Here is a 102,029-nt window from a genome sequence, read left to right on the forward strand (position 1 = left end):
GGCCCTGCCCCATAGGGCTCAGGAGGTAGGAGGGACCTCAGTGGGGAGAAGAGCAGGCCTGGGTGGGGCTCTGCCCTCTCTGGGTGCGGGGTCCCACCTCTTGTGGGCAGCGGCTGAGGATGTGTGCCCCTCTCCTGCCCACCCTAGCCTCTGGCAGAGCCTTTGGGGTCTGCAGAAGAGGGTCTGCCATGTGTTCTCTGGGCCAGCCTGGGCCTCAGGTCTGGGATCTGAGCCTTTCGGAGGCCCCTCCCTCTCGCGCCCCAACCCCAGCCATCCTCTGCTCCTCCAGTCCCAAAGACACCCACTCCACTAGGCAGGGAGTGTCCGCTGGGGGCTGGGCCTTCGGGGACCAGCTGAGCAGCCCCCAGGCCTGCTTGGCATGAGCCCCCAGTCTCCCACCTCTGCCGCTGGGCCTCACTTCCGCCGCCGGGGTGCGGAGCGGAGCCGCCCGATAAGCAGCGCTGTTTCCTCTGGGGAAGGAAGGGAGGTTGGGGGAGGTTGAGGCCACGGGCGCCTGCTGGCGCAGCTGAGCTGGTACAGCTGAGCGCCAATGGACCCGAGCCACGGCGGGCCAGGGGATGAGGAAGGTGGCCCGGGTGCCGGACCCCCGGGAGCCCTGCTGTGGGAACAGGTGCGCGGCACTGGTGGGGCTGGAGGCCAGGTGCTGGGGCCCCCTCAGCTCTCGGGGCTGGGCCTGCTCTGTGAGGAGCCGTTCCCGCGTCCGAGCCCTGGTCCAGGCCTCTGGGACACCTTGTCTTTCCACCTCGCTCCCCAGATCGAGCCAACATCCCACCACCTGTCCCCTGAGGAGGTAAGAATCGGAGTGTTTCCGGGGCGCAGAGGGGTGCTGGGAAGCAGCCCTGCATCCTCCCAAACACCCCCCGCCTCCCCTCCGCTGCACGTGTGGACGCCTGGTCCCCACCTTGGGCATGTGCCGTGAGTGCCAGGGGTGGCCGGTGGGGCTCAGACCTTGGGGTGGGTGGACGGTGGTTCCCAAGGTGACCCTGCTGTGTCTCAGCGGGCCCTGCTCTACGAGGAAGCTCTCTACACGGTCCTGTACCGCCTGGGTCAGCCCGAGCCCACCCATGTCGGGGAGTCCTCTGAGCTGCTGCGATACCTGCAGGAGGTGAGGCCAGCCCCCACTCCCCCTGCCTCCCTGCAGCCTGGCCGTGTCCCCCCACTCCCACCCCGTGCCCCAAGCTTCCCACACTCCTGCACCACCAGGCCTTCCGTATGGAGCCCAGGGAGCACGAGCAGATGCTGCGGCAGGTCCAGGAGCTCGAGGTAAGGCTGCCAGGGCCGTCCTGAGCAAACACAGGGGCTGGGAAGCCCAGCGCCCTCTGGGACTCAGGCCCCACCTCCTGTCGCTCCAGAAACCAATATTCTGTCTGAAGGCCACGGTGAAACAAGCCAAGGGCATTCTGGGCAAGGATGTCAGTGGTGAGTAGGCGACGGGGGGCCCTGAGGACCTTCTTTCTGGCTCCTTCCTCTCCCCGTCACAGCCTGTCCCAGAGCTTGTGGTGCAAATTCCCATCTCCCAAACATCCCCTGGGGCTCACTTTGGTGTTGCTGGCCCCTGGTCCTTGGAGCCTGGGATGGAGAGGGGTAGGGGGTGTTAAGGACTCTCCCTGGGAGCCTAGCCAACACCCCTCCCCTTCCTCCCCAGGGTTCAGTGACCCCTATTGCCTGCTGGGCATCGAGCAGGGGGTGGGTGTGCCGGGGGACAGCCCTGGACTCCAGCCGCGGCAGAAGGCCGTGGTGAAGCACACCATCCCAGAGGAGCAGATCCACCGCACCCAGGTCATCACCCAGACACTCAACCCCGTCTGGGACGAGACCTTCATCCTGTACGTGGCCCTGCCCCAGTTCCTACCCGCTCTGGGCCAGCAGCACTTCCTGGCTCAGGGGCGGGAGCTTGGTTTGACTGGAGGAGGAGCCTGCTCCCGAGGCAGGCAAGACTGACAGGAGGCCGAGCAGGACACAGCAACGGCTTAAATGCCACGTGCCGGTGGGCGGCGGAGGGTCAGGCACATCTGGATTGATCTGGGGGGTAGCCTGAAGCCTTACTTTAAAGGAGAGAGAGATGCAGTTGGGAGGGGAGGAGAATTTGCAGGGAGGGACTAAGACTTGGCAGTGGGTGATACTGGATGGCAGTTTTGGGGGGCAGGCTCGGGGCTGAGGTAGCCTGTGGCCTGGTCAGGGGTCTATCCCTCCAAGACCCTCAGCCATGCTCTTTTCTCACTGCAGGGAGTTTGAGGACATAAGCAATGCCAGCTTTCGTCTGGACATGTGGTGAGGAGCATGTCCCCCCCCCCCCACCCATGTAGGGGTTGGGAAGAGAAGGGGGCCTGGAGGTGAGGGTGGCAGAAAGGGGTTGGGGGCTCCCAGGACACCCTCTCCGCCTCCCGCTCAAACCTCACCCCACCAGGGACATGGACACCGTGGAGTCCGTCAGACAGAAGCTCGGGGAGCTCACAGATCTGCACGGGCTGCGAAGGTGAGGGCCGTGGGTTTCCCGGGGAAGGAGTCGGGGCTCCTTCTGCCCTGCCTCCACATGCCTACTGGTTGTTGGGCTGCAGGCTCTCACCTGGGCCCAGGTGGCTGCAGGTAGGGAGCAGATTCCAGCCTGACCCGGTCAGGCTCCTGGCCCCTCTCCCTCACGGCACCCTGCCTGGAACAGGATCTTTAAGGAGGTCCGGAAGGACAAAGGCCAGGATGACTTTCTGGGGAACGTGGTCCTGAGACTACAGGTGAGTGGAGTGGGGAAAGGTTCCCGGGAGAGAGGCAGAGAGGGGGTGACGAGGGGCTCAAGGGAGGGGTTCCAGGCCTGCACCAAGCGGAGCCTGGGGTCGGCCTCCCGTCGCCTCCCCTGCCCCCGACCGGGTGAGGCTCCTGCGGCTCACAGGTATGGGCATCCCCTGCCTGCCAGGACCTGCACTGCCGGGAGGATCAGTGGTACCCGCTAGAGCCTTGCACGGAGACCTACCCGGATCGTGGTCAGTGTCACCTCCAGTTCCAGTTCATTCACAAGCGGGTAGGTGGCCCGGCTGGGTGGGGAGGAGGGGCTGCACTGGGCGTGGGGTCCTCTGCTCACGGCCGCGCCGGCCCCCCTGCAGAGAGCCACCGCGGCCAGCCGCTCGCAGCCCAGCTACACAGTGCACCTCCGCCTGCTGCAGCAGCTCGTGTCCCACGAGGTCACCCAGCACCAGGTACTGCCCCCCCGGGGCTGGGCAGGGCCAGGGTCTGCCTGTCAGGTCCTGACGCCCTCCACCTGTCCCCTCAGGCGGGCAGCACCTCCTGGAACGGGTTGCTGAGCCCCCAGGCTGCCACCGTCCTCTTCCTCCACTCCACGCAGAAGGACCTGTCCGACTTCCACCAGTCCATGGCGTGAGTGCCCTTCCGAGCCCGAGTGCCCGAGGGCCGTCTGCGCCGCACCACCCTCTCCCTCCCTGCGTGCCCTCCTGCAGGCTGACGGCCCGAAGTCTAACCCTCAGGAGATTTCTGTTTGGGGCCCAAATTGTATTTTAAGTTTTGAGTCAGTTGCCGACTTTTAAAACTCTGGAGATTTGCTGTGCGGATTCACATCACCAGTTTCCCGTGAAAGCTTCGTGCTGGAATCGCAGGGCTGTCGCTTTGCTGGGCTGCACGTGGTCAGAGCAGAGTAGCGTGTCCTCCCCCATCCATCACAGTTGCCATCTGGGCGCTTCGTCCCCTGACACCACCTGAGTCCTTCTGGACAGTTGAGTTTGCCACCCTGGGCCCAGACCCCAGGGCCATTGAACAGATCTGTGCGCTGATGCTCCTGGATCCGTGTTGAGGGCCTGTCACCTCCCCTGAGCCTTGTTAGATTACGGGAATGCCAGGAAGGACACACAGGAGTCTGTAGATTTTTCCATGCACGAGAGGAGTAGGGGCACAGCCCGGGTGCTGCCAGGAGGAGGACTGAGAGTGGGAGCTGACACTTGGCATTCAGTAGGGGATCAGAAGGAGGCTGGCGGAGAAGGGCAGCTTCTAGGACCAGGGGCAGGTGGGTATTCCTGGATGGCTGTGGGGAATGCAGGTGAGGCTGGAGACTGGAGCAGGCACCGAGGGTGAGGGCCTCACTTGCCTGCAGGGCCTCAGCAGGGAGTGCGGCGCTGTATCCCCGCCTGGCGGAGGCCTGTCCCTGGGCCGCTCTTCTGCCCCAGCCTCCTTCGCCTTCCCTCTTGTCTCAGTTCGGTCACCTCTGTGAAGTCTCCCCTCGACTCTCTGAAGGGATGCTCTAGCTGAAGTTCTACATGTACTTGAAGGCTCGAGTCTCCAAATCTGATTTCTCAAAAGAAGCAAGAAGTCCTGAATTTTAAAATCACAAATATTCTAATTTAAGAGATGGACAATTCATTTACATGTTTGAAAAGCACTAATGGGAACAAAAACAATCCTGTGGGTTACCTTCAGCCACTGGTTTTCAGCCTCTGCGGGTCGATGGGGATCCCCAGGCGGCTTTGGGGTGGGGTTGGGGTGGGGATGACGCCGCACCGCCAGCCCCTACCCCACCCCCACCCCCTCCAGGCCAGGCCAGGTGAGCTGTGGGAAGGAACATGCCCCACTTGGCCAGGCTGAGGGCTTCCTGTCTGCCACAGGCAGTGGCTGGCCTACAGCCGTCTCTACCAGAGCCTGGAGTTCCCCAGCAGCTGCCTCCTGTACCCCATCACCAGCATCGAGTACCAGTGGATCCAGGGCCGGCTCAAGGCAGAGCAGGTGGGCTGGGGCGGGGCGAGGGGTGTTAGGCAGGCAGGGCTCAGGGAGCGGCTCCCCGGGCCCCATAAAGCAGCCCCCGCCTCACAGCACCGTCCTGGCCCTGCAGCTGGAGGAGCTGGCCGCCTCATTCAGCTCCCTGCTGGCCTATGGCCTCTCCCTCATCCGAAGGTTCCGCTCTGTCTTCCCCCTCTCCGTCTCCGACTCCCCAGCCCGGCTGCAGTCTCTCCTCAGGTCAGTGGTTACCCCCCGCTTCAGTGGAGTCGGGGACGGGGAACAGCTGGGGCACCTCTGGGGTGGGGAAGCCTGCCGGCGGAATGAGTGGGGGCTACGGGGCAACGGGCATCTTGCACACGGCTCTCCCCCCCCACAGGGTCCTGGTACAGATGTGCAAGATGAAAGCCTTTGCAGAACTGTGCCCCGAAAGAGGCCCCCTGCCCCTCCTGGTGACCGAGGCACTGCAGGTATGGTGCCCACCCTGTAGGTACGGGGCCTGGGCCCAGCAGCCCTCCCTGCTCACTGTCTCTCTGCCCACAGACTGGCACCACTGAATGGTTCCACCTGAAGCAGCAGCAGTATCAGCCCATGGTGCAGGTGAGGGGGCTCGGGTGAGGAGGTGGGTGGTGGGACAGGCTGCTTGCCCCTCAGAGCCCTGCTTGGCTCACCTCTGCCCCTGCCAGGGCATGCTGGAGGCGGGCAAGGCCTTACTGAACCTGGTACAAGACATCATTGGCGACCTGCACCAGTGCCAGCGCACCTGGAGCAAGATCTTCCATAAGTGAGCAGGCGGCCGGGCCAGGAGGCAGTGCAGCAGGGGCTCAGAATGGGGACCAGAGGGACCCCGCTGTGTGCCACCAGGTCACACCTGCTGCCCTTCCTCCAGTGTCCTCAAGATCGACCTCTTCTCCATGGCTTTCCTGGAGCTGCAATGGCTGGTGAGCCCCACCAACCCCCCGCCCCATCCACTCACCGCGTCCCAAGGCCACAGCCCTCTGCCCTGGCTCTGGAGCTCCGCCCACCACGCCTTCCCTTCGCAGGTGGCCAAGAGGGTGCAGGACCACATTGCTGTGGTGAGCGGTACCATGACCCCGGAGATGGGCGAAAATCTGTTCCAGCTCTACGTCAGCCTCAAGGAGCTCTACCAGCTGGGCCTGGTCCTCTCGGAGAGGTGGGCAGCAGACTGGCTGCAGGGAGAGGAGGGCCCGAAGCCCGCAATGGCCCCGGCTTTCCCCAGGCTGACCCTGGCTCTCCCCAGGGATGGCGTCCTGGCCCTGGACGGCTTCCACCACTGGTTCCAGCCGGCCATCCCCTCCTGGCTGCAGAAGACGTACAGCGTGGCCCTGGAGCGGGTGCAGCGCTCTGTGCAGATGGACGAGGTGGGGTTGGGGGGCCTGGACTAGGGGCAGAGTCCCACATTTCGGGGTGTGGCTCGCAGCTCTGCCAACCGTGTGGCGCGTGCGGAAGCGGTTAACCAGCTTTGAGCGTTGCTCTCGAGGCCAGCTGAGTGCAAAATCCTGCCTCCTGTTATATTGGGTGGGGGGGACTTGGTTTACATGCCGATCCCCGCAGCCTGGGGGGTCTGGGCAGAGCCCTGCTTGTTCACCTTGCAGCCCCCGGCCCAGCTCTGTGCTTGCTGTGGCTCTGTGAGCCCTGGATGCTTGCAAGTGCAAGCGGGGAGGGAGAGCATGGATTTGGCCAGCCTTGAGCCCTCCTTTCTACGCACTCCCCCGTCTCCTAGCTGGTGCCCCTGGGTGAACTGACCAAGCACAGCACATCGGCTGTGGACCTGTCCACCTGCTTTGCCCAGATCAGCCACACCGCCCAGCAGCTGGACTGGCCTGACCCAGAGGAGGCCTTCATGATCACCGTCAAGTTTGTGGAGGTGCGGCCTCATTCCCACCCCACGATTTCTCCCAAGTTCTCATCCTAGCAGCCTCCAAAAGCCTATGTCCTAAATCCCCCAAGTCACTGAAATTCCTTTGCCTCCCCCCGCATCTGCCTCTCCTCGGCACTCCCCACCCCCATTGATCACGCCCTCCTCACCCCAGGACACCTGTCGGCTGGCCCTCGTGTACTGCAGCCTGATAAAGGCCCGGGCCCGTGAGCTCTCTGCCGGCCAGAAGGACCAGGGCCAGGCAGCCAACATGGTAAGGGCCAGAGCTGGAGGCTGAGGCTGAGGCTGGGCCGGGGTGGGGGTGGAGCCTGCCAGTCCTGGCACTATTCAGGAAGCTTGGCATCCCTGTGCCCACGCCTGCCTGCAGCTGTGCGTGGTGGTGAATGACATGGAGCAGCTGCGGCTGGTGATCGGCAAGCTGCCCACCCAGCTGGCATGGGAGGCGCTGGAGCAGCGGGTAGGGGCCGTGCTGGAGCAGGGGCAGCTGCAGAACACGCTGCATGCCCAGCTGCAGGGCGCCCTGGCTGGGCTGGGCCATGAGATCCGCACTGGCGTCCGCACCTTGGCCGAGCAGGTAATTTGTTTGACCCGCAGTGACCCCACCCCACCCATCCTCAGCCTGAAGTACCCTCCAATAGGACTTGGGCCAATGTCCAGCCCCCTTCCCTTCCTGAACCTAAACTCGGGCCCCAAGCAACCTCTCCTGACCCCTGACTCACACCCTGGCCTCCCTCCTACCGTTTTGTGTCTCCAGCTGGAGGTGGGCATTGCCAAGCACATCTGGAAACTCGTGGGCATCAAGGAATCCGTCCTGCCTGAGGATGTGAGTGGCCCTCCCTGCTTGCTGACCTTTGCCAGCAATGTGGGTCAGGGATTGCAAAGGGGCTTAGGGTGGGCAAGGGGCTGAAGGCCATGGGGTGTCAGAGATAAGTCCCCCAGACTTGGGCAAGGAATGCTCCCTCCTGGCCTCGGTTTCCCCCTTAGATGCTAAGAGGGTGGGGTTGGGTCATTCCACGGGCTCTCCCAGCACTGACAGTCAATGTGGGAGCTGCAGTGGGGGAGGCTTTAGACTTTGCAGCCAAACAGCCCTGAGCATGACTCCTCCTTAGCTGCCTACTAGCGGAGCTGTTCTATTTATATAGGTCAGCTGACCTCAGGCTCGCCATCTGTCAGCGGGGATAATAATTACACGTGTGATGGCTTGGGAGAGTGCTACTCATTAATTCATCAACTATTTAAGCACCCACTTTGTCCCAGGTATTGATTTAGGCACTGGGGATATATATCAATAAACAGTGTGACAAAAATCCCTGCCTTCCTAGAGTTTTCATTCTAGTAGAGGAGGTGAAAAAAGAGCTAAGTGGATAACTATAGCTATAGCTATTATTAGAACTATACATATGTGTGTGTGTGTGTGTAAACATATATATATGTATACACACACATATCATATGTTAGTTAATGATAACCCCTCAAGAGAAAAATAAAGCACACAAGGGAATGGAAAGGGTCAGAGGACTGTATTTTAAGATAGTGGCCAGAGGAGGCCTTACTTGGAGGGTGACAGCTGAGTGAAGACCTAAAGGAAGGAAGAGAAGGAGCCATGAGGATTTCTATGGGAGAGAACAGCATGGGCAAAGGCCCTGAGGCAGGACCAGGTCTGGCAGGTTCAGGGCTATAGAAAAGGCTCTACTGTCTCCAGTGTGGCTGGAGCCGACTGTGGTCCGGGGCTGGCTCTGCACACATTCCACAGATGCTTAGGAACGCTCCTAGCCCCGTTTCCTCTCCGGGCCAGGGCAAAGGCATGGGGGTGGGACCAGAATGGGCCAGAACCAGATGTGCTGCCTCCCCTCCCCAGGCCGTTCTGCCCCTGATGAAGTTCCTGGAGGTGAAGCTCTGCTACATGAACACCAACTTGGTTCAGGAGAACTTCAGCAGGTCTGCAGCCGCCGCCTGCCCTGCGGCGTCCCCTCACCTCCACCTCTCCTCCCACCCGCCCCTCCTTCCCGGCCTCAGCATCCATCCTCAGGGGAGGATGCAACCAGACTCTCTTAAATGCTTGCTCCAAGGGTCAGGGCGCTCATGGCCGCACAGTGCTATCCATTTCACCTTAGGCTGAGCTGAAACCTGTCTGTCCTCTCTCCCTTAGCCCTGGGCTGCGTCTGCGGGAGGCTGCAGCTCTGCCCTCCCTAACGTTACAGGCAGCTGGTGTTCCAGGGGAACTTCTCGTTAGGGTCTCTCTCAAAACAGGGCCGAGCACACTGGGCAGCAGTGGGTAGAGGTCAAGGGCATGGGCTCCGGACGACCTGGATTCATACTCCAGTTTCACTGCTGCTTGGTGGGTGGCCTTGAGCAGATTACTCAAGTTTTCTGTGCAGATGGTCATAGTTCTGGCCTCTACTGAGGACTAAATGAGTCATGTGAAGTGCTGAGAGCAGTGCCTGCAACAAAGGAAGTGGTTGATGACTGAGCTGCTGTGACGACGGTGACGGTGATGATGACAGGTCCTCCACGTGGGGCTGCTGGCCCCCAGAGTTCTGCTCCTGGTGGGGCAGCGGGGCCTCAGGAACCCACCTTCTTTATTTCCTAGGCCAGAGAATGCCATTAGTTCAGCTCTAATCTTCACACAAAATAGAGTTTAATCTCTACTAAGACAGGAGCTTAACGTACCACTCACTGCCTCAGAACATTTAAAACAGAGTCTGTGCGTAATGAACACTTAAGTATGGGGACTAAATTAACTACTTTTATTTTTTTTTATTAATTTATTTTATTTATTTTTGGCTGCGTTGGATCTTCGTTGCTGTGAGTAGGCTTTCTCCAGTTGCGGCGAGCGGGGGCTACCCTTTGTTGCGGTGCGCGGGCTTCTCACTGCGGTGGCTCCTCTTGTCGCGGAGCACGGGCTCTAGGCGCCGGGCTTCAGTCGTTGTGGCACGAGGGCTTAGTTGCTCTGTGGCATGTGGGACCTTCCCAGACCAGGGCTCGAACCCATGTCCCCTGCATTGGCAGGCAGATTCTTAAGCACTGCGTCACCAGGGGGCAAGTCTCCAAATTAACTACTTTTAGTATGGACCACCCAATTTTTTTCTAAACTTTAAAAAATTTTTAGACCTCCCCCATTCTTTTTTTCTTTTTTTTTCTTGGCCACACTGCACAGCTTACAGGATCTTGGTTCCCCAGCCAGGGATTGGGCCCACGCCCCCTGCAGTGGAAGCGTGGAGTCTTAACCACTGGACCACCAGGGAAATCCCTAGACCTCCTCCATGGTTTCATTTTTTTAATATTTATTTTTATTTACTTATTTACTTATTTATTTGTCTTGGCTGTGCCGGGTCTTCATTGCAGCATGCGGGCTTCTTAGTTGCGGTATGTGAACTTCTTAGTTGTGGCATGCGGACTCTTGGCTGCAGCACGCGTGAGGGATCTTAGTGTCCCAACCAGGGATCGAACCTGGGCCCCCTGCACTGGGAGCACGGAGTCCTACCCACTGGACCTGGACCACCAGGGAAGTCCCATCCCCCCATTCATTTTTTTTCTTTTTTTAATTTATCTTTGGCTGAGTTGGGTCTCCGTTGCTGCACACAGGCTTCCTCTAGTTGCGGCAAGCGGGGGCTACTCTTCATTGCAGTGTGCGGGTTTTTCATTGCAGTGGTTTCTTTGTTGCAGAGCACGGGCTCTCGGCATGCGGGCTTCAGTAGTTGCGGCGTGTGGGCCTGGTAGTTGTGATGCACGGGCTTAGTTGCTCCGTGGCATGTGGGATCTTCCCGGACCAGGGATTGAACACGTGTCCCCTGCATTGGCAGGCGGATTCTTAACCACTGCACCACCAGGGAAGTCTCCTGCACCCCCATTCTTTTTTTTTTTTTTTAAATTTATTTATTTATGGTTGTGTTGGGTATTCGTTGCTGCACGCGGGCTTTCTCTAGTGGCGGTGAGCGGGGGCTGCTCTTCGTTGTGGTGCGAGGGCTTCTCATTGCGGTGGCTTCTCTTGTTGCAGAGCACAGGCTCTAGGTGCACGGGCTTCAGTAGTTGCAGCACAAGGGCTCAGTAATTGTGGCTCGTGGGCTCTAGAGCACAGGCTCAGTAGTTGTGGCGCACGGGCTTAGTTGCTCCGTGGCATGTGGTATCTTCCCGGACCAGGGCTTGAACCCGTGTCCTGCATTGGCAGGCGGATTCTTAACCACTGTGCCACCGTGGAAGCGCCCCACCCCCGTTCTTAATTACACATTTTTTGTGCTTATCTGCCTGACTCTACTTTGACAAGTGAAATTTCAGTTATTTCAGGTTATTAGGATGGACTGTGGCTTGGTTGCTATTTTTTTCTCGCCGCGGGTAGTACGCGCTTACCCATGCTGTGTGCTGAGATCCTGTTCATTTTGGTCACTCCCATCGTGACTCAGGATTCTGTCATTGGGGGACCACCCTCCTGCTCCTTTTTTTGTTGGGGTTTGTTAATCCTAGTGAGAAGGATCCTTCACTAGCTTCCGAGACATGTTGGATAGGACTAGGCCTGTCTGCCCCGCCCCCTGCCCTCCTTCCCTCAGCAGACCAGCCCTCCCTCCCTCCCCTGCCTGCAGCCTGGGCCCCAGTCCCACCAGTGAGGCAGGTGGAGGGTGGGGGTGGGGAGGCACTGGCGAACGGGGGTGGGCCTGGGTCCCACGAGGCCTCTTCTTTCTCAAGAGCATCTCCGCTTCCTCCTCCTCTGTCCTTCTGTCCTGTGTCCGGCATCCCTCTGCACGGCACCCCAGCCTTCTGACCTTGCTGTGGACCCACACGCTCACGGTGCTGGCGGAGGTGGCCGCTTCCCAGCGGAGCTGCCCTCTGGCTTCTAGCAGGCTGAAGATCGCACTACAGGTAATAACACCAGTGACAATAAAATCCCTGGTGGGAGAGTGCCTGGGGGTCACCTCTGATGTCTCGCCCCCTAGAACCTGGAGATCTGCTTCTACGCAGAGGGCTGTGGCCTGCCGCCCGAGGCCCTGCGCACGGCCACCTTCCAGGTAGGGGCCTTTTGGTTAGCTGGTGGTGTGGGGAGCCTGCCTTCCCGTGCTCACCTGTGTCCAGGACCAGCTACGTGATTTACAGGGCTCAGCACAAAATGAAAATGTGGGCCCCTTTAAAAAACCATAATTGAGGGGCTTTCCTGGTGGCGCAGTGGTTGGGCGTCCGCCTGCTGATGCAGGGGACACGGGTTTGTGCCCCGGTCTGGGAAGATCCCACATGCCACAGAGCGCCTGGGCCCGTGAGCCATGGCTGCTGAGCCTGCGCGTCCGGAGCCTGTGCTCCGCAACGGGAGAGGCCCGCGTACCGTAAAAAGAAAAAAAAAAAAAAAAAAAAAAAAAAACCATAATTGAGGGCACCTCCCTGGCGGTCCAGTGGTTAAGACTCCGCGCTTCCAATGCAGGGGGAGCAGGTTCCATCCCTGGTCCGTTAACTAAGATCCTACATGCTTCGTGGCACAGCAAAAACCAAAAACAAACAAACGCCCCCCCACCGAACCAACAAAAAACCCCTCCACGTGTGAAGCTCTTCTAAACACGGTTGGGGCGGGGGCGGCTTTGAGACACACCTGTGGAGCCCACCCTGTCGGTGCCTCTGGCTGTTGCCAGGGCACCCTGCCTGTGGTCCCCCAGCGCCCAGTGCTTTCCACTTCACGTTGTCGTCTCCCGTTGGCTGCAAGCTTCTGAAGGGCAGCACTGGGCTGCGACTGTGTGACAGTTCAAGTGACTCCTCAGCTGTGCCCCATCCCCAGGCTCTGCAGAGGGACCTGGAGCTGCAGGCGGCCTCCAGCCGGGAACTCATCCAGAAGTACTTTTGCAGCCGCATCCAGCAGCAGGTGAGTCCCCCTCCTCCGCCGCGCTCGCTGCGCGCCTGGAGCCCCGCCTCGCCCGCTCAGCCCCCGCTGACGCTGCCCCTGCGCCCCGCCCCCAGGCAGAGACCACCGACGAGGAGCTCGGGGCCGTCACAGTCAAGGCCTCCTACCGCGCCTCCGAGCAGAAGCTGCACGTGGAGCTGCTCAGCGCCTCCAGCCTGCTGCCCCTGGACTCCAATGGTGAGTGGAGGCTGCCCCAGCCACTCTCCGTGTCCCCACTCTGGTCCCCCGAGTCCCCGGGGGCTCTGCTCGTCCGGCCTGAGCACTGGGTGCATTTCTGCTGGATTACCAGGAGGGGGCAGTGCTGCTGAGCGGGGCACAGCTGCGGGCGTGGGCACCGGAGGCGGGGCTGGGATATCCTCGGCCAACGTCCCCTCCCCGGCCACTTGCCAGGCTCCAGCGACCCCTTTGTCCAGCTGACCTTGGAGCCCAGGCACGAGTTCCCTGAGCTGGCCCCCCGAGAGACCCAAAAGCACAAGAAGGACCTTCACCCACTGTTCGATGAGACCTTTGAATTGTGAGTGGTCCCACTAGCCCTGGACCCGCCTCAGGCCTGCTCCTCCCAGCTGAGGCGGGCCGAGGGGCTCCCCTCAGAGGACTGGGTTTGAGTCCCAGGGAGGGAGCACTTGGGACAAGTGTTTGCTGGCACAGGCCTCAAACCTGCTCTCCCGCAGGTGGAGTGAGGCTGCTGGGGAGACTCCTCCCAGTCTGAGTCCAGTGTTGGACTCAGAGGCTTGCTTTCAGGGAAGGGTGCTGCCCCTGAGGTCCTCTGTTCCACCAGTCAGGCGGGCCTGGGTACACAGGGGCCCCTGGTTTAAAGCATCGGCCCACAGTCAGAGCAGGCATCATGGCGTGTGGCCCAAGGTACACCAGGCCGAGCTCTCAACCCTAATCCCACGCGTCTGGGCGAGCCCGCGTCGGGGGCTGTGTGGCCACGGCAGCACGTGGGGCAGGCAGCTGAGCCCGGCTCTGACCCCCACCCAGCCTGGTGCCTGCTGAGCCGTGCCAGAAGGATGGGGCGTGCCTTCTGCTCACGGTGCTGGATCACGACACGCTGGGGGCTGATGACCTTGAAGGGGAGGCCTTCCTGCCGCTGTGCTCGGTGCCGGGCCTGACGGGGACTGTGGAGCCCGGCGACGTGCCTCAGACCCGCCTGCCCCTCACCTACCCTGCACCCAACGGTAGGCCTGAGCCCTGTGAGTGTGGGCCCTGGCCCAGCACTGGGAATACAGGGGAGGGGCAGCCGTGAAAGGCTCAGGGGCCCCCAGAGGCCGAGTTGGGGTCAGAGGAAAGCATCCTTGGAGGCGGAAGCCTGTGGAACCAGCCTGGTGGCTCGTGTTGCTGAGATCTCGCGCCTGGTCAAGGACCAGTGAAGGTTAATTTAGGCCAAGTGTGTGCGACTCTCTCTGGTGGGATAAGGTCACCAACAAGCTTGCCTGGGGAGAGGGGCCATTTCTGTGCCCAGGGGGCACGTCCTTGCAGAGCAGTCCCCAAGCTTGATAAGAGGGGTAGGTCTCGTGTTTGAGCGCTCACGACGGGTCATTTCTAAGCACTGGACATATGTTAACCCTCAGTCCTTACAACCACTCGGTGAGTCAGGTGTTATCGCTACTCTCCGAATGAGTAAACTGAGGCACGAATTGGTGGACTGGCCCAAGGTTCTTGTATGAAAAGTAACAGGCACGTCAGCCTCTCGCGCCGCAGGTGCGCCCCGCTGCCCAGGCGTGGCAAACGCGTTTCCTGCCTCATCTGTCAGGCTGTCTTGCGAGCTTGGCTGGTGTGGGCCCATGGCTAATTTCTGGAGAATGGGGCAGTGCTGCAGCCCCTGCCACTCCCTGAGTCTGACCCCCCAAATGCCTCTCTTTGCAGGGGATCCGATCCTGCAGCTGTTAGAGAGCCGGAAGGGGGACCGCGAGGCCCAGGTGTTTGTGCGGCTGCGGCGGCAGCGAGCCAAGCAGGCCTCCCAGCACGCCCCGTGGCCAGGGCGGTAGCAGCGGGGCTTGGGTCCCTGGGAGGCCTGTGTTCCCCCCACCACAGCGCAGCCCTCCCACCTGGCCTAACACTCCAGGAGGGCCCTGCAGGTCGGGGGAGCCCCAGTGTGCGCGGTTCCCGCTGCCAGAGCCGGGGCCCACAGTGATGGGGGCCCCATTTGCAGTATTTACACCCCCTGCTTCCTCCCCTCAGCCCCAGCCTCAGCGTTCTCTGCCAAATCCAGCCCCTGGGGGAGCGGAGACAGCTGTCTGCACCCCTTCCCCCTGCTCCCCTCGTAGGGAAAAGCTGCTCTGGCAGAGGAGGGGCTCAGCCCTTCCTCTCCTGGCAGGCCTGTTCCAGCCACTGAAGTGGGGGGCCAGGTGCCTTGGGCCCTATTCTTCAGCAGCCATAATGAAGGGAGCCTGGGTCCTCTCCTGAGGGAGCTGCCAGCACCCAGGCTAAGGAGCCTAGAGCCCTGAAGGGGTGAGAACTGGTGGGCAGTGGGGCTGGCACAGTTTGGCTATCTGTGTCTGCTGAGGACCGCTCCTCCTTGGGACAGTACCTAGAAATTTTCTTAGCAAAAATAAAAAAATTAACAATACATCGTCCTCTTACTAAACATACTGTTGGCCTGCAGCGGGGCCTAGGTTACAGCCAAGCCATCACAAACCCCTCCTCAGCCCTCAGGAGAGCCTGGGCTGCCCCCGACTCTGGGCCCCAGCCCACCGCGCACTCCCCGTTACAGAGCAGCGGGGTAGATGTGGAGGTAACTGACGCAGCAGCAAAGGCTTCGAACGAAACACCACCAGACGTATCAGGTTCTGTCGCCACTGCCCGACACAGGAGCCTGGCACTCATGGGGGCACCTCATGAGTCGGGGGGGGGGGGTCTCCTCCCAGGGGTGCAGGCTGAGGCTGAGGGGCTGCTCTGAACAGCAGGGCTTAGAGGAATGGGGCCCCAGACCCGCCTGGGGGAGTGGCCCATATGCTGGGAGTCAGAGCCTGAGGCTCACTTCTCATTCCAGTGTGACTGTGGTTGAGTCACCTAACCTCTCTGAGCCTGCACAGGTATGATGAATGGGGGGAGGTCAGCTAAGACCATGTCCAAGGCTTCTTTCAGCTCTGCTCCTCTGAGACCCATACAGAAAGCCCACAAGGTGTGTGTTTTCCCACCCACTTAACAGGCCAGCTAAGAGCAGGGGAGGGGAGGTGGCTCAAAGGCTCCCTCAGGGGGCAGGCCCACCTTTCTTTCGATGCTTTTATGAGCAGGCACTGTCTGTTCCTCTGAGAAGCTACTAGGGGCCTTGTTGTCTTTTGGAAAACATTAAGTATACCAGTTGCATCTGACGATAGAGCTCTGAAGAGCCCTAGGGCCTGGGAGGTCTCTGGGTCCAGGGCTTAAGGTCCCCATCCCATCAACCCCAGCAGGCCTGCGTCAGAACACTCAAGCTCTGTCTAGGAGCCTGGAGCAGCCTTTGGGCCTGGATGGGCCCAGAGTGCCTCAAGGCCTCTTCAGCTATCTAGCCACACCTCAGGGGTCAGGCACGAGCCTTTCCCATGGCTGAAACCTGGGCTGGGCTGGCTGAGCTGGGCCAGAGGCCCTCCTTTAGGGCCCAACTGTCCCTCACCCCGACATAAACAAGCTACCACCGCAAGTTCATATTTTATTTCCAATACGTTTGGAGCTTTGATTTTTGCGTTTTTGTAAAAAAGTTTTCACTTAATTCGTTGAAAGCCCTTTCGTGCTGAGCCCAAGGGGGCGCCTGGGCCGGGCCAGACCCTTTGCAGCCCTCTTGCTCCCACCCCAGACCCCCAGTGCTGGGAGTGGGGTGGCTTCTCTCTGCCCACTCTGCCCTCCCACCCCCTGCTGCATCTCTCTGTACAGAACAATTTTAAAAATGGAAGCTAAGACACAATATACATCGGACAGGCACGCACACACATGCACACAGGCGTCTGCTCCAAACGGGCAGGACGTCAGCTGCACTCAGAGAGCACCAAGGAATGCATACGGAGCCCCTCCTGGGGAGGAGGGCGGGGCCTGAGCCCCACCTTGGTCCTCACAGTCCGCAGCTCCTCCCCACCTATTGCCCTGCTAGCTGCCAGAGGGAGGGGTGGACAGCACGGAGGGCTGTGCAGAGGGGAGACAGCTGAGGGCACCTGGGGGGTGATGGAGAGCGCAGTGCCAGCCTGGTAGGTCGCCCTGGGGCCAGGGAGGCTGCTCTAGGAGCCCGGGGGTGGGGGGAGGACTGGGGTACACCCCCGGCCTCAGGTACCTGAGGGGTAAAAGGCCTGGGCTTTGCCCCTCGAGGAGCTGCAAGGGCCCAGGGTTGGGAGTGGGGCTGGCCCCACGGCTTTGGCCCACCAGCCTGGACTAAACACACGCCTGGTAACCCTAGAGCTCGGCGGGCTTGGATCCCCCGCGCTCAAGCCTCACAGCTGGGAACCAGGTCTGGGCCCAGGTCCTCCACACCCCTGGCTCTCGCCCTGGCCTGGGGAAGTGGGGTGAACAGGGCCTGCCCTGAAGGCTTGTCCCCTCCCCTTGGCCCCTTCTAGCTTTCCACCCTTCCCTGCTCAGGCCCCAGGAAGAAGTTAAAAATAGTTAGTTCCTACATAAAAAAGAGGCTGAAACAGATTCCCTGCCAAAAGGCTGGTGGGAGAAGAGGGGACTCTGTCTCTGCAGTGGGAAAGGTAGGGAGCGGGCAGAGGGAGGACTGCAAAATAGTTTTTTCTCTTAAAAAGTGCTTGGTGAGTCTGTTTAAAGTGTGTGTCTATATCCACGTATAGATATACACACAGACACTGTTCACACACTGGCCGCCCACGCACACCTACACACATACAGAAATGTATACATAATCATATACATATACATACATACATACATACATACATACATACATACATATATATATATACTTTAAAAAGTCCTAGGGGAGAAGATCTGAGCCAGGCCGGGGCCAGGCCTGCAGGGTCACGACTGGAGGGCGTGGGCCCGGCCTGGCTGGCAGACGGGGCACTCACTGCCCTCGGCACAGAGCTCACACAGCACGGCGTGTTGGCACGGCAGCACCGCTCGGTTCTGCTCCTGACACTTAAGGCATTTCACCGACTGCATGTGGAACACGGCCTGCGGGGAAAGGGACATCACGGTCACTGGCCCAGCCCCATGTCGGACAAAGCGCTCCCCCAACTCTCACTGTAGCCCCTTGGGATGAGGAAACCCGACAGTGTGCTTACAGGCCCCAGCTGATAAGGAAGAGGGCAGGGTCAGGGGGCTGGCTGATCACCTCACGGCGCCTCATCTCTGCTTTCAGCTGCAAGGCCGAGTGGGGCTGAGTCGGAGCTGTGCGTGGGGGAGCGGGGAGGGCCAGGGCCGCTCTACAGCTCCCAGCCGGACAGGCTTTCCCTCGCACAAAGGCTTCTGCCTCTTGTCTCGTTTGACCTTATAATGACCCTAGGTCCCCAGTGAGAACTGTGGGGTCTGGAGAGGGTAGTGATGGGCCCGAGGTGACACGGCTGCCCAACGAAGGGAAGTATACTCTTCCCACTGTGCCGCACTCCCCTGGGGACCCAGAAGGGCACCAAGGAATGCAGACAGTAGCCCTGGGGACCTAACCATTCTGGAATGTCTGCTGGCGTGTGCAGAGCTCACAGGAAGAGAAGTGGTCAGCATGAAACTTAGGGCCCAGGCGTACTAATGCAGCTCAGCTCAGTGCCTGCCCTCGAAAGTGCCAGGGGTGGGCCCTGGTGCCCATCTACCTCCAGGTTTCCCACCTCCCCAGTGAGTGACTTTCTATTCCGAGCTCCTCTCCAGCAGGCTGGCATTTTGTGTGAGCTCAGCGGGGACAGAGGCTCTTAGGAGGGTGGCCATCCCTGGAACAGCAGGGACCCATCCAAGTCCAAGCACTGGCTGAGCCCACTGTACCTCCCCACCCTGTGCTCCCCAACCTCCTAAGCTGACCTTGTCTACTTGCTCCAAGTGAGCCCGCAGCTGCTTCTGGAGAGAGTAGAGGGTGGAGAGTGAGAGGGCTTCCAGGTCGGGGAAGGTGGGCAGGGCCTGCGGGTCGGAGGCCGAGTGCAGCCGCTCCAGCTCCTCCTGTAGTTTCTTCACCTGCACCTCCAGTGCATCTCGCTGCTCCCGGGCCAGCTCGCACTCAGCGCCTGCCGCGCTGGCCCGCTCCCCGGCCTCCTCTGCCTCCTTCTTCCAGGCATCACAAGCCTATGGGCCCAACACGCAGCACCTTGTCATGATGGCCCCCCCCGCCCTTGCCCCCCACCCCGAGAGTGCATCTCTGGGAGCCCGTGTGGGCCACTGTGGCTGCGGGGCCTGCGGGGGAGCTGGGTCAGGTGTCTGGGAAGTGGGGCAGGGAGGAGGGCTGATGCTGCCTGCAGAGAGGAGAGGTTTCAGGACCTGCAAGAGACCCTCTGTGGGCAGGGAAAGGGGCTGAGCCCAGCACAGCAGGGGAGCACCAGGCAGAGCTGGCCAGCACCTCCAGGGGCAGCCATGCTGTGGCTGGACATAAGGCCCATCTCAGAACCTAGAACCCTGGACCTAGAGCCCTGGAGAGTCAGGGCTTCTGGGCAGAAGCAAGCAGTGCTATGGGCCCAGACCAAATAAGCACCTCACAGAGGGAATTCCAAGCCTGGGATACCAGCCACCCCAGGGTCCTGACCGGCAAGGCAAGTTTTTCCACAGGGGGAGAGAATAAGCCGAACGGAGTTTCTGCTCTGTTCTCCAGGACCCCTGGCCTCCCCCAGACCCTGTACCCACTCTGTGTAAGATGGATGGGCTTGGGCTAGATGCCACAGGCCCCGGGAAAGGCGGGTGGGCGGGGCCAGTACCTGTCTTGCCTGCTTCCAGGACTCCTCCCACTGCTTGATGGTGCCGTTGGCTTCATCTAGCTCTTGCCGAAGCCGGGCCAGCTCAGCAGCCCCGGGCCCTGACAGGAAGGCAGGGGAAGTGCCCGGGGAGAAGCTTCCAGAGGCAAAATGCTCCCAGATGCTGCTATTCATCCCATTCAGACCTGCCCCAGGAAGGGGAGGAACATCAGAGCTCCGAAGAGCTCTGGGCTTGGGCCTGGCCCCCGCCCTGTCCAGCCCTGCCTGGGGGCCTGCAGGGGCTGGCTGTGCAAGGCTCCAGCAACGTCAGGCTGGGGGATTTCACAGGGATGCGCAGGCGCCACCTGTTACTCATCAGCTGCTACTTGACTTCCGAGTCTCAGCATCCCTGTCCGTAAAGTGGGGCTCCCATCCCTTGCCTCATGAGGTGAGTCAGGGGCCTTGGGAAGTGCTGTAGGGAGAGCAGTCTGGGAATGTGGCAATTTGCGAGCCCAACTTCACTTTCAGCCTAGAGAAAGGGGAGCCTTCTTGCACCCTGATGTGAGGCCCAGGAGGAGATTCAGGAAAAAAGACTTGGATTAAGAGCCTCAGATGATGGCAGAGCTGGAGCCGGAAGAGCACAGGGAGCCCTTGGTCCATCCCCCTTGTTTACAGTGAGGAAACGGACATAAGACATGTTGCCAGGAATCACAAAAACAGTTACATGGTAGAGCCAGGACGCAGCCAGGGCGTCTGGCTCCAAAGGCCTGCTCTTTGCAAACAGCTAAGCTGGGTGCTCATCCACCGCCCCCTTCACCCACTCATTCAGCAGAGGTTTAACTAACACCACGTGCCCCTGCTCTGTGGCCCCCAGGACGGCCCCTGTCTTCTGAGGGAGGCCTATATCCACCTCTGGCCTCAGTCTGCCCACACATGTCATTCTAATGACTTCTTTCTTGCTCCCTTTCCCACTAATCCGGCCAGGATGTTCTAGAACCAAACGGATTTAAAAGAGTCTGTCCTCCAAGCAACACAAGTGCACCTACATGACCAACGTCGTCCTGTATGGAGATACAAGGCTCTCTGCCCTGTCCTGGAGGCAAGAACTTGGGATCCCTGCTGAGGCAACCCTGGCCAGCGGCAAGCTCCACCTGTGCTTCTCCTCCCGCTCGGGTGGCATTTTCTCTCATGGAGGGAGCCACTTCCTCGGGGAGCCCCACCCAGGTTAGGTCCCTCTGTTATTCTGAATCGCAGCACCCAGCCTGTTGCCTCCACACGACAGTGACGGTCTCTAAGCATGATGTGATGTAATGCCTGGGCACCTCTGCCTCTCCCGAGAGACCGTGGCTCCATGCCAGCAGGGACTGCTGCGCTCACCTTGTATCCGTAACTATGTGCGCAAGGAAGGAATGCGTGGCCAGTAACAGGGCTGCAGTCAAGATACCTCCAGAATATGGGCAAGCCGACAAACCTAACAGCAAGCACCTGCGCCGACAGCATCAACACCAGCGGTGAAGGTGCTGCACTCATCCTCAGAGACAGCAGGGAAGGACCCAAAGCTGCTCAGAATGTCAAAGGGCAGCTCAGAGGCTCAGGCTCAGTGTGACCAGGATGCCCAGCACCCTCAGGGAGGGTGTTTCTGATCTCCTTGAACAGCTGCCGGGGGAGGGGGAAGTAAGAGTAGCAGCTGCTGCTGAACGAGAGGCAGCAGGTTGGATGTCTGTTACTTCAGCAGACGTTCGCGCTGGCCCCACGCACACACGCAGGTCTCCACCCGCGCTTCTGGACCCTCTGCTCTAACGTGCCCACCAGAGCCCCTGGTCCACACAGTTCTAACGCTGGGTTCAGCCAACAGCCTTTGGAGCTACAGCTGGGTCTGCTTGGTGTTTCTGCTGGACAGGGAGGCCGCCCTGCGCCAGGGCTGAGCCTGTTCAGACTTCTCCCTTGGCCCCGAGGAGCTCTGGGTGACTAGGCAGAGGCGCCACACTGGCACGGAGAGCAGACCTAGGCCCTGGCAACTCTGAGGCCACACTTCTCACTGTGCACTGGCCCGGGGCCTAGCACTTCACTCATGTTATTTCCTTTAAGCCTCACAACCACCACACGAGGTGGGTGCTGCCATTATACCCATTTCACAGAGGAAACTAAGAGAGGCTAAGTCACTTGTCCAGGTTCACACACCTCAGAGAACCGTGGAACCGGGGCCTGACTCGCCTCCGTGCCCGGAGCCCCTACTCTAACCTCCACTCTGCACTGCCTGTAGCCGTGGACAAAATGGCAAGAGGCACTTTCCAAAAGCCCAGATTCCTGCCCCAGGCCTTAGAGAGCCATACCCCCTCTTACCCAAAGATCCATGTGATGCTGACGTCCCCAAAAATGTGTTTTCTGACTGGCTCAGGTGGCCCTGGGGCTGCTGCAGGAAATGCGAGGAGAGGCTGACAGGAGGGGACGGGGATGCTGAGTGGAAGGAAGCAGAGCTGCTCAAGGAGCCAGGGATGTTCACGGGTGCGGAGCTCTGCAGCAAACTGCCGCCTGCAAGAGAGGCCCAGGAGGCCCAGGAGCGTGGCCGAGTGAGGGGCGTGGCTCGTCTGCCCACCCCCGGGCCAGGCTGGACCCCAGGGGCCCTCCCAAGCCATCCTGCCCACCCATGCCCAGTACCGATTGTGATGCTGCCTGGGTGGGGCACCGTGCTGTTATCGAAAGTCTTCTCTAGGGCAGCTACCCCAAACTCGTTCAGGTCCAGGTCATCCAGGGCAGACTCTAGAGACAGAGTGACTGGAGTGTGAGCCTCCCAGCCTCCCGAGGGCCCACACAGTCCCGAGGTTCCAGGCCTCACCTCCTGGACCCACCTGCCCTTTACTGCCTCTACTCCTGCCCCTGCCTCATCTTTGAGCTCAGTCCCACTGGAGCTGTGCTCGCTCAAGCCTCTGCTTGTGCCTGGGCTGCCCCTCTGCCAACACCGATCCCCTAGCCAAGTCCCGCTCAAATGGCTCTCCTTTCAGAAGCCTTCTTCGATACACCCGGGGGAAATGAGCTCTAATCCAGCTGACAGAGGTCTTGTCCGCGGACGTTGCAGCTTGTATGTCTCACCCCTGAGCTCACTGAGGGCAGGCAGGTCTCTGGACCCTCAGTGGCTAGTACACAGTAGCTGCCCAACAAATGTCCACTGCGCTCTGAGGAACTGGACTGGGAGGGCAGGAACAGCATGTCTTCATCTGTCACCCCAGTGCCTGCAGTAGGACCTAGCACAAAGTGGCACCCATAAATGACTGCTGAAAGAGAAGGGCAGTGGCTTCTAACGACCAGGAACTCTAAGGACAGCTGTGCAGGTTTTTCACAAGGATACCTGGCTGGGGTTGAATGACGTATGTCGTGGAATGAGACCGCACAGGCCCACGGGAAGAGGCATCTCTTTCTAATCTGCACAGAAGAGCAAACTGGAGGGCTAACTGGCTATAAAGGCTAGTCTTGGCTCTACACCTTGGGCTCATGTTCCATTTAGGTCAAAGGGCTCAGAATGCCCACCCTCTGACTCTCCCAAGACAGATGTCTAAAGTGATCGGTATGCTGGTTTGAGTCTCACTCCAGAGACCTAGTATCTCCGACTCCAGACCTGCTCCTAGACTTAGCAACAGAAATGGCCCAATTACCTATGACCGACTCTACCGTGTCGCTGGTGGGGTAGAAGGGCAGAGCATTTGCATTCATGCCAGGAACGCTGCTGGTGCCGGCGGGGCTAGGGGGAGTAGCTGCTAGGCTGGAGGTGATACTAGAAGAGATGCTTGAGGTCAGGGGGCTGCCCACAGGGAGGATGCCCAGCATATCCTGCAACAAGAGAGTGAAGAAGAGACACAGTGGGATGGCTGCCCACGGATGGGGGCTGGAGGCGGGGGCTGGCTAGGGCAGAAGGGAAGGGTGCATCCCAGCTCTCGCCTGGTTGCCCTGAACACCTTGTTGGGAGGCTGGAGTTGGACAGGTGTGGCTTGGAGGCTGCAGGGCCTACTCATCCCTAAAGTTCTGCAGTAGGGGAAGGGAGAAGCAAGTTCAGTGCAAGGACAGATGTTTAATATTTTTTTTGACTGGCTAATGAGTGAGTCTGGAGATGAGGGGCTCAAGGGCCTGACTCCCACCCTCTCTGAATTTGGGGCTGAGGCCCCCCCCTTAATCGAGAAAGCGGTGCCCCGTGCTCCCCGAAGAAGCCTCCCGGGGTTCTGGCCTGTCCTGTCCGCAGCAGGTGCCAGAAGGGGAGAAGGGGGCTGAGCGCTCTGTACCTGTTTGGGCTGAAGCAGAGGCTGCTCTTGACTCCTGGGCTCTAGTGAGTGGGGTTTTAACTTGGCCTGAGAGAAAAGTCAGGGAGCAGGAGATGAATGCGGTGCTAGGGAGCGACCCTGAGCCCGTGAGTTCTCCTGAGCATCAACTTGCCATGGCTCACTGAGGGGGAAGGAGGCACCAGACACCTGTTGTACAGTCCCCCTTCACACACATGCACCCTCCTTCCCTACCCTGGGAACCCGGGGAGCTGCTCCTCTCCTCCCTGTGACTCCAAGTCACAGATAAGCCAGTTCCACACCCCTTGTCCTGCTCCCCAAGGCCCTGCTGTCCCATCAAGGCAGCACAGGGCAGGGCAAAGTCCCGACGTGGGGTCAGAAGACTGAATAGTAACCCTTTCCCCTCTATTAACTGGCTCTGACACTGGGTGAGGTGCTCAGCCTCTAACCTGCCTGTCTTCATCTGTAAAATGGAATGGCCTCACCCGCTCTGCTCAGTCTTGAAGAGGCTGGGAACAGGGGCTTCCTAGCTCCCAGTCACATTCCCCATAGCTGGGCCAGGACAACCCTCCAGGTCTTCTCTTGCCGCATGCAGAAGGTTAGCCCATGCTAACCTCACTGGGCTGCCCCCTCATCCCTTACCTGGCATTTCAAAGTTTTCAGGTACTCAGCTCCCACCTGGTCTTCCCTCTCGAAGCCAGGAGCCTTCTTATAACTGCCAGGGGCGAGGCCAGACTCCCCAGGAAAGACAATGCCTTCCAGATTCGGGGGCTTCCTGATGGAGCCCGGTGGGGAGCCACAGAGGTTAGATGGGCTGCCGAGGCTGCTGTTTCTACAGAGGAGCTACAGAGAAAGAAGAGTAGGCTGGTGGGCAAAATGCAGGCTGGGGCATGGCCCATTCTCCGTCCCTGCGTGGGAGGGAGATCCTTCATCAAGGGGCTCAGTTGCTTTTTAACTGGCCAGGGGGCAGCAACCACCACCCAGGACCCAGAACCCCATGTGGAAGCTGTGTGTTGGGGGGCAGACAGGTTTTGTCCCTTCTACTACCTGTGATCAGCTCTACCCAGGCTGATCGCAGGGCTCTGGGGACACCACTCCAGCCACTATCAGCTTTTGACAGAGAGAAGAACCCTGGGGCAGAAAGGGCAGCACCCTTGGGCGGAGGCCTCCTCCCCAAGCACAGGGCACGAGAGGCAGGTGTTGGCTCTGGGCAGGCATGGTGCCCACCCCACCCCCTGGACAGGCACGTACAGCGCTGAGGTCAGGGGCATGCGGGCTGGAAGGGCTCACGGGCACCGAGTCTCCGGCAGCAGACGGCATGTACAAGACGGGACCTGGCTGGGTGGGGCTGGACACAGCGGAGGAAGGCTGCAGGTCGTCACTGAGGGGTGGCTCTGCAAGAGACAGGGGCAGGGTGTCAGCAGGCTCCCGAGCCAGCTCTGTCCCTCCAAAAATGCATCTGGGTCTCTTAAAGGAGCGCACGCATCCCCCTGCGTATGAAGGGAAGGCTTCTGTTTCTATTAATATCACGTGCTGTGCACTTACTACGTGCCAGGCAATTTGTATTAATCGTAAATCTTCACAATGACTGGAAGACAGAAGTGATACCATGGTCTCCACTTTACAGATAAGGAAACTGAGGCTCAGAGAGGTAAGGTATATCTCCCAAGGGGGCTGAGCTAGGAAACAGAAGAGCTGGGATTTGAACCCCAATCCACACGCCTCCAAAGCTTGGGCCATTCATTGCTTCTCTGTGCTGCCTTGGCTGGGCCCACCTCTGAGCCACATGTGTGCTTCCCCCTCCCTAGGGCCTCAGTTTATTTTTCACTCTAATCCCAGAGATAAGGCCTAAGGCTAGAAAGAAGTTAAGGACAAACAGAGCAGTGGCCTGGGGCAGACACAGGTTGTAACTCAAACCCGTCTCTGAGACTGGCGGTGGTGGTCTGGAGCGGCACCGCAGCCCAGGACCACATGCAGCTGCTGAGCACCCGGAAGGTGCCTAGTCTGGACTGGAACGTGCTGCAGCTATGCAAGTACACGCCAGCTTTCAAAGACTTGGTTTGAAGAAAAAAAGGGAAAATATCTTGATTTTATGTTGACTGTATTTTAAATGATATTATCTTATGTTGGGTTAAATGAAAATATATTATTAAAAATTGACCTATTTCTTTTTCTTCTTTTTAGATGTGGTTACTAAAATATCTAAAATGACATAAGGGGGGTTGCATTAAATTTTGATTGGACAGCTCTGCTCTCAGCAGGGCAGAGTGCTGTGTTCAGTTAGTGATGTCTGCCATGGGTGGGGCACGGGGTGGCTGCTGGGATTTGCCTAGTTGGCTGGGGAGGGTGCCTCACCCTGCCTGGGCCTGCGAGTGTGCGACCAGGGGCACAGTCCCTGCTGTCTCACGACCTTGGAAGCTCCAGGGTTTTGAGACCAGTTCCAGAGAGGTGGGGCGGGGGGGTGGGGGAATGGAACTTCCAGGGGGGACAGGGGCCCACTGCTGGCTGACACTGAACTTAGGGGGAGGGGGGACGGGAGGGGAGGGGGGAGAGGGCACTGCCCCAGGGCAATGGGAACAGCATACGGTCTACGTGGGCGAAGGCGCAGAAGGGTCCTCGGGGACAGCTGCCCGACTGCTGCATGTCGTTGCACTTGGTAGATTTATAGATCTGGAGGGCAGAGCAGAACAGAGGTGGGTCAGGCTTGGGCAGAGAGAGAAAGGCAGCCAGGGGTGCCTTCAGCATGGCTGGGTTAGCTTAGAAATCCCTCCTTTCTCCTCCCCACCCGATGCCGCTTCCCTAAGTCTCTCCCTGCCAACTGCTTACTCAAGCCAGAGTGAGCAGACACTGCCGCCCGCATGCCAGGGACCACCCCCATCCTGTGGTCACAGGCCCAACCAGCCCTGACCCAGCTCTCACAAAGGGATCTTCTCCATGCTACTCTCAACTCATGATCTTGGCCAGGGCTGTGACCTTCCAATGTAACTCTACGCATTAAGGGGGCCAAGTTCACAGGCAACACCCATCCACCCTGGAGCACTCTGGGCTGGGATCTACGCTGGGCCTAACTTTCTACCCTGCTGTCTGTAGCCCACATAACGTAGTTTCCGTCCGTGTGTCTATCTCAGGGTGTCCTGACCTCCATGGAACCAAGGGAAGGGACAGCACATGCCTCTACATACCATATGTGAGATTGTGGCACACTGACAGAGCCCAGGCCGCACCGTGGGGCTAGGGGCTGCATCAGGGAAGTTGCTGGTCCCTAGGCCCTCATATGGTACAGGACAACGGTAAGGGGACTTCTTATTTTTTAAATCTTGATGCTACGTTAAGTACCACAAGTGGTGCAAAGCCCAGAACAGCCAAGTCACCATGCCCAGCGCGTGCTCTCCCTATCAGGGGGGCTCGGGGAAACAAAACCAGGGGCCAAGGGCTGCTAGGTGAGTGTGGGCTCAGACAAGGAAAGCTGCCGAATCAGGGTGTGGGGCTCCTTTACGTACTGCCTGGGGGGGAGCCTGTGGCTACAGATCCCTCCCAGGATGGTGTCAGGATGGATTCTGCCAGCATCGGCCCGGACCCTCCTTTCCTTTCTCCTTGCTTTCCAAAGAGGATATGTTAAGCTACCCCCAACCCTCGAAGGGCCGCGGCTCGGGCGCCAGCTCCAAGGCCCACCTCTGGGTGGAACTGCTGCTCCGTGCGGGTGTGGCAGTACTGGCAGGAGTCTCCGTTCTCACACTTGCCAGGGTCACCCCACTCGTCCCCGTGTTTTACGTTCGGACATGGAGATGACCTGGTTAAATAAGAGGGTGGGGTCAGATGGACGCAGAGCGGATCTGGGGGAGCCAATGAGATCGCTGCTGTTCAGGGCCCCTCTCTGGTCTCCCGGCTTTGCACAGCCAGGCTCAGAAGTAGGAAACATCAGCTGCAGAGTGAGGGCCTTACTGGGGCCAGAAGCCTGGCTTTGCTTCTCTGGCCCAACCTGGCTGCATCACCAAGAAGGACACTGTTTTGCTCGCTTTAGCCAAGTCCTCCCCCCGAGCACTGTGCAGCCCAAGGACAGCCAGGCTACAACCACACCACAGTTGGGCCCTGGCAAACGCCCCTCAGGATCCGAACTAGAGGGGCTTCTAACCCAAGATCCTCATTTCATGCCAAAGGAGGATCCAGGAAGGCCCCCTATCGTTCAGCTATCCTGACCATTCTCTCCCCTCGTACCTGGGTGCTGTGATTCTGTGATCCCCAGGGCTGGCCTCCCTGAGAGCACAGTGCAAGCAGCCCCTGCCGGGATCCCTTCCCTGCCACCCTCCCTCCCACGGCTGGCCTGCTTGGGCCAAAGCACCTGTATTTGTGCTTCCGGGGACTCCGCCGCCGGTCCTTGCTGTTGTGGTAGTAGGGACAGGCGTAACCCTGGCGGCACAGCCGTGGGGGCTTCTTGCACGGCTCCGTCTTATAGTTCCCCAGCACATAAGCGGTCTCTGCACAGGGGGCCAGAGGCAGGGGTCAGGTGGAAGGAGAAGCCACTAGGAAGGAGTCTAGGAGCCGAGGCTTTTGTGAGAGGTATGAGCAGGGCCACCTCCTCGTGGGCCAATGCCAAGACTGAGACCCGGGAGAGAGGTAAGGAGGATGCCGCCGTTCCTCACTGGAGATACTCACAGCTCACAGAGTTAAAAGGGCGTCCGCAGGAGGGTTGAGAATACACCTACGTGTACTCATATACGTGTACGACTGTGTATGTGTGAAAGCCTCCTGACGGAATTTAGGGAGCACCTGGGGTGACGGGAGCAGGGCAAGGTGTGTCTGGGGAGACTCCCCCAGAAGTGCCCCCGGATGCCAGGGCTGCAGTTGGCGGGATGTGAGGTGGGATGAGGGGGCAAGTGCCTCCCAGCAGAGGTGGTGGCTTGGGCTGGAGAAGGCAATAGGTGGTGGTGAGCCATGTCCTCAGAGCAGCCATGGGGAGGAGAGGGGGGAGGACAGACAGCTGGTGGGAGGGGGCATGGCCATTTGTGTGGCCACCTTTACCTTGCCACCGAGGCTCCTCACTGAGGATTTTTTCTATCATGGCGTGGCTTGCGGCCCCAGCCGACTGGCCCTCTATGCTGCCCTCTACTGTGGTCTGACCGTTCTGCAAGGCCTCCATTGCCTGGAGCTCCCTGGGAAGAGAGGAGAGGACAGAGAGAGCGGGGAGAGGGCATGAGGAGGAAGGAACCAGAGTGCCAGCCCTGCACTTCGTCGGCGGTACTCACCGCGTCTGCAGCCAGGCCCCCACCCCGGCCCTCAGCCATCAACCCACCTGATGTCATAGACAGGGGAGCGGAGGTCATGGGGCCCATGAGCAAAAGCGCAGTGCAGGCCGTTTTTGGTGCAGTTGCCTTTTGAGTCTGTCTCGTGGATGCAGATTCCAGTCTTATAGTAGCGCAGGTGGTACCTGCGCTCAGTGTCCCCTGTGGTCCTGTGCAGGAATGGGCACCTGAAACACAGCAGCAGGGGTGGGGGTCACTCACCTTCGCCCCCTGCAGCCAGGGCTACCAGCCGTGCCCTTTCCTGCCCGTTGAAGGCTTTCTCATGACCCAGCGGCTGTACTGATGGTGGGTCAAAGAGGCAAGCAAGTGACGAGTCCTGCTGAGGTAACAGAGCCACCCTCCCACTGCCGGTGGGTGCTGTAGCCCAAAGTGGGGCCTGAAAGGCCTGGCATTCCCACTTCAGCTTCTCAAAGACTACTCAGCCAGTGCCCTGGGCTGTCCTGAAGAGAAGCTCCAGAGGGGGGCACTCTTGGGAGAACAAACACTGCCTAGGTCAGGGGTCTTCAGAGAAGCAAACGCCCTTGGGCCCTGGGTGCTTCATGAAGCTGGGGGGAGGGGTGAGCAAGCCTTTGACCCCTGGGAGAAATGGAAGAGCTGGTGTGGGGTGGTTCAGTGAGGTGCACCCACAGAACACCCCGCAGTGCCTCCGTCACCACCTCCGCACGGCTGAGACACTTGTTAGGCGGGGTCAGTCAGTGCCCCCTCCGCACGGCTGAGACCCTTGTTAGGCGGGGTCAGTCAGTGCCCCCTCCGCACGGCTGAGACACTTGTTAGGCGGGGTCAGTCAGTGCCCCCTCCGCACGGCTGAGACACTTGTTAGGCGGGGTCAGTCAGTGCCCCCTCAGTGACGTTCCCAGGTTTGCCACCTCATGTTTGTCATGTGTTATGCCCTGTCTCTTCACAGAGCTTTGTGGCAAAATATTTAGGGTCAGCAAAAAGGGAACTAGAAAAAAAAAAATAGAAAAAAGGGCACTAGAGAGGCTGCGTGTCACTAAACAGCCTTGGTGGGCACTGCATGGGATGGAGTGGGTAGTACAGGCTCGGGAGAGGGTCCTTGTGACCTGCAAGGGACCAGGAAAGAAGGCCCAGGAAGCCACTTTGGTTCAGATGTGGCCCTTAGGCTTAGCAGAAGAAAGGCCTGTGTAGGGCTTCCCAAAAGTAGGGAAAGGAGAAGGGGTCTCCCCCAGATGATGGCGGGGTCTGAACCCAGGTCCAAACTATGGGACGGTGGGCCAGGCTGCAGCAGGTCCCCAAAGGCAGGCTCTGGCTGGCTTCTTGGACTCTGACTGGACTATTGTGAGGGCATCTGATCCAGGAGGCAGGGGGCTCCTCTGAGGGCAGGCTGGGCAGCACTCACTCGTCGCCCTCCGGGCAGAGGCCTGTGGCCTCGTCGTACTTGGTGCAGTAGACGTCGGGGCTGTAGTTGAAGGTGCCGTCCCGGCGGCGGATGGACCGGCGGCGTCGCTGGTTCACGAAATGCCAGTGGAAGCAGGTGTAGGGCCGATGCTGAGTACATTTGTGTTGTACAAAGAGCGGGCACTGCTCAGTGCGGAATTCCTTCAGGTACCTGCAGGGAGAGCCCCCGAGTAGGGCGGGCCAGGAGCAGAGAGTTAAGTCCCTTGTATCCCAGCAAGAAGTTGGCCACCAAGTCCCCCAAGGGCCCTACTCTGGGGGGGGCTAGTTCAACTGAGACACCAGAAAAGACCCAGAGCTAAGGCAGGCCCTCAGCATCAGGATCCTTCCTAATACGCAGGTCCCCAGCCAGCCTGAAGGGCAGGAACCATAGACCACAAGGGCCCTCAGTGGTCAGCTGCCTCTGCCATGGTGACCAGAGGAGCGCTTCGTCAGTGGCTTGTTCTCTGGGCGCTCCCCGAGGTTTCCCAGGCCAAACCACTGATCACAGGGAAAAGGCTGCAAACCAGAGCTTGAGGAGCCTCTCCTAAACTTCCTGCAAGGGTCTCTGCTGCCCAATCTGCCTGCCAATTCCTGGAGGCCTCACTTGTCTCAGGAGCAGGGCTGGGGCACAAGGCCAAGGGCCAGGACAGCTGCTGCTCTAGAGCTGAGAGCCCAGGTCACAAGGTGTCCTTCCGGACCACTGACACAGGTCATCACTGTCCTGTCCGCTGACCTCCTTCCAGAGACACTTCCTAGCATTACCCAAGTCTGTTTGTGAAGCTCATGTTGGAAGCATCTGAAGAGACTCCGTCTCAGCCTTGCCTCCCACAACAGTCTTGCAAATGAGTACCTGCAGCAGCTGAGGTATTCTATTTCCATCCCAACCTGGGGTTGGGGGCTCTGTCTGTCCTCCCAGCCTCCTCCCAACCTGCATCTCTCTCCTTTACTCTGCACCTAAAAACCAAGACAGGGCTTCCCTGGTGGCGCAGTGGTTGGGAGTCCGCCTGCCAATGCAGGGGATGCGGGTTCGTGCCCCGGTCCGGGAAGATCCCCACATGCCTAGGAGCGGCTGGGCCCGTGAGCCATGGCCGCTGAGCCTGCGCGTCCGGAGCCTGTGCTCCGCAACAACGGGAGAGGCCACAACAGTGAGAGGCCCGCGTACCGCAAAAAAAAAAAAACCAAGACGACCCGAAGCTCCTCCCCCCACACCACCCAGTGGAGGGCCTGACCCACTTACCCCCTTACAGAACCATACCATCCATCTGTGTTTTCATTCACTTTGTGTCCAGGTGGAGGGTTTCTTAGATTTACCGCCACTGCCCCCCCACCCCCGACACACACACACACACACACACACACACACACACACACACACACACGGTGGGCACAAGCAGGCAGCCCAGTTCCCTATATTCATTCCTTCAAGCCCTAGCAATGAAGGCAACAAATGGCTTGATAAAAGGCATTTGATGCCAGTGAGGAGGATGGTTCTAGAAGGCACAGAAGGTTGTGTGCAGAAGGGAGGGTGGAGAGAGCAGCCACCTGGAGCTGGAATGCCTGGGAAACAGGCGAGAGGGTCCAGCCCATGTCTTTGGCTCATGCCAGGATATGCAGGGCCTTATCAGTCTGGGCATATGGAAGGTGTGGGGACAGGTAGGTCCAGGGCTGAGACTTTCCAGACAGGTTTTCTTTAACACTAATTAGAGTGCTGTAAAATCCTCCCAGAAAAGGGGAATTGCCTGGCAGTCCAGTGGTTAGGACCCCGTGCTTTCATTGCCAGGGGCCCGGGTTCAATCCCTGGTCGGGGAAACTAAGATCCCACAAGCCATGTGGCGTGGCCAAGAAACCCCAAATCCTCCCAGCCCTGAAGTGTGGAGAAATGTCCAGGCGTGTGTACTGGGCAGGGGGAAGCTGGAGCTGGGTGCTCCCTAAAGAACACAGATAGGGGGTTTAAGGGACAGTGAAGCTTCCAGATAGCATCCTATTCATTCAGCACCTATTTACTGAGCACTTACTAGATGCAGGCATGGTGGTGAGCGCTGAGGACACTGACGTAGCAGGTCCTTATCCTTAGGAAGCCCATATTTTCATGGGAGACACACCGTAACAGGTGGAATCAATCAACTGTGGAAAAGGTTATGAGGAAGGTTTGCAGAGGGCTCTTTGGGAACCCAGAGGAAGGATACTTGACCCAGGCTGGCACAGAGGAAGGGGGAAGGGAAGGAGAGGTACTTGTGGGTGAAGAATGTGGGAAGGGTGTTTTAGGCAAAGGGAACAGTACAAGCTTAGCAACAGTACGCCTAAGTCAGAGCTCTGAGCGCCTTTGTGGAATGTGAGTGGGGTAGAACTGGAAAAGGGAAATGAGGATGAGGTGAGGTGTGGGAGGAGCCACATTTCAGGGATATCATCTCCAGGCTGCAGATATATTCTGAGACACTGGGTTGAAACCTGGAAGGCTCCGTAGAGCCTCTCACAGCCCCTTTGACATTGGAACGTAAGGTCTTCCTGTCTCCCTCTCTGTCTGGTTATAGACAGAAGTCTGCCCTGCGTACTGTACACAGGTACAGTATGTGGCAGTATCAAACCCTGGCACTGAGTTGGGACACCAACCCCCAAACTGCTGGACTGATCTCTCCTGCGCAGCACATACTCCACCTGACTCCTGACCCACAGGAGACTAATTCAGGAGGTAACAGGTAGGAGATGGGAGCGGATGAAGCTGATCCCAGGGCCAGGGAAGAATGAGAAGTATTGATAGTTAGGACTGACAGACTAAATACAGGACATCCAGTTAAACTGGAATATCAGATAAATCAAATATTTTGTGGGACATGCTTATACTAAAAAATTATCCATTATCTGAAATTTCAATCTAACTGGCATCCTCTTTTTTTTTTTAAAGCATAGCTTGGGTTTCTTCTTTTATTTATTTGGCTGCGCTGGGTCCTAGTTGCAGCACACGGGATCTTCATTGCCACGTGCAGGATCTTTAGTTGAGGCATGCGTGTGCGATCTAGTTCCCTGACCAGGAACTGAACCCAGGCCCCCTGCACTGGGAGCACGGAGTCTTAACCACTGGACCACCAGGGAAGTCCCTGGCATCCTCTATTTTTGTTTGCTAAATCTAGCAACCCTAAGAGTGGCACGTGCCTGCTTAGTATCAATGCCTCAGTAAAAACCCAGGGAGGCAGTCCAGAGAAGTGACTGTGGACACAGTCTGTCCTCTCGGAGAGAGTTCCTGGCAAGCCTGCTTCTCTGGGGCAGCCATGTCCACAGTGTTACCTACAGATGCTACGGCCCCAAAGGGCTCCAGCTGGCAGAGGTGTCACAGAGGAAAGACAGGGAGGCAGCAAATTACCTCATTCTAAGCCTCTTCATCTCCATTCCCACCACCATGGGTCAGGCACTTGGTACCTCTTAATAAACCGGTCTCCTTGTGTCCGCCTCTCCCCTGTCCGGTTCATGTTGCATAGTACTCACCATTTTTCCCAGAACCCAAATGTAATTTTCACTTTCTTAAAAGCCTTTAGCTTCCACGAGTAGCCACTGATAAAGACCAACTATTCGGCCTGGCATTTCAAGCCCTACACATCTGGTCCAGTGAACTCTTCCAGCCTCATTTCTCTTGAATCCAGTAATACTGGAGTCCTCGGTGTCTTGCAAAGAGATCTTTAACTTCCCTGCCTTTGCTCATGTCCCCTTCCTCACCTGTAGAAATCTTTCAAGGCTGAATTCAATGGTAATTAATCTTCTGATGCCATCACTTCCACGAAGTTTTCCTTGACCTCTACCCATCCTCCCCCTCCTGCCCTTGTCTCCAGCTAAGTTATCGTCTCTAAGCTTTTGCAGCACTTTCTCTGGACATTTCTTATAGTCCTTATCCTGCACTGCATATTAATAATGTGTACGTTTTCCTCTGTTACTAGATTATAAAGTCCTTGACAGCAAGCACATAATAATCCAGTACAGTGACAGTTTGCTGAACGAATGTAACAAGAAGTCGCACAAGAGGCGAAGTCTACAAAGATATTAACCATTTTATGATGCCGCGCACAGGCAGACATTGAGAGCTGGAAGCTTAATCCTATTCCCTGGTGAAAAGCACTACAGTGCAGGGAATCTGTAACTCTGCAGACAGGGCGGACTGTCCTGCAGAAAAGCCTCTCACGAGAGAAGGGGCCAAATGACTGAGTCTAGGCCGGCAGAATACCCACTTTCAACCAACAATAATCAATGAGAGAAATGTCTAACCTTCTGCTTAAGCCATTAACAGAACTGTGCCATCCTCCACCTGGGAACCAAAATGTTTAGTCAGAACTTCCCACTCTCCCTGTCCCCCTCTAACCTTGTGCTAACCAGCAACACACTGCCCAGACAGCAAGGAGAAACGCACTTAGAAATCACTCTTTTCTACTTTCATGGATTGAAATGAAACAAATTTTCAGTGGAAATGAACAACTGTCTCCATTAAGCTCCAACCGATCTTTCCATTTTAAAGGTCTGAAAGCATAAGATCTAAGAAAATAGGCTGAAACTTACTCATTCCAATTCAACCAGCTCTCAGGAAAACCAAGAAGTCCTGGAATCCCTGGTTAGGAGAGAAGACTCGCCAACCACCCCTGCCCCACTCCAAGATCTGGGGGGCGCACAGGGCCACAGAGCTCAATTCTTCCCACTTCCATCTCCCAGGAATACCCGCACTCAAGGATAAAAGACAATAAATGTGGACTAGCTTCAAATTGCAAGGCCTCAGTGACCTACTGTGGCCAGGATGAGTCAAGAAACCACTCAGGCCCTGAATCAGTAAGAGTTGATGGAAAAAGCCACATCTTCTTCCTTCCCAGGAGAAGGATCAACGAAGGTTGGAGGAACACTGAGGTTGCTCAGAGTCTCACCTTGACTAGGGAGCAGCGCCCGCATGTTTGTCCCAACAGGGGCTGACTTTCAAAGTTATCTTTCACTCCTTTTTAGGACATCATATTAATTATCCTATTAATGGTTTATCTGTAAATGTAAAGGATCATTGTGCAAGTAACATGCCCACTTACAAAAAGTTTTTAAATGTAGAAAAGGGGGGACTTCCCTGGTGGCGCAGTGGTTAAGAATCTACCTGCCAACGCAGGGGACACGGGTTCAAGCCCTGGTCCGGGAAGATCCCACATGCCGCAGAGCAACTAAGCCCGTGAGCCACAACTACTGAGCCTGTACTCTAGAGACCACGAGCCACAACTACTGAGCCCACGCGCCTAGAGCCGGTGCTCCAAAACAAAAGAAGCCACGGCAATGAGAAGCCCGCGCACCGGGACAAAGAGTAGCCCCCGCTCACTGCAACTAGAGAAAGCCCGCGTGCAGAAATAAAGACCCAATGCAGCCAAACAAAAATAAATTTTAAAAAATATTTTTTTTTAAAAAAAGGGCGAAATCACCCTTAATCCCACCACGAATAATGCTAGACTTTTGGTTAATTTTCTCCCAGTACTTTTACACAAATATAATCATAAGGTATCATATTACTTAACTGCTTTATAAAACTAATACCTTTCCCTAAAAACTTTTAAGATCAAATACACGCAAACATTTAAAAAAAAATCAAATGATACTTTCAATATTTACTGGATTATCTTTACTTTCCAAAATTCTAAAACAGCAAAAATCAGGCTACTTGAAATCAAAATTCAATCACTTGCCCCATTAAACCAACAGTGATAACATAAGGGATTAACAATATATTCAGTAAATTACATCACTTTTTCTTTTTCTAAGATTTTTTTTGATGTGGACCATACTTAAAGTCTTTATTGAATTTGTTACAATGTTGCTTCTGTCCTGTTTTAGTTTTTTGGCCGCAAGAGGCATGTGGGATCTTAGCTCCATGACCATGGATTGACCAGGGATCGAACCCGCACCCCCTGCACTGAAAGGTGAAGTCTTAACCACTGGACCGCCAGGGAAGTCCCTACATCACTCTTAAGGTGTTAAATCAAGCGCTAACTGCTACCAGCTCAATTTCCGGCTAAACTTTATTTTTGGAGCTGTACGCTCAGCTTGCGGGATCTTAGTCCTCTGAGGACCAGGGATGGAACCCACGCCCTTGGCAGCGAAAATACAGAATCCTATAACCGCAGGGAATTCCCTCCAGCTAAACTTTAAATCCTATTCTAAATTGTCTCACTTAATAGCTTTATCTGTTTGGGTGTTTCACTCTCCTCTGGGTAGGAGGGTGAGCAGAATTTGAATAAACTGAATAAACAGAAAAGTATTAGAGATGACTGTTAGAAAAACTACATAAATTTATTTTTTTAATTATTTATTTTTATTTATTTTTGGCTGCATTGGGTCTTCATTGCTGCGCGCGGGCTTTCTCTAGTTGCGGGGAGCCGGGGCTCCTCTTCATCGCAGAGCACAGGTGCTAGGTGCACGGGCTTCAGTAGCTGTGGAACACAGGCTCCGTAGTTGCGGCTCGCGGGCTCTAGAGTGCAGGCTCGGTAGTTGTGGCTTGCGGGCTTAGTTGCTCCTCGGCATGTGGGATCTTCCCAGACCAGGGATTGAACATGTGTCCCCTGCACTGGCAGGTGGATTCTTAACCACTGCGCCACCAGGGAAGTCCTTTTTCAATTTTTTTCCAAGATTTTTTTTTTTTTTTTTTGACATGGACCAATTTAAGTCTTTATTGAATTTGTTACAGTATTGCTTCTGTTTTCTGTTTCGGTTCTTTGGCCGCAACGCATGTGGGATCTTAGCTCCCTGGCCAGGGATTGCCCCCGCACCCCCTGTGCTGGAAGGCGAAGTCTTAACCACTGGACCGCCAGGGAAGTCCCAAAACCACGTAAATTTAGAAGCAATGGGGAGGACGTAGCTGACGTCTTAATCCATGTCTATCTAGCTCCCCCTGCCTCTAGAATCGTGCTTAGCGTGGCCTCACTCTGACTCTACCTCCCCTGCTGCCACTGACCTGCTCCTCTCGCCAACAGCAAGCTAAACTCTACAGCAGGGTCAGCAAACCTTTTTCTGTAAAGGACCATAGAGTAAGTATTTCAGACTTTGAGGGCTAAAAGGCCAAACTGAGGATATTCCGTACGTACTTACGTAACAAGAGAAAAAACAAATTTCCACAGATTTTTTATTGGTGAAAATAATAATTGGCTATAACTTTTGGTAACACAGGTCTACTAATAAGAATGGACTTAGGGTGGCAGGAATAACATTTGCCAAGTTGGGGGTCCCTTTCACCAAAATTGGTTACGAATGTTCATCTGTTAATGCTGATCGGTAATAAGACTTTACTTATTTCACCTTTGAAAATGTCTCTTCACATAGATAGGTACTGACAAATGTTATCATTCTACAAGCATGATTTTAATTGAGCATATTGGTCTTAGAATACATTTATAGAATTCTATTAGTGTCTTGATACTTTTTTTTAGTATCTTTATTGGAGTATAATTGCTTTACAATGTTGTGTTAGTGTCTGTTGTATAACAAAGTGAATCAGCTGTAAGTATACATAGATCCCCCCATATGATGCTTTTAACTACTTCCAATTGAAGGTTTGGCATAAACTCATTTGCAAAGGTCGATGGATTTTGAAATATGGAAATTTCCTTTGTATTCCTATCAAGATGCAAAATCACTGCTCAGACTATAATTTGTGTTCAGAAATCATATCCATGGTAGGGACTTCCCTGGTGGTCCAGTGGTAAAGAATCTGCCTTCCAGTGCAGGTACGCAGGTTCGATCCCTGGTCAGGGAACTAAGATCCCACATGCTGTGTGGCACTGAGCCTGCGCACCACAACTAGGACCCGACGCATCAATCAATCAATCAATGAAATCATATCCATGGTAAATTTGTGTAGGGATAGAGATCTCACCTTTGTTTTAACTTCTGGCAGCAGAGGAAGTGTGTAAGGTAGTTTGACATGACACGTTTCAAACGTTAGTTGTCGAAATGACTTACTGCAACATAAGGTTTGCGTATAAGTGATGTTTTGTCTTGTAATTTTAGGGTGAATTCATTAAGAAACATTATCAAACCTGCAGCAAAAGCTAACTTCCAAAGCCATTCAGCATTCGGTAATAGTGGTTGAGAACGATTCTTCTTTCAGAAAAATTTCAATCTCAGCCCTGAACTCAAAAAATTACAAGAAAACTTCACCACTGCTAAGCTATCTAGTTGTGTAGCAGGGCATGCCAGAATATTCAGCTTTTATTTTTGATAAAAATTCATGGAATTGAGGATTGTTAAGTCCACAAGAGGGAGTGAAGCTCATCACTGATCCTAGCAGTTCAAGAACTCATGACAGATTCGAATACTTTCCACAGAGTCCCTGCTGATGAATACAATGAATAACCACAGGCTTTAAACACCTTATGTTTTCATAAGCTTTGTACATTTGTCCAATTAAATCTTTTTCTGCTCCACACATATTCCTACCATCATCAGTTGTAACAGATATCAGCAGATTATACTTCAGGCCGTAGTGAATTAAGTGTTTTCTTAATGTTTTTGAAAAGAAAATATCCTCAGCTGTAGTTGTTTTAAGTAGACTATTCATAGAAGCTACTTCTTCAGTCACTTCATACGCGGCACTGACTTCATGAATAAAACAGTAGCTTCTGTTGACACATCAAGAGCCAAGGAAAACCACACAAAATCATTTGCCTTGTTTTCTAATTGACCACTGATGTTTTTCCCATTGACCTCAACATTTTGAGAAACCGTTCTTGCTGAAAGGCTCATGCTCTTAAACAAGTTTGTTTTCTCTGGACATGTTTCTTCAGCTTCTTCCCTCAAACATAATTTAATTAATTCTCTACCCGTAAATGGCTTTCCTTGCTTGGCTAACACATGAGCCACTCAGAAACTTACTTCAGTTGTAGCCTCGTTTTCATTTTTGTGAAGAAATTCTGCTGCAATGCAACAGTCTCTTTAGGATTTTCTCGTTTTTCTGGCCGTTGCCTTCCTAGGAGTTGGGAACATCATGACAACTACATAGTCTGGTAATGCTAATGGATTCTTTCAGCACAGCTTTTTAATTAGATAGCTTTGCCAACTAACTCAGTGACAAGAAAATCCACACTCCCCTGTGCCCTAAAAACACGACATTCCAAGTCCATTCTTCTCCTTTTGACGTGATACTTAGGCGCTGGTAATAAAGAATAAATAAAACATTGTGGTATGCTAACACACATGGCGCTGGCAACACTGTCAAGTTGTAACTGTGTCACCATGATTTGTAGCGCACTGAAGAGCAACGCAGGGCAACAGTCTGCTCTCCATCAGAACTACTGAACTCTGTGGTTAAACTGCAAAAGCAGCCATAGACAATATCTAAATCAACGAGCGTGGCTTCCAATAAAGCTGTATTTATGGATGCTGAAAATTAAATTTTTTTTTTTTTTTTTGGGCCACACGGCATGTGGGATCTTAATTCCCCAACCAGGGATCGAACCCACACTTCCTGCATTTGAAGCACAGAGCCTTAACCACCGGACTGCCAGGGAAGTCCCGAAAATTAAATTTCATATAATTTTCATGTGCCATGAAATATTCTTTTTCAACCATTAAAAATGCAAAAACTATTCTTAGCACACGGGCCAGACAAAGGCAGGCAGCAGGCTAGATCTGTCGTATGAGCCACAGTTTATTGACCTCTACTCAACACACCATAGCCTCCCCTCATTTCTGACCTCTATACTTTCCATCATGTTGCTCCTGTGTCCGGATCGCCCTTCTGGCTTCTCTCTGCATAAGAGTTTCCCGCCCTGCCCAGTGGTACTAATTGCCCTCTCTTCCATGTTTCCACCATACTGTGTGAATACAGCAGGTATGGCCCCACCACAGTTGATTTCAACTGCTTTGTATACAGCCAGGTCTATTCATCTTTGTACCCGTGCACAAAGCCAGCCTGTAGCAGGTGTTCAGGACATGTTTGTCCGAGAAAAAGCAAAAGTGTTAAAGCAACCCAAGTGGTACAAGCCTGGTCCACAGCAGCTATGCACTAACCCAGCAAAACACAGACAAGCAACTTAGATGCTTCTCCTGGCAATTAAGAAATCAGTAACTTCTCTAGCTACTTTGTCCACAAAGTCTGCACAGCCTTGTTCCTCACCCTCAACACTAAATTTAAGATCTTCAGCTTCACATGCAGACTAGAAAAGCAACCAGTGGGATGGCTCACTCTGTAATTGCTGCTGAGAATGTGCAGAGATAAACAGAGATGTATTAAATTCCTTTTTCTGTTTCCTCAAACAACTAAAAGGTATTATGATGACTATTTGGCAAAAGCTAGGTACAAACTAGAGATATATTAAGTGAAAGAAAAAAATATATATATATAACTGGACAATTAGATAAACTATATGCAGAAAGAAAAACTGGAAAGAAAACTACACCCAGTATTATTGATTTTAGTGGTTATCGTGGCTTTTCCAAAATTAAATGAAAGATATATGATGCTAATAAGTCAGAAGAGTTCTTTTAAGTTAAAAGTGAACTGTGGTAAATCTTTTTGTAAAACAAATGACTATTAGAATGTCATCCTGCTTATGATTTGTAAAGTCTGATTGGATCCGTATGTAAAATGGTCAGATTTGAATAAAGAGGCACATAGGCAAGACAATGATGGCCTCTGGAGAAGCAACAGGAAGAGATGGTGTGTGCTTGGGACTTGATCCCAATGTGCACAGTGAACAGCAATCTGTGAGCCCAACAAAAAGGGGGCAACAGACAGAGCTGACAGTAGAAACCCACCCCTGACACCTCGCAGACTGAAGGTCATGGCTCTGCTCCTGGGGAGCCAGCTGCTCTCCTGGCTAGTCAGTGGTCACTGCTCATGAGACTCACACAAGGGTAGCAGAGATCTGGCAACGTGACAGATGTACCCATATCCCTAATAAGCCACCACTGTTCATCTTTATTACAGCTAGTCTTATTAAATCCGAATTTCATCTATTTCAAGCAAGAATCAAGCTTTATCACGGAAACAGAATCTTAAAATGCAAGAAATGGTCCTGTTCTTAAATATTGCTTAACGAAATCTAGCCACAATGTGATAGGATTCTGAAACTAGCAAAGGAAAGAAAAAACAAAACAAACAAAAAACCCCAAAAAATTCCAGTCACTGTCGAAGACAACACTGTGGTGTCCAAAGGCTCAAATGACACTTATCTATAATCTGTTTTCCATATTTATATTAACCCTACTGGCTACTTTATTTTCCCCATACATAACTCCTATAAAGAGATTGAGTCACAGAGCTCATAGTTCATGACTTACCAAAGATTCTTCATTTTTTAAGTTTGAGAATAAAATCTTTTTTAACTTCAAGGAGAATACTGTAAGAGCAGATAAGCAGTAGATTAAGAATCCTAAATTACTTATCCAAGTGTGTGTGTGTGTGTGTGTGTGTGTGTGTAAAAATAAATATTTCTTACAATTTTCTGAAAAACCTTTCCTCATTTTTGAAGAGCTTTAGGTAAACTATTAGTTCTGGATTCAATGTTTGTAAGGATATACATACACATTCTGTTTTGACACCAAACATAACCCAGAAACCATACAACTTTATGACAATAACCACACCAGTAAGAGTTACAAAAAAAAATGGCTTTTTAAAAAAACAATGCCAAATAAAGCTAAAATTAGTTATTGGTAAATATTTGGACAATTATTTGTCCAAATCTTTATTTAAGATAAGATAACGTGGGCTTCCCTGGAGGGGCAGTGGTTGAGAGTCCACCTGCCGATGCAGGGGACGCGGGTTTGTGCCCCGGTCCGGGAAGATCCCACATGCCACGGAGCGGCTGAGCCCGTGAGCCATGGCCGCTGAGCCTGCTTGTCTGGAGCCTGTGCTCCGCAATGGAGAGGCCACATCGGTGAGAGGCCCGCTTACCCAAAAAAAAAAAAAAAAAAAAAAAAGATAAATAACGTGCTATCTTCTGAAGTGATCCTGGTTTAGAACACTCTCTCTGGCAGAAAAAGCAAGCCCAGATAGTATTATTCAGGCAAACAAAATAAGCATCCAGTGAATTTCTGCATGTGTCTAAATCTTTAAGACAGGCTTTAATCCTATAACCGGGTTTTAGCCAAAGACCTTGGGGCCAGTACCAACCTCCTAGATACAATGAAACTATCTTAGCACACAGTTACATACACAGGAACCCACAGTACAAGCACCACAGGCACTTAAGCAAGCAAACACTTTAAGGTGGGGTGGAGTCACTCACCAGCAAATGATTTCAGCCCATTCTCACTGGGAAAAAGCTGATATCTGTGACATGTCCCGGCCCCAAGAACTAACAAGAACCATGAACGGTGCAACGTTGGTGTTCCTGGTTCCTTCTGTCTATAATTTTCTCCTTGCCCTAAGGATCCTGGAAGTGGTAAAACTGAGGAAAGTTCATGTAATCAGTGACTCAACGTCACTGATTTTGGAGAATCTGTGAGGGGTACTGAAAACCCTGGTTCATTCCCTAAATTAGATAACACCTTGCTTTGGTTCAAAGTTTTCCTGTAAATAGCTGGCCTCAAAAGCTTCCAATTTGACAAACATTTTAGTATAAAGGTTTTAACTGATGTGTTATTTTGAACACTTCTGTACAACAGTCTTGATCCCTGAAAGAGTAGTTCCGTTGAGAACACAAATTCATTGTCTGAGATATAACCAGGCTGATGGAGGCTATAAGAACTGCGACTGAAGTGAAATTCGAATGGACAGGGAAGAGAGGAGAGTGCTCTGAAGACAACACGGACCCACAGGCTGTTGAAGGAGGTAGCAGTGCAGCTGAAAGCAGTAACCTGAGCACTGTTCAGACATTGATAAGAATAGTACTTACACTGTGCTAAGTGCCAGGCACGGTTTTAAGCACTTTATATACATTAATTCACTGAATCCTCATAACTACCCCTTGGCACAGGTATTATTGGTATCATCAGGAAACTGACACACAAAGAGGGAAGTCACTTGCCCAAGGTCCCACAGCTAGTAAGCGGCAGAGTTGGGCTTCAAACCCGGACAGTCTGGTCCTAGAGTCACTAGTCTTAAACACCATGCTGTTAACTATGCTTTTCTTAACTGAGCTACAGGAAAAACAAGAGTAGTAACAAATAAGCATAAGTGGCTCTCTAGAAGCTGTTGAAAGTATGTCTGGGAGTTTTTGACAGGCCATAATTACAATACAATAAAATAAGTTACTAAAAACAAAAACAGAAATGTTAACTTCAATGTACTCTATTGGATATTTAATATTCATTTTATGTGTTCATTATAAAAGTTCAATAGTAAAATCTGTTCTGTTTGGTTTTAAATAAGAAAATATAAGTACAAGTTTCTAATTTATGTTGTTTGACTTACACAAATCCTAAACTGGCAGGCTACCAGATGCTTGGCACCTCTTAGCACTAAAAGTGAAATAAAAACGATATAGTAATGTTCTTACCAAAATTAATAAAAGCTTAGATATAAAAACTACTACTTAAAATTTTTAAGTCATAAAACACCATGCCAAATGTTTTTATCAACCTGTTCCTTCCTAAGCATAACTATCTCTCTTCAATGGGGTAGTGTTGTGAATAGGCCAAAATTGCATAGGAAGGTGGGAACATGGGTCTTCCCCTCCTCATTAGAAGTCATTTTGTTAGGACTTATGGTGACCATATGGTGTTTCAAATACTAATAGGAAACAAATGAGTCAACTTATGAACACAAAAAGCAAACTGTGATGTAAAGAATAAGGGAGGAAAATAAGCTCAGATATGACATGACGATACTATCACAGGCCTTAGTATCTTCTTTGTCTCCTAAATAAATTGAGCCACCAACAGGAAAAAGGTCACCTCACAGAACGCTATGAGATTTTTAAGTTGCTAGACTCCTTTCCATCTTCTCCTCCTCATCAGCTCTTGATACTGCTGTCAAATTCTACACACTGGCAAAGAAAAAAGGGGTGAAAGTTGAGGGATTTTATAGAGAAAATATTAAAAGTTTGTTGAGATTATTTGAACGAAAATATTATAGCCATTGATATCACTTTAAATGCCTATAACACATGGCCTATTCTTACAGAAATGCCCGTGTGAACATCAGAACAATCACCACGATACCTGATGAACAGAGTCAATTCATTTTAGCAGAACAGCAACCTCTTCTACATCCCACCCACCCTAGGAAGTAAACACAATTCATTTTATGAAGGTATTGGGAAAAGCGTGCTTGTTCTTTATGATGGTTACCAATTCAGAGACAATTTAAAGTACAACTACCAACAACTAGGAGTCTCAAACTTGCTGAGTATTCACTTCTTAAAAGAATCTCCTCAGACTTACAACATGGAGGCATTCGCCTAGAATGGATACACGGAGACGAAGCCATTGAGAAGACTGGGAAAAGGGTGCCAAGAGCTCTTCACAAACTGCAGGCTTTCCCATGCTGAATGATGCTGCCAAGCCCTGATAGGCCATGTGTCTAAGGCCTCTCTAGTAGGAGGGACTCATATACACTGATTATAACAACGCTTTTGTCCAAAAAAATTGAGATGTAACTTATACAACATAAAAATTCACCATTTTAAAGTGTACATTTCATTAGTTTTTAGGATATTCATCATGTTGTGTAACCATCATCATGGTCTGATTCCAGAACATTTCCATCCCCCCAAAATAAACCCCATACCTATTTTCATATGCAATGATTTTACCCAAACTTTCTCCGTAGATCTCTCTGTTGCCCATGCAGGTATTTTAAGATGGCTGGCTGGGGTGAATCTATAGAGTATCTATATGGTAAGAAAACAAGAAAACTACATTGTCCAGAAAGATACTGAACGCAAATCCTTGGCATTTTTAGCAATTAGGCTAATGTAATTTTTATATATTGGCTAAGAATGGCAGAGAAACTTACATTCAACATCCATCTTCACATAACACATTAATGTGCCCCAAAATTCATCCAAGGTGTTAAAAGAAGGGAAGACAATCTACTATGATTAGCCATAACTGTCCATAGTTGTAATTTCAAAATACAGAAGATGCATATGTGGGAAAACCTCCTTTAGTATCAAGCACAGCTGGATCAAAAAAACAAAAAACAAAATGAAAAACTTTATGATTAAGCAAATATTGTCCCCACTTGAGAAAATAATCCCTAGATCAGTTCTCTATTTAAAGTAATGTAGCTTTAAATGCAACCTTACTTTTATCAGTCTTCTAACCTAGAGTCTCTCCTAATGAGAAAAATAACCTTTAGGCAAAGGTCTGGTAGGAAAGCCTGCAGATGTGCGGTGCTCAGGCTGTCGCAGGCCTCTCATTACCTAAGTGAGCTCACAGCTTCTAAGACACACAGGAAGGAGACCTCACCTTCAGGCATCAGGGTGTTGAAAGCGGGAGGAAGTAGGTCCACGAGGGTGTCTTGCTTTTGTGCACTTATCTGGGGTGCTATTTGCAGAGAAGGAGCTCCTTTATAGAGTGTGCCCAAGATGGATTTCTCTAAGTTGCTCTCAGAGTTGTCCAGCTGCCCTCACCAATAAGCCACAGTCTTTGTAGGTTGATAGAAACCACCAGTCAAAGCAGATGCATATGGATTGTGGGGAAGCCTTCTTTAGTATCTAACATAGCTGGATTAAAACAAAAAAACTTAACCATTAAGCAAATCTTCACTTTAATCATTAATTTAGATTATAGCAAATATCAACTAGGTGCTAAAATTGAGTCTACCCTTAGCATGGGCACTTAACACTTATTAATGGGGATTTTGTGGACTTGCCTGAAGGCCACAGTGAGCTCTCAATTTTTGTCCTGCAAGAAATTAGTTCTCCTTGATAAACAAGTAAACAAGATCCAGAAATGTTTATTGGTAATTTAACTCATTCTTGCCAAGGATGCTAAGCAATGCTTCCAATGACTTCCATTGTGCAACAAGTTGTGCTCTAGCAATGTATTTACAAAGTTATTGCAATCTGCAATAATGATTTAAATACTGTTCATTGCCTGGATTTTCCAAAACACAATCAGATGCAATCAAGTGAAGCTCATGACATTTACATAATGTATAAACTAACAAATTTCCCTCAAAGTAGTTTATCTATGGAAGTACTGCTACATTATTCTTCTTTAAAGATGCTCAGGAAACAGTCCTAAATTAAAACACCTGACTAGGTGAGTATAAAGCACTTATCCTCTGCCTACCTATAAGAAATCACTCAGTGGCCAGAAACCTCCAAGTAACCGTCAATAAACTAGAATTTCATTTTCCTTTAATACAAGAGAATTAAGAAGTCTGAGAATCAACTGCAGGTAAAAGAATCCAAAAATGATTTAATGTCTTTGAGGTTTATATCCTCTTATAGGGTCAAAATAATGAGGTCAAAAACTTAATTTTTTTTTTTTGCCATGCTGCGCGGCTTGCGCAATCTCAGTTCCCAGACCAGGGATTGAACCTGGGCCACGGCAGTGAAAGCACCAAGTCTTAACCAATGGACTGACAGAGAATTCCCAATACTGGGATTTTTTTGACCATACCACGCAGCATGCGGGATCTTAGTTCCCACTGGGGGTTGGACCTGTGCCCCCTGCAGTGGAAGCACAGAATCTTAACCACTGGACGGCCAGGGAAGTCCCAAAACTGGGATGTTTTATTAAAGATGGCAGGTTTTTTTGTGACCTTTCAGCTATACACTTTTAACAATATAATTGTTATGTAGTAAGAAAGCCCAAAGTTAGCTAAATTTGTAGATACATTTCAGAATGTAAATTGCTCCAAAATTTCCCATTCTTCAGTCTGTTTTTATAAAACTCTTCTAAAATATGATGGACTTGTTCTAAATAAAGCTGTATTAAATTTAGTCTTGTCAAAAAAAATAGACAAATTACGTAGCAAGAGGTCACATGGTTCTTGTGTTGAAAAGTACTAATACATGCATATTATCATTTTACTTAGTGCTAATCCAATACTTGGAACTGTACAACAGAAGAAATTCTGATATAACCGTTATCTAAAAGGGATGGATTCCTCAAGTCTAGCACAAGTGCCCGCTACACCAATTTTCTGAAATGATTAATTCCAAGTTTCCCTTAAAGTAAGAATATTCAACAGCTTACAAAAAAGAAAAGCCAACAAAATAATTATCCTTCAAACTATGTTACGAATAATCCTCTTGGTTTGGGAAAAGGAGGGCTCAAACTCTAGGACTTTAGTTGTGGTATAAGAATAAAGGGCAAGAACCAAGCCAACAGGAACACAATTTTTGCTGTTGATGGATTCAACTGTGTTTGCCAAGACTGACACTATGATGAGTGGGATTCAATTTTAATGCAAATCTCTTCTAGATTACTGCAAAATTAATGCATGTCACATAATCTCAAATAACATCAGGTACAAAAATATACACAAAATTAACATATCAGAAAGTTTTAAAATGTAAAAAAAATTTGACAGGTAAAAAAATACAAACATTCAAAAAACAACAAGGAGTCTATATCTGTATTCAACAATGGGATCAGTGCACTAGATAAGGTCATATTCAGGTTGGAAGGAATTCTGGAAACTCATGCTACAAAAGAGAATGAAAAAAATGCTCGGCAGCTCAAAATTTTATAGCAAATATTGAAATCAAAATTAAAATGTTCGTGTCTCCTAACCCCCAAGGAAAACAAATGGGTTCACCTTTAATAAATAAATTCAGAGCCAACAAGTGTACTCGTGCCATCATGTGTCCTCATGCTCCCTGCTCCTCAGACCTGAATGAAGCTTTCCAAATCATCAAGGTTTCTGAATGCTCATAAACCTACCAAGAAAGACAACTGACTTCTATCTCTGATTTCTGGACACACACACACACACACACACACACACACACACACACGGGAAGAGATAACAGAAAATAAAGAGATGGGAACACCTCCAACCACCAACCACCCAATCAGGCCTGGGCGTTTCATCTGCTGCTAAGCCACTTTAAGAGCCAAGACTGATTACTCTGTGCTTACCCCACGAGGAACGGAAAGACAGATTTGAAACAAATGAGCATCAAGAGGACAAAGACTCATATCAACATTTACACAGCTGTTGACTTGTTTCATCTCTCAATTCCAACATGATTAGAAAGCCTTTCTAATATAGACTCCATAATATACTCAATGACAATGACAACACAACACAGAAACAGGTTGCTGAAACCAAGATTCACATTACTCAAAATGTTATCGGTATTTTTCTAAAAAAACGTGATCTGAGCAACCAGTGATTATAAATAAGTTCCAATAAGGCGAAGTTTGCAGATTTCCAAATCAAGACCCTATTGTTGCCTGACCACACCATTCATCTGATCACTGAATTCTCTGAGATAAGACCATCTCACCAAAGCCAGCGGCAGGACTGCAGAAAGAACTCCAGTAAGAAAGCAATGCAAATGGCCATATTAGAAAAGTTATAGTTAACATGAGTCAGACTTAAGTCCACAAAAAGTTTCAAATGATTTCAACCAGTAACAGAGAATCTCACAAAGAAACCAATACACTTCCTAAAATCGATGTTCCTTATCCCAGAAGAGTCTCCCGATGGGTCTCACTTCCATCAGTGACAAACAAGCGCTCCTCTTGTCTACTTCCTTCTACTCCAACACATGCTTCTTGCTCTTGGTTCACCAGGCAGCATTACCGTGTTCCCCTTAAGGGCTGTTCAACCCCCAACTTCCAAAATCTCCAGCAAGACTGAGGTACACTTGGGGATCCTTCTAAACTTGCTCACAACTTGGGAGACGAAGGGGATGTGGGGCACTCAAAGAGCATCAGGGAAAAATGGAAACCAACATTGTGCTTAACAGGAGGGCCTGCCTCTTTTTCTCTTTCTCCCAAAGCATCTAGCACTAGGCAGTTGCTTGAAGCGCCTTGAGAGACAATATTATAAAAAGACGACAAGGACCTACATTTAGACACAAGCAGATTCCCAGGAAGAGGCTTCCCATCTTACTGGACTCTCGTAGCATCAGCATTTGGGGCTCCCTCTGATGCCACATTTGGCTTGGGCCTGGGGACACATTCGGACCCCATCACCCTTGGGATCCCTGACTAGGGCTCGGTCAACTGTTTAAGTGAATTCAAGCAAGAGTGACCTCTGTGGACAACACACGGACCTCACGGACACAAAAGGCCCCCTGTGCACACTACATGGGTCGCCTGACAAGACTTCACGCTAACGGTCATTTATAAGCGGGTCTAGGGCTGGCCCCTTAGGAACTCATTCTGGTAGCGTCTTAGACTTCTTATCGCCCCTAAAGTGCCTGGGAGTGTGGTTTTATGGTCTGAAGAACAGTTAGGCCTCGAAGGCCCGGCCTAAGATGTGTGCACTCCGCATCCCAAGCTCCCGCCTTCCCCACTCGGCGGCGGGGACCCGGTTTCCCGCCCCTCGGCCGACCAAAGGTTGGTGGCAGTTGGAGGCAGTTGGGACCGGCCCCAACAGGTTGGAACCGGTCTGGGCCGGGCCGGAGGAAGAAGGGGGGAGGGAGAGGCCGCCTCGCGCTCTCCCTGCGCGCGTGACTCACGCTGGCCGCTGACGTCAGGCGTGCGCGCGCGGCGGGGGGGGGGGGCTCTACGTACGTGTAGTGCTGCGGTTTCTCGGGCTGTGCCTGCAGCACCTGAGCGGTGGCGGCCGGGGGCGCCGAGGAAGCTGCGGAGCCGCCGGGCCCTGGGCCCTTCGACATGGTCCTGTCTTCCTGCCTCTTCGCCGCTCCCCTTTTATTATTCAGTCTGCGCGGTCCGCGCCGAGGCCCCAGTGCGCCTGCGCCGCGCCACGAGAACGTGAAGACCCCCCGCACGGCAGCAATGGTTGCTGGGAGTTGTGGTCCCAGGTTCGGCTGGAATTTTACCGTCAGCAGAGGGTTGCTGCCGAAGGAACGGACCACAATACCCAGGGATCCTTGCAGACGGTGTCCCGGATGCTGAGGGCCCGCGACGGTTTCTGGGGATTGCAGTCCGGCTGCGTTTCTTCTTAACTGCGTCTTTCCAGGTTCGTAGTCGGGAGCCTTTTCCTGAAATTGGAGCCCCTGGAGTAGAAGAGGCCCAGAGCCAGGGAGGGCCTAACGACTGCTGGGAAACGGTTCCAAGTGTAATTGCACTGCCAACAGTGTAACAATTACCTCGCCTCCATACTTAGCACACCCTGGGCTCGGTTCTGATGCCGGCCCTGAGCAGTGGGCCTTTGAGCTTCAGGCACCTGGAGTCCGCCAACATCCTCATTCCTGTAGAGGGACCAAGCTGAGAGGCGTGAAGGAAAGTCTGCCCGTTGGAAGTCAGCTTAAGAAACCTTTGCTAACGAAGAGCTACACTACACAATACTCTGTTCCTGCGCCTTTGCTGAGGCGCTCCGTAAACCTTTACCAGCCCTGAAACCTGGAACTCCACGACTTGGGTCCCTTCTCAACTCGACACCTGGCTTGACCAACTTGTTTCCAGTACATTAAGGGCCAAGGACGAATTTAATCTCCGTCTAGCATAGTCTCAGGTACACTGGCAAGTTGCAGGGGCGTCGAGAAGCATCACAGTGTCCAGAGGAAGGGCCTGGGTTTGAGTAGGGAGTGCGATTTATAATCCACTCCAGTTCCCTGCTGCGGATGCCAGCGCTTCTACTGGTGAAAATGTCTCCTCCCTGCTTCCCGCCAGTTGGGCGAAGTTCTTCATAGATATTTTAACACTTGTTATTTAACTTTGTTTTCCATATTGAATCTATTTAAAACCATTGTTTTACAGACTAATTTACATTTTATTAGATAACGTTAACTAATGTTAATCTCATTAAAGAAACACATTCCGAATAACGAATAACCTTACCGGTGAAGCAGGGTGGGGTGAATGGAAAATTGTTAATGTTTAAGACTGGTATATATCTATTTTATTTTGTTATGAGTAACTTCACATCAGAATCCAAATTGTCAGCCTACAAAGTTGAGAAACTGGTATTTCTTAAACATGTCAAATCAGTTGTTTAACCACTAGGGGCATTTGAAGATGAAAAATTCCAAAAGGATAAAAAAGTTGTGTATTGTTTTACTCCTATTATTAAAGCCAAATAATTGGCATATATGTTATCCCCAAAATACCCAAGTGTGATTTGAATGAAGAAATATAGTTAAGAGTGCTAGATTTTAAATAAGGGTATACCATGAGCTTCAGAATAAGTGTGTACTGGTAGAATTGGGAGATGATACCATCCAAACTGCTTAATTTACAGAAGAGGAAACCAAAACTCAGAGAGGTTAAGTAACTTGTGCGAAGTTACTCAGCAAGTCTGACAGAACAGGAACTAGGACAGTAGCCTACATGCTGCATCATGTTTTGCATTGTTTTGACTGTATTAACATTTTCAGTTGTTCCCTATTTCCTGTGTTGCTTTTCCTTCCCTGCGTCCACTTAGGAAAAAGAAGAACATAGCGATAAGACGGCCAAGTAAGAGGGACAAACTGTTTCCACTAATCATCCTTAAATGGATGAACGCATGTAAATTCATACCTAGTTTCTCCTGGAGCAGTTTTAGTTCCTCTGTAGTAATTAGCAAAACTGGGGACGGGGATGGGGGGCGCGGCAGATAACTAGACTATTTCTCCCGTAGAAAGCATGGGACAGACAGGGTTCTGGATCTCCTAGAAAAGCCTTGGAACACAAAATGGGTGTTAATTCAGGAGTCCATTCTTTCTCCAGGCTATCTGAGCAGTCAAAAAAAGATGACAGGGTATTTTTCTTGTTACATCCCAGGACATTTGACAGCCTCTTATGTGAGATGTAACCAGCGCCCTGTTTCTCGGCTTTACCCAGGTTCTGAGAACAGGGCATCTTGGTTTGTCTTCTCAGTCTGGCATGAATGAAACAGCTTAATTTTTCCCCTACCCTAAACTTTGAGCAGAAGGCAGAAAACTAAAGTTGATTGAATGATCACATAAAAGTTTAGATATATAATAATTAAATACATACTGTGTGTGTTATGATTGAGAGGGCTGAAATAACGAGAGGAATTTGGAAATAGAGGTTGGGTCAAAGGTGTTTTTTGCCATAGCTGCTTTTTCAAACTGCATTTTTTTTCTCACTATTGATGGTGAGAGGGGGAACTCTGGTGTCAGGAGTAAATTTTTGAGGTATTTGTATTTATAATAATTCTCTGAGTTGAAATCTATATGTACCTGGTTTTGCTGCTTTTTTATTTTAATAATTTAAAATATTCGGTGAGGGACTTCCCTGGCCTCCAGTGGTTAGGGCTCCGCACTTCCACCGCAGGGGGCGCGGGTTCCATCCCTGACCGGGAGCCTGAGATCCCACATGCCTCACGACACGGCCAACGAATAAATAAATCAGTTCGGTGAACCCAGAGTAAGAACTGCGGAGTAGAATGCCCAAGGCTCTGTTTCAATTTTCTGGGCTTTGTTTGGCGGGTCTTAACCTTAAGCCTGCTTTGATATTTTATATAACTGAGTCACCTGAAAAACTAAATATTAAAATCCACTCAAGACATTTAGGCAAAGGTAGGGATTACCATTTTTATACATTTGTCCTGTTTCTTCACAAGTAACACATTCCAGGATATACCATTAAATACAAGTGAACGTATTTAATTTAGTTGTCTTTTGTTTGCTCTTTATGGACATGCAAATACAGTTTTAGAACGGACTATTCCCATTCTGGCTGTAGTCATTTAGTTCAGTTGAATTACATAATTTTAAAAATATGTTGCTTAGTGGGTTACTTCTTGTTTAAGCATTTTGAAATCACAAAGTATTTTGTGATGGTCTAATAACATACAAAACAGTACTTCTAAAATAATTTATCGACATTTGTTTTTTGTATCTATCATTTACCCCTCCCCACCAAACAAAAGAACTCCCTTTTCATTGAAAAGTAATCCCAGGGAATACATTTTTTTTATATATTGGAAAATATTTACAAAATTTTCGTTAAAGAAACCTCTCCTCCTCCTGCATTGTATTAGCTTGATGCAAATAAGGTTAGGCTCCTTCCCGTCCCGACTCTTTTAAGTCCTGATAGGGACCAGTGCAATTCATTTGCATTGACTTTCTATTGTAGAGCTTTGAAACCAAGGGAAGGATCCAAACATAGCTCCATTTTATCCAATCAGAAGAGCCGCTTAGTGCTAAACTCTGATTCGTCCATTCCACTTTCCATTTATCCAATCATTAGGCCACTTTAACAGCCAATCAGTGGTCTAGATGTCCGCCAATCAGCGAACGGGGCCGAAGCACGGCCTTTGTGTCGGGGGATGTCAGCGCGTCGGCGAAAGCGTCAGCCAATAGAAAAAGTCGTTGGTGTATGCAAATTAAGGTCCTATTACGCAGAGACGCAGCGTGAAGCGTGAGTATAAAAACGGAGGCATAGGGGGGGCCTGGAACGCAGAGCGGTTTGGTCGTTAGTCGGAGGAGCTTCTTCCGTTAGTTCGGCGACTGCGGCTCTTCATTGGGCAGCAGGAGCGGCGCGGCTGTCGGGGAAGCGGCGTAGAACTTAGGCATTGGGTAAGTGTTCTTGGGTTTACGCGTGACACGAGGCCCTGTCAGCCGTTGATGTCGCGGGCCGCGGCCGTTGAGAGCCGAGTGCCGGCTGCTGCGGGCTGCCCAGGCTGCTTGCTGGCGCCGGCGTGGGGACGGGTGGTTTTCCCTTGGGGCTTCGTTCCGGAACCATGTCTCCGCCTCTTTCCCGCTGGTGATTCAGAGGTCCCGACGCCGGGTTCCGGGCAGCCGGGCCTCCGCCCGTCGAGGAGGGGAAGTGACTCCTCCCCGCACTCCCCCTCCCGGGGGAGGCTGCTGCTACTTGCAGCCTGAGTCATTAGGGGAGGGGGAGGAGGCGGCAGCCCTCGGCCATCTGCCGCCCGCCTTGGGATGGGAGGAGGCGGGAGGGTAGGGGCGCCGGGCGTCCCGCCCGCCGCAGCCCGGGAGGCGAGCGCCGCGGCCCCGGAGTCAGGGATTTGTTCCGCAGGTGAAAGAAAATGGCCCGAACCAAGCAGACTGCTCGTAAGTCCACGGGTGGCAAAGCGCCCCGCAAACAGCTGGCCACTAAAGCGGCCAGGAAAAGCGCCCCCTCTACCGGCGGGGTGAAAAAACCTCATCGCTACAGGTAGGCAGCGCGGCAGGAAAACAATGACTCGGCGGCGCGCCGCGAGCGGGACGCTTCCTGCTGCTTGATCCGCGCTCTCGGTTAACCGGTGTCCCTTTACGCCCTTCTCTTCGCTTCAGGCCCGGGACCGTTGCGCTTCGAGAAATCCGTCGTTACCAGAAATCCACCGAGCTTCTGATCCGGAAGCTGCCTTTCCAGAGGTTGGTGAGGGAGATCGCCCAGGATTTCAAAACCGACTTGAGGTTCCAGAGTGCCGCCATTGGTGCGCTTCAGGTGAGTGGCCGAGGCTGCGTGTAGCAGGGGCGGAGGGCTTGCGCGCGTGTCTCCTCGGAGAGAGTTAATAGTGTGGCTCTTGTCCTCAACAGGAGGCTAGTGAAGCGTACCTGGTGGGTTTATTTGAAGATACTAATCTGTGTGCCATCCACGCTAAGAGAGTCACCATCATGCCCAAAGACATCCAGTTGGCTCGCCGGATACGGGGAGAGAGAGCTTAAGGGAAGGCAGTTTTTATGGTGTTTTGTAGTAAATTCTGTAAAATACTTTGGTTTAATTTGTGACTTTTTTTGTAAGAAATTGTTTATAATATGTTGCATTTGTACTTAAGTCATTCCATCTTTCACTCAGGATGAATGCGAAAAGTGACTGACTGTTCACAGACCTCAGTGGTGTGAGCACGTTGCTCAGGAGTGACAAGTTGCTAATATGCAGAAGGGATGGGTGATACTTCTTGCTTCTCATGATGCATGTTTCTGTATGTTAATGACTTGTTGGGTAGCTATTAAGGTACTAGAATTGATAAATGTGTACAGGGTCCTTTTGCAATAAAACTGGTTATGACTTGATCCAAGTGTTTAACAATTGGGGCTGTTAAGTCTGACCATACATCACTGTGATAGAATGTGGGCTTTTTCAAGGGTGAAGATACAAGTCTTAACCACAGTGTAACTTACAGTTTCCTTATTAAAAAAAAAAAAAAGTAAACCTGGCAGCTATAGAATACACTATGTGCATTTATAATAGCTATTTTATATATTGTAGTGTCAACATTTTTAAATTAAATGTTTTACATTCACACGTGGTGGGGAGTCTTGTCATTAAGGTGTGTGTAACATAGAGTCCGGTTGGTTTTCTCCTAACTAGACTGCACTTGTTTTTCATACGTAGTAAGATGCTTTGCGCATTATACCTTGCATAAGTCCTCATTCTACCACATGTTAACTAATCCTCTAGCTGATAACGCAGACGCTAACGGGGGGATTTATTTATAAGGGCTCTAGAATATAATACAAGTTATTCACACCAGCATCATCTGTTACTAATACAGTAGTTAGTGCAGCTTTTCTTTGTGTTGTGGTTGGTCTCATAACTAGGTTGCGTTTCCTCTACGAGGAGGGAACAATACCGAACTTCTTTTCCTTGTGGAGTTTGTATTACAGTAACCCTTAGGGTGAACTTGCTGTGGGGGAGGGACACACAGCTTCAGCTCATGGAACCTGCCAGTTAAAATGGTGTCATCTGGTATAAGGTCCTGGGAAAAATCACTTCATAGAGATGCTTTCCAAGTGGTTTTCAAACTTATTCTTCTATTGAAGTTTTTAGGTCAATTATGTATGTTGACTAAACTTACAAATAAACTTGTTTATCCAACTAAGTGTCAAAAACCTAAATTGAATGTTGAAAGCTTAATACATCTTTTATCTAGGTCCTTTTAAGTTTATTTCAGGTTTTGCTTGGTAGACAAAGGAAGCATTTATTTGCAGAAATATTTCTACAAAGCATGTAAACAGCTCTCTGCTCTATAAAAATGCCATGACAGCTGTATATGCAGTGTGGGCTTAAGATTGTATTAATATGATTCTCCCCCCTGCCCCTCTGTTGTGAAGGAAAGTAAATTTCTTTGGAATTCCAGGACTCAAATTTGGCGTCTGTTCCTGAACCTGTTTGTGAAGCACGTTTATAGATCTCTTCATAAAGTGAGTTATTTTAAGACAAGCCCACAGGTATAGAATCTTTAGTCTAAGCCGCCTTTTCAGTATGAAACTAGTGTTCTTGACCAATGATGGCCACCAGTGAAGCACAGTATGTCAGCGGGACATGGGCACAAGAACCACACCTATCAGACAAAAGAATTCTGTATAATTTGAAGTCAGTAGCTGTAGGAAGTCTCTATGCCACGATAAAACAGTTTGGTGGGTGTTTTTTTAAGTTCGGACTAGTTTCAAATTTAGGGTTTAGGGTTTAGGATTGGAAAGAGGCAAGGCAGATTAGGATTGGGAATCTTGGTAGTTTAGTGAGCTTTTTATGAGGTGTCGAAATCTGATGCAGTATAATGAGCTGGTTTCCTAGAAGGTCGATCGTAATGAGCTCTGGAACCAATTCTGACAATTCACTTGCATTGTTCTTGTGAAGGACATTGAAATCCTAGCCAGTGGAATGTGGTGTGGGGTGGGAGTTACAAACACAGGTAGAGAAACGGCTATGGTGATGCATCTCCTTGAGTTACCACTCGAGCTAGAGTAGGTGACAGACTTTCTCACGAAGTCTGCATCCCAAGGTAGGGTTTTACTGGGCAGCTTGGAATCTGCTAAAACAGTGCACCTTACACTTCCATACTTGTAATTTTTAAGCCGACAGGCAGAAATATTTTCTGGTTCTAGGGAACTGCCCACATGTTATAATATCCATGGGTTAAGATGGTAGAACAGAGTCTGAGGAGAAAAGCAAAAATTGGAGCTGATGAAGGCAACCTGTGCTGTTGATGGGTGAGACAAAAATAAAGTTTTTAAAGTTGAGACGTTCTCATCTTGTTAATGTTCTTCATTCGGATGATCATGTTTTTCTTTCACAAAGTTTTGTGGGGGAATGTCCAGGAAGCCTTGCCTTCTGACTCAGCTGGTAGTTTGGGGTGGGGGGAGGGGAGTGCATTCCTCAGCTCTCCCTGATCGTTGTGTCCGGGGGCTCCCCCTCCCTGGTTCCTTGCAAGCACTGTTCCTTGCTTGGTGTCAGGTGTTGGGGCTGGGCTCTGCCTCAGTAGGAAAGCGGCCCCTTCTGGAACACTTCAGGTTGGGCTGCAGAGGGTGGACACAGTCTAGTCAGCTCTCTGCCATTGGATCAGCAGGAAACTCCAGGGCTTGCCCTTAAGTTTCTTCAGGCAAGGGCCAGCCTGCCTATGGGAGCAACAGCAGAAGGTCAGGGATCAGTTCCTCAGGCCTGTGGCCAACCTACCCTGCCACGGAGAAGGGGGAGGTGTAGTTTTCAGCACACTTTCTGTAGTGGTCGTCTCACTGGGTAGGCTAGGCCCAAGAGCCTTGAGCCTCCACCCTGGGCATCCAGTCCTCACCCCTACCTCCCCATCCCTTCACAGTCACCTCACCACGGCAGTCACAGCCACAGCGTATTTCCCTGGGCCCCACCTTGGGCGCTGATGTAAGAGCACAGCTGAGCTCAATGTGCTATGAGCTCCACAGTCTCTTCCTTCCCTCAACCCATTGGCGGTCACACCTGCCTCTGTAGGCGTTCCTCAGGGGTGTCACCAGCCCAGACCATTCCATTGAGCTGGGCCTGGCTTCTGGCCAGCAACTCCAGCACAAGCAGGCAGCCTTCCACCTGCCTTCCTGAAGGCAAGCCTGGAGGAAGGAAGGAAGGAAGAACTGATCCTTGCCCAGGTTGCTAACCCAAATCCCTGCAGCCTGCTCAGAGAGAAGGCTGATGTCCTTGGCCAGGTGGCCGGCCTTTTGGCCCCCTGACCCCTTTGGGTCGGCAGGTCTGGGGGATGAGCAAGGCTGTGGGCCAAGGTGGGTGGGTGCAGCTGGGACAGCTTTGTGCATATTCACAGAGGGTGTGCTGTGAGCAGGGATCAGAGGCTGCTGTCCTCCCTCCTGGGGTGGGTGGAGAGGTGCCAGCTCCCTGTTCTGCCTACTGCCCAGCTGCCCCTAGCAGTGAGGGAAATTCCCACCCTGACAATCAGCATTGTTCCAAGCAGAGTCATGGGACGTGTGTGTGACGTGTCCCCAGCCTGTCCTGGTGTCCTCACCTGAGCACTATGTCCAGTGTCCAGCCAGGGACCCTCCACCCCCATTCTACCCACCCCATTGCCCTTCCTGAGAAAGAAGCTAAGAGGTTCCGCAGACACCCCCCTACACCCCAGCTAGGGAAGCAAGGCGGGGGGCGGCGGGGCAGCTCTTCAGTGAGGCCGTGACTCTTGGAGGAGCTAAAAGGCCACATGGGGTCTGGAAAGGGGCACAGAGGGGTGTGGTTGGGCAGTCAGGGTCTGGGGTCTTCTCTCTGGCAGCTACCAGCCCCCCTTCAGGGAGCTGCAGTTCTGGGAATATACACAGTGGAAGGGAGAGTGGGCTGAAAGGAAGAAGGCCATCTCCAATTCACCAGTACTAGTGGCAAGAAGGGCTCTGGGGAAGGGAGGCTGGTGGGCTGCAGGCTTCTGGCTGGCCGCCTCTGGCTGAGGGGTATGTGAGGGACTGCACACGTCCGCAGGGAGATGGTGCCCAGGCTCTGTTAACATCTACTCCCTTCCCACCCTCTCTCGGACACACTAGGCTCCAGGACCTTTCCCATAAGCGCCTCACCGCCTGGCATTGAGCCAAGAGCATCAGCAGAGGGGACGGGATGGGGTTGGGTCCAAGGTCCAGCCTTCATGAACCTGAGGGTCCTGTGACAGTCCGAGGGCCTCTCCCTCCTCAGTGCCCTGCCTTTGACCAGCCTCAGTCCTGCTGCCCACCCACGGTGGGCTGGAGACCTGCCAGCTGCTGTGCCTAGGGCGAGGTGCAGGGAGAGACAGCCGCAGCTGCAACTTGTGAGTCTGGATTTGCTCCCTGCCCAGCCATCAGCAGGGTGGTCGTCAGCCTAGAGGGCAGGAACTTCAGGGACACAGTGGGGGTACCAAATAAAGACGAGGCCTGCAGCTGGCGCCTCTTAGCGGGGCATCTGAGGCCGGGGATGGACAAGAAGCTCCCGGTGCTCCAAAGGCAAGACCTGAGACTGGTCTGCCTCTGGAGTCGTGCCTGGCACACAGCACAGACTCCAGGCGTGTTTGCTGGCCAACCCAAGGCCCTGGCAGCCCCACAGCGCATCTGGCTGGATCTGCTTCTGGCATGGGTGGCAAAGAATCAGTCAGGTTCCCAGGAGCTTTGGTTACTGGCCTGGCTTCCAAATTGGGAGGGTTCCATGTAGGAACTGGGGCTCCAGGGGTCCAGGAGAGCAGCTGCCCCTCCTGTTCCTTGCTATGAGGCTGAGCTTTGGATTTTAATACTTCAGTAAGCAGAGGCTGGCAGAGCAGAGGCTGCGGCAGGTCAGAGTGCTCCTGGGGACAGGGTGGTTGCAGTACAACCATCTCAGTGTCAGACAGACCCAGGTTCAAGGCCCAGCTGTCCTGCTTGGATGAGTTCCTTAACCCATTTGTGCTTCTTTTCCTCATCTGTAAAATGGGAGTAAAACCAGTGTCTACCCAATAGGCTTGTAAGGATTTAATGAAACCACGTGTGCAAAGTCTGGTGCCTTTAAAACAGAAGTCCAGAGCACTGACCAATCAGAACAGGCACTGGTAGTGAACAACCAGTGCTGTCCTGCAGGCTGCATCTCAGCCCTGATACCAGGGTTTACCACAAGCTTGATATTAGTGTTATCAATATTACAGAAGCTGTTATCACTAATGTAGCAGAAGGGCAAAGGAGGCCCAAATCAGGAGATAGGTTAACCCCCTGGGAACAACAAAAAGAACCTCCCAGAATGAGTGAAAGCGTGAGCCGTCTGCTGAGAGCAAACATTTTCAGAGACTGTAGATATTAGCTTGGGAGATATGGATCCAAGTCCCATCAGGAAACCAGTCTTTAACTGCAGCGGAGAGGCCAGAGCTGCATGAAGCACACAGACCTTCACTGCATGAAGAAAGACTGGGTCCAGCAGGGAGGGCCCAAGGGCTAAGAATTGAGCGCGGGGACAAACACGGACTCTGGGAGAGAAGAGCTGCCTCTGGGACACCTGTCCTCAGTGGTGGGCCCGGTCTCGCCATGACCTGGACAAACAGCTTGCCTAGGCCACTGGGCACTCAGCTGGCACGGGTGGTATTCCCACCACTGGATAATTTGTCCCCGTGGGGGCTATTACTGAGAATTCCATCATGACACCTCAGTCCTGTGTGACAGTTGGCTCTGGTTCCTCTGATACAAGTAAGTTTTTTTGGCCAGCAGATCAGAGGACAGACTTTGGGTGACAGTGTCCCCTTTAAGGTGCCACCTTCCCCCCAGTCTTGTGACATCTGGCCAGGAAATGGGAGGGAGGGTCAAAGGTCAGAGGCAGACTTTCTCCTGAACAAATTTTATGTAACATGCTAGATGGGATTCAAACACTGAGAGTAAACAGGTCTCCCAAATGAAATCAGTGTTTCAGAGTCCAGAGCGAGCCATCAGGAGCACCTGCCCTTGGGTCAAATCAGGTTTTCCAAGAACAACTGAAACATACAAACGATGAAGATGGATCAAAGGGGGTGTTTTCAATCAAAAGGAAACAATGGAAATAAACAGGGGTGGGGGCTGCCTGGTGGTCAGAATCCCCAGAAAGCTCTTTATTCCTCTGTCAGAGGGTTTATCTCAGTCAGGGTGGGGAGGGGGTCAGATTGAGACTGCCTCCCTATCACAGCCCAAGGCTTTTATCTGGCCCACCACCTGCTGGCGAGTCCAGCAATGTCTGTTGTATTAATGGATGATCGATAATAATAGTAAACATTTATTCTGTGCTTACCAAGTGCCAGAGGCAGGGCTGGGCACTCTATGAAGATGACCTCATTCACTTCCTTTTGAAACAGTCTGTTAGGAAGGAAACACACTAGCCCCACTTTGCAGATGAGAAACTGAGGCTCAGAGGGGTTAAGTCATCTGACCAAGATCACACAATAGTAAGGGCAAAGATTTGGGCTCAGAGCTGTTGGACATCACAGCTGAGGTGGGTAAATGATGCGCAGAGTCGGGGAGGCTTCTCCAGTCATTGCCTCGTGGGGAGGCATGGTTTGTGAGTTTAATTCCATTTCAACCAGACCCAAGGGCCACTCACCGTTTTGTCTTGTTTTATTTTGCCTATGCCAAAAAATGCTTTACTGAGGAGTGCTCAAAAGGCCCATTTAAAGTGTGTAATTCAGTGGTTTCGGTATATTCACAGATACGGATAATCATCACCACTGTCAATTTTAGAACATTTTCATCACCACAAAGGGAACTTGGTACTCTTTCCTAACACCCTTTTATTCTCCCATTCCCCTCAGCCCCAAGCAGCCACTAATGTACTTTCTGTCTTTATAGATTTGCCTATTCTGGACATTTCGTCTGGATAGGACCATACAATTTGTAGTCTTTTGTGACCGGCTTCCTTCATTTACTATGTTTTCAAGGCTCATCCATGTTGTAGCAGGTATCAGAACTTCATTCTTTTTATGGCTGAATAGTATTCCCTTGTATAGACCACATTTTGTTTATTCATTTTTCCCTTTTGGATTGCTTCCACCTTTGGGCTAATGTGAATAGTGCTGCTATGAACATTAATGTACGAGTTTTTGTGTGGATATATTTTTTCTCTTGAGTGTACATTTAGGAGTGGAATTGCTGAGTCATACGATAACTCTATGGTTAACATTTTGTGGAACTGCTTAACTGTTTTACATTCCCAGCAGCAGTGAATGAGGGTTTTGATTTCACCACATCCTCACCAACACTTGCTATTTTCTGTCTTTTTTTTTTTTTAACTTAAGCCATCTTAATGGATGTGAAGTACTACCTCATTGTGGTTTTTTTTTTTTTTTAATTAATTTGTTTATTTCTTGGCTGCGTTGGGTCTTCGTTGGCTGGCTTTCTCTAGTTGCAGCGAGCGGGGGCTACCCTTTGTTGCAGTGTGTGGACTTCTCATTGTGGTGGCTTCTCTTGTTGCGGAGCACAGGCTCTAAGCACACGGGCTTCAGTAGTTGTGGCACATGGGCTCAGTAGTTGTGGCGCACGGGCTTTGTTGCTCCGCGGCATGTGGGATCTTCCTGGACCAGGGCTCGAACCCGTGTCCCCTGCATTGGCAGGCGGATTCTTTTTTTTTTTTATTTTTTATTTTTTTTTTTTTTTGCAGGCGGATTCTTAACGACTGTACCACCAGGAAAGCCCCTCATTGTGGTTTTGATTTGCATTCTCCGAATGACTAAGGATGTTGAGCATCTTTTCATATCTTCTCTGGAAAAATGTTCAAATCTTTTGCCCATTTGTTTCAAGCTTTTAAGCCTTTTCTTTATTGATCCCCAAGCCTTATATTTAGTCTTTCTGCCCATTTTTAAGTTGTCCTTTTTACCGTTGACTTGTAAGAGCTCGTTATACGTTCTTCTTTCTTTTTTAAAAAATTTATTTAGGGCTTAGCTGCTCCGCAGTGTGTGGGATCTTCCCAGACCAGGACTCGAACCCGTGTCCCCTGCATTGGCGGGCGGATTCTTAGCCACTGCACCACCAGGGAAGTCCCTCTTTATACATTCTTTTTTTTTTTTTAATTTATTTATTGTTTCTGGCTGCTTTGGGTCTTTGTTGCTGCTTTGTTGCTTTTCTCTCGTTGTAGCGAGCGGGGGCTACTCTTCATTGCAGTGCGCGGGCTTCTCACTGCGGTGGCTTCTCTTGTTGCGGAGCACAGGCTCTAGGCACGCGGGCTTCAGTAGTTGTGGCTCGAGGGCGCTAGAGCACAGGCTCAGTAGTTGTGGCGCACGGGCTTAGTTGCTCCGCGGCATGTGGGATCTTCCAGGACCAGGGCTCGAATCCGTGTCCCCTGCATTGGCAGGCGGATTCTTAACCACTGCGCCACCAGGGAAGCCCTCTTTATACATTCTTGATACAAGTCCCTTAAATATGATTTGCAAATATTTTCTTCCATTCTGTAGGTTGTCTTTTCACTTTCTTGATGGGGTGGTCCTTAGATGCACAAAAGTATTTTATTTTGATGAAGTACAATTTACGTATTTTTCTTTTGTTGCTTGTGCTTTTGGTGTCATATCTAAAAAACCATTGACTAAGCCAAGGTCCCAAAGGTTTAACCTTATGTTTACTTCTAGGAGTTTTCAGAGCTGACTTTTGAATGTTCTTGGGGCAACCCCCTGAGCAGACCCCAAGCTACCCTGGCTGCAACCCTCCACAAAACCCCCACTCTAATCCCGAAGAGTCTGCTTACATTTCAGCCTTTCCCCTCCAAGATTTCGTATGGGGTGGCCAACTGCAGACAGGTATCCCAGTGAGGAGTTGGGGACAGCTTGAAGGTTTAGGATGCAGGCTGGTGAGAGAGGAGGTGGCTAGTGTCAGACTCTGGGCACCAGGCCCTGGGACCAAGGTTCCAGGCTGAGAAAGCACCTGCTGGGGCCAACAGACCAACCTACCTTGGCAGCTGGGTGGGTCCTTCCAGGAGGGGCTGGGCCCACTGCTGTCCATCTCCACCCTCCCTACTCCTCCATTGCTAGGAGCTGGGCCAGCAGGTCCACTCTAGAAAAGAAGCCTGTAGAAAGTGACTCCACCAAACTTGGCTTTCCTTATTTCTATTTACACTGATTGTCTGGCGGCCCTCTGACAGATTTATGATCAGAGGCTGGTGACCTCTCACGGTTGCAGGACTTTAGGACCTAGGAGATCCTTTTGAGAAACCCAGGTGTTGGAGGCCAGCGCTATTGCTCAGGCTGGGGTAGATGGCTGGGTGGATGGGTGTGTGGACGCAGAGAGGGGCACCAGGGCCAGGAAAGAGCAGCTCAGATGTCCGGGGCCGGCCAATACCCGCCCCGCTGGGCGCCCAGCACTTCTTTGGAAAGCCCGCCGCCAGCCCGCCCCGCGCGCCCAGCTGGTGGATTGGGCCGGAACCGCGGGTGGGGCGGGGCCAGCGCGGCCCTATTTGGGGCGGTGCGTGCAGCTGTGTGAGCCGACGCAGCGCGGCTCCGCCCCGAGCATCCCGAGCCGACCTGACTGCGCCCGGCAGAGCCGCAGGGTGAGTGTCATGGCCGCTTCCGAGCAGCGCCAACCCGGGGAGCTGCTGGCCAAGGCCCGGAGAGCCTTCCTGGAGGAGTTCGGGGCCGAGCCCGAGCTGGCCGTGTCGGCCCCGGGCCGCGTCAACCTCATCGGGGAGCACACGGACTACAACCAGGGCCTGGTGCTGCCCATGGTGAGGGGCTGCGGGGGAGGCGCCATCTCCCCGCTTGCACCGTTGGGCGGGCCGCTCCGAACTTTTACTCCAGCCGAGTGTGGGGGACGAGCACGTGGGAGAGACCCTAGGACGGGGCATTTCACACGTTGGAAGGGAGGAAACGGGGAATCCGCGAGGAAGTAGGCTATGGACCGCTGATCCTCGCCATCTCCTTGGGAGCCACCTCAGATTGTGGGAGGATGCGGAACTGGGCCCAACTGTAAACCGAGGCGAAGTAGCCCTAAGCCTCCTGGTCCAGCCCGTTCAGTTCGCAGAGGAGGGAATGGAGGCACAGAGAGGGCTAGTGATCTGCTCAAGGTCACACAGCTGAGGTGGAGCTGCCTTAGCCTGGGGCCATGTCCATCCCGCTGTGCATCTTCCAAAATGGGAAGGCGTCAGAAAGAGCTCGTCTGGTTCTGTTTTCCTATTGACCCACAGCCAGGAGCCCACGCTTAGGGCAGAGGCCAGGTCTGCACTCCCGCTGCACTGGCCCTGCCCCTGAAGACCTATGGGGTGGGACCCAAGCCCCCCAAGGCCAGATGGACATGCAGGCTCTTCCCTGAGACACTCCCCATTCCCTTCATGTTGAGCCTGGAGGTCGCCTCCTTGTCCGTCCCTGGCCCCTTGGTAGTGGAAGTTTCGCATACTATTTGTTTCTTCCGCCAGGCGCTGGAGCTTGGGACTGTGCTGGTGGGCAGCCCCCGGGCAGATGGGCTTATCTCCCTCCTCACCACCTCTGAGGATGCCGACGAGCCCCGCCGGCTGCAGTTTCCCCTGCCCACAACCCAGCGGCCACTGGAGCCTGGGGCCCCCCACTGGGCCAACTACATCAAGGGAGTGATTCAGCACTACCCAGGTATGGGGCCCAGGCCTGGGTCAAATTCCTGTCTCTCAGCCACGAAGCTCATTAGCTCATCTAATCCACTGTGGGGTAGGCATGCAGCGTGGAGCTTCCCCATTGTACAGGTGAGGAGACTGATGCCCCCAGAGGTTCTAGAACTTGCCCTGGGTTGCCCATGACATGATTGGAGGAGCCAGGGTTCAAACCCCAGCCCGTTGGTCTCCAGAGCCCTAAACCAGGAGAACTAGGAGTCTGTGTCCCAGGAACATCAGGGTAGGAGGATGGAGGGCGGCGGACCGCTTGGCCCAACAGGTCGGTGGCCTCTGACAGTTGAGACACATTTCCCCGGAACCCTAAACCAGGAGAACTAGGAGACTGTCCCAGGAACGTCAGGGTAGGAGGATGGAGGGCTGCGGACCGCTTGGCCCAACAGGTCGGTGGCCTCTGACAGTTGAGACACATTTCCCCGGAACCCTAAACCAGGAGAACTAGGAGACTGTCCCAGGAACGTCAGAGTAGGAGGATGGAGGGCGGCGGACCCCTTGGCCCCACAGGTTGGTGGCCTCTGACAGTTGAGACACATTTCCCCGGAAGCTGCCAGGCGGTTGCCTCCTTTGTACCAGGATACATGCCCTTCTTGTGCTCATCCTCCCAGATGGCCTGTCTTACCGTCATCCATTCTTTCTCCTGCAGCTGCCCCCCTCCCTGGCTTCAGTGCAGTGGTGGTCAGCTCAGTGCCCCTGGGGGGTGGGCTGTCCAGCTCAGCATCCCTGGAAGTGGCCACGTATACCTTCCTGCAGCAGCTCTGCCCAGGTACCTCCTAGACCCCAGCTCCCAACGCAGCCCTGCTTCCCTGAGGTCCTGTGATCAGAGCTTCCTACCCCAATTGTGGCTTTGGGGGAGTGGGTGGGGAATCTCCCTGGAGTATCACTGGACACACTGGGGGCTGCTCCCACCCTCCCACCCCTAGTGCCCCCTCCTGGGCCCCAGCCTTCCCACCTTGCCCTGTGCTGCAGACTCGGGGACAATAGCTGCCCGGGCCCAGGTGTGTCAGCGGGCTGAGCACAGCTTCGCAGGGGTGCCCTGTGGCATCATGGACCAGCTCATCGCACTGCTGGGGCAGAAAGGCCACGCGCTGCTCATTGACTGCAGGTCAGGGGCTCCCCTTGTCCCCTCCCACCTCATAGGAGAGCTCCTGGATGAAACATGCGCGGCAAACAGACGCTTGGCCTTGTCATCTTCCTGGCTCCATCTCCATCCCAGGTCCCTGGAGACAAGCCTGGTGCCGTTGTTGGATCCCAAGCTGGCTGTGCTCATCACCAACTCCAACGTCCGCCACTCATTGGGCTCCAGCGAGTATCCCCTGCGGCGGCGCCAGTGCGAAGAAGTGGCCCGGGCGCTGGGCAAGGAGAGCCTTCGTGAGGTGCAGCTGGAGGAGCTGGAGGGTGAGAGCTGGCTGGGTGCACTGTGTCCTGGAGATGGCTGGGCACCCTGGGGTGAGGGGGGCTGCTGGGCTCTCGCTGTGGCTTTGACCCGGATGTACATCCCCTCACCTCCAGGGACCTCTGCCAAGCTCTGCCCACTCCCCCAACACTGCTGACTTAGGACTGCTTGAAATCTCCATATTGTTTTTTCTAATGTGAGGATTAAGTATCCACCATGGAAAATACAGAAAAGTACAAAGAAGAGGACTTTCCTGGTGGTGCAGTGGTTAAGAATCTGCCTGCTAATGCAGGGGACACGGGTTTGAGCCCTGGTCCGGGAAGATCCCACATGCCGCAGAGCAGCTAAGCCCGTGAGCCACAACTACTGAGCCTGCGCTCTAGAGCCCATGTGCCACAACTACTGAAGCCTGAGTGCCCAGAGCCCGTGCTCCGCAACAAGAGAAGCCACCATGAGGAGCCCGCACACCACAACGAAGAGTAGCCCCTGCTTGCCACAACTAGAGAAAGCCCGTGTGCAGCAATGAAGACCCAAGGCAGCCAAAAAAAAAAAAGTACAAAGAAGAAAATAACAAGCTATAAGATCACTACCCAGAGATAGCCACTGTTAGCATTTTTTTTTTCATTTTGGCTGCATTTTTTTTTTTTTGCGGTACGCGGGCCTCTCACTGTTGTGGCCTCTCCCGTTGCGGAGCAACAGGCTCTGGATGCGCAGGCTCAGCGGCCATGGCTCACGGGTCGAGCCGCTCCGCGGCATGTGGGATCTTCCCGGACCGGGGCACGAACCTGTGTCCCCTGCATCGGCAGGCGGACTCTCAACCACTGTGCCACCAGGTAGGTCCTGCATTGGGTCTTCGTTGCTGTGCATGGGCTTCAGTAGTTGTGGCGAGCGGGAGCTACTCTTCGTGGTGGTGTGTGTACTTCTCATTGCGGTGGCTTATCTTGTGGAGCGCGGGCTCTAGGTGTGCAGGCTTCAGTAGCTGTGGCACGTGGACTTCAGTAATTGTGGCTTGCAGGCTCTAGACCGCAGGCTCAGTAGTTGTGGCGCACGGACTTAGTTGCTCCGCGGCATGTGGGATCTTCCCGGATCAGGGCTCGAATCCGTGTCCCTTGCATTGGCAGGCGGATTCTTAACCACTGTACCACCAGGGAAGTCCCAGTTTTAAAAGTTTTAATTGAAATATCCCTGACTTACAACGTTATGTTAGTTTCAACATCTGTATTCTCAAGGTTGAGTATACGCAGTGTTGCCACCTGCCCTTTTTTTTTTTTTACTTAACATTATCTCAGAGCCCTTCTCTATGTCATGAAAGGCCTGTCATCAACGTGGCTTTTTAAGCTACATAGCATTTCAGCACCTAGGTGCACTGTGATTTACTTAACCATTTCCTGGTAATCATACCTAACACCGTGATGGATTTTTTTTTTATATAAATTTATTTATTTTTGGCTGCGTTGGGTCTTCGTTGCTGCACACAGGCTTTCTCTAGTTGTGACGAGCGGGGGCTACTCTTTGTTGCGGTGTGCGTACTTCTCATTGCGGTGCCTTCTCGTTGTGGAGCACGGGCTCTAGGTGCGTGGGCTTCAGTAGTTGTGGCGTGCAGGCTCAGTAATTGTGGCTTGCGGGCTCTAGAGCACAGGCTCAGTAGTTGTGACGCATGGGCTTAGTTGCTCCACGGCATGTGGGATCTTCCTGGACCAGGGCTCAAACCCTTGTCCCCTGCATTGGCAGGTGGATTCTTAACCACTGCGCCGCCAGGGAAGTCCCTGTGATGGGCTGTTTTTCTTGTTTGTTTGTTTGTTTTTATTTTTGGCTGCATTGGGTCTTCGTTGCTGCACGCAGGTTTTCTCCAGTTGTGGTGAGCGGGAGCTACTCTTCATTGTGGTGCTCGGGCTTCTCACTGCGGTGGCGTCTCTTGTTGTGGAGCACAGGATCTAGGTACGTGGGCTTCAGTAGTTGTGGCTCACGGTCTCTAGGAGTGCAGGCTCAGTAGTTGTGGCTCGCGGGCTCTAGAGCGCAGGCTCAGTAATTGTGGTGCGTGGGCTTAGTTGCTCCGCGGTATGTGGGATCTTCCAGGACCAGGGCTTGAACCTGTGTCCCCTGCATTGGCAGGTGGACTCTCAACCACTGCACCACCAGGGAAGCCCCTGGACGCCTCTCCTTTTGACTTCCCCTTTTCTGTTATTTCCTCACCCTTGTCGCTGCTGTCTGAAACTTCAGGACACTGAGTCCTCCCTGCCCGCCTTTCCTTCCTCCCCACACCCGGCCTCTCTTGGTCTCTGACTGTTTTAACAGCTGCCATCTCCCAGCGCTGGCTTCTCCCAGCAGGGCCCCCTGCGCAAGGCAGTCACTTTCGTCAGCTAGAGCTCAGCTCCATGCCTCCCCTGCTCCCAAAACCTCTCTGGCGCCCAGAGTCAAGTTGTAAAGTCCTAAGCGCTCGGGGCTGCCATTAGCGACTCAGCTTGCTATGCCAGCTTCAGCGTTAGCCAGTGGGACAGCTTGCTGGCTCCCTGGGGTGCCCCGGGCAGACCTGGTCTGTATCCCAACTCCGGAGCCCTGGCCCTCGGAGGCTTCGCTGTTAACTAACTCCAGCAAAAACACCAGCAGGACTTTTCCTTCCTGTTCTGTCTTGGCCTCTTGAAGGCAGCACTGTGTCCTACGCACCATGGAAGCACTGAGTCTGGGGCTCAAACTGCTGTTTATCGAGCCCCCACTGTGTGCCAGGCGCCCTGCTGGGGGCACTCCATGTGTCTGCTCAGCCTTCCCTGCGCGCCAAATGAGGCGGGTGTCCCCTTTTCTAGTCGAGGAGGGGAGGCTCTGAAACCTTGGTCACCAACCCGAGGTTCTACCCATAGCTTGGCCAGAACCAGGTCTCAGACTGGAGATGCCCCCGCCCCCCCCAGCCAGCGCCCTGGAGCCATCGTGCCCCTCCTCCACGTCCACAGGGGCCCAGAGGTGGTGGATGGTGGGTCTGCTGACTCCTTTTCCGCCCCAGCTGGCAGGGAGCTGATGAGCGGGGAGGCCTTCCGGCGGGCGCGGCACGTGGTGGGCGAGATCCAGCGCACAGCCCAGGCAGCAGCCGCCCTGAGCCGCGGCGACTACAGAGCCTTCGGCCGCCTCATGGTGGAGAGTCACAACTCGCTCAGGTGAGATCCCCGGGCGCCCAGCACCTCCCGGTCACAGGCTGTCCCCTGTGCCGGATGGGGCTGGTTCAAGGCCTCCCGCCTCCCCGTGTGTCCTCCCTGCAGGGATGACTACGAGGTGAGCTGCCCCGAGCTGGATCAGCTGGTGGAGGCTGCGCTCTCTGCGCCCGGGGTTTACGGCAGCCGCATGACAGGCGGTGGCTTTGGTGGCTGCACGGTGACCCTGCTGGAGGCCTCTGCCGCCTCCCTAGTGGTGCAGCACATCCAGGTGGGTAGGTGCCAGAGACTGGGGGGAGCGGGAGAGATGGGTTCCTAGGGCCGTGCTGTGCTCAGACCCCGCCCCACCCGTCCCTCCTACAGGGGCAGTACAGCGGGACCGCCACCTTCTACCTTTCCCAGGCGGCCGACGGCGCCCAGGTGCTGTGCCTGTGAGGCCCTCCCAGGCCGGCCCACGGCAGGCCTGCCCTCCAGCCTGGATGCTCAATAAACTTGTATTACCTCTGGCTCTGATACCTGCCCGTCTCCAGAGGTGGATGTATGCTTGGGCATCAGAGAAAGGTGTGTATAAGAACTGCTTGCCTGCTCTGGGCAGGCCCCAGAAACATGGACAGGGCAGAGCTCAGCAGTAGCAAAATCTTTTATTAAGTGCAGAACAAAGCTGGGACCTTGTCATGCTGGTCCTAGCTCTCTGGTTACAAATGGGCTTGGGCCCAGGGTAGGAGGGCAGCTGAAGGGCCTTCCGGGACCACTTCGTGCCTCCCAGAGGACACCTACCCCCTGCTCTGTGGCCAGAGGCACCGGCCCTGTGATCAGCATGCGGGTGGGCTGGTCGCCAGGGGTCCAAGGATGGAGTAGCCGAGGCAGCGCCAGGGCGAGGAGGCGGGGGTCGGGGGCTCAGGTCTGAAAGAACTGTTGGTCCACGTGGGTGCTGAGGGTCCCACTGGCGGTCAGTGTCCGGCTCACAAACTCCTGTGTCACGTTCCGGGTGAGGGAGCCATGGGCTTCCAAGCGCTGGGACCCCAGGGTCAATCCGTCTGTAGGGGAAGAGGTGTTGAAGGGTCCACCTGGGTCCCCAACCCCCTTTCCTCTGTTGGCACTGTGCTCCCCCGGGAGAGCCAGGAGCCCCCCGCCGGGCAACTCACCCAGTAGGACGGGCTCAGTGGTGCTGGAGTGGGTGGTGGTGATGCTGTACTCTCCTGGCATTGGGTGCTGGAAGAGCCCCGAGTGGCTGCCCAGCTGTGGGAAGGCGCCTGGAGTGGGCAGAGGGGCCAGTCAGAGCGTGGTGCCAGGAGAAGGTGTGGCCAGAGAAGGGGTGAAGCAGCCTACCTCCAGCCTGGGACTCGATGGTGATGATGCCTTCACGCTCCGGCCCGAAGCCTTGGGTGGTCTTGGCCTGCACCTTGAACTTGTAGGGCACGTTCTCGCTGAGGCCTGGCACCATCAGCCGGCTCTCGGGGCTGTCGCCATCCACCAGGAACGTGGTGGCTGGCTCTGGGCGGGAAAGATGCCTTTAGCCTCGGTGGCTCCCTCTCCACCCTTCCCCTGGTCCCCCCGACCCTGGGGCGGGCAGCACCTCCTCCGTGGGCCATCTCACAAGTCACCAGGTAGCCGAGGATGTCGCCGTCAGGCCTGCGCGGCCGCTCCCAGCTCAACTGCAGAGAGTCCGGGCTCAGGGCGGTGAACACCAGCGGGCCCGGGGCGTTGGGCGTGCTCAAAGTGAAGGCAGAGCCTGGGGACAGCAGAGGAAGGGTGTCGGTGGGTTTGTGGGTACGAGATGGGGGGACCACTGTCAGGGTCGGGGGGTAACTCACCCGGTAGGGGGCAGAGAGGGCTCTGTGGGTGCACCTGTGACTCGATAGTGATGACACCCTCGCGCTCTGGGCCCCAGCCTTCCTGGCTCTGGGCCCGCACGCGGAACACGTAGGAGTGGTTGGGCAGGAGGTCTTCCAGCACCACCGACGTCTGGCTGGGGTTGGGGATGTTAAGCTGGTGCAGCTCACCTGGGTGGGGATGGAGGCAGGTAGCAGAGCAGCAGAATTCCTCATTCCTATCCCCAGCCTGATCCCACCCCTTCCCTAGGCTACTGTCAAGGTCTAGCCACCACCCACCCAGCATTAGCTGTGGCTTGGGTACAGGTGGGGTCAGCCTTGTATAGTACGGTTGGGTTGTTCAGGTTGTACGCTATACAAGGGATGAGTGGAACCTGAAATCCCATCTGTGTATGTTGGCTGTTTATGGGCCCCGGGCATGCTGCCGCGAGTGTGTCTGCCCACGGAAGTGCCACTTTCCGACTCCCGGAAAGACATAGGCCAGCAGAGGCCCTGGGTCCCTAGGCCGGTGAGGCCTTGTTAGGTAAAACCTAGCCGTGGGAATGATTTGGAGAGAGGCCTAGGGAGGTGGATGAGGTCTCATCAGGAGAGGCAGTGGGAGTCTTAGAAGAGCGAGACTCTCTCAGAAAGGTGGGTGGTGGGGGGAGCATTAGTGTTCAAGGGACTTGGGTGGACTCCTGACAGTCGGGTGTCCCCGTGTGTCAGCCCGACAGCAGCCGTGCCTCACCGCCATTCAGCAGCTGGTACTCCACGCTGTAGCCCTGCAGCGTCCGCTCACACTGCGGTTCCTGCCAGCTTACTTTCAGAGACGTGGGTCCCAGGGCTGAGAACACCAGGCGGGTGGGTGTGTTGGGCACACTGGGAGCCAAGCGGGAGCCTGGAGACAGGAGGCCACAGTCAGCCGGTGTCGGGGGTGTCTGGGCAGGAGTCCTAGTTCTAGCCCTGACCGCCCTCGGCTGTGGCGCCTGCATGGACCGCTGGCCAGGTGGCCCGCTCACCCTGCAACACCCTGTCCAGGCCACTCGGCACCTCCTGAATGTCCTGTGCAGGACGTGGGTGCGGGCCCTGCCTGTGCCGAGAAGGCGTGAGCTCGTGAGTCAGCCGGCCCCCACCCTCCTCAGCTGGCCTGGCCCCTCTCCTGGCCCAGCCCAGCACCCCCAGAGGACAGAAGCTGCGTTAGGCACCAGCGCTGATGTGGATGGAATGGAGGGTAAGGTGGCACGGGCAGCGGCGGCGGTGGGTGGATGGGTGACAGATGGTGCAGGACAGCTGTGGAGGCACAGGATGGCCACCCCTGTACTACCTGGGCCCCAAGAGGGTGCTGCTGGCTGCCCAGCCAGGATTATAGAGTCTCTTGAGTCCCCGGAGTGGGGGACCCCCTTCATCTGAGCCCGACTCCAGGACCCCAGGGCCCAGGACAGCGGAAGCCTGCTCCTCCCGTGTTCCCAGATGGGAGGGAGGCCTAGGGCAGGACAAAACAAGAGTGAGAGGGCAGGAAGTGTGCACGTCAGAGGATGGGCAGGAGGGGGACGGCAGGCCAGCAGCCCGAGCCTCCAGGAGCTGGAAGAGAGGAAGGATTAGGGGAGAGCAGGGGAGGTGGCGGGCACTCACTCTGGGAGGAGAGGGAGGTGAGGGTTGAGTAGTCCCTGGGCAGCGTGGACGAGTGCGAGTGTTCCGGGCGGGTCAGCGAGTGGTAGTCCCGCGAGAGGGTGGAGGACGTGCTCAGCACGCGGTGGGGCAGGTGTGGGCTCAGGTAGGTGCTGTAGGCGGCGTTGCTCACAGCCATCCTGTGCAGGGAGTTGGCACTGTCCGGGAAGGCAAAGTCCATCCGCCCGTTCACCAGGTGCTCTGTGGGGTAGAGCAGGGTCACCGGACCGGCCCGCACCAGACCTGGAGCCCCTCGGGGCAGGCTGCGGCCCTGGGAGTTCCCTGGATTACCTACCCTCTGGGGGCCCTTGGCATAAAAACAACCTGCTTCCCTTGGCCCGCCAGGGACAGAGGTCCTTGGAGGAGTACAAGGGCCCCCTAGGCGTCTGCAACTCAGGTCCTGTGGCCTGGCAGGACGCCCCTATGGACGGCCGCTGACCTCAGCCCCGGACTCACTGCCCCCGCAGTTGGCCCTGCCCTGGGGAGAGCCCAAACGCCTGCCCTTGGGTCCCCTGAGGCCTCTGAGGGGTCTCCTTGGGCACCAGGGCCTGCCCTGGACACAACAGACATGGAAGATTGGGGGCAGTCTAGCTTTGGGGAGAGCCCCAGCGCCTGCCCTGGGGTCCCTTGGCTCTGGGGTGGCAGCCGGGCAGCCTGGCCGCGGTGGGCTCTGGCTGGAGCCCGGAGGCAGCAAACCAGCGAGCCTAGGTGGGTGCGGGTCAGGGCAGGCTGGTCACCTCCCCCCCCGCCGGCAGCCCGCGCGCCCCCATCGGCGGCGCCGTCGTCCAGGGGCCCGTGGGGCGGCTCGGCGGTGTCGGAGGAGCGCCGGCTGCTGGCCGACAGGCGCGGAATGAGCTCCGGGGGCAGCCGCCATGTGATGCGCCGTAGGTCCAGCTCCTCCCCCAGCAGGGGCTCGAACTTCCAGCCGCTGCCGCCTTGGGAACAACGAAGGGCCCCGTTGGCACCGCCGGGGGGCGCGGGCGGCTGCGCAGAGGGGCTGGGGGAGGAGGTGGGCGGCGCTGTGACGTGAGCCCGTCCTCTGGCTCTCTGGGATCCGGGTGTGTGCCGGGGAGCCCGGTGGCCGGCGAGGCCCTCGCCCGAGAGGTGGAAGAGGGCGGCCCGGGCTGCAACTGGCAAGGGGAGACCCCTGGACCAGAGCCTGGGCTCTGCCGCCAGCTGTGAGGACTCCCTGCTCTGAGCCTCAGTTTCCCATCTGGATAACGGAGGGAGTGAGCTCTCCCCTGCCGGCCTCCCAGGGGCAGTTCCAGCAGCCGGAGTGCGTCACAGGCAGCCACGTGTACTGCAGCTGAGCTGGGGCACCTGCTGTGCACCAGCTGCTCTTTACTTCAGACCCTCAAAACCCTCAAGACCCTTGGGCTTGGGTTCCTTAAACCCAGGCTTGACACCATGGAGGCCTGGTGTAGGCGAGAATGGAAGAAAATACAAATCCTGAAGGATTTTCACTAATGGTAGCGTGTGATTGGCATCCCATTTCAGACCAGAAAACAGGCACAGAGAGGGTGATTCATCTGAATTCCTGCAGTGGAGTCAGAGCTAAAACTGAGTCCCCAAGAGTCCCAGTCGAGGGCTCTTTGCGTCACACTGTACAGGAATCAGGGAAGGAGGAGGAACAGGGCCAGTGTGGGGAGACACTGCTTTGTGGGCCCCAGAGCCAGGCCTGCCTCCTCCCACATAGCCCTGTCCCTGGGAGGTGGCCTGATTCCATGGCACTGCTGGGGAGCCCTCCAGTCTCAAAACTGTGTTTCCAGTCCCATGTGCACGAGCCTGTGTGCATGTACCCCAAGCACACGTCTTTCTGCCTGTCCTCACACACAGACGTGCACGCTATTCACGGGGGCCACGTCGGCTTTGTCCCCCCTGTACCCAGAGCCAGTGTGCTGCCTGCCAAACCGTTGGCTTTGTAGATGCTCGACTGGGGCTGAGAGGGGACTTCTGGTGTGACCGTCACGCCCAGTGCTCACTGGCCCCTTGGCTCTCTCTGGACACCAGTGACGGCCCCACCCTCTACCCAGGACCCCCACCTTCCTCGCAGGCGTCCCAGGCCCACTCACCAGTGTCCTCAGAGACGCTCGGCCTCTGGCTGCCTGTCGGGGAGCGGAGCACGTCATCGCTGTACATGAGGAAGCTTTCGTAGTCTTCCCCGCTCTGGGCGTCCACAATGGGGATGTCCGGGATGATGGGGACTGCAGGGCGGGAGCGGGTGAGCCAGGGCCCCAGCCTCGGCCTCCTGCCCGCCCCTGTCTGCCCTGTGCCTCCCACCCGCCACTCACTGGACATGGGCCGCTTGGGCTGGGTGGCCAGGTTGATGATGGCCTCCCGCTCAGGCCCCCAGCCTGCGCCGTTGCGAGCCTTGACCGTGTAGCGGTACGGCTGGGACTCCCGCAGGTTCTCGATGAGCAGCGTCCGCTTCTTGGGGCTGTCCACCAGCACCTTCTTCATGGGCCCGATGGGTCCTGGGACAGGGAGAGTGCTTCAGAGGGGTCATCCAGCTTCTGGCCTGGTGCATCCCTGCCTCTGGTGCACCAGGACTGTTGCACAGCCCCTGAACTGCACCCAGGAGTTTGGGGAACGAGTCAGGGAGCGAGCAACTGTTGAAACACAGCTGCGTGCCAAGCCCTGAGAACCTGGGTGTGACTGGCTTAGAGAAGCCTCTGCCAAGTTAAGTGGCAGAGACAGACTAGACTCAAGTCGGCCCCACTGTCACCTCTACCAGTTGCGTCCATGTGCGTCCGCGTGACGCTGGCTCCAGAGGCTTGGGCGCCCTCAGCACCTGTGCCTCCCTGTCCACAACCAAACCCCAAATGCACGGCTGCCCTGGTCACCTGGGCAGGGACAGGAGGAGAGAGGCAGGCCTGAACCTGCACCTGAGGACAGGCTGAGGCTTGTGAGAGCTAAGGGCGAGAGCAGAGGGGAAGCAGCTCTCCTCCACCACACCTAGAAGGGTGGACGCAAGCCCTGGGAGAGAGAAGGAAGAGACCCCAGGCTGCTCTAAGCAAGTTACGGTGCCTAGGCCCCCATGTGACAAGATGGGGCCCTCTATGTTGGAAGACGTCTGGGAGACCAGAAAATGTCCCAGTTGCCAAGGGGTCCAAAGGAGGGCTCTGGAAAAACAACACCTGCTAAGCTTCATGCTGTTTGTGTGCCCCACCGCGTGGCCTGCGGGACCTTAGTTCCCGAACCGGGGATCGAACTCGGGCCCCCTGCAGTGGAAGCATGGATTCTTAACCACTGGACCACCAGGGAAGTCCCTTGATGCTGTTTGGTAAGTAAACAGCTGTGCTCCAAGAATGGGCTGACGTTGGGCTGTCAGCCGGGGGAAGTCTCTAACCGCCCTCTCTCATCTCTGTCCACCAGGGGGAGAAGGGAAGGGGGCCACCCCAAAGTCGCTGATGCCCTGGGGCCTGCCTCGCACGTGCCTCAGCAGGCTAAGGCCGTGGGCTGAAACCATCAGTCATTCCTGGGATTAAAGGCTGGGTCAGAAAACACTTCCTGACAGTGGCCCGTGGGTGGAGAGCCAAGGATGTGGTACAGCTGCTGAGAAGGCTGTGCTTGGCCAGCCAGGCTAGTAAAGGGCAAGGAGCCCGAGACCCAGAACGATCCTGCTGCCCTCTGCCCTGTTGGGCCACCCTGGCGGTGGTAAGCCTGACTCGCTTTAGGGGCCACGGGTCCTATTTGGGGGTGGTAAGCTCTCCATCCCTGAGATGGGCCAAACGGAGGTGAGAGCGCAAGGAGAAGGGCCCCACACCAGGCGAGAGGCGGGACCAAGTTCCCTCAAATAGTTTCTCATCCTGACAACTGGCAGGGGTGGTCCCTCCCCTTTCCAGGACTGGGAGAAAAATAACAGTTCTGCCAGGTGCTTTGGCCTAGGGCTGCCAGATAACAATATTGCATGAAATGTACTAGAAAAATTGTCTGTTAGAAGTTCAGGGCGTCCTCTGCTTTTATTTGCTAAATCTGTCGACTCGACTCCGGCCCTAAGAGAACCGTGTAGGATCGAGCCATTCTAGTTACCTGCGTGGGCAGGCAGCCCTGGACCTGTGACCCCACTGCACATATATAATCTCAGGCCCTCCATCCCTACCTGCCCTGGGAGCTTCTGGGCCTGGCTTTGGAATGCAACTCAGCCCAAACCTGACCACAAACCTAACGATGCCCCAGGCAGTCAGACATATGGGCTCATCCACTGCCCGGGATGCTGTGACCTCCTCCCACTCTTTGCCCCCTCCCCGGGGGCAGAAGGAGAGGTCCAGATCCTTACGGCTGTCCTCGTTGACCAGGCCATAGCAGACCTCATAGGCTGTGATCTCGCCATTGGTCTCGGCCGGCTCGGCCCAGCTCAGCTGGGTCACGGTGGAGGAGACAACATTGAAGGCCAGACGCCCTGGCTCGCTGGGAGCTGGAGGGGGAGGGGATGCAGGAAGAGAGCTGTCAGCTGCAGAGAGGGGGCAGAGTTCTAGGGGGTCGGGGGACAGGGCTGGGCATGCTGGCAGCAGGGTAGCTGGGGGGCAGACAGGTGGATGGACAGAAAGGCGAGGCCTCACCTTCCGGGTGAGTGCGACAGGACACCAGGGAGCTGTAGGGGCCCTCGCCCTGCGCCCCGTAGGCGCACACCTTCATCTCGTAGTCGCAGTACGGGTACAGGTTGGTGAGCTCCACCGAGGGCATCTTGCTGTCGAGGAGGTGGGCTTCGGACTCAGAGTCACCCTGGATCCAATACTTCACCTGCTCCCGGGGCGGGGCTGGTCAGTAGGGAGCAGCTGGCAGAGCTGATCATCCCTCCACTGAGCCCTGCCCTCGTTTTACCCCCTTTGCGCACAGACAGGACCGAGTGACCTGCCAGGTTCACACAGCAGGGCTGGGGCAGGGCAGAGATGTTTCTGGGGTGGTGGGGCCACAGTCCAGGAACTTGCCTCTCCCCCGGGGAACAGATGGGGGTTCCCCCGTCCACTGAGGCCAAGCATGCCCTCTCCTCTCCCTCAAGGGCCCTCTGCCCCCCGGTGGGCCACCTCCCCACTATGTGCCCAGCCTCCCCCATCCACCACCCTCATTGCCCCCCACCTTACCCGGTACCCTGTTGGCTTGCCAGGAGGGGGCAGCCAGTTGAAGTGGATCTTCCGGGACCCGGTGGCCTTGGCATTGGGGTTCTGTGGGGCACCCAGGTCACCCCGGGAGAGTAGGGGTGATGATAGGGTCTGGCCCATTAAGTTCCCGTCCAGTTCATCTGTAGTGGGTCAAACCAGGGCAGGGGAAGCCAGCTGAGACACCCCGCTTTTGAGGGGGGCAGGAACCCACCGTCGCCACCAGGGGGCGCCAGAAGCCCAGTTAAAACATCAACGCTCCTTCCCCGCACCCCCCCTCAACTGAGACCTGCCAAAGGGGGTCTCTAGAGGGCTGGTGCCCCCATTAGTAAAGCACAGGGCATCCTGCCAAACTTGGAGGGGCCCAGGAGGGTCTCTGGAGGGATGAGAAGGAGGAACGAGTTTGCTCTCTCCCTTTGGCAGCCTAGGGTGTGTCCCACGTGAGAACATCTGGCTCCTCCCAACGCCCTCCATCACTCCTGGGCCCCAAGACTCCGCCTCCTGCCCCATCTTCTCGGCAAGCCTCCTCTCCGGGTGGGCTCGCAGACCCCACAATACAGTTCTCAGGACCCATAAGAACTGTTTCACCCCTTCTGGAAACACCTGCATTTTAGCTGGAATTAAGGCTGAAGTCAAAGGGCTAAGGCCCTTAGTGGTGGGATTCACAGCCAGCAGCAGGCCGGTGGCCACATGACCCCAGCCTCTCTGATTGAGAGTAGGGTTGCCAGATAAAGGCAGGATACCTAGTTAAATTGGAATTTTAGATAAACAACAAACACTTTTTTAGGATAAGTACATCCCAAATAGTGCATGGGACATACTTATACTACAAATGTGGTTGTTACTTATCTGAGATTCAAATTTAACTGAGCGTCCTGTATTTTTACTTGCTAAGACTGTCAAGAAGCCCCCAGCCCTGCTTAAGCTGACTGCAGACTCTGCCTACCTTGGTCCCCAATGATAACAGTGGCAGACTGGGGCTGGCCCAGGCGAGCCCCAAACTTGGGGTTGCTGAGTTGGATGTAGAAGCGGCGGGTCTGGCAGCCCCGCAGGAGGGAGTCCATCTCCTGCAGCTCCAGGAGCTTCACCTGCAGCTCCTTCCAGGTCTCCCCAGGTTGGAATAGCAGTTCGCCCTCTGTGGGGATGTAGTCCTGGGAGTGGGAAGGGGTCAGGGTCAGACCAGGCCTGGGAGAATGAGTAACGGCCACACACCCCACCCCAACCTCACAGATAATGCAGAGACCCTCACACACAGACTGTCCCACGTGGACACGGAATGGCTTATGTTTCTACAATACCTCTTGCACGTCAAGCGCATTACAAATATTAGCTTGTTTACTCCTCAGGGCAGTGTGAGGTAGAGATATTATTGTCCCCATTTTACAAATGAGGAAACTGAGGCACACAGAGGTGAAGAAACTTGCCCAAGTTCACACAGGTAGTTGTGGTGGAACCAGCATTTGAACCAAGGCACAGAGACAGGGATGCAGATATGGAGGGTCGCATACAGGCAGGCACTCAGCCCGGAGAGCTGAGATTTGCAGGCCCCAGACAGGGAGGGAGGAACTGTACCCCGCACTGGGGCTCCGAAGTCTGGATCCCACAGTCCCCAGGCCCTGCCTCCGGGGTGGGGTGCTGCCAAAATCTCCAGCTTTTTTTTTTTTTTTTTTTCCCCAATGCCCCAGAGCTTTCCTGAGCTCCCGTCACATGACGCCACTAGGTGGCACTGCAAACTAACATTCAATTCCAGGCACTGCTAGCCAGCCGCACTGTGCAGAGAGGGACAAACTCAAACGCTGCAAAAACCCAGAAAGAAAAGCAGGAGTTGCCTGCAAGACAACTGACCTCGGGGGGGATGCTTCAAAAATGTCCAGGTGACAAAAGACAAAGCCGGGGAATTATTCTAGATTAAAGGAGACTAAAGACACATGACAACAAAATGCAATGTCATACCCTTGATTGGTTCCTGGATCGGGGGGAAAAAGCTATAGAGGACATTACTGGGACATGTGAACATGGGGGGATCCGAATATGGACTAATTATTAATTATGAGGACAATGTGACATTTCTTAAGTCAGGTATTTCTGTCGTAGTTATGTAGAGTGCCCTTGTTCTTAGCAGGTGCCTGCAGAAAGGTTTAGGGTCTATGTGATGTCAACAACTTACCTTGAATAGTTCAGCCAACAAAAGTAAACAAAACACACTCTCTCTCCCTTTCTCTCTACAGTTATAGAGCTATAGATACATATATATATTCTCTCCCTTTCTCTCTACAGTTATAGAGCTATAAATACATATATACACACACACACACATGCATGTATACATCTATATAGAAAGAGAAAAAGAAAGCAAGGTCAATCTACGTAAAGAGTAAATGGGTGCTAATTTTGTTAGTCTTTCCATCTTCCTGTAGGCTGAAGCTTTTCAAGACAAAAAGTTGAAAAATAAAATGTTTTTAAAAATAGTTCAGGGGCTTCCCTGGTGGCGCAGTGGTTGAGAGTCCACCTGCCGATGCAGGGGACGTGGGTTCGTGCCCCGGTCCGGGAAGGTACCACATGCCGCGGAGTGGCTGGGCCCGTGAGCCATGGCCGCTGAGCCTGCGCATCCGGAGCCTGTGCTCCGCAACGGGAGAGGCCACAGCGGTGAGAGGCCCGCGTACCGCAAAAAAAAAAAAAAAAAAAAAGTTCAATCCTAAAGGATCTTTATAAAAGCATAACAGGATAGCCAGAATCTCTATAATACGGCACATTCAGTGAAAAGGTTCTGGGCATACAAATTCCTCTTTGGAGATTTTATGGGGAGCACTGGAGCAGTAATGAGAACTGTTCCTACCGATAAAAAGAATAGGGTGTGTGTCGGGATCATCTGAGTGCACACCTGCTCCCATGATTGCCAAGTGGGCTGGGCCTGTGGGCCAGTGAGACTAGACTTTATTACGTTTTGAGTGAAGTTTTGATGTGAATATTTTTAGTTTTAAAATGTTGGTAATAGGTATAAACTGGATAACTAATAAGAACCTACGGTATAGCACAGGGAACTCTACTCAATACTCCGTAATGACCTATATGGGAATAGAATCTAAAAAAGAGTGGATGTATGTATGTGTATAACTGATTCACTTTGCTGTACAGCAGAAACTAACACAGCATTGTAAATCAACTAGACTCCAATAAAAATTAGTTTAAAAAAACGTTGGTAGTAGGGAATTCTCTGACGGTCCAGTGGTTAGGACTCTGAACTTTCACTGCTATGGGCCCGGGTTTGGGTTTGATCCCTGGGTTGGGGAACTAAGATTCCACAAGCCATGCGGCATGGCCAAAAAAATAAAAAATAAAATGTTGGTAATAAATTTAGAAAAACAAACAGACCTGTAAGCCAATCCAAGCACACCCACCACCTGGACTGGGCAGTTCCCGGAGACTGGGGCCCAGTGATAAAGGGGACACTGCCCTACCACACGGCCCTCCCTGCCCTGAAGGGCTGCTCCTGTAGCACGGCCCAGAGACAGCCTGCCCGGCAACGACAGCCCAGGGACATGGGGTCTGTGATCCCACGTCAAGAGGCCCAGAGTCCCTGGACAGGGGCAGACGGAGGTGTCTATTTCTCTATGGAGAGTTTGGCTGTCCTGGTGGATCCTGGGATGTTGGGAGGGGGACATGGATGGTCTGGACATGATGAGACCTTGCTCAGGGCATCACTGGCACTTTTGGTGCCAGTGCAGGGTGGCTGGGCAGGTGGACATGTCCTTGGGAGGCCAGCCAGCGGCACCACCAGCATCCAGAGACTCAGGCAGCCGCCATGTCCTGCTCGCACCGGGCCCTCGGGATGCGCCCCTGACCCCGTGGTGCAGACTCACCCGGTTGCCCTGCGCTGTGTTGTCCTGCGTGCAGTAGGAGACCTGGGACTTGCCGTTGTCCAGGATACGCCGGATGACGGGGATGCGGGCCACGTGCTCCCCGCGGCTGACCAAGTACTCGGGCTGCTCAAAGGACACGATCCCGCTGGCTGCAAGGAGCCAGGCACCGGTCGGGGGTCTTGGCCACAGTCCCTTCTCAGCCCCCGCCCTCCCTCTGGCCCAGCCCAGCCCAGACTCCAGGAGTCTGCTTGTCACCCCTCTCTGGGGAAGGGCAGAGGATGGGGCTGGAAAAGTCTTGCAGGAAAAGTTGACAAGGCTGGAACAGTGTCCAACTAACATCTTGGAAGGGTCAGGGCAGAGAAAGGAGGCCGGGCAGGGGCAAGACCAGACATGAGAGCTGAGACTGAGTAGGCCTAAGTCCTGGGGTCCTGGAGCAGGTGGGGAGGAGGGGTCAGGGACCAGAACAGACCCTCCGGGCGCCGGAAAGATGGTTATCAACAAGTCCAGGTTCCCCGAGGAACCAGCAGGGAAGGCACCGTGGGTGACAGTGGTGTGACGCCTTGCTCACCCCTCTAGATAGGCTTGGGCAGAGGGAGGCCCCAGTCCCCTTCCTGCTCTGATGCCCTGCCATCCTAGGGGGGCCCCATTCAGTCTCCCAAGCTCAAAGGCCATAGGGGAAGAACAAGGAGAGGGGGATGTGCACTGGCTCCAGGAGGACGTAGCACCCTCTGGTGATCATAAGAGAAGCTCCCACACTGAGTGCTTACTACCAGGCACTGTGCGGAGACGTACAGCCGCACACTCCTCACAAGAGCCTGATACCCATTTTACAGATGGAGAAACCAAGGCTCAGAGGTTAAGTCACTTGCCTAGGCCACATGGCCAGGCCCCACTTCCACTTGGATTGAGGAGGAACAAGGGACCCCAGAGCCTCCCTTTTGGCCCCCCTGTCCCCCCCGCCCTGACCGACCTTGCTCCTTGATGATGGTGATGTTGACCAGGCGGCGGCCGAGGGTGGCAGTGCCCGCGGGCACGTCGATGGCCTCCACCAGCAGCTGCTTCTCATCATCGTCCTCAGGCCGGATGAAGAGAGGCACCCGCACGTCCACCAGCTCCACACCCTCCTGGAACTCCACCATGCCCCGGGCATCTGGGCGGGCGGTGGGGAGCCGTCAGATGGGGGTCAGGGGGCCGCACAGGGGTGGGAGGTGAGAGGGAGGGGCACAGGGAGCCTGGCCACCTACCCTGGTCTGCAGTGAGGGTGTAGTAGCCAGGGGCCACCTTGAGCTCGTGGAAGGCCCCCTGCTCCACATGCTTCTCCGTCAGCTTCAGCAGGGCCTGCTTGGCCGAGCGGGGCGCCATCAGCACCGTGTCCACAATGGTGTGGTCCTGCCTGGGGGCGGGGTTGGGTGGGGAGGTGTCAGCCTGGCCAGGAGGCTGGCACTTGTCCCGCCCCGCCTACCTGTCCTCTCTCCATCAGTGGACAAGATTCTAGGCAGCAAAAAGCAGTCATCAGAACCAGACAGGCCTAGAGGCCCAGGCTGGTCCCGGCATGGTGGGCCACCTCACCCTGCAGCGTCGGCAACCTCATCTGTGACATGAGGCTACCACTCCCACCCACCTCGCCAGGAAGGGCTGCGGAAGCAAAAGTAGAGTGAGGAGAGCATAGATGTGAAGGGTAGAGGCCCTGAAGCCAGACTGCCTGGGTTCAAATCCTGGCTCTATATCTTACCAGCTAGGTAACCTTGGGCAAGCTACTTAAGCTCTCTGATTCTCGGTTTCCTCAAATATAAAACGGGAATAGTAATGGTATCTACTTGGATAAGATAACCACACACATGAAGCCCTTAGAACAAGGCCTGGCCCGTTGTAAGCACTCAAAATGCTGGTCTAAATGGTTCTCACTGAAGGTGATGTGCTCAGTGAGAGCTGTATTCTGTTACTGCGCACGCAGTTCTGTCCTCTCTGCATGCTGTTCCCACCCCCACTTTTCCCCTGGGGGGGCTGGGACTCGGGGTAGGAACTGGGAAGGAGGTGTGTCACCCACCGGACCATCTTCTTGGCACCCAGCGGTGCCTCCAGGATCAAGGCGTTTGGCGTCGGAGGAGGGCTGCAGCTGGGCACCGGGCTATCCCGGGTACTGGGTAGGGGGCTATCGCCGGCACGAGGGCAAGGACTGGGTCTGCTTGGTTCCCTGTGGTTTTCCTGTTCTAGTACGGGGGCTGGCTTTTGGTGAGGGCTTCATGCTGGTATTTGCTCAATGAAGGTCCTACCCAAGGACATACAGACAGCCCTCCTTTCCAGTGGGATGGAGATGGAGATGGAGATTGGGGTGGGGGAGGGGGCAGAGGGGACAGGTACTTGGGGCTGGTACTACCCCACCTGTGTGTCTTCGACTCACTTTTTCCCGGCATTGGGCTGCTGCCTGTGGAGGACAAAGTGGGGAACGTGAGCCAGGTGGTCCCTGGGGTGGAGGCACGAGCTGCTTGGGGGAGATCCCCTGGCGTTGGCTACATGGGCAGCACCCTCACCCAAGCCCGGGCACCCAGGACCCACCGGAACTTGGTCTGCTGGAGCTTCTGCGCGCCTGGGATGTGCCTGTACACCTCGTGCAGCTGCCAGACAAGGAAGGGCTGTGAGGCTCGGGCCCTGGGGGAGCCTCTCCACCCAGAGCCATCCAGGCCCAGAGGACCTCTCGGGGTGGGCTGGGGGCGTGGCCATGGGCACGCACATTGCCTCCACCCTTCTGGAAGCATTTACAGGGAACAGATCCCAGGATGATCCCAGGCCAGGCACATGTCCAAGGAAGCCCTTCTTTCCTGCCCGGAAAAATCCAGGTTCCCCAGCTGCTTCCCTCTGCTCTCCCGCCACCTGGCTCACACCCAGCCCAGAGATGCCAGCTGCCTGGGATCGGTTTCTTTGGCCCTTACGTTCTCCTCCACTTCCTGGCGCAGCTGGTCACATTCTCGGGTGCCAGGCTTCAGTAGGTTCTCGGTGCAAAGGCGGGCAAGGCGCAGGGACAGCCCGTAGGGCGCTAGGGGCAGGCAGGGAGGGGTGTCGTCAGCCCCTTGCACAGTGGGCGCCGCAGAAGCCCCTTCTAGGAGCCATGCTTGGATAGGGGAGCACCTGAGGCTGATAGCACCATCAGGAAGGATAGAAGGCAGCCAGGCCTGTGCCTGCACCCCAGTACCCAGAGAAAATAGGAATGGTGTGATCCCGGACCTGGGAGCAGCGGTGAACGTGCCCCGGGCCCCAAGGGCAGCCCCAGGACCTGCGGTGCCTGGCCCTGGCCCTCACCCAGCTCCGTGGGGCTGATGCCGGCAGCACGCGAGGCAGAGCCAGGCCGCTGCACGTTGGCGGTCTTCCAGCGGACCGTGTCGCGCCCCTTGAGGTTCCCGCCGCGCAGCAGGGGCGTGTCCAGGTGATCCGAGGCCATCAGGTTCGCCCGCAGCATGTAGTGGTCTTCCTTGAAGCCCACCATGTGACCTGCGGGACAGGGTCCTCACACTGGGCCGCTCCCTAGACCTTCCCCACCACACCCCTGCAGGTGGGACCCCGGGGCCTCCCGCCTCTGTTCCAGACTCGGCCCCCGCTTCCCCTCCACCCCAGCTGGAAGGAAGAGCGGGCAGAAGCCCGCCACCCCTGCTGATGCTGGCCCGTACCTCGGTTGCAGCACGGGAGAAGGGCCAGGCAGGCCTAGGAGACAAGGTGGGTGAGGACGAAAGCTGAGACAGCCACCCCAGCCTAGGTAAGCCCCTTCCGCCACCAACTGCCACCCATGCCAACGGTCCAGAGGGGGCAAAGGTGCCTTCCCAGACACCAGGATATCCAGGCAGCTGCAGGGGTCTAGGTGTGTGGCACACAAGGTGGGTACACAGAGGGTGATGGGGCAGAGGGTTCCCCAAATGTGTGCCAGGGGACCCTGGTCCTGCTGTATACTCTGGAAAGTAAAGGTTCTGTGATCAAACCCATTTGGGAAGCACGGAATTCCTTCCCCTTATAGTTTCACTATTCATACAACTAGATCAAAGGCTCTGAGAAGTCCTGCAGAGAAGAAACCGCTTTCTCAAATGTATTTGATCACAGAACTCTTTTTCTCTGTAACACACACTAATATCCCACAACGCTGGGGGTTACTGCAGTGTTGTCTCTGCTCCCTACAATGCAGTATCCCGTGCCATGCCGTCCTCCATGTTTTCCTGTCTCCTGTCTTTCCTCCCCAGTAGACTGTCAGCTCCTGGTGGGCAGAGCCCTTCCTTCCCTGTTAGCTCTCGTGACCCTTTGCACGTGGCTGACCCCCGGGCAGGGGCTCCCAGGTATCCAGCCACTGATGGTTGGCAGAGGTGAGAGGCTGGTGTGGGGAGGGCACCAGGGCTGGGCAGAACATGTGGGTTCGCTTGGCCTCTGCCACCTACAGGGACCCTGGTGGCGGGGGGAGCCCCCACCTTGCAGCAGGCACAGTACTTCCAGCAAAGCAGGAGCAGCAGTGCCGGGAGCAACAGGAGGAACACGAGCAGGGGAATGAGCCACCAGAAGGCGCCGGGGGGGCAGTCTAGGGAGGAAGGAGAGGAAGTCGGTACCACTTCCCCCACCGGGGTCCGACAGGCCACCCACACGACCCCGGCCGGCCCTCCAGCTCACCCTTCCTCCTCTGCACCAGGACGGTGCTGTTGGGCCCGGGGGCGCCATCACCCTCCACGGTGTAACTGTATGTACAGTCGTCATCCTCGTCCCGGAAGGAGCAGTACTCCACCACCTCCTCCGCTGCACCCACAGACGGTCGGCAGGGCACCCAACCCCACCCCGGAGCACCTTAGGGCCTGGTGAGGTGGCCGCTCCTCACCACAGCCCTACTCTGGGGCCCAGCCCGCCCATCACAGGGTGGGAGGCACCTCCCTGGGGAAGAACGCAAGTTCCCGGCAAACTGTGCATACAGCTGGGGCAAGGCGGGGGCTGCCCTCCAGGAGCGTCAAAGGCTGCAAATCTGTGCCCGTCCTGGGCATCACTCAGGAGCTGGGCTTCTACAACGTTTTTCTTTTTTCTTTTCTTTTTTTTTTTTTGGCCACACGTGGGATCATAGTTCCCCGACCAGGGATCGAACCCACGCCCCCTGCAGCGGGAGTGCGGAGTCTTAACCACTGGCCCGCCAGGGAAGTCCCTTCTAGAACACTCCTCTGACCTAGAGGAAAGGAGGCTGTGAGCCCCCACGGCCCAATTATGGGCCTTTGCCGTGTTCATGGCCCTACCCAGCTCTTTGCCCCTTGCCCAAGCCAGAAGCCATCTCCCCAGGTCTGGGTGCCCTGGCCAGACTGTGCGGCCCCTACCTGGGTCTGTGTGACCTGTCTGGCTTCTGTGACCACTCCCAGGTCTGGAACCCCTCTTTCTGGACTGCATGTCCTCAGTTTGGATTATGAGCCCCCTACCCAGCTCCACAGCCCTGCCCGGATGAGAGACACCACCTACCCCACCGGAAGCCCCCCTGCCTAGTCCTCTCTCCCCGCCCCGTACCTTTCTTAAGCTCATCCACCATCTTGACCTTGAAGCTGCACTCCTTACACTCGTGCCCCTTCTTTTCACCGGTGCCCCACGCCTGGCACTGCACACAGGACCGCAGGTCCTCACAGAGGCCCAGGCGGATCTGGGTGGGTGAAGAGGGTCAGACGGGCACTGTGTTGGGTGGCGGCCCCTGCCACGTCACACCCTCAGGCATCTCCTCTGGCGCCAGGCTCAGCCCCTCTTGTCCGTCTTGCCCCGTGCCTGGGGTCCCCATGCCCGTACCCAGTGGATCTGGCCTCACCGCTGAGTAGTTGATCTCACAGATGGTGTCTGTGTAGAGCGACTGTTGGTTGCAGTGGCAGCGGCCACACTCGCAGTAGCCACGCCCATTACAGATACCCTGAGTCAAGAGGAGGCACCAGTGAGCCAGCTGTGCCCCCACCCCTGCCTGAGAGGGAGGGTGGTCTTGACTGGGGCCCCCTCTACCGCCCCCCACTGTCTGCCTCATGCCCAGGCCTACCCCGTTGCTGTCGATGCAGGTGGCATTGCTGAGAGGACAGTCACAGCTCAAGCCTGTCCAGCCAGGCTCACACACACACTGGCCCATGGAGCAGCGTCCTCGGTCTGCAGAGAAGGGGAGGGGAGAGGAGAGGCACACTTGCACCTGCAGTCCAGGCTGCCCACTGGCTGGAGCTGCCTTGGGAGCTAGGATGTCTCCAGCCAGGGGCAGAGCCATCTCTTCGTCGCTTTCTTGGAACTCCCTTCTCTCCATTTCTCCCGCTCTATTGTGCCCTTCTACCTTCTACTCTGCAGCTGGGGTGATCACCCCAAAACATAAACCCAATCATGTGTCTCCCCTGTTTAAGAGCCTCTAATGAGTCCTGGCCAATGCAACAAGGTAAGAAAAAGAAATAAAACATAAGTTTCGGAAAGTTAAGAGATGAAAAACTGTCATCATTTACAAGTATCAGAAACACGCCACAAAATAGCAAGAAGAATCTATAAATAAGTTATTAGATTTCATAAGTGAGTTTAGCAAGGTGGCTGGATACAAGGTTAACATATAAAGAGTTAGAAAATGAAATTAAAAGCACCAGTGAGGACTTCCCAGGTGGCGCAGTGGTTAAGAATCCGCCTGCCAATGCAGGGGACACGGGTTCGAGCCCTGGTCCAGGAAGATCCCACATGCCGCGGAGCGGCTAGGCCTGTGGGCCACAACGACTGAGCCTGCGCTCTAGAGCCGACGAGCCACAACTACTGAGCCTGCATGCCACAACTACTGAACCCCACGTGCCTAGAGCCCATGCTCCGCAACAAGAGAAGCCACTGCTACAAGAAGCCCACGCACCGCAATGAAGAGTAGCCCCCGCTCACCGCAACTAGAGAAAGCTCGCACGCAGCAATGAAGTCCCAATGCAGCCAAAAATAAATAAATGTATTAAAAACACACACACACACACACACACACACAAAAGAAACACACCAGTGACTCCCTTTTGCCCAAAGGATGAAGTCCAATATCCTTACTAGAATAGGGGTTGATTAACTACAGCCTGTGGGCCAAATCCAGCTCACCACCTGCTTTTGCAAAAGTGTTATTGGAACAGAGCCACACTCATTTGCCTATGTATTGCCTAAAGCTGCTTTCTGCTACAATGGCAGAGCTGGGTAGTTGTGACGGAGACCATATAGCTTACAAAGCTGAAAATATTTAATGTATAGCCTTTTAAGAAAAAGTTTGGACTACACTAAAACTGGACCCAGCCTGGACTGGAACCCAAGCCCCTCGCAGTCTGGCCCTGCCTCCTTCCTGGCTGCATCTCCCTCCCCTCCTGTCTCAGCTTGGCCTGTGCCAAATGTCTGCCTTTCTCCAGACGTCCTGGGTTCTCCCTTCATTTCTCTGAGCACACCCTGGGGTGCGCAGGTGAAGAGAAGAAATGGCAGACAAAAGCAAGAACGGAGGAAAGGGTAGAAAAGCAGGGTCTTGACTCCCCGTGGCAAGTATACAGTTGGGGCTTAATAAGTATTTGGTGAGTGGATTTTCATTCATTCTCCTCCATTTACCCATTCAGTACTTCCATATGGCCCCTGTGGGTTCTGTGACCCCTGCCCAGCTCCGGAAGCCCTGGCCAGGCTATGTACCCATGGCCTGGGCCCACACTGTGTTAGGCCCTGTGGGGCTACAGAGGATGCATTACTCCAGGCCCTGTCTGCTAGAGATGTAGCATCTTCCGAGAGAGGAAAGATCGCCATGCCATATACCACCGATCACTGAGGTTGAGCTGGGTGGTACCCACTCTAGTGGGATGGGAGAGTGGAGAAGTGGGTGGGCACGGGCCGGAGGACCTCAGGGGGACATTCCACAATGGGGATTTCATGCTGGCAGGGGCCTTGGGCATCAAGTTTGTGGAGGAGGAGAGAGGTCCATGTTGGGGCTGGACTTAGGAGAGGCACTCAGGGAATCTGGAGGAGGGCTGGGCCTGAACATGGGGGTCCTGACTCCCAGCGAGGCTCTCCCAACATGGGTTCTGATGGCAGAGCCAGAGGCGGCGGGCAGGGGCTGGACACCCAGGCCACCCTCTCGGCTTCACCCCACCTGGGCCAGTAGCTCACCGTTGCAGAGGAACCCGGAGGCACGGGGGCACTGGAAGTTGTCGTATTCACAGAATTGACCCTCATAGCGGCCGTCACCATAGCACACGCAGTGACCGCATTGGCACTCGCCCTGCCCCGAGCACAGCTCGTCCTCACCCTCCCGCTGGCAGGGCGCCAGGTCGCTCAGGGAGCCAGTGGAGCAGTTACAGGTCTTGCCGCTCCTGCGGGAGAAGCCAGTCACTTCTGCACGGCACAGCAGGAAGGCTTTCACCATCCCATTTTACAGATGAGGAAACTGAGGCTCTAAGTGGGCCCCTGTGGGTCTGAGTTATGTAGACAGCAGGGGCTGAGCTGAGACTCAAACCTCAGTCCCCTGAGACCCTCCTCCTATCCCTTCCTCAAGTCATGACAAACTTATTCAATGTCTTGAAGCTTGAAAAGCCCTTACTCTTACTAACATTCTCTTATGACCCCCTTCTGCTCAGGTAACAGGTGCCCATGGCTCAGATACTAAAGGCCCAAAAGGGATGGAGGGTAAAGTACGTCTCCCTCCTGTGTCCGACCCACAACACCCTAACGGCCACCACTGCCCTGATTCTTACACATATTCCCAGCGGTAATCCTATATATCCATATATTTCTTTTTATTTTTTGGCCACGCCATGCAGCTTGCGGGATCTTAGTTCCCTGACCAGGGATCGAACCCGGAGCCCCGGCAGTGAGACCGCTGAGTCCTAACCACTGGACTACCAGGGAATTCCCATATCCATGAATTTCAAAGTGCTTTGAACCGAATCCACCTGCCAACTAGACATACCCCTTTCCTAGCCCTTTCTATGCCCAGCTGCCAACCCACCCTCAGCAGCCTACTTGGTGTGCCCAGCCCCTTCTCTGGGAGCTGCCGGCATCCTGGGTGCTGGCTTCACCCTCCCACACTCACCAGCCCTCATTGCACACACAGTGTCCGCACATGAAATCCCCGTTGGAGCTGCAGCGAGATGACCGCTCCTCTTTTTGCTGGAATGAAATCATGGTGGGGTGGCTGGGGGCGTGAGGGATGCTGGACGCCGCCCCTCAGGGAACCCCGAAAGGGAGTCGTGGCTACAGGATGCTCTGCTGTGTTACTCAGGGCCCTGGGGTGGTCGGCTTAGCCTCTCCCTCCCTCCGCAACCTGGCGGGGCAGCATCATACCAGCTCACAGGAGCACACGTCACAGACGATGTCCACGTCCATCTTGAGGCCATTGGAGAAGGAGGGCTTCAGATGGATGTTGCCCTTCTGGTCCGCTTCTGGCAACTGGCACACGTGAGTCCCGTCCAAGTCCTCGATAGCCCGCAGCTGCACTTGGTATGTGCCCTGCAGGGACCCCACTCTCAGGCAAGGCAGGCCTGGACAGACCACCAGGGGGCAGTTGTGCCTGAAGTCTCTAGGCCCTCAAGCTCCAGGGATGTGTCTGGCCCCTGACACCCAGCTCCCTGCCCGCCCTTCCTCAGGGCTGCGAACTTGCTCCCTCCAGGCACAGCCACGGTAACAATAGTACCAACAGTAACCAGGGTTGCTTTTGGCCCGTTCCCTCATCTTAGCAACCCTGAGCTCCAAGCTGATTGGCCTCCACTCTACAGATGAGGACACGCCAAGGGGCTGATCCAGAGGGCTTCAAACCCAGATCTGACTCCGGAGGCCATGCTCTGGACCTCTGTTCAGGTAGACCCCGCCCCGCAGGGCGCTGTGCCCGTCCTCCCCTGCCCCGGGACCCCCACGGAGGCGTACCACTTCCCCCCGCCGGATGAGAAAGGACCCAGTGTTTGTCTTCTGGAACATCCTGGAGGTGACCTCTGTCCGCAGGCCTCGGGGGCTTTCCAGGGCCCGGATGTCCAGGTTGGAGCGGATACGCTAAAAGAGAGCAGGCGATCAACGGCCTGGGGGTACCCCGGGCTCACCCAGCCTGGCCTGGCCTGTCTGTGCTGCACTCCCACCTACACGGAGGCCTGGGGTGCTGGCGGGGGTCGGGGGTGGGGGTGGGGGTCAAGGGAGAAGAGCCTGCAGGAACCTGGGGCCAGGCCCAGGGGGCGCTCCTCAAGGACTGCAGAAGACCCTTCCTCCCTCCTGTCCTATTTCCCAGTCCTCTGCCATTCAGCCTTCTCTCCAGCCCCGCCCCAGAAAGGCTCAGACTCGAGCCCTCACGCTGAAGGCGTCCTGCAGCACGTCCACGATGTTGGAAGAGTCCTCCTGCAGCACGCCCAGCGAAGAGACAGGAAAATACGAGGACAGCTTCTGCAGGAGAAAATGCCAGGCCGGGGCTCAGCCTCCCACAAGGGTCATCTCTTTGAATCCAGACAACACCTCTGGGGTTCGCTCACCTGGCAGATGGGGAAGCTAAGGCCTGGCGCCTGCTGTGCATTCCAGAGCCTGTGCTCTCAGCCCCCACCTGCTTGGTGGGGGGGGGCTGGGGAATGGGCACGTGGACTCCTCTTCCCACCAGGGCCCATCCCAAGTTTCGGGAAGGAAGGGAGGAAGGCAGATGGGGGTGTCTGAGAAGTTCCACGGACCCTCCCGTCCGCCCCCATCCTGCCCTGTGAGGCCCCGGCCCCCGCACCTCGTAGTAACTATAGGAGTAGTTGGTGACTGCGAAGATGGGGATGATGTTGTGCCGGTCGAGCAGGCGCACCAGGGTGGGCACCGACGGGTAGTCCTGTGTCCCGTACTGGGTGTAGGTGCCCGTGGTGTCCAGGTGGCACTCCTCGTCGTTGCGCTTCACGATGCCAGCCAGCACGTTGGCGCCATCCGCCTCGTAGTGGAAGGCCGACTCGGTAGAGAATACCAGCAGGTGGGTGCTGTCGGGGCGCCAGCCGATGTGCCTCTGGGGAGAGCGAGGAGGGGTGCCCGTGGAGCAGGGGACCCTCGTCACAGCGTCGCGCACAGTGACAGCGAAAGCACGTCCCAACACGGCGCTCAGCGAGGACACAGGATTAACAGCCTGACGACCCCAGGAATGACGCACGTGACAGACGGCACATGAGTGATGACGGGGATAAACAGAAACCAGCGACGGGAAGTGGGAAACGAGCAGGGGCTGTGCCCACAGTGGGCGCCACGCAAGATGTGAACCAGGCTCATGCAGCTGTCCCCACGAGGTCTTAACCACTCTGCGAGAATATCTCAACTGCACAGAAAAACGTACACCGTGCAGCATTTAACGGAAGAGTTAAAATAGGTACAGCAAGTGGCATGTGGCAATTCGTTTGAGAAATACATGGGATCGGGGCTTCCCTGGTGGCGCGGTGGTTGGGAGTCCGCCTGCCGATGCAGGGGACACGGGTTCGCGCCCCGGTCCGGGAGGATCCCACGTGCCGCGGAGCGGCTGGGCCCGTGAACCATGGCCACTGAGCCTGCGCGTCCGGAGCCTGTGCTCCGCAACGGGAGAGGCCACAGCAGTGAGAGGCCCGCGTACCGCAAAAAAAAAAAAGAAATACATGGGATGATTTTGAAAACCATGTATTACAAGAGAAAATGTTTATGACAGCATTAGGTGAAAAAAAAAAAGCAAGTTTCAGAACTATACATACACTGATTCCAACTATATAAAATAAGGAAAAGGGAACAAAATATGCTGGTGGGGTATCAGTGGCCGGCTGTCTGATGGTGGTGAAATTATGGGCAATTTCTGTTCTTTGTTTTCCAAATTGTCTGTAATATGGATACATTATTTTCATTTTTATTTCTTATTTTTTAATTTTGTTTTATTTTTTGGCCACGCCATGTGGCTTGAGAGACCTTAGTTCCCCGACCAGGGATGGAACCTGGGCCCCCGGCAGTGAAAGTGCTGAATCCTTAACCACTGGACTGCCAGGGAATTTTCTTTTTTGTCTGTGGATACATTATTCTTTAAATGAAAAAACTGATGTGCACATAAAAAGAAGTGCCCTCTTCCAGCACAGTTGGAGACCGGTATTAACAGGGAGGTTGGGTGGGAGGCTGGCCTCAGGGCACTGAAGATTCCAGAATCCCAAGACTCATGTCCGCCTCACTGGCCAACACAAAACCAGGCTGTGACTGCTCAGGCCCTGATACCTCTAAACTTGGATTGGAATTGAGGGTCCCCCAGTGGGTCTGAGCTTGTCTTAGGGGATGGAGGCCCCAGCCTGGTACCAGAGCAGGCCAGTGGGCAGCTCATGCCCTTGTTGAAAAGCACAGCCGGGTCTAGGCCAGCAGGACCTGCCCCGGCACTCACGGTGCACACGGCCGTCTGCAGGATGGCATCGAAACCTCCTTCGGGGGCGTCCAGGTTGCCTGAGATCCGCTCTCCCTTTAGCTTGTTCCGGAACTCCTCCACGTCTTCCGTCAGGCTGATGACGTTTTTGAAGGAGAAGGGGGGGTCACTGTTGGGCCAGGGCTCCTTCAGCCTGGGCGGAGGTGGGAAGGAGAGAGTCAGGGAGGGAGAAAGTCAGGGGAGAAGACGCCCACAACCCCCTGCCCACCCTCTCTAGGGACCGCCCCTGTGGCTCATTTCAACCTGAAAACTTCAAAGTGCTTGGGTGGAGAGGGCGTGGGCCACCTGGCCAGGACCCCTGCCCCCTTGGTCACTCACTTCTCGGGCCTCATGTCTGTCTGAGGGACGCTAACTTTGTCCACGAACTTGCCAAATCCAATCGTGTAGTCGCTGGTGAGCTGCCTCAGGACCTGGGCTAGGCATCAACAACAAAAAAAGAGGGGACAGCTGAGCCCCAAGAACCCCACATCAACACAGGAGCCGGGGGCTGGCTTGGGAAGGAGGAAGAGGAAGAACAACTTATTGTCACCACTTTGCATGTTGGGCGTCAGCTCACGCATATGACAGCCCTTGTCCTTATTTACAGATGAGGGAAATGGGACTCGGGGGACCCAGAGTTGTGCATGCAGCTAGTTGGAGGGTGCGGCCGGGGAGCTGGACCAGCCATCTGCAGAGCTGGGAATTAACCTCAGCCTCATGGCAGCTGGTGCCCTCCGTGCCAGCACCAGAGGAGGGACTTCCTTGGCAGTCCAGTAGCTAGGACTCTGAGCTTCCACTGCAGGGGGCGCGGGTTCAATCCCTGGTCGGGGAACTAAGATCCCGCAAGCCATGAGGCGCACCACATCCAAAAAAACAAAAAGGACCAAAGGGCTCTGGTTCCCACCCGGCTGGGGCCTTCTCTGCACTCCCGAGTGGTTATTGGGGTCTGCACAGGACCTGCCTCTGAGAGTGGGGGGAAGGAGTTCTTGGGGTGCTCAGATGTCCTGTCCTTCCTTGAGGAGTGGGTGCAGCTAAACTGAGCCCTGGCCTCCTGAGCAGGTGTCCAGCCAGCTGGGGGAGGCCACTCTCTCCACGCCCTGCCCTGCTGTCTTCCGCGCCGTACCCAGATCCTGCCCCATCTTCTTGAGGTTGTCCAGATCGTCAGACATGGAGTTGGAGAAGTCCATGAGGATATACAGGTCCATGGGGCTCTCCAGGGGCTCAAACACCTGCAGCTCAAAGCGCCGCTCCTCTCCCGGCCGCAGCCGCACCCGCAGCCCCTGGGGGGACACCTGGCTACGGTGCAGGGTGGTGTCGATCTGCGCTTCCTGTGTCCAGGGGAGGGGGACACCTGGCTGGAGGGTCTCTCCAGATCTGATGGAGATACCTCTCAGCTCAGCCAGGGGACACGATAACCTCCCACAAACAGCCAGCCTTGAGCTTGGAGGGCCCAGCCCCCCCGACCCCCACTCTGGGCACCTCTGTGATCTCGAAGCTGCTCTCCATGACCACCATGCTCTCCTGCCGGCAGCCCGCAGCCAGCAGCTCTGCCTGGGTGTTGCAGCGCCGTTCCTTGAACATCTGGACGGAAGGAGATGGAGTCAGGAGGGCAGTACCCTTCCCCTGGCTGTCCTAACACTGGATTTATCCTGTACCCCACCACCCCCGATCTTCCTGACCCTTGCCTGTTCTCCCACGACCGCCTGGCCTGAGGCTGGGCTGAGGGCGGGGCAAGTGTGGGCCAGAGCCCAGGCGTGGGGTGTAGCAGGGTGGGGCACGCAGGTTGGGAAGGTGGCCCAGGCTAGGCCCCAGCGGCATCACACCTCGTCCGTGCAGTAGGCGCAGTCCCTGTCCACGCGGATGCACTCCGTGCAGCTCTTCACCTGGGCCTTCTTGCAGCGGTTCGCTGGGGAGCAGAGATGGGCGTGCCCGCTGAGATGCGCCTCACCCACTGCCAAGCCCTTCCCTTGTGCAGCCTCATTTGAAAGAGGTGGGGATTCTCTCCCGATTTACAGAGGGGGAGATGGAGGCCAGCAGGTACGTGGTCAGTCCCAGGTAGCACAGCTAGAAACCCGCAGAGCCAGGTCTCAAACCTGGACTCTCCACTCAAGTCTGGAGGCAAGGATGGTGGGGGCCGAGACCGAGGCGCTGGCGGGGACACCCTAACCACCCCCCTCACCTGCTCCTCCAGGGTAAAAGGGATTCTGTCTTGTTTATCACTGTGTCCCCAGTGCCTAGCCCAAGCCCCGCACACAGTGAGTTGTTAGTAAATAAATGAGGTAAAACTCCAGTTTCTCCAAAGGTTGGGATTCCCTTTGGTTTTGTTCAGTTGAAATCACAGTAAGGACCTATTATGTGCACTAGTGGGTGGTCTCCTGGGCTCCCGGCAACGGTGCACTGTCAACCTTTAGCAAGGGCTCCGGTGAGGGCGGGGAAGACCTGACTTGCAGCCTTTGCCAATTTCCAGGGTGTAAATGTTCCCACCATGGTCTATTTCAAGCTATCAGCATGACCTCCACTGACAGGCAAAATTTCACCAGTAGGAGCGGGCTCCAGCCCTTTGCCGACTGCAGACACTCCCAGAGCAGGTGATGATCACCTTTCTCTCCTCCAAATTCCTCTAAAACTTTTCGACTCGGCTTTCCAAGCCTCAGTACATCCTGCGAGCGCCTCCATTCTCTGAGTGGACGTCTTCTCCCTCCTCTAGACCAAGTCTCCTTCCTCCCCTGGGTGTTCTTGGGCCATACGGCTCAGGCTCATGGCTCCCCAGCCTTCAAAGTGGGTGGTGGTTGTTTGTTGAATGGCTGAGTGAGTGTCTGGGTAAGACACTCCATGAGAGCCCCCTCCCTCACTTAAGGGCAGTGCCTTGGAAGTTGAGCCCCCACCACAGAGAGGGGTGTTGCAGGGGTGTGTCCGACTCACCCATGTCCCCGGGGAAGCTGGCGCTCAGCAGGGCTGCCAGCAACAGCCTGGTCCACCAGCTGGGATGCGGCCCTGCCATCCTCTTCCTCCTGTATAACAGCAACAATCGACATACAATGCCTGACAGCTCTGGTCCACGTGTCAACTCACTGGGTCCCTGTCTAAGCTCCATCATTCCCATTGCACAGATGTAGAAACTGAGGCTCTACAGAACTTTAGTGATGTTCCAAGGCCACCTGGCCTGCAAGTGGCAGGGCCCAGGGCCCCTGACTCCTCTTTTCCACTGCCCCCTTCCTTGTCGTCTCTGGAGTGGCCAGATGCCCTGCAGGCCTATGCCCTGCCCAGGGAGGCCCCCACCCTCTCACCACTGAGGACTGTGGGCTCTGAGCCTGTCCCAGTGCCAGGTCTCTTGTGCTGGTCTCCCCGAGGGCAGAACAGGGCTTATTCCGCCTTTGCCTTTCAGACCCCAGTGGCCCGGGTCAGGCTTGGCAGGGACAGGGCCACCCTAGAGGGTCCTGGCTCCGCCTTCCTGTCCCCTCTCTGTCCTGGCCCACTTGCCTCTTGGTGAGAGGGTACAGCCGGGAAGAAGGGGGCCCCTCCCAATATCTGGGGCCTGAGAAAGGAAGGAGGAGGCTTGTTGCACTCAGCTAAGTTCTACAATGGCTGCCTGTCCCATCAGAGGAGGGGTCCCCACCCTACTCCCCACCTCTGCCTGCCCCAGAGTTGAGTTTTGGGGGCCCCTGAGCAGATCACCCTTTCAAAAATTAGCCTGGAGCTAGATTACAAGCCCCTCCTGCCCACTCACACACACACGCATTGCCAGCCACCCCAGGAGACCCATCTGCCTTTGGTTCACCATTAAACCATCTCAACCCATTAGTGACCTTCGGGGCAGGCACCGGCATCCCTGAGGCCTTTTAAAAGATGGGTATGGGGACTTCCCTGGTGGCACAGTGGATAAGACTCTGCGCTCCCAAGGCGGGGCCCCGGGTTCGATCTCTGGTCAGGGAACTAGATTCCACATGCATGCCTCAACTAAGGAGCCCACGTGTGGCAACTAAGACCGGTACAACTAAATAAATATTGAAAAAAAGAAAAAAAAAGATGGTATGTACAGCAAGAAACCAATACAACATCATAAAGCAACTATACTGCAATAAAAATTTAGGGGCTTCCCTGGTGGCTCAGTGGTTGAGAGTCTGCCTGCCGATGCAGGGGACACGGGTTCGTGCCCCGGTCCAGGAGGATCCCACATGCCGCGGAGCGGCTGGGCCCGTGAGCCATGGCCGCTGAGCCTGCGCGTCTGGAGCCTGAGCTCCGCAACGGGAGAGGCCACAGCAGTGAGAGGCCCGCGTACCGCAAAACAATAAATAAAAGATGGGTAGCCTACTGAAGAGAAGGGGCTGGCCATAGCCACCAGGCCTGCAGAATTGACGTTAGGACCCCCTCCTCTTTCTCTAGAGCGAGTCACCCAGCAGCCCAAGATTATGCCGTGCCTACTGGCCCTCCCTCCTTGGATCTTTGCTCAGTCCTTGGCTTGTGGGGCAGGGGCAGCCCCAGGCTCTGGGAGACTGAGGCCCCCAAATGGCTGGGGAGACCCGGGGGTGGGGGGGCGTTGCAGGAAGGCATTGCCTCCGTTGCTCCAAGGCAGGTGGCTCCCAGGAGGCACTAGCAGCTCTAACACATCGCAGGCAGAGCCTGCTGGGAAGGAGCCACCCTCTAAGAGGGGCCTGGGGTAAGGGAGCTCTGAGCCAGCCAAGGGGGTGCTTCTTGGAGGAAATGAATTTCCTGCAGCCTTGGGGCATAGGCGCCACACCCACACACTACACAATATAGGCTGCCTTACCCAGGCTTCCCAGGGGCACCATTACATACACAGGTACAGACACTGGAGGGCCCAGCCCAGCTTTTACTCACCCTCCTGTGCCCCCAGGCTGGGCACACAGTGGGCTAGTGCCCAGCACTTCATGTACATAATTGCCATTTAATCTGTACAGGAACCAGTGGGGATGATTGCATTGTTCCCATATCCAGGGTGAGACCCGGGCAGCGCACACCCCCCATTTAGCCTTCACTTTATACTCGGAGGCTCTAAAGTGGCAGCTGGGGACTAGTTATGCACTCAGGAGTGTTGTGTTTGACTCAACTTGTGTTTAAAAAGTTTTTTGTTTTTTGTTTTTTTTGGCCTCCCTGCACAGCTTGTGGGATCTTAGTTCCCCAACCAGCGACTGAACCCGGGCCCTGGCAGTGAAAGCGTGGATTCCTAACCACTGGACCACCAAGGAAAATCCCTAAAAAGTTTTAAAAGTAGTTGTCGGTGTTAAAAATAATAAGGTTTCACATAAAAGTTAGGATTGTGGGCTTATTGGAAGAGGTGGCTGGCCGTGGCGGGCTGGGCAGAGCCCTCGGGAAACGTTCTCTCCAGGCTACTCTAGGTCTCCAGGCTGCAAGGGTCTTTTTATGTACCACCTGGGTCCCGGAAGTATGTGATTGCCACCCAGTGTTATCACATAGGGGCACACTCAGGCCTTGCAGGCACAGGGACATGCATATTCTTGGACACACACTGTGACCCACATGAACGTAGGCTCGGCGCTCTCCCCATACCCGCCGTCCCTCCCACCCAAGGGACCCCTGTTGCATGTCTGCACCTGCCCTCCGTGGTTCTCTCCCTTCCTGCTTTCCTGGCCCTTCTGCTGCTCTATTGCCCACAGAAATCAAGGCCAAGGAGATAGGCACTCCTTCCCTGCTGTCCTTCCGGCTCTCCTCTCCCCACTCAGCCCCCAGGATGGAGCCTCTCAGTCTTCACTTCCAGCTCCTCCAAGGCAGCAACAACCATGCCCACACTTGGGCTCAGGGTGTGGCAAGACCATGGGGGAGAAGCAGGAGCCCTGCCGCTGCCCTCTGGGAGCCATCTAGAGGCCCCCGCCTACAACCAGAGGCCCACCCGGGGCTAAAGGGGTGGGAAAGGGGGCTGGCTCTGGAGGAGTTTACAGGTGGTGGGCACAGCCTCCAGGGGTGTTGGATGAGGTCAGGAGAGCTTCCTGGAGGAAGGGTGTCCTGAGCTGACTTCGGGAGGAGGGCCAAGAGAAGAGGAGAGTCAGGGACTCCCCAGACCCCAGACGGACTGTGGCACCACACAGCCAAGCCGGGAGGGCCTCTGCCTCTAGGTGGCTGCTTCTTTTTGAACCCCAGAGGGGCCCAGCCCAGTAAGCCTGCCAGCCACTGCCTGGCCCCTGCCCACTTCTCCCTCATATCCACCCAAGGGCCGGGCGGCCAGCCTTCAGGAAGGAAAGAGCCGGGGAAACAAAAGCCACCCGGCCCACCAATCAGCTCCCCGCGGGTCTTCCCAGTTGGGGTGCGCGCTCACTTTCTTCTTCTCCCCTCGGAGGTCCCTGAATGAGCGCCCAGCCCCGGCGGCCCGAGGCGCTGGAGGGGCGTGCGGTGTGCGGCCGCCCCGCGCCAGTGCCCCGGCCGCCTGCCGTGGTCCGAGGATGGACCTACCTTGGGGCTGACTCGCGCGCTCCCCGCGCTGGGCTCCGCTCGGCGGCTCCGGAGGCGGCGCGCGGGCGAGCCGGGACTGTCCAGAGCGCGGGCTGCAGGGAGGGCGGGCGGCGGCGGGGAGGGACCGCTTTATGGGCTGGGCGGCAGGTAGGAAGGAGGAGCGGATGAGTCAGGCAGACCGCATTCCTGCGCGCGGCGCGCACCTGTCGGAGCAGGAGCCGTGCGCTACCGCCTCCGGACCGCCCCCCGGAAAAGGCTGCGGCTCCCGCGCAGCCCGGCCCCGCGCACCGACCCACCGCAGCGGGGGCGGGGGGAGCCACCCCCTTCTCTCCGGCCCCGGGAGCGGCACCTCCCTCCCCACCCCAGGCTGCAGACTCGGGTGCTGGGCTGCCCCGGGCTGGGGGTGGCCTCTTAGCCCCCTTCTCGGACTGCCGCCCTCTCTCCTCCAGACTGTGAACCATCCCCACTGCCCTTGGGAGCCATCTAGTTAGAGCCGCAGACACACAGCCCGGCGGCGATCGAGTGCGCGCACCGCTTCGCTCCTCCCTGCGCCAGCGCGAAGGATGGGCCCCGGGGCTGCCCCAAGCCAGGTCAGCCATTCACCGGGTCTTCTCGGCCTTCCCCCCACTCTCCAACGCACGCACGTGTGCCCAGAGGGAGATCTGAGCAAGGACTGGTTCCCTGAGTGTCTTCAGGCAAGCTAATTGAACCTTCTTAAAGTGTCAATAATACCCATCAAGATGCAGCACCCACCTGACGTGGAGTAGGCACTCGAATCGCTACAGCTGTTCTTGACAAGCTGGTTCACAAGTCTAACCCCTCCAGTCCTCTTTCAAGTGCTACTGGTTAAGTGTGTT

General features: G+C 54.8%; 5 protein-coding genes across 19 annotated transcripts in view; 3 read left to right on the top strand and 2 right to left on the bottom strand.

Annotated features, from left to right (window-relative positions):
- Nucleotides 1–15,075, top strand: part of UNC13D (unc-13 homolog D) — a 15,433-nt gene extending 358 nt beyond the window's left edge. For 2 of the 7 annotated variants that reach the window (XM_032616999.1, XM_032616998.1), the window contains 32 exons: nucleotides 1–25; nucleotides 776–811; nucleotides 1,019–1,126; nucleotides 1,225–1,284; nucleotides 1,374–1,440; nucleotides 1,667–1,847; nucleotides 2,248–2,292; nucleotides 2,429–2,497; nucleotides 2,681–2,750; nucleotides 2,930–3,034; nucleotides 3,117–3,209; nucleotides 3,284–3,387; nucleotides 4,552–4,740; nucleotides 4,828–4,971; nucleotides 5,111–5,201; nucleotides 5,275–5,331; nucleotides 5,418–5,515; nucleotides 5,621–5,672; nucleotides 5,775–5,905; nucleotides 5,993–6,113; nucleotides 6,476–6,619; nucleotides 6,786–6,884; nucleotides 6,999–7,205; nucleotides 7,386–7,454; nucleotides 8,490–8,569; nucleotides 11,380–11,485; nucleotides 11,560–11,631; nucleotides 12,384–12,467; nucleotides 12,563–12,683; nucleotides 12,897–13,020; nucleotides 13,488–13,684; nucleotides 14,373–15,075. The exon at nucleotides 1–25 is cut by the window's left edge. In XM_032616999.1, coding sequence (XP_032472890.1) covers nucleotides 1–25; nucleotides 776–811; nucleotides 1,019–1,126; nucleotides 1,225–1,284; nucleotides 1,374–1,440; nucleotides 1,667–1,847; nucleotides 2,248–2,292; nucleotides 2,429–2,497; nucleotides 2,681–2,750; nucleotides 2,930–3,034; nucleotides 3,117–3,209; nucleotides 3,284–3,387; nucleotides 4,552–4,740; nucleotides 4,828–4,971; nucleotides 5,111–5,201; nucleotides 5,275–5,331; nucleotides 5,418–5,515; nucleotides 5,621–5,672; nucleotides 5,775–5,905; nucleotides 5,993–6,113; nucleotides 6,476–6,619; nucleotides 6,786–6,884; nucleotides 6,999–7,205; nucleotides 7,386–7,454; nucleotides 8,490–8,569; nucleotides 11,380–11,485; nucleotides 11,560–11,631; nucleotides 12,384–12,467; nucleotides 12,563–12,683; nucleotides 12,897–13,020; nucleotides 13,488–13,684; nucleotides 14,373–14,494 — 3,271 coding nt within the window. In that variant the 3' untranslated portion in view covers nucleotides 14,495–15,075. Of the gene's footprint in view, nucleotides 26–77; nucleotides 632–775; nucleotides 812–1,018; nucleotides 1,127–1,162; nucleotides 1,285–1,373; nucleotides 1,441–1,666; nucleotides 1,848–2,247; nucleotides 2,293–2,428; nucleotides 2,498–2,680; nucleotides 2,751–2,929; nucleotides 3,035–3,116; nucleotides 3,210–3,283; nucleotides 3,388–4,551; nucleotides 4,741–4,827; nucleotides 4,972–5,110; nucleotides 5,202–5,274; nucleotides 5,332–5,417; nucleotides 5,516–5,620; nucleotides 5,673–5,774; nucleotides 5,906–5,992; nucleotides 6,114–6,475; nucleotides 6,620–6,785; nucleotides 6,885–6,998; nucleotides 7,206–7,385; nucleotides 7,455–8,489; nucleotides 8,570–11,379; nucleotides 11,632–12,383; nucleotides 12,468–12,562; nucleotides 12,684–12,896; nucleotides 13,021–13,177; nucleotides 13,297–13,487; nucleotides 13,685–14,372 lie in introns of those variants that run through there. The other 5 variants (XM_032617001.1, XM_032617002.1, XM_032617000.1 and 2 more) reach the window with 5 other exon arrangements.
- A 1,049-nt stretch (nucleotides 15,076–16,124) lies between these two features.
- Nucleotides 16,125–50,304, bottom strand: UNK (unk zinc finger). 5 transcript variants are annotated; one of them, XM_032617982.1, is made up of 19 exons: nucleotides 49,848–49,993; nucleotides 45,612–45,868; nucleotides 45,157–45,322; nucleotides 44,929–45,031; nucleotides 30,220–30,429; nucleotides 28,853–29,029; nucleotides 28,582–28,712; nucleotides 27,902–28,037; nucleotides 27,235–27,352; nucleotides 26,148–26,232; nucleotides 24,814–24,956; nucleotides 24,205–24,405; nucleotides 23,566–23,631; nucleotides 22,945–23,119; nucleotides 21,953–22,054; nucleotides 21,638–21,826; nucleotides 19,319–19,500; nucleotides 18,438–18,695; nucleotides 16,125–17,603 (listed from the first exon to the last, which is right to left on the bottom strand). In XM_032617982.1, the coding sequence occupies exons 4-19, from the start codon at nucleotides 44,985–44,987 to the stop codon at nucleotides 17,448–17,450; spliced, it is 2,388 nt and encodes a 795-aa protein (XP_032473873.1). In that variant the 5' UTR covers nucleotides 44,988–45,031; nucleotides 45,157–45,322; nucleotides 45,612–45,868; nucleotides 49,848–49,993; the 3' UTR covers nucleotides 16,125–17,447. The 5 variants fall into 5 exon arrangements, with proteins under 5 accessions (XP_032473873.1, XP_032473874.1, XP_032473875.1 ...); XM_032617983.1 differs by lacking the exon at nucleotides 44,929–45,031; XM_032617984.1 differs by lacking the exons at nucleotides 44,929–45,031; nucleotides 45,157–45,322; nucleotides 45,612–45,868 and having other exon boundaries at nucleotides 49,848–50,304.
- A 3,217-nt stretch (nucleotides 50,305–53,521) lies between these two features.
- LOC116746429 (histone H3.3A) lies at nucleotides 53,522–57,151 on the top strand. 2 transcript variants are annotated; one of them, XM_032617986.1, is made up of 4 exons: nucleotides 53,522–53,603; nucleotides 54,222–54,359; nucleotides 54,479–54,632; nucleotides 54,725–57,151. In XM_032617986.1, exons 2-4 carry the CDS (start codon nucleotides 54,232–54,234, stop codon nucleotides 54,851–54,853), a joined length of 411 nt encoding a protein of 136 aa, XP_032473877.1. In that variant the 5' UTR covers nucleotides 53,522–53,603; nucleotides 54,222–54,231; the 3' UTR covers nucleotides 54,854–57,151. The 2 variants fall into 2 exon arrangements, with proteins under 2 accessions (XP_032473877.1, XP_032473876.1); XM_032617985.1 differs by lacking the exon at nucleotides 53,522–53,603 and adding an exon at nucleotides 53,609–53,761.
- Nucleotides 57,152–64,307: 7,156 nt separating this feature from the next.
- On the top strand, nucleotides 64,308–70,481 carry GALK1 (galactokinase 1). The gene is made up of 8 exons (XM_032618035.1): nucleotides 64,308–64,523; nucleotides 65,211–65,400; nucleotides 66,079–66,198; nucleotides 66,402–66,537; nucleotides 66,649–66,830; nucleotides 69,824–69,974; nucleotides 70,077–70,239; nucleotides 70,332–70,481. The coding sequence occupies exons 1-8, from the start codon at nucleotides 64,359–64,361 to the stop codon at nucleotides 70,401–70,403; spliced, it is 1,179 nt and encodes a 392-aa protein (XP_032473926.1). The 5' UTR covers nucleotides 64,308–64,358; the 3' UTR covers nucleotides 70,404–70,481.
- Nucleotides 70,482–70,590: 109 nt separating this feature from the next.
- ITGB4 (integrin subunit beta 4) lies at nucleotides 70,591–101,234 on the bottom strand. Of its 4 annotated transcripts, none has more exons than XM_032617729.1 (40): nucleotides 101,173–101,234; nucleotides 97,669–97,757; nucleotides 96,570–96,652; nucleotides 96,226–96,327; nucleotides 95,870–96,074; nucleotides 95,086–95,182; nucleotides 94,729–94,900; nucleotides 93,094–93,357; nucleotides 92,682–92,771; nucleotides 92,268–92,390; nucleotides 91,689–91,853; nucleotides 91,438–91,514; nucleotides 90,516–90,718; nucleotides 88,423–88,526; nucleotides 88,204–88,302; nucleotides 87,915–88,044; nucleotides 87,048–87,170; nucleotides 86,852–86,958; nucleotides 86,069–86,102; nucleotides 85,704–85,892; nucleotides 85,337–85,440; nucleotides 84,963–85,021; nucleotides 84,808–84,831; nucleotides 83,651–83,799; nucleotides 83,377–83,556; nucleotides 82,407–82,555; nucleotides 79,493–79,697; nucleotides 78,532–78,689; nucleotides 78,010–78,190; nucleotides 77,727–77,864; nucleotides 75,739–75,921; nucleotides 75,520–75,651; nucleotides 73,412–73,648; nucleotides 73,104–73,262; nucleotides 72,528–72,677; nucleotides 71,783–71,971; nucleotides 71,545–71,700; nucleotides 71,298–71,462; nucleotides 71,114–71,221; nucleotides 70,591–71,005 (listed from the first exon to the last, which is right to left on the bottom strand). In XM_032617729.1, exons 2-40 carry the CDS (start codon nucleotides 97,745–97,747, stop codon nucleotides 70,866–70,868), a joined length of 5,412 nt encoding a protein of 1,803 aa, XP_032473620.1. In that variant the 5' UTR covers nucleotides 97,748–97,757; nucleotides 101,173–101,234; the 3' UTR covers nucleotides 70,591–70,865. The 4 variants fall into 4 exon arrangements, with proteins under 4 accessions (XP_032473620.1, XP_032473623.1, XP_032473622.1 ...); XM_032617732.1 differs by lacking the exon at nucleotides 73,104–73,262 and adding an exon at nucleotides 74,185–74,382 and having other exon boundaries at nucleotides 73,412–73,690; XM_032617731.1 differs by lacking the exon at nucleotides 73,104–73,262.
- Between the last annotated feature and the right edge of the window lie 795 nt (nucleotides 101,235–102,029).

This window comes from Phocoena sinus, chromosome 20 (genome assembly GCF_008692025.1).
Source record: "Phocoena sinus isolate mPhoSin1 chromosome 20, mPhoSin1.pri, whole genome shotgun sequence".
In the NCBI taxonomy this organism is placed as follows: domain Eukaryota; kingdom Metazoa; phylum Chordata; class Mammalia; order Artiodactyla; family Phocoenidae; genus Phocoena; species Phocoena sinus.

What these genes read in the sequence shown, in the direction of transcription:
- UNK (XM_032617984.1), bottom strand. Translation starts at nt 49,951, where the DNA reads ATGTCGAAGGGCCCAGGGCCCGGCGGCTCCGCAGCTTCCTCGGCGCCC. An exon ending in CTCTGCTTCAGCCCAAACAG is followed by an intron (nt 23,120 to 23,565) that starts GTACAGAGCGCT and finishes CTCTTGTTGCAG; the next exon opens with GATATGCTGGGCATCCTCCC. An exon ending in CACGGTAGAGTCGGTCATAG is followed by an intron (nt 22,055 to 22,944) that starts GTAATTGGGCCA and finishes CTCTGTCTCTAG; the next exon opens with AGTCTGCCCTGGATGACCTG.
- LOC116746429 (XM_032617986.1), top strand. Translation starts at nt 54,232, where the DNA reads ATGGCCCGAACCAAGCAGACTGCTCGTAAGTCCACGGGTGGCAAAGCG. An exon ending in AAAAAACCTCATCGCTACAG is followed by an intron (nt 54,360 to 54,478) that starts GTAGGCAGCGCG and finishes TCTTCGCTTCAG; the next exon opens with GCCCGGGACCGTTGCGCTTC. An exon ending in CCGCCATTGGTGCGCTTCAG is followed by an intron (nt 54,633 to 54,724) that starts GTGAGTGGCCGA and finishes TGTCCTCAACAG; the next exon opens with GAGGCTAGTGAAGCGTACCT.
- GALK1 (XM_032618035.1), top strand. Translation starts at nt 64,359, where the DNA reads ATGGCCGCTTCCGAGCAGCGCCAACCCGGGGAGCTGCTGGCCAAGGCC. An exon ending in AGGGCCTGGTGCTGCCCATG is followed by an intron (nt 64,524 to 65,210) that starts GTGAGGGGCTGC and finishes TTCTTCCGCCAG; the next exon opens with GCGCTGGAGCTTGGGACTGT. An exon ending in CCTGCAGCAGCTCTGCCCAG is followed by an intron (nt 66,199 to 66,401) that starts GTACCTCCTAGA and finishes CCTGTGCTGCAG; the next exon opens with ACTCGGGGACAATAGCTGCC.
- ITGB4 (XM_032617732.1), bottom strand. Translation starts at nt 97,747, where the DNA reads ATGGCAGGGCCGCATCCCAGCTGGTGGACCAGGCTGTTGCTGGCAGCC. An exon ending in GTGAGATCAACTACTCAGCG is followed by an intron (nt 88,045 to 88,203) that starts GTGAGGCCAGAT and finishes TCACCCACCCAG; the next exon opens with ATCCGCCTGGGCCTCTGTGA. An exon ending in AGTACTGTGCCTGCTGCAAG is followed by an intron (nt 86,103 to 86,851) that starts GTGGGGGCTCCC and finishes CTTGTCTCCTAG; the next exon opens with GCCTGCCTGGCCCTTCTCCC.